We start from the raw sequence: 101,989 nt of genomic DNA, 5'->3' as shown, positions 1-101,989 counted from the left end.
AGTTACTGCTGCGCTGCTTACTATAGACTCGGGAGGAAGGCAACACGAACGGCTGCAACAGGTTTGTCTCGCTAACTTCGCTAAGCGTGCTTATTTTAAATCGTGTGTTTTTAATTGAATGTACCACTTATAAAGGTCGGACACCATCGCGGATAGGACGCTGGGTACTTACTGGGTGACGTTCATTGTGGAAATTGGTGAGTCTGTTGTCCCGCTATTAGCATTAGCTGCACTCATTTACTTTAGTGCCGGTCTGTGATGCTAATGCTAGTAGGCTTTGGGTTGTTTTAAAGCCGTATCGGCAATGTTTTTATTGATCCCTTTTTTTGGTTTCAACATTGTAACCTAAAAGCACTTTAAGCACTTTAAGCTACAGTAAATGGATTGATCTATTTATGTATGTTTTTGAGTGTCTTGAACTGTTATTTGAATGTGTATGTATTGAAATGAAATAACTAGCTAGTATTAACAGAACTGAATGAACTTAAGAATTAATAGTCGGCCCTGTTTTCTAAATAGGCCAGGTGTGCTTGGTTGGCACAGAACCATACGGGGCGAGCTGACCCAAAAAGGAGCCTGAACCCAGGTTACCATCTCAACTCCGTCGAGCTGACCCAAAAAGGAGCCTGAACCAAGTTACCATCTCAACTCAGTCCTGCGGTCTGGTAGGGGCTGTTGCAGCCAGTCCTCCCCTGTTCTCTCTGTCCCCCGCTGTCCGCATATGAACTGCTTTGCGCTATGGACTCTATTTCATATCCCAACCTGTGTGGTTTCTATGGACAATGATACAAAACTCTCTTAACTTTATCGCGGACAGTAAAGTATTTCCACCAATAAGTGGGGAAATTGTGGAGGAGAAAGGGAGAATATTATATTCTGGTTGGTTGACTGTGTTCTATTGTGCTTTGACCAATGTGTTGTGAACCGTGACAAAAAAGGGAAAAAATACTTTTTTTTGTGTGAACTACTCAAGCTTGGGAATATTTTTAAATCTCTGCAGATTGTAAATATGTATCACTTCAACTCACTGTAAATCTGTAAATAATACACAAGCTACTTTAAAATCTATTCAGTTGTCTGTTTTTATTATACTGATGCACGCACCTCCCTAGAGACGAACTTTTACATCTTCTGAACTAGTCCATATTCATAACTTTAGCAACAATTCATACTTGCTACATAAGTAAAATCGTGGCGAGCTAGCCAGGAGGTTGTGGTGCAGTATAATAAATTTAGTTTTTTTGACTCAGACTCACCAATTTACAAAAGAAAAAAATGGACTTGTTGGAGTCTATGGGGATTAAAATACCTAATGCAGTGTTGGTTAGTGGTACTCCGGCTTGTGATGCTGATGAAATAGAGGACTTTCTACTTCAATATGGTGCAGTTGAACGGTCTGTTCCAATAAATTCACCCAATTCTGAATTTCATAATATGCTTATAGTTGAATTTAAATCTGGATCAGCCTTTGAATTATTAGGTCCAATTCTCCCATATACATTTAAACCTCAAGATAATGAATATTGCATTAAAAGTCTGTCTAAAACTTATGCAACAGATATTGGTGGTTCAAAGACCAAAAATTATTTAGCTGACTTAAAGAAAGTTGCTAGACTCTCTGGTCAAGATTTTTCCCAAGTTCTCAAAGAGCTGATGACACAAATAAGCGAGACAGTTACAGAGATGCAGACAGTTAATACTGCAGAACAAAAAGAGGAAATTGTTGGCTCAGGTGAACACAAAATGTCTTCCACTCCAATAAAAATCAAAATGTCCGCCACTCAAAATCCATCCTCTCACAATAAGGCTGCTAGTGCTCACTCATTTACAACATATCATGCTGCTGCCCCAGCAGAACCAAATCCAATAGATATGCAACCTGATGATCTCAACCCACCCAGGTTACGCACGTATGTAGTGGAACACTTTGTTAAAAGTGATGAATTAAATCTTCGATCTTCTCACAGGCTGCGCATGTTTTCAGGAAAAATGCCCCGTCCACAACACGAGGTTGATTATGATACATGGCGCTCTGGAGTGGATTTAATTCTGAAGGACCCTGTTATCTCTGAACTACAAAGGTCGCGATACATCCTTGACAGTCTCCTGCCCCCTGCTGCTGATATTGTCAAGCATCTTAGCTCAGATTTACCAGCAGAAATATACATCCAACATTTGGACTCTGCCTATGGGACAGTACAGGATGGAGAAGAACTTTATGTAAAATTTATGGACACATTACAAGACTCTGGAGAGAAACCCTCTGCATATCTACAGAGACTGCAAGTGGCCCTGAGTCTTGCTGTCAAGCGGGGAGGAGTGAAAGCAAGTGATGTGAACAGGCACCTGCTCAGCCAATTCTGCAGAGGTTGCTGGGATAATAGCTTAATATCTGAGCTCCAGCTAAAGCAGCGAAAGCCAAACCCACCTTCCTTTGCTGAACTGTTGCTATTGTTAAGAACTGAAGAAAACAGAGAAGCCAGCAAAAATCTGCGAATGAAGCAACATCTTGGAATATCTAAGCAGAGAGTTGCTGCACAAGCTCAAGCACAATTTGCAACAGAAGAGGATAAAGGAGTTTCAGCTGCCCTGGCTGCACTTACCAAGCAAATGGCTGATATACAAAAGCAACTAGCCGCCCTCACTGCCTCTCAGTCCCGCCAGTCCTGTGCTCCTGTGCTAAAATCACAGTATAAACCACGCCTAGCTCCAAATGTTAAAGCTCCATCTTCCAGTTTAAAACCAGGTTTCTGTTTCCGATGTGGGGAAGATGGGCATATCAGGCCTCAGTGTGAGAACAGTCCTAACCCAGCGCTTGTCACTGTAAAGAGACAACAATTCAGTGAAAAGAAACCAAAATGGCAGAAACGCAATCCATTTTCGAATGAACATTTAAACTAGATGCAGTTCCTGTAGTGGGGCATACAGGGGCTATGCAGGACCAACATTGTCCCGCAACGAAGAAAAACACTGTCCACTGTGCTGGCCAACAGACCCAACCGGGGCAAACCACAAAGCTGCCTCGTGGGCTCATCGGTTCTAGATGCACAGCTGAAGTGGATATTGCTGGTCATACGTACCAATGCCTCCTCGACACTGGATCCCAGGTCACCACCCTACCTGTATCCTTCTACAATAAACATCTCCACGAGCTGCCGATCCAACCACTTCACGATCTTCTACACGTTGAAGGCGCTGCTGGTCAAACAGTTCCATATCTCGGTTATGTGAATATCTTTGTAAAATTTCCCAGAGATTTTGTGGGTGAAAATTATGAAGTGTCCACACTCGCTTTGGTAGTTCCAGACGCGCACTCTGAAGTTCCTGCTACAGTTCTAATTGGCATGAACGCTCTCGAGCCACTGTATGAACAATATCTGGGTGAACACCAAACATTCCAGCCCAGTGCTCATGGATATAGAGCTGTGTTAAAAACACTTCAGCTGTCACACCAGCAGAGGGAGAGTAACAACATTGGAGTTGTACAGCTTTTAAGTAAGGCACCAGTGTGTGTTCCGGCCGGCCGCACTGTTGTTATTGAAGGCTCTGCAAAAGTCTCCTCTCCAATATTCAACCATAGCGCCCTCGTCCAACATCCTACCTCCACCCTGCCCGGAGGTTTGTGTGTCAGCAGTTGTCTTGTTCGTCTACCAACTTTACCTCCATATAAGATTCCAGTGGTAATCACTAATGAGTCAGAGCAAGACACATTCATCCCACCTCACAGTGTGATTGCGGACCTTGAGACGTATGCTTGTATCTTGTCTGAACATCATGTAACTGACCTTCCGGCTGAGAAACAATCTACTAATTTGAGTTTCAATTTCGGTGATTCCCCATTGTCACCTGAATGGAAGAAGAGGGTCACAGAGAGGTTAAATAACATCTCAGAGGTCTTTTCCAAACATGACCTGGATTTCGGATGCACAAAAGCCGTAAAACACCACATTCCGCTTCACGACAATACACCATTTAAACAGCGAGCCCGGCCTATCCATCCGCAGGATATCAAAGCCGTCCGGCACCACCTGCGTGAACTTCTGGAAGCCGGTGTTATAAGGGAATCATCATCGCCCTTTGCATCTCCTATTGTGGTGGTTCGGAAGAAAAACGGCCAAGTCAGATTGTGCATTGATTACCGAAAATTGAACCTCCAGACAATTAAAGATGCATATCCTTTACCAAATCTTGAAGAATCATTCTCAGCCCTCACTGGTTCAAAATGGTTTTCCGTACTCGACTTGAAGTCTGGTTATTACCAGATCCCGAAGAGCGAGGAAGATAAAGCAAAGACTGCCTTCGTCACCCCTCTCGGGTTCTGGGAGTTTAACCAGATGCCCCAAGGTGTTACAAATGCGCCGAGCACATTTCAACGTTTGATGGAACGGTGCATGGGGGACCTTCATCTGAAAGAAGTGCTCGTGTTTCTGGATGATTTAATAATCTATTCGGATACATTGGAGGAACACGAGCGAAGGCTATTGCGAGTACTAAACCGGCTGCGTGAATATGGGTTGAAACTGTCGCCAGAAAAGTGTCGATTCTTCCAAACTTCCGTCCGTTATTTGGGCCACATAGTTTCAGAGCAAGGTGTTCAAACAGATCCTGAAAAAATAGAAACCATCAAAACCTGGCCAATTCCACAAACATTAAAACAATTGAGATCTTTTCTGGGTTTTGCAGGATACTACCGTCGTTTTATAAAAGACTATTCTCTTATCGCAAAGCCACTGAATGACCTGACTCGTGGTTACTCACCTGCTCGAAAGCCAAAGAATCAGAAAGCTGTCAAATCGCCAACTTACAGTCCAAGCCAGCCCTTTGGTGAACGTTGGAGTCCAAAATGTCAAGGCGCTTTTGAACTGTTAATTGGAAAGCTTACCACTGCTCCAGTCCTGGGATTTGCAGACCTGTCTCGTCCATACATTCTACACACTGATGCCAGCGTGACTGGACTTGGGGCAGCGTTGTACCAAAAGCAGGAGGAAAAACTTCGAGTAATAGCCTATGCCAGCCGTGGTCTATCACAGAGTGAGAGCCATTACCCTGCCCATAAACTAGAATTTCTCGCCTTAAAGTGGAGTGTTACCGAGAAGTTTCAAGATTATTTGTGTGGGGCAGATTTCACTGTGGTTACTGACAGCAACCCGCTCACATATATTTTGACAACAGCAAAACTGGATGCAACAGGACATCGCTGGTTGGCTGCACTCTCCACCTATTCGTTTAAGCTGCTCTATCGGGCTGGGAAGAAAAACTGTGATGCGGATGCACTTTCGCGACGACCTCATCCATGTTCCGGTGATGAAACGATTAAAGATCACGAGCTTATCCATCAGTTCATCACCCAACACACAGCAGACTCTGATGTGCTTCCAGAGGAGACAGTGAATGCTATCTGCCAATGTCATCTGGCTAAAGCCACCTGGCCAGATGATAGCGGCCAAGATTACACCTTTACACTCATTGAGTCCCTCTCGATCCAAGCTGATACCATCCCAGACAGCTTCTGCTCTGAGGGCCTGCACCAACTATCTGTAATTCCTGCACTTAACATCAAGGAAAAGCAACAAGCAGACCCGTGTATCAGAGAACTTATTCACCAGCTCAAGACGGGGGAGAAAATTCCACCCACGGCAAGAGCTGAGCTTCCAGAACTTCCACTATTGCTGAGGGAATGGTCCAGATTGGAGCTGCTGGATGGAGTGTTGTTCAGGAGAAGGCGTGATAATGAGGAACTGGCACATCAGCTTGTTGTTCCTGAAGAACTCCGCCCTTTGGTCCTGAAAAGCCTTCATGATGATATGGGACATATGGGTATAGAATGTACGCTTGATCTCGTCCGTACCCGGTTCTATTGGCCCAAAATGGCCATGGATGTCGAGCAGAAGATAAAGAGCTGTGGCCGCTGTGTACGCAGAAAAGCCTTACCTGAACGAGCTGCTCCACTTGTAAGCATAAAAACATCAAGACCGCTTGAACTTCTGTGCATGGATTTCCTCAGCCTAGAGCCTGATTCCAGCAATACTCGCAATATCTTAGTCCTCACTGACCACTTCACCAAATTCACTGTTGCAATACCTACGCCCAATCAAAAGGCAAAAACTGTGGCGAAGTGTTTGTGGGAAAATTTCATAACTTATTATGGAATTCCAGAAAGAATCCACACGGACCAAGGACAAGATTTCGAGTCAAAGCTAATCAAGGAACTGTGTGATTTTGCAGGTATTGTAAAAAGTCGCACAACTCCATACCATCCAAGAGGAAATCCAGTGGAGCGGTTTAACCGAACGTTACTATCAATGTTGGGGACATTGGAAACAAAACAAAAGACACGCTGGAAAGAGCATGTGAAACCGCTAGTTCACGCCTACAATTGTACGAGGAATGAGGTCACTGGATACACACCTTATGAACTGATGTTCGGCAGGACGCCTCGATTACCTGTAGACTTAGTTTTCGATCTCCCGCTGCGTGAAACTAAGCAAACAAGTCACTCTCAGTATGTTAAGTCTCTCAAGACAAGGCTCGAAGAAAGTTTTAAAGTCGCCTCCAGCAATGCAGCTAAATCTGCTGATCGGAATAAGTCCAGATTTGACAGCCGTGTTATTCCTTCAGCACTGGAGCCCGGGGATCGGGTTCTTGTGCGAAATGTCCGCCTGCGTGGAAAACACAAACTTTCTGACAAGTGGGAGGAGCAAGTATACGTGGTTGTCCACCGAGCCGGCAATCTTCCGGTTTATAAAGTGAAACCCGAACATGGTGATGGACCTGCACGAACCCTTCACCGTGACCTCCTACTTCCATGCAGTTTTCTCACTGATAGTGACAACTTGCCAGAGAACTCACCTGTTCGTAGACCCAGAACACGGCAGCAGAGGAATATGCAAAATCCTTCCATCGAGCTAACTTCTGTTGATGATGATACAGAGAGTGTGGTTTCTGTAATGGTAAATCCATCAACTTTGCATTTCACAGTGGAGAATCAACATCCTGCTTTGGGTTCACCTCCATTAAATGAAAATGAAAGGCCATCAACCTCTGTCTCTGATCCACCAGTTAGTACTGAAGAGCAAAGGCAACCAACTTCCCCTATGTCCGATACTCTGCCTTCAGTCTCGAAATCGAATAGTGAGCATCCTGAATCAAATGTGGAAGAGAACTTACCTGAACATGGAGTCTCAAATGTCCTTGAAGAACAAAGCGAGCCTGAGAACCTGAACTTACCTGAATCTGCTGAGAACCTGAACTTACCTGAATCTGCTGAGAACCTGAACTTACCTGAATCTGCTGAGGACCTGAACTTACCTGAATCCGCTGAACTGAACTTATCTGAATCTGAAGGAAAACTTACTGGAGTTGCTATTTCCATTGAAGATCTCCCTCTATCCAATCCAGTAGAGATACCTGCAAATAATCCTCCTGCAGTTGATCCCTCTCGACGCTCACACCGTCAGAGATTTCCTCCAAACAGACTCCAGTATTCCACTTTGGGCAATCCATTAATAAATGTAGTCCAAACAATGTTGCACAGCCTTTCTGATGCATTAGGCATCACTATTAGTTCTAGTACCCCTTCATCCGTTCACGTTATTTAAATTTTAAACATGCAACGGGACGTGCATGATTTAAGGCGGGGAGGATGTAACCCCCATAAAAATCTAGCGTCTTATTCAAGTGAGTAATTTTATTGGTAAATTAAAATAAGTGTCCATTCCCGAATGGGTCCGTGAACACACCTTTCACGTGACGTACGCACACACGCACAAGCAAGCCTGCTTCGGCCAATCATGAGCCTTGTTCCTCCCTATACAAGTTACTGCTGCGCTGCTTACTATAGACTCGGGAGGAAGGCAACACGAACGGCTGCAACAGGTTTGTCTCGCTAACTTCGCTAAGCGTGCTTATTTTAAATCGTGTGTTTTTAATTGAATGTACCACTTATAAAGGTCGGACACCATCGCGGATAGGACGCTGGGTACTTGCTGGGTGACGTTCATTGTGGAAATTGGTGAGTCTGTTGTCCCGCTATTAGCATTAGCTGCACTCATTTACTTTAGTGCCGGTCTGTGATGCTAATGCTAGTAGGCTTTGGGTTGTTTTAAAGCCGTATCGGCAATGTTTTTATTGATCTCTTTTTTTGGTTTCAACATTGTAACCTTAAAAGCACTTTAAGCACTTTAAGCTACAGTAAATGGATTGATCTATTTATGTATGTTTTTGAGTGTCTTGAACTGTTATTTGAATGTGTATGTATTGAAATGAAATAACTAGCTAGTATTAACAGAACTGAATGAACTTAAGAATTAATAGTCGGCCCTGTTTTCTAAATAGGCCAGGTGTGCTTGGTTGGCACAGAACCATACGGGGCGAGCTGACCCAAAAAGGAGCCTGAACCCAGGTTACCATCTCAACTCCGTCGAGCTGACCCAAAAAGGAGCCTGAACCAAGTTACCATCTCAACTCAGTCCTGCGGTCTGGTAGGGGCTGTTGCAGCCAGTCCTCCCCTGTTCTCTCTGTCCCCCGCTGTCCGCATATGAACTGCTTTGCGCTATGGACTCTATTTCATATCCCAACCTGTGTGGTTTCTATGGACAATGATACAAAACTCTCTTAACTTTATCGCGGACAGTAAAGTATTTCCACCAATAAGTGGGGAAATTGTGGAGGAGAAAGGGAGAATATTATATTCTGGTTGGTTGACTGTGTTCTATTGTGCTTTGACCAATGTGTTGTGAACCGTGACAAAAAAGGGAAAAAATACTTTTTTTTGTGTGAACTACTCAAGCTTGGGAATATTTTTAAATCTCTGCAGATTGTAAATATGTATCACTTCAACTCACTGTAAATCTGTAAATAATACACAAGCTACTTTAAAATCTATTCAATTGTCTGTTTTTATTATACTGATGCACGCACCTCCCTAGAGACGAACTTTTACATCTTCTGAACTAGTCCATATTCATAACTTTAGCAACAATTCATACTTGCTACATATGCAAATTAGTAGGTGTACCGCCGGCGGTACACTGAAGTTTTTAAACTGCACAAACACATGAGTGCAAATAGTGCTTCTCTTACATGTTAACGTGCTTGGTGGTAGGGTCCATGCAAGGATCTTACCCTTAACCCTGCCCTCACAAGCCTTGACATTTCTTGATGACAGGTAGCCGGTCATCATTTTGCGGCCAAATGATGATCCAGTCTGGAAGAACATTTAATGTTGAAAATTGTGTATTCTGAGCTAGAGCACCCAGAAGGTGGCGATGTTCACATTATTACTATGACATTCAGATATAGTGGATGAGATTGTTCACAAAGTATATAAAACTAGGCATGCAATTATGATAGACCGCTTCGGCAGTGCAGTTCTGACTATTACATTTATTTCTTAAGTCACCCTGCTAGTCCTGTGAATAAATAAGACAGCAGTGAAATCCATTGTACCCGATTTGCTTGCCCTTTGGGGTAACTCTTGTAATATTGGGCTATAAAAATAATAAATAAACAAAAAACGGATATCAAAAAATGAAATTTAACTTCTAATTTATTTTTTGATATCCGTTTTTATTGAAAAAAGAAAATCGGAAAACGGATTGGTTTTCCGTTTTCCGATTTTTGTTTTGAAAACGAAAAACGGGAAACGGCCGTTATCCGTTTTTGGTGTTTTGACCCCAAATCGAAAATAGAATGACGGCGACGTACACGGACCCAGAGACGGCTGGGGACCACGTCCACTGTCCAGTTGACGGCTGGGGAAAAATATTAGGCTGCTCCGTCGGCTCCATCTTTCAGGGTGTCTCACTACATGGAGACCAAGGAGAGAAACGATCCAGCACTCCACAGCAGGCAGCGCTGGCATGTATGGCAGAGGAGACGAGGCGCGGAGACTGTTCACGTTGGTCAGTCCCTTAGCCAATCAGGATGCAGAACACAATGAACTGTTCAAAAAAAGCATTAAAAAACTGCACTAAAAAAATCCGTGAAACAGTGAAGCCGTGAAAGGTGAACCGCGTTATAGCGAGGGTTCACTGTACTTGTAAGGTCATAGGTCCTGACTGCTGTTCATATATATCAGATGCGACATCTGATGTACAAGACATGGTGCACGACACAACACAGGGAATAAAAGAATAAAAGAGCTGCAAAAGAGCTGCATGATGTACACACATTTGATTTTGAGAACTTTTCTAGTCTGCTTGGAACTTAGGGTGATGGACTACTCAGATTCCTGACAATAATCATTATGTTGGTAATTTCACTCACTTGTTCTCACTTGTTTTGTTTTGTTACTCTGATCAAATATATTTTGAGAGGTATGGCAAACACAATTGTCTCACAGACATGCACAGGCGCCTCAGGTGGTTATACATAATACACTATACTTTTATATTCTATAATTCACATTTTACAAGTTATTCAGATTTTTTTGTCTCATTATTCCTTCATTTCAATGGGGCAGGATGGCTTTGAAAACAGGTAAAAGTTAGAATCAATCACAAATAAAACATTTCATTAATTAACATACATCATAGACTAATTGAGTTGCATATAATGCAGACTGTGATGTGTTGTATAAGACAGCCGCAGCTGATTTAACATTACAAGCTAATCATTTTATAATCACATAATATAATCATATACTCATTGATTTCAGAGAATTTTCTCATTAGGTTTTGTTTCCTAGATGTGGTTTTACAGGGATTCACACATTGCATTATTGTGCTCATTTGAGTTGCGCTGATCTGAGAAATGGGAGGGTCTCTAACATCGTTCACACTGGTTGAATTGAACGAATAAAAGATGATTTAGACATAGGCGTTTCTAGCCCATTTTTTGGGGGGTGCTTCAGCACCCCCAAATTGAATCCCAGCACCCCTAAAATTTAAAAGATTTTTATTTTTATTTTTGTATCGCATGTCCTCCTTTTAACAAACCAGAAAAGTGTAAAAAAAACCAGACAGTACTTGGTAGATACGTAATGTTTTAACAACAAAAATACAGCACCCCCCTCCCTCCATCTTGCCTCAAAATGGTTTGATCCTGCTCAACTTTCCCAACTCGGGCTCTGAGCCTCTACCTGCAGAGCTAAGCGCTGCCCCACGGAAGGTAATGTGCCGTAGTGGTGTGAGTACCTGGTTTGAACTTCTACCACTCAATACCAACACATCATTATCATTACCAATCCTCATTTTTGTGCATTTAATCACAGGTTACTGTTTATGTTGTTAGGTAGGAGTTAGCTTACGTTTTTTCTAGCTAGCAAACGTTCCAGGTGGTCAGTGTCTGTTTGAACTGGACTGAGAGAAGCTAGCTGTTGTGTCAGTGCATGAATTAATATTAAAGCCAAGGTGCTACTGACTAGCTAACTGACCGGATGCCCATTAACATTATAACTCCTATTGTGTGTGTGTACAGACAGACAGCCTCATCATGGACATAAGATTTGTTTATCTATCAAGTGTAATGTTGTAAGTTGGATCAATGTATCAGTGTTTATATCTGTTATCAGATATAAAACACATTGTTTGGTTATTTGCCTTTAGATTGACATTACAAAGAGAGAGAGGACGTTATTTATTTGTATTCTTATTGGTATTTTTTCATATTTATATAATTTTTCCTCTAGCTGAATACAATCTATTTGTGTATGATTCAGTCCAAAGAGGGAGAGACGAAAAAGGGGAAGAAGAGGAGAGAGTGCAAAGTCAGGAACAACCAGGTAAGAAAACAGAGAATAGTGGCAAGCAAAACAGTAGCTGTTAAGATGACAAAGAAAAACATCCTTTCACAATATAATTTTACATGTATGTCATGGAGGTTATGTGTTCTCCCTACATTAAATGCTTTCCAGAAGCACACTTAACAGATATCAGTGGACTTCATTCTAAACAGAACATCTTCATTACATTTTCCAAATTATCTATTTGTTTAATTTCACTATAAAAGGAAGAGAACAAGGAGAGACTCTGGGAGATGAGAGAGAGCAGCCCAGGGAAAGAAATGCTGTGCATCACATTTCAAATAAAAGGCAAAAAATAAGTCCTAGGTCCATTTTTATTGTTTTTGTTTATTTGTTTTTTGTTTTTTGTTTTTTTGGTGCTTGGTATAGGGGGCTGGTTTACTCCACAAACATACATGCTGTTTATGTGTATGTTGAGGAGCTGCTGCATCTAAATGAGTCGTCTTTTCCCAGAAATTAGGACCACGATATTTTTCTTTTAAGATTCCAGTGCATTCCTCCTTTGCTGTGATTCAGTATTTAAATAAACTTTATCAGATTGGATGGTTTAGTCACAGACCTTTTCAAAAAGTGTTATGCTTTTCTTTCACAAATGTGGGAGTGAAACTGCATTAAAACGTACAAAACAATGAAGAAATTTATCTTGCCTGGCTGGGCACCTCTGGGTGCTCAGCACCCCTAAACCTCTGATCCTAGAATCGCCCCTGGATTTAGACCAGATCAGTAAGAGGGATGCAACAGCTTACACACATAAACGCCACAACATGCATACACCTCACACATACACTTAGTTACATTTTCACTGCACTACATTTACACGTGGGTTTAAGTAATCAAAATAGTGTGTTGTTTTAACTTTAATTTTGTTAATCATGAATAATACAACAATAACTGTCTTGTCTGGAATTCTCCTGAGAATAATGTCTCTATGCAAAATATAAGGTGGAATTAATTTTGGATAACATACATCCGTTTAACTACGTGATTGCAGTAGTCTTGAATGTTTAAGGGAAAGAGAATTGTAAGCATTGAATGTATCTGGATTTCTTTTTCTTCAGGGCGTTTTTCTTAGTCAAATGTATGAATTAATGTTAAACAAATCAAGAGTGTATAACTATTAACATATTACTAATAAATCAGTAAAGTTAAATTTTGGGTTAGTTTAGAATATTGAAATTTCAGCTAATTGAACCATGTGTAATTACAGGTATAGCAGATGTGATTAATTACTCCAATTTCAATGCATTTAATTTTCTACAGGATTTAAATTTACCACAGCAATTGAGTTCATTTTTATTGTGTATTTGTGTATTTCATTGTAAATTACCATGACTTTTAAAATGAATTTCTTACGTGTTGAATATTACAGAATCAATTTTGTCGAGCTCTCTGGCCACAGTTTCCACACACTTAAAATTTTTCCTTTCACTTTTAATTTAGATTTGATCTTATGATCAAAAAGGAGGGATTTGTTAAGGAAAAATTGTACCAACATACAGGTCACCCTTTGACCCCAAATGAAGACACAGAAGCATACCAACTGCTCAGACAGACAACTATTTGCTGATATAGCAACAATAACAAGGTTAGATCCTGCCTCTTTTCCCTTTCAGACAGTATAAACCCTGCAAGGACAGAGAGACTCCTCAGATTTGATACTGGCATTGTCGGCATATGCGGTCCTTGCTGTATCATTTCTCCTGAATTCAGTAAAGCATTTTTCTCTACATCAGTCATCTGTGTCTCCTGAGTGTTCCTGAGTTCGCCTCCCGGTTTCCTCACCTGAGATCGCAGAAATTCCCTAACAGTTATTTAAAATGTTTTATTTTTATTTCGTATTTAATATATTCAGTAACACCAGATGCTTTGCACTGTACCTACACACAAACATGGACACAGTTTCTCGCGTTTCAGCTTTCACCAGTAAGATCCTAGTAACCACACATTTTCATAAACAAATTTCAGTCCAGACAAGTTATTATCTAACATGTTACCACGAAAGTCCTGGAGACAGAAAGCTAAACAAGTCATACTTTGTTCAGGAGTGGAGGATTAAATATCTGTACATTGGCTTGTAAAACTTTTTGGGTGCAGGGATGTTGAAGTCAACCAACATCTGCCAGTATTACCACCTCTTTTTGGTCTGTCGGCACTGTATAACATTTGTTTTTACAGGCGCTATGAAAATAAATGATATTATTCTACACTGTGTATAGACTGGGGCACATAACAAGCTACATTTTTCACAGAACTGGAATTGATTTCTACTAAGATTTAAGACCAATTAGTAACGATTTGATATATTCATGTACATTTAAATGCAGTTTGAAAAGCACCATTTGTCTTTCTAAACATTTTATTACACCAATGTTTAGCGAAGAACAAACAGTGAATTTAGTGTAATTGTTCAGTTAAAGTGTGCCTTTTAAGACACTTTTAATTTGTAGGTGTGTTTCATTGCTGCTTGTGTTTGTCGGTATGTTGATCAGTTGGTCTGGTAGTGGCACTACACTCTTTTAAAGGGAGTACTGCTTTGCACTTCTATAACATTGGATTGTGTGTTTTTACACTGGTCAAAACTTCCAGGGCTTTTTTTATTCAAAGCATCTTCTTGATTGAGGCCTACATTACCCTCAGTGCAAAGATACAAGGATGTTATGGAAGCCGCAGTTGATGTAGCTGTAAGCTGGCACTTGGATACTTAAATACAATTATTTTCATGTGCTCAACAGACTTGTTCCACATCATGTTTGAGTAGTTTGTTTCGTTAGTAATTCTTTATCAGTAAATCTGTAAAAAGAAGTCTGTTTCGTCTCTGTTTACTCTGTGGTCAGGCTGTCTATCAAGAGGAACAAATGCAGAACAATGAGGTGTGTACATAGTGAAAATATAGAAAATAAGTTTAAGGTTGTTGACTGGTAACTCTACAGGACATGGAAATGTCACAGACAGAATGAACTGGTTAAGCACATACATGGCAATACAAGAAAAGTGAAAGAAAACCACAATTAGAAAACAGTCCTGAAAAAATGTGAATTGGGAATATTTTTGTCTACACTTGACAAGGTTCTGTCACAAACTTTTTTTTTTTGTTGAGCAGCCAACACATTTGCAGTTCTTGGAGCTAAAGGTCAATGAGTCAATCCATTTGAAATCAATCAAATCTGAAATAACTTCCCACCTGACCTCCTCAGAATCACCTGCTTTTTTGTGCAATAATTTTAGTACATTGATTGAAATCATACAAAATTTTACCTTCATAGAATTACAAGTTCTCGAAGTACAAAAGAAGTAAGGGCAAAACTGAACGCTTTGGACTTTGCATTATTTTTGTCTGGCATTATTGAGCTCATAACTTCGGACGTGCAGAAAATAGACGCATGATGTAAAACTAAATCAGTTTTATATCCACTTTAAGTGTCACAAGCTAAACTGCAAATCACATATTTGTTTAACACAGTTGTTCTGTAGGAAATTTTGAGTATCAAAATCATGTCATAATTTCAAATAGGAAATAGCGCCAGTTTAATGTTTAAAGTTACTATACATCAACATGATGACAATATCAGGGAGGAGGCACTGACATCACACAACATCAAGAATGTTTGAGGTAACAAAAAAGCAAAGTTTTTTTTTTTTTATAAATGTCACTAGAAACCATGTGTCCGAAAAAAATAGTGCAGGACATCTTTCTTCTTTACACTAAAGTACTTCTTAGTACCAGAGCTCAGAACTGCAACAATGGTACAGATTTTGGTGCTTTGACATAAAAAAATTTAATTGGGCCTCAACTGACTCGCCTTTGCAATTAACTTTATTGGAAATGATTTTGAAATTGATTTTTGCTGCATTGCTTTGAGTGTATATTGTCTACATTCTTCCAGTTAAACTAGTGACATATTCAGTTAAACTACAGGAGACGCCCGTTAAGGATTGTGATCCTTTGTGCGGCAGTCCTGGGTCTGGACTGGCAGGGATATGGTGTCTGAACAAGTCACAAGAGGAACAAATTAGTCTGCACTGAAAGCTCTATCGTTACTGAGAGGATGATCTCGGCAGAATGAAGTGTAATTGTTTTGGATTTTGAAGTGACTTTTAAATGTATCATTAAAGTGTAATCAGTGTTTTATGTGGTAACAATCAGCACCTTTCTATAGATGTAAACTCACACCGCAGCATAACGTTTTTGGTGACTGATAACACAGAGACTCATTCAAGACTGGATCATCTTTTACTATTTAATTCATGGGGTTGATTTAAGAGGGACTGTTCCAGAGTAAACTTAAACGCATCTCACATTTTTGTCACCTATATCAGACAAAACAGAAAAGTGGGATGTAAACACAAACATTCAAGATGTCCAGTTTTGTCAGTGAAATATTATGAATTCTGTTCATGTCATAGATAAATGTGGATTTACGGTACCTTGCACAGCAAAAACGAAGATGAGTCCTACTGCTGTTAAAACCATAGCTGCTCCTCTCATCTTTGCAAGAAATAAAGTCATTGCTTCAGTAAGAGTGACAGATGTGATCGTGATAGAGGTGGAGATCAGCCTTAATAAAATAGTTCACCCAGCTTCCTTCCCCTTGGCATTATTACCATGCATGAAGTCAGTAAACATCCAGGAAATCATATCTCCAAACTTTGTATGTCATATTTGCTTTGTAGTTTTGGACAAATGCCAAACAACACCGGTTCTACCACTGTTTGTTGTCAGTATTTGTCACACTACGAGGAGGATTTGAATCTGATACTCACGGCCACTCACGGCGCGAGGCAGCCACAGATAGCTCCAGGAGCTCAGTGAGGCTGACCCTCCACCTACATAAAAAAAAATCAAAGCAAACAGGCTGAGTGGTTATTGCTTTGTTTGTGCCATTAAAATTTTCGTTTGTGCCGCTATACTTTGAGATATTACAAGTTTTATTTTTGCACAATGATGTCATCTCCCCAGCTTGCTCCAAAATGAACCAGACTGGTCTACATTTTTAGTGCTTCGTTTGTGCTGGTAATATTTTTATTTGTGCTTCCACCATTTCTGAAATATTACAAGTTTTATTTACAGACAATCACATATCTTGACCTGAAATGATTACGTCTGTGGCCTGCAATATGTACAGTATAACAAAATCCTTCCGTTATGCTGCGGTGTGAGTTTACTGCTATAGAAAGGTGCTGATTGTTACCACATAAAACACTGATTACACTTTAATGATACATTTAAAAGTCACTTCAAAATCCAAAACTATTACACTTCATCCTGCCAAGATCATTCTCTCAGTAACTCAGAGCAGACTAATTTGTTCCTCTTGTGACTTGTGACACCATATCCCTGCCATATAACATGCATAATACCTAATGTAATAACATCTGAGAATGTTCAACCTGTGCTATTATTGGAAAATGTCTTTTTGACATGACTTTGTGCCTTTGTGTATAAATTTGTTCAATAAAGTTAGGTTAAAAAAATGTAAAATTCATTTTTATGTTAAATGATTTACGTTTTTAATGAACTGTGCTTAATCTTTACTTTGTCAATCACATCTGTCATAAGACAATAAAGGCAATTGCTTCAAGGTTTATTTATCAGTGTGTGCGGTTTTTTTTAAAAACTTTACTGAAAAATGAACAGCATTAAGAACATTCTATACTCCTCATTAAAAACTACACAAAATAGCAGTCTTTCACAGTGAATCAACAAGCATCTTGGAAAAAAAAACTTTACTCAAGAATTTGTAACATCTCAAAGTATAGCAGCACAAAGGAAACTTTTAACAGCACAAATCAGCTCAAACGAAGCACTAAAAAAGTAGACCAGTCTGGTGCAGCAAAACATGTGGCGGCGCCCACTGGGGAGGGCCGGGAACGGAAGTGGTTTGTGGTGGGGAGGTCCACAGCTGCTATCTGGTGGATAGCTGGCAAAATCTTCAAACCAGAGGCTTGCTAGGGGGAGGTCCAGGTCCTCAATCCAGAGGACCTCTGACGTGGAAGGCATGCAGGCTGCTCCAGTGTCTCTCAGTAATGCAATGTGTCTCAGACAGTGGAGATCAACAACAGGAATGATCTATATTGCAGAGGTGATTGATGAGCTGCAGGTGTGCAGATCCAGTAGCTGCTCTGCATCCAGGAGGCAAACTGGCAGAGGAGATGATGGCCAGAAGGGGTGGGGCAAGGCTGAGGCCGTGGCAGCATTTAAATCAGATAAGAAGAAGAACAGCTGATAAATCTGATTACTTAATTTGTAACTTTCTCAACCCACTAATATTTATCCAGGTTCTCTGGCTTCCTCTCACAGTCCAAAAACATGCTGAGGTTAATTGGTAACTCTAAATTGTCTGTAGGCAATTGAGGCGCATTCCTTGGCAGTGTAAAGATACAATCTAATTGCAAGTCTGGAGGCACCGATGGTGTGTCTTGCTAATGACAGCATGTGGGTTGATCTGTTATGTCCATCTAAATGAACTCAGTCATCTTACGGTTCATGAGTCCCATCGATCTTCACAACAGACAGTAATTCGGATCCCACAGAAGACCTACTGTAGCACAAATAGCTAAAAACACTTAATGCCAGCTCTCATAGGAAAGTGTCAGAACACACAGTACATCAGCACATGAAGCTGTGCAGTTACAGACCAGCTAGTGTCCAAAAACTGAAAACAGTTCACCACTGAAAGTACCCACAATGAGCACCTGAGCATCCAAACTTCACCATGGAGCAACGGAAGAAGGTGGTCTGCTGTGATAAATCTAAATAATGAAGACTTACATAAAGCATATGCTGTATTATGGATTTTTTGAAATTACTGAGACCCTGTTTTCAGTGAAACAGCTAGTCTGGTTGCACAGTCAAACAAAAACAGCCTTTAATGTCCACAGATGAGAAGAACAAGAGGAGTGATTATTCTATGCTCCTACTGTTGTAGCATTTGCATGTAGGCACGTGACTAAAGTTCACTGACAAGGAAATCATCTGTTACACAAATCACAAAATGCAAAGTCAAATACTGAGAACACTGCTGTTTGCACTGGAGGCAAGATGGGTTAAGTGTCTTGCCCAAGGACACAACAGCACAAGACTAGGCAAGAGCAGGAATCGAACCGCCAACCCTTCAATCATTGGACAACCTGCTCTACCACCTGAGCCACAGCCGCCACATTTTTGTTCAGATAACATGATATGCACACTGAAAATCTAAATTTGCATGCAACAAACAGCAGTTTGTTGTTCTCAGTATTTGACTTTGCATTTTGTGATTTGTGTAACAGATGATTTCCTGCATTTCATCTGTGTGTTTTTGTGCATGAGCTGATCTGATGTTCGAGTAAAGAGGATCTGCCAGTCTTTTGGAAAAGATGACACAAACATAGGCAACATCATTCTCTACTGGTTGTTTCTGAATACAACCACGAAGTGCATTTCTTTTAAAATTGAATTTATTTCTACATGAGTGGGTGGACAGGTAATATAAAAGGTCCTTTAAGTCTTGGTCACTCGTAGCAGATCAAGTAAAGGAATTGCCCAAGTGTCAAACAATTTTTTGGAAATGATTAATGTTACGGGGAATTAAGCTTCTCTGGGAGTTTTTTTTAAAGCTTTCAGAGAAACACTGATATCTGTTTAATAATTGGGGTAGCTAGAGAAATTATGAACTAGTCAGCTGGGATAGGCTCCAGCACCCCCGCGACCCTAATGAGGATAAAGCAGTGTAAAGAGAATGGATGGATGGATGGAAGGAAAAGTTAAAACAAGCTTAGATTTCAGTTCAAAATCTTGGTGCCACTCCCGACATATCTCTGGTACAATGCTTCCAAAGAGCATGAGGCCGTGGGAAGACAGTTGGGTTCCACCTTTCAAAGAGCAACTAAGAAATAAAATTTAAAGCAAGTAAAAATCTTCAGCTTTTCCTTAAATACGTGGGAGGAATTCAAAGTGGCAAGGTCAAAGGAAGTGCTAATCTGTTACGGGGGAAAGCTGGAGAACCCAGGAGCAGACAAAGAAACGGGAAGAAATTAGGAAAGGGCTTTGTTAACAAAACAAGAGATAAGACTATACAAAAACGAACCCGGATTGTGGGGAAAACCAAATTTAACTAAATACAGAATATGCAAAACCAAAACAAAATTCTAATATCCAACACCGACGTCCAGTGGAAAAAACCCAAACACTGACAACTACACACTGCATGAAAGGAGGGATTGTTGTCAGTAAACAGCACTGAAAATTTCCGGGAAATTTCAAGTTAACTGCAGTAAACTGCAATTTGCAGGAAGCACCAAAAAAATTAGAATTGCCAGGAACTGACATGGATGGCTGATCTCCCAGGGGGGAGCTTTCCAGTGTCACTGAAAATGCTGTGAGCTATACAAATGCAAATCAGAGTGGTGGGTGTGTGTCTGTGGTAGGGGGTTGACTTTTCACACTTGCACTTTGTCTTTTTAAGACAAAAAAAAAAAAAAACTATACAGTTTATTTGAATCAGGGTTAATACAGCTTTTATAGAAGTAAATAAAAGTGTATCACAGGCACTTAACACTGTCAAAATCCTACATCTCAAACATTATGCAGAGCAGCAATACTACAGTCATCTTTTCTCTTGTGTTGCTTAACTGTACAGTGGATGTGTATACCACACATCTGCCAGCAATGCCCTCAACAGGGAGAAATGATGACGTGAGGTGTCTGTTTCCCTCAAGTTCCAAATTTCGACTGACCTTCCATAAAAATGTCTGTCGGGATGGGGATGAAGCCTGGAAACTCCTGCAATTACGTGTCTATATATAGTACTCTGCGTCCATTGGAATGGACATGACACATTTTTGTCTCTAAACCAATAAATACTCTGTAATTACATGATGTCAGCAATGGAATTTACTGTTTGGATCCTGATTATCCAATCACAATCTTGCCATGACTTGAGCATGCGCTGAGAGAGTGACAGACAACAGACAAGACAAGCCTGGCAGAGTGACAGCAGAGAGGGAAGAGTAAATGCCCATTTTCAGTCAAAAATATGCATTTATGTTCATGCTGGCCAAACAAATTTGAAGTCAGTATAATTTTAAGAGAAATTGTCACTACTCACAATACCAAATGTATTGTTTTGATTTTTTTATACCAAAACTGCCGTTTCTAGTTTAGTTTAGTTTCTTATTGATGTTATTTGATGTTGTGTTATTGTTTTGTGTGTGCTACATCGTGACACTGTTCATGTTTTAAACACAATTCTTCTTCTATCTTCTGAGCTGCTATAATGTGTGAATTTCCTGCTCAAGGATCCATAAAGACAGAAGCTGCTGATCCTGCTGTTGGTCAGTTGGTGACGCTGATGGAGCAAAGAAGGTTTATTATTAAGCAGCAGAAAATTCACAGAAGAAGAGGAGGCCCGCCTCTGTCTTCTATCACGTCCTCAGTGGAGACTTAAACTTCCGTCAATCCAGCAGCGGCATCATTAAACAGAAACCTGCACAACAGCGAGGATGTCTGGAAGAGGCAAAGGAGGAAAAGGACTCGGTAAAGGAGGCGCTAAGCGGCACCGTAAAGTCCTCCGTGATAACATCCAGGGAATCACTAAGCCCGCTATCCGCCGTCTGGCTCGCCGCGGTGGAGTCAAGCGTATCTCTGGTCTGATCTACGAGGAGACCCGCGGTGTGTTGAAGGTGTTCCTGGAGAACGTCATCCGTGATGCCGTCACCTACACCGAGCACGCCAAGAGGAAGACGGTGACCGCCATGGATGTGGTGTACGCTCTGAAGAGGCAGGGCCGCACTCTGTACGGCTTCGGAGGTTAAAATCGGCATTCATGCAACAAATCAAAGGTCCTTTTCAGGACCACACATCTGTTCTACAGAGCAGGGTTCTGTTGGTCCTTGAGAACTCCATATTGGTGGTAGCTAAGAAACTTAATATTAAGCATGCATCTAAAATGTTTAATATATCGAAGTGGGTATCATGTGATGGCTAAATCAGTTACAGTAACTCTGAGCTCTTTATTTACTGTTGGTTTACTTTTGTGTAGTTCCCTCTAGTCTGGACTGGAATCAAAGTATATCGCATTTCAATTACAGCCAACATGCTCCAAAATAACACTTCACATTAGTTTTGATTAAATCTGCTTATTGTATGAGCTTTGATCACGAATAGTTTTCTTGATTACAGGATGTTTAATGTGGCATTACTAGTAAAATTTCAGTATGATAGTTGCACTTATCGAGTTCTTTATATTTGGTTAAAGCTCTGAATCGTCAGTCATCTGACTTGCTTTTATCTCGTGGACCCTCTACACAGGGGCGCCGTATAAGGGGTGAAAAGTTAGGACAATTCCAAGGGCCCATGGATGACAGGGGCCCCAAAAAAATATGTAGAAAAAAATTTAATTATTAAACTTAATATCAAGCGCAGTATTTTACTATTGTGTGTTTCAAATATAATACAGTTCATATTCGCTATGTTTTCATTGCACCAAAAGTTGAATATCCATTGACAAAAAGTAAACATCTATATTGACTGACCACCCCCCTGTATCTGCATGAAATGGTTTGGTCCGCTTTAGCGTCACTCACTGACGGTGCTTAATTGCAATCAGACAGGAGATGCGCCAAACAGAGGTCGCTGCTGTGTGGCCACAATGTTGTCAAAAAAAAAACAAAAATCTGGTTACCAGAAGAGGAAGGAAAGGAAAGAGAGAGAAAAGAAAGGCGTACGATCTCTGAGCCAGTTTTTCAATAAGAAAGGTGAGTAGCCTGTAGTCTGTGAATTTAGCCTGTTGGTTTTGGCTAATGTCCATGGTGAAATAAACCAACTAGCTATAGATTAGTGTTAGCTTACATTTTATCAACATTTAGTTAGTGCAGGGATACGTTTAGGAAGGTATTCATATTAAATCACTGCCCCTGCCCCTTTTAGCAGCTGATGATGATGAGTCAGCAGCACCCCAGTCTCCACATTCCATCACCCCTCCCTGCCCCAGTGAAGAAGGTGAGCAAACACTGTGCTAATGACATTGGCATGTCAGTTAGTATCATTGCAGGGAGTCTGTGAGGATTTCTGTCAATCTTGCTCTTTTCACCATTACAAAAAAGAAAATGAAATATTCATTAATGACATAAATTCCAACAAATTATTTTTTATCACATCATGAGCATTATGAAATGATTTATGAATGAACAAATAACCTTCTGTCTGTACTGGATGATACAAATTACCAGTAGTAAATCTTGCTAGTACTAGTTTAGAACTACAAGAAGAAAGACAGTTGCAAGCATTTAATTAGAGTCATGTAAAGCTTTGATGGGACAGTTAGGTCCTAGAGATGTGGTAACAACGGTAGCGCAGCAGCACAGAGGGGGCCCAATTTAATTTTTTTTCATGGGGCCCAAAATTCCTGGCGGTGCCCCTGCCTCTACAGTCTTCTGTTTTTTAATTAAACTTAGAAGAAAAACCTGCAGTGAGGCAGCATTTTGTTCTTCCATCTGTGGAACAGGAGAAGAACGGAGGGCAGCAGAGTTTATATTTTAAAAGCAAACTCGAGAATCTGCTTTGTTAATCAGACTTTTGATTTGATTTGTTTCCCAAACAAGCCCTGCTGATCAGAATGAATAGGAAATCAGTTCAACAGGAAAATAAAAAGAAAATTCAGTATCAATAATTCCATACAAAATCTATGGAATAAAATATGTGGAAAAACCGTAATGCAACAAAAAGAGTTTCTAATTCATGCATTTAAACATACAAAGGGTACCACATATTACATTTTATTGTAATGTATACACATTTTGAAAGATTTGCGTCAGATTTGGATCTGAATAACGGATATTAGGACAATAAAGATTTTAAATCCTAGGAGAGCAAACATATCGTCAGTTGAAACAGTTATTTAATTAAGCGTTAAAGTTTTGGTGCTTCGATAATCCAACATTTAGTTCAGATAGAGTCTTTTCTAACAAATCATCCAGACACCAGCAGCCGACCCGAGCACCGGCAGCGTCCGTGTGTTTATGGGCGGCCGAAACTCTCCGCTTCCAGGCCAACAAAACAGCGCAGCGTCGCCGTTTTTCTTCCACTGTGTCCTAACATGTCTCTGCTAACCGTAACACCAATGTTCCACCGGAGAGGAGAACCTTTTGGTCGTTTTAGGAGCACAAATGTACAGAAAAGTGTCGGCGAGCCGCACTCGGTCACCGTGTGTCCGACAGCTCGGAAGCCTCCTGGAAGCGAGAGACAAAGAGCTGGAAGCCGAACATGAGCCGAGTGTGGAGGGACACGCGTGTCGTCATCGTGGTAGCGACCGCGGAGTGTGAAAAGGTTGATTTTGTGCGTTTTTGTATCTAAAACGTGTCAGAGAAAACACAAATGTCGCCGCATTTTTGAGGCGGCGGGAGTCCAGCGCGGTGTGTTGCCTCTTTACGGTTCTCATGGTATTTATAAGTCCCGCCTCCTGCGTTCAGCTCGGACACTTGGAGACAAAGAGAGACGCAGAAACATGGCAGAAGAAGTTCCAGCAGCTGCACCGGCTAAGGCCCCGGCCAAAGCCCCGAAGAAGAAGGCTGCCAGGCCCAAGAAGGATGGACCCAGCCTCCCGAAGCTCATCGTTGCCGCTGTGGCCGAGTCTAAGGAGCGGAAGGGGATCTCACTGGCTGCAATCAAGAAGGTGCTGGGGGCCGAAAAAGTCGATGTGACCAAGGCAAACAAACGCATCAACACCGCTATCACCAAGCTGGTGACTAAGGGGGTCCTGAGCCAGACTAAGGGCACTGGAGCCTCCGGTTCCTTCAAGCTTGCCAAGAAGGAGCCCAAAGTCTCCAAACCGGTCAAGAAAGTGGTTAAGAAGAAGGCTCCCGCCAAAGCCAAGAAACCAGCCGCAGCTAAAGTCAAAAAACCCGCCACGGCCAAGAAGGCAGCAGCTAAGAAGACATCGGTCAAGAAATCCCCGAAGAAGGCAGCGCCCAAGAAAGCCGTCAAGAAGACACCGAAGAAGAGTCCCAAGAAGCCCGCCGTTAAGAAGCCCAAAGCTGCAGCCAAGAAGCCCGCAGCAAAGAAAAGTGCAGTCAAGAAGCCCAAAGCGAAGAAAGCTGTCAAGAAGTGAAGCTGCTTCACCTCCACTCATTCATCACCAAAGGCTCTTTTCAGAGCCACCACAGCCTCCACTAAAAGCTGCTGCCGTGCTCATCACTGCATCATACTACTCCAATCATTACAACATTCATGGATCAATCTTCGTTTACAGAAAACTAGCACATTTTTGGATCATTTTAATGATATTAAGGCTTTCTGCTTGCTCTCTTCTCATCCAGGTTTTGTCTTGTCATTTTTGCACCATTGATTATGAAGTCATTCAAGCTTAATCACAAAATTGCACTTCTTTCTAACTAACCCATGTGATGTTTTCAGTTTCACAGGTTGAAAAGTGACCTTTAGAACACTGCAGTGAAATACAGTGACAATCCAAATCATTTCTGACAGTAATCAGACCAACAAGTTACTACTCAGGGAAAACTCTTTTACACATATTTCTACATTTCTTCCTTCTGTCTATATATAAATAATAAGAGCTGGAGTGTAATTCAGAACTAAAAGATGTAATATTTTAAAATCATTTTACTATTACTTCTCTGTAACACTATATATTTTACAATATTTATTATTTGATTTTCCTGACAGCTGTTTATACAAAAAGCAAAATAACTTGATTACAATATTTCTGTTTTGTTTCTATTTTAAATTGAATATAATTTGTAATCTCATTATTCTGCTCTGTTAAGTACTTATGTCTTTGATAATAATATTCACCATTTTAAAGGAGGACTGAGCTTTATCTGAGGTTTTTCACATGTATGTGCTCATTTATTATGAGTTTGATTTTAGTTTATGAAATGTGTCCTATCATTTTGAGAACTTTAAAAAAAAGAACAATAAAATGTGAAGTATATATTTAAAGAAAAATGTAAATTAGCAGAATTAAATTAGACAACGCACATGTTTTCAATACCTCTGTCATACTGTAAACATGCACTAATATAAGCTGAAATCAAATGAAAAATCAATGTAAATGTGATTCAGATTCAGATTCACAAACTTTATTTGTCCCCAGGGAGCAATTAAAAATGCATGTAGAGCAGTCAGTGCAAAAATTACATAATAAGAAGTAGGGGATAAATATGTGTACAAATCTAGACCAAGTAATAATCAGAATAAAAATTAAAAAGAGAGAAATAAGAGAAAACACAGCTTAATAACATACTGGTGTAAATATGGCATACATAGTGTAAATATGAATGAAAGTAGGTGCAATATGCCAATGAGGTACATACAATAATATATCATGGGAGATATAAATTGAGGAGTGCAAAATGGCAAAGTTAAGAGAGGTCCGTGTGGTTGGGAGGGAGTGATGGTGATGGTGGTTGGGGTGGAGGGGGGTTGTGAGGTGGAGATTATGCCCTTTGATTCTGATTTTTGCAGTTTGGGCCACTGTTTTCTGTCTTTATGCAGTTATTGTAGGCTGTTAAAGATGAGGAAAGGAAGAAGACAGGAAAGGATACGTGTATGCAGGTTTAATTTGAGATGAAGCACAGTAGGGTAACTAACAATTACATCTAAAACTGCAATATAATGCCTGGGGACTCCTACACTTCAAAATACTCCCTCCAGACAGCTGCAGTTGCATCCATACAAGTGCATTCAAGTAAGTATATCGAGTATAATGTGCCTTTATCTAATCTGTACTCAGAAATCTAAAGTACTACGTTGGAACTGTCGGAGGTCTCCAGCTTTCCGTGTCGTCTCCATGGAAACCAGACTGAGCAAACCAGCTGAGCAGATCAGCCAATTACAGACCGGGGACTGCGCAGTCGTATTTCCTTGCGGCCTGTATAAGAAGAGCCGCTCTCTGCTCTCAGCCTCATTCGTTACTACGGCGACGGAGAAAGATGCCAGAACCGGCGAAGTCTGCCCCGAAGAAGGGCTCTAAGAAAGCGGTGACCAAGAGCACCGGAAAGGGCGGCAAGAAGAGGAAGAGGACCAGGAAGGAGAGCTACGCTATCTACGTGTACAAGGTGTTGAAGCAGGTCCATCCCGACACCGGTATCTCGTCCAAAGCCATGGGCATCATGAACTCCTTCGTCAGCGACATCTTCGAGCGTATCGCCGGTGAGGCCTCCCGCCTGGCTCACTACAACAAGCGCTCCACCATCACCTCCAGGGAGATCCAGACGGCCGTCAGGCTGCTGCTGCCCGGTGAGCTGGCCAAGCACGCCGTGTCTGAGGGTACCAAGGCCGTCACCAAGTACACCAGCTCCAAGTAAACAAATTGATTATCTACAACACAACGGCTCTTTTAAGAGCCACACACCATATTGGCGGAGCTTTAGATCCACTTCGAGCTGTGTCAGAACTGTGATCTATAGGACCAAATGCTAAGTAGTTTCATATTCTCTTAAAGATGACGTTAATCTAAATACACTTTGTGTTAAGCTGACTGCTTTCGTTATTGTATTTTCATGGATCATTAACAGAAGATTTACAACTCAAAGTTGTCACTGATTTAGCAAAAACAGTGCCTGTGATTCTGTCATTGAAATACATTTGATTCAACAACGAACTGTTGCTGGACTACTCAGAATATTTAAGTGTAAAATAATGGCTCTCATAAACAATACAGATTCTCAGCTGAGGGAAAATGCTATATCTCCAAGCAAATAATCACGATCATCCACGACACAATGGCTCCTATAAGAGCCACACATTTGATCTGCAGAGCTGTAGATCCAATTTCAACTGTATGATATGTAGCATCGAATTCAGAATTATTCTTTTCTTTTTCTTTTTTTTTTTGTGACAAAAAGCACTTTAGGGAAGACTAAACAAAAAATAAGCAGGCGGATAATTTGGTATTTCACTAAACACCACATTAAAACTCAACAGAACATTATATATTCAAATTTCAACGTCAGTGTTTTTTTTCCCAAAACCACTCTCCTGAGTACTTAAAATACATAGATTCACTTCTTTTGATCTTTCTTTCTCATTCCCTGTTTTTATTCATCTTATCTGAGACAAGAAGCTATCCATAGTGTTGAAAGTTCTATAAGACAATGAGAAATGAAATTTTTGAACTAGTCCAATTATATTTTGATTTTATAAAGTGTCAAATAAAAGCAGAGACGAGTGCAAATAAGAATTTACTAAGCATAGCCGCCGCTGCTGCTGAGGAGGAGTTTATTCGAAACGTCACATTCAGTTCATCCAATACACGCCCTGATGTCCCACGCGCCACACCGTTCTGGACCAATCACAGCTGCCGTTGCTCCGCCGCTCTCCATATAAGCTCGCTGTTGCCGCACGGTCCTCGCTTGTATTTTACTGTTAGAACAGTGAAGACAGAGAAGACACAATGGCAAGAACCAAGCAGACAGCCCGCAAATCTACTGGAGGAAAAGCCCCAAGGAAGCAGTTGGCCACCAAGGCTGCCCGTAAGAGCGCCCCGGCCACCGGCGGCGTCAAGAAGCCTCACCGTTACAGGCCCGGTACTGTGGCTCTGAGAGAGATCCGTCGCTACCAGAAATCCACGGAGCTGCTCATCCGCAAGCTGCCCTTCCAGCGCCTGGTCAGAGAGATCGCTCAGGACTTCAAGACCGATCTGCGCTTCCAGAGCTCCGCTGTCATGGCTCTGCAGGAGGCCAGCGAGGCTTACCTGGTCGGCCTCTTCGAGGACACCAACCTGTGCGCCATCCACGCCAAGAGGGTCACCATCATGCCCAAAGACATACAGCTGGCCCGCCGCATCCGTGGAGAGAGAGCTTAGACCAACCACATCCACTTTTCATCCAGCACAACGGCTCTTTTAAGAGCCACACATACTCACTTTGAGAGCTCAACCACATAATGGTGTAATGCAATGGAAAAACATGAAGTAATTTTTTTTCTTTGCACTCTTAAATCTTTTGACTTTTATCTGCACATATTTAGGTTAAAAGAATGGGAAAACTAAAGTTTGATTGGCCTAAAGTATGTTGTCAAACACATTAAATCAGGCTGAGCTTAAGCATCTGTCAGTATTTCAAAACTATGTAACCAAAAAACTTGATGTATGCTTAATTAATGAGCATCTGCACTGTTGTAAGAAATCTAAATCGTATTAATTACAGAAAATACAGTGTTTAAATAACATAAATCTACAATATTTGGTGTAGAAGTATATAAAGTATAGAAACTATAGAAGTTAATGTATAGTTTGAAATGTTCAGTTAAACTGTGAGGAGAGGCAATTTGAAATCTGTGCAAAGTACTGATTTTTGATTTGTCACAAATACATTTTTATGTTTAATAAAGTAACAGGAGAAATAATGACCTCGTTCCTGATCACTGGACTCTCCACTCTCAATCAGAAATGACAAATACTCACACGTCACAGTGGAATTACTATCAGTCTAATGACCTTTATCTGTAATGACTCCACATAGTCAGATTCTACCGATAGATGTTTAATGGTTTTATACATGTTCATTCAGGAGCTCAAAACAACTGCTTTTATTTTTGTCTTGATTTATTACTGCTGCTCTGCTGCTGTGTTTGTAAAACATATCCTCTTGTCATTATATTTAATGCAAGTCATCAAGATGATAAACTTGCAAATCTATAAATGTTTCAACTTCCTTTTTGACCAAATAAATAAGTCAATTAGAATAATACATGCTTCCACACTTTGCATGTGGGATTTAACTTTAAATGTAACTATTAATCTGCTACATATATATGTGGGTGTCATAATTTCATAGACAAAAGTATTCCTTTCTATTTCCAGACACAATTATATTTGATGTAAACTCAGAACACGTTTCACTGAAATGCAGTAGAACTATGCATTAGTGACGTGTCAACAGCTCTCCTCTGATTGGACGATCACACTTCACTCATTCTGACCAATCAGCGAGCAGCGGTGTTCCTATATAAAGCTGCGGTTCGTCCCGTTGACGTTATACCAGTTTCTGCTGTCAGTAAGAAGCTTTTGAACTCAGACATGTCTGGACGTGGAAAGACCGGCGGCAAAACCAGAGCCAAGGCAAAGACCCGCTCCTCCCGGGCAGGACTCCAGTTCCCGGTCGGTCGTGTCCACAGGCTGCTGAGGAAGGGCAACTATGCGGAGCGTGTGGGTGCCGGCGCTCCCGTCTACCTGGCGGCTGTGCTGGAGTATCTGACCGCTGAGATCCTGGAGCTGGCTGGAAACGCTGCCCGCGACAACAAGAAAACCCGTATCATCCCCCGTCACCTGCAGCTGGCTGTCCGCAACGACGAGGAGCTCAACAAGCTGCTGGGTGGAGTCACCATCGCTCAGGGAGGCGTGCTGCCCAACATCCAGGCTGTGCTGCTGCCCAAGAAGACCGAGAAGCCCGCTAAGTCCAAGTAAAGCTGGTGCTCTGCTTGTCAACACAAAGGCTCTTTTCAGAGCCAAACACTTTCCTCTGGTAAATGGCAAACATCCTCACGTATCTTAAAACACTTCAATAGTCATTACAACATTCACGCAGTCATTCTATTGTTACTGGAACAATTACAAATTGTTTGAGGCTATTTTCAGTTCTGCCACTGTTTAAAACATTAACAGTGTTGCAATATAGCACACAAACATTAATTTCATGAAAATAAGTTATAGTATATCAATTCCACACTAATTTTCATAACATTAATCAAACATTTCATATTAGACTAAATATGTGCAACAAGCAGGAATAAACTGGAAAATATACATGTTTTCAATAGCATCATCTTACTGTAAAAATGCACTAATATCAGTTGAAGCCAAAAGAAAAAAAATCTGTAAGTATTAAGCTGTAACTCTAAAACCTAAAAAGCTGAACTGCGGACGTAACAGAGGACAGTCGGTCGTTGTAGGTCATGTGACCAACTTTTATTAGCAAAACTAACATGTTCCAATAACTGTACATATTTTCTCTCTATTTGTGTACAAACTATTATAAATTATATATTTCTTAGTTTATTGTTCTTGTTTAAAACAAACAAAAGAATACTAAACTCGGAGGTAATAGCACCTCCTCAGATAAAGAGCTCAGTCCTGCTGCTTTAAAAAGGTGAACATTATTATAGAAAGCATAAATAATTAACACAACACAATGGAACAATTATAAGATTGTAAATTATACCGAACAGAGTAGAAAAACAGTATCATTGTAATGATTGAAGCTATTCTATTATTTTGTATATAAAAAATAATTGTCAGGAAATAAAAATCAAATATTTATAGTTATATACAGGAAGCAGAAGGGTGAAATGTACAAATATTTGTAAATCTATTTTCCCAGAGTTACCTGTTGATCTGATTATTGAATATTTTTTGGCCATTGTTATCTGCATTTATTTGGATTTCTTGGATTGAATGGTCAAAGGTTGTGATTAAGCTTGAATGACTTTATAGTTGCATGATGCAAAAATGACAAGACCCAAAACCTGAATGAGAAGGGAACAAGTAATAAGCCTTAATCCCATTAAAATTATACAGAAATGTGCTAGTTTTCTGTGATTGAAGGTTGATCCATGAATGTTGTAATGGATGGAGGAGTATTGTGAGAGTGTTGATGTAGTGGTGAGTTTGGCAGCAGCTCTTTAGTGGAGGCTGTGGTGGCTCTGAAAAGAGCCTTTGCTGATGAGTGAGTGGAGATGAAGCAGCTTCACTTCTTGGCAGCTTTCTTAGCTGCATTTTTCTTGGCTAAGAAAATAAAACCTAATTTAATGGCACATAATTGATTTATTTCCAGACTGGACCTGCAGGCTCAGCACCTCCTGAAAAATAATTTGACAAATTTTGAAGGATGACTGTAGTTTTCTGTTTTCATTATCCTTCAAAATCTAAAATCAGCCTGTTCTTGATATATGGTTAAGAAATTAACGACTTTAATAAGGACAACACATGAAGCTGTCACTGAAATAATTATTCTATTATATCAGAAAATTATTTTGATAATTGAATATTTTGGCAACATGATCAAATAAAATAAGCTTAAAAAGTTAATATTCAGAGGAGATTGTCTCCTACTTGTCACTTTCACTTTTTTCTCTAATATTACACTTTTGTCATCTAGTATCAAAATACTCAATTTCAGAGCATTTTTATCTCAATAGCAGACTGTTAATGCAATGAACCAACAGGCTGCAGATCCTTAGACAGATTAATGTAAATACAGAAATCACATTTCTACCAATCACTTCACAATAATCATCCTGTAGGCAAATGTTTTATAATCATTCAAAGTTTGTTTTTCTATAGTATTGATCCTCAGGGCCAGTGACCCCCTAATTAACTCATTCAGCTGCCAGGGAAACACCGGACCGGCTCTCCATCTCACGGGTCCGGTTCTACTGCCCACTGAGATCTAACTCAGAGTGATGCTGCAGAACTGTTAAGCTGGTAAACAAGGACAATTCGCCTAGCTTTCTCACTGCCTACATCCAGACGCCTATCCCTGCTTCCTCTGATAATTAATTTAACCGAGTAGCCATTTCGGTATAGTTAAATTTAATCACCAGTCATGCCTGTTAATAGCAGCTTTTCCTCTCATGGATCTTGCACTTGGTAAGTTGCTAGGTTTAATTCAGAGGTTATGGACATTTAGACAACCTCTAGGACAGGGGTCGGCAACCCGCGGCTCCGGAGCCGCATGCGGCTCTTTCAGCCCTCTGTCGTGGCTCCCTGTAACTTTGGAAAATACATTATTCTGCCTTTCAGGTGCGTTTCAATGCATTTTAATATAGAGAATTTTATTGTGAAATTACCGCTCTTACTTTGACGTGTCACTCCACCGGATGTGCTGTGCCTGTGCATGAGAGCGCAAAGCTGATGCAGACAGACAACACGGAGCTTCCGATTTCCACACGTTTCATGCCTTTTTTTAAAAAAAATTTACTCCTGGAGAAGCAACGCCTGTAGTTTCACATCGTTTTGTACTCAAGAATGGCAAGTCTGTATATTAAAGCTCCACTCCAAGAAAGACACGTCTTGTCTTTGAGTCAAAAGTACTCATGATAGGGTAATACACGTTACTCGCAAGAACACGGCTCGATGTCACATCCAGGCAGCAGGTCAGAGTCAGAGGAGTGTCGTCTTGGAAAAATAGGGCAGCGACTTACCGGAGAAAAGTTATTAGCTTAAGATAAATAGATTTTACAAGTTAAATAGACATTCGCAAAATATTGATTTCCAGCTAACATTATGTAACATATGAGGTCCAGGAGCAAAAATGACATTAACCAAGTAAGATACACATTAGTGGAAGGACACAATTAAAAATGGATCTATCTAATTAGAGGCTTTGTAATTAAGTAATCGCGACTGATTAACAAGGGCATAGAGGTAAAAAAAAAAAAAAAAAAAAAGATATATGCAGCGTTGTCTTCATTTTAAATGCCAAAAGGATTTTGCGGTTCCCGGTGTTTTCTTTTCTGTGGGAAACGGGTCGAAATGGCTCTTTGAGTGTTAAAGGTTGCCGACCCCTGCTCTAGGATATGTTTATACAGGGCCAACCTGGCCCCCACGACTAGGTAACCTTTCAGAACCTTTTATAGCTGTAATGCACACAATAACCTGACTTTCTACCACCAGGGAAAATATTCATAACTAGAAAAGCACTCAGAGAGTGCAGACCTCCGCCAAGGATAGAGAGGAAAACAAGAAACCCATGCAGTAAAGGATCATGAGCTGGAATTGAACCTGCATCTCTGACACAGTTCTGTTGACAAATCACCTTCTTAACCAGTTGAGCTATCTGGACACCTTGTTGAATGACATACTAACCTATGATGTTTTTTTGTCATATTTTGAACCACATACTAAAAACAAAACAAAAAACATACTAATAGGGCTGGACCCGAATATCCCGAATATCCAAATATTCGTTCGCTACGGCACTATTCGGATATTAATTTTGGTATCCGAATATTGGCCACCGCACGAACCACACGAACACGAACCGGCCGTGTGCACCCCCCCCCCCCCCCCACACACACACACACCTAAAAAACTACTAAAAAATTCAAAGTGATCCAGAATCCAAGATCCTTTCCGGATTGCCACCAAAATTAAATCAGCTCTTCCTCTTACCATAGTCTACATCCCCTCAAAATTTCATGTGAATCTGCCTAGGCGTTTTTGAGTTATCTTGCTAACAGACAGACAGACAGACAGATGGACGGACACACAAACACCGGGTGTCACATAACCTCCTTGGCGGAGGTAATTAGTGACTGTGATAGGGATAAAGTGAATTTCCAATTTGTTACCTTTAATTGCAGGAAAAATGTTTATTATAAAATTTAGCAAGGGCGTAGCAATAGCTCTTAATCATCAGACAATTAATCAAACATCACTCTTCTTTCAATGGCTTAACACGACTCATAAGTGGAACCAAGGGCGTAGGTTTGCATAGAGCCGGTAGGGACATAACACGACCAACTTTTCAAGAGGGTCAAATTGTCCCCACCAACTTTTAAGCAACCTTATTTGCATTATATAATGAGTTCAGTTATATCGGTAATTTTGATTGTCTTCCCATATGTTGTAAGGATAGAATTGACCCTACCATTATTAAGTGAATTATTTTCATTATGTTCAGACCAGGTTCAGACTTACATTTACCCCTTTTCACTTGCTGACTGTGCCGGTCCAATCAAACGTGCGTTTGATTGGCTGATGACTTGACCCCACCCTACTTATCAGAAGGTCAGTGGTTCAAACCTTGTTGTGGCCAGCAGCAGGTGCTTCAACAATGCTGATAAATTATTATTATTTTAAAGTTGAATTTAGATCACCATGAGACACCAGACTGTTTAACTGTGGCTACTCTTCCTGGAGTCCTTGCTTTTAAATTTCATAATTTTTCAAGACATATACTACTGTACAGACACGGATTTGCTCCATGGTACTGATTAGATAATATAATATATAATATAAGGATATAGCACTGAAAGATAACAGTAAGACTGGAGTCCCACTGGAGTTGTCCATTTATTCCACATACACCACCATTCAAAGGTTTGGGGTCACTTAGAAATGTCCTTATTTTTGAAAGAGAAGTAGTTGTTTTCAATGAAGATAACATTAAATGAATCATAAATCCAGTGTAGATATTGTTAATGTGGTAAATGACTATTCTAGCTGGAAACAGCTGATTGTTAATGGAATATCTCCATAGAGGTACAGAGGAACATTTCCAGCAACCATCACTCCTGTGTTCTAATGCTAAATTGTGTTAGCTAATGGTGTTGAAAGGCTCATTGATGATTAGAAAACCTTTGTGCAGTTATGTTAGCACATGAATAAAAGTGAATTTTTATGTAAAACATGAAACTGTCTGGGTGACCCCAAACTTTTGAACAGTAGTGTATGTACAGGTAAAAGAAAACACTTTTAATTGGAAACTGACACTTTATCTTTCCTTTACAGAACACGATGTCACAAAAATGGAGAGGATGTGTGTTCACTGTACAGTGAACTAAAACTATGTGAACCCAACATGAATGTGTGGTTTGTTGTTCATATGTGGATTTTTTTTTTTACAGCCATGCTGAAGTTGAAAGCTAAATAGCAAAAGTGTTGAAAACTCTATTTGTTGAGGCTTCTTTGGCAACAGTCCTAGGTTTGAATGTTTTTGGTTTAGTTTCTATAACTAAAACTGGACTTGATCAATTTGTCACAGCCTTTCTTTGAGACTCTCAGACTCTGTCACAGTGAATAGGAAGCATCTGAACATCCCTTAACAAGTGTTGTGTTTGGTTTAAGTCTGGATGTTTGGTCAGACATTTCTTCCAAAGAAACGGTTCCATTTTCCTGCCCTGAGATAAGCTTTGCCACAGTTTCATCACGGAGGTCTCCAGAAAGTTTTTTTGTGCTTCAGAATTTGACCCTAAAGAAAATTGCATCAATCAGTTTACCACACATGGACTCCAGTCAGGTTGTAAAGACATCTCAGGGACAGTTAAATCAAACCTTACACAAAGGTCTGTATATTTCTGAAGATTAGTGACATGGATTTTCTATTTTTTTTCTTAATAAATTATATCCACACACACACACACACACACACACACACACACACACACACACACACACACACACACACACACACACACACACACACACACACACACACACACACACACACAGTGAAAAACGTGAATATGCAGGGCTGTGTTATTTTATCTGATTCCATTTTGTTGTTCAATCAGGGGTGTCTGTAATGTTTACAGAAGCACTTATTAAAGACCGTCATACTGTCCCTGAATGCATCATACCTGTATGTGGGCATGTTCATAGAGCAGTACCTCGGAAATGTCTGTGTAGTAAAGGAGATGACCCGTCTGTCTGCCTGTACTACACATAGCAGCATGTACAGTAAAATTACTACGCTCCAACCAGCCAGCTCTCATTATTTGTCTCCGTGCACACATCACAGTGTCAAACTTGTTTTAGTCCAGGGGCCACATTCAGCGCAATCTGATCTCCAGTGGGCCCCACCAGTAAAATCACAGCATAATAACCTACAAATAACCACAACTCCAACTTTCCCCTTTGTTTTAGTTAAAAAAGTACATTCTGAAAATGTTCACATTCAATGAATTATCTTTTTACCAAGCATTATGAACCTGAAACTTCTTAACCCTTGCCACTCGAAAAACATTCTGGAGCGTTTTCTTCTAGCATCAACCTTTCTTGTTGTGTCCTGTAATCAAAACAAAGCAGGAAAATGAAGCTTTGGCGAGTCTCCCTTTAAACGTGTGCTGAAAGTGCAGATTTTGAACTTTCTACCAGTTTTTGAATCATTTTTGATCGGCCAAGTAAAACCAGAGATATGATCAATAATAAACGCCACATTTTTTTACCGAACTTCACCGGAGCTATTTCCAGCGTCTTTTATGCACGGCGAAACTTTGAACTTTGGGCTCAGCGGATAGTCCTCTCTGCTGAAAGCATCTGGCGAGAAACACAGACCTTTGGAGTTATGCTTGGTGTAGGAAGGAAAATGTGGACCAGATTTTCACAAACCTGGCGTTCTCTGGAGTAAAAACGCGAACTGGATTTCCCCAAAGGTGACTGAGAAACTTGGAGCTGAGTGACAGAGACACTCTGACAGGGAGCACAGACACGCCCCCAGTCTCTGTGTTCATAGTAAGAGAGTGGAATATTCTAGAAATACACAGAGGAGAGATCATAGATATACCAGATGCCGCGCCGGCCAATGAGCGATGCGTCAGTGAGCCGCCATCTTGGAACGGGAGCAAGCGGGAGTAAACAAACCAGCAATAAGTGTGTTTATCACACACCGATTGCCAAAAAGCTCAAAATGCCACAGTCTTGTGCGGCCTGGGGCTGCACAATACAACGCAACCCAAACACAAGGGCACAAGGAATCCCATTCCACAAGTGAGTATGTCCTTTCCATTGAACTTTTCATAGATTTCACCAGATATTGTGGCAGAAACCCATGGTATGATACCAAGATGCTGTCAGTCTGTCACTTCTTGATGTGGCTCTTTGGAGAAGTGCACACAGAGATGGCAAATTGGGTTTCAGAAATAAACTCATACTGAACTTAGAAAACGATATATTGTTTTTGATTAGCAGTTAATGAAATCAATATTATATCTAGCTTTTTTTCATGCACACATGGAACACAAGTAAATTGAAGAATTTAGGCATGGTTCCAACTTTGTGCCAGCTATGTGCTGTTATTGTTGTTCCCTTTTTTCTCTCAGAGTGAGGAAAATCTATACCTGTGAGTACTGAATTACTTACCGTTTGTGTTATTGAATTGAGCAAGTACGATGCTGTTGAGTTTGATCTTGTACTATTTTCCCGCGACCGCAATGCTAACCGTTAGCATGTCAATGGGTTTTCCCATAGGAATTAGCATCAAGCTAGCGGACTTTGTTTATACGTGTATTTTCGTGTATGTCGTTACTTATTGTATTTTTCTTGTCTATTCAGTTTTACAGTAATTCGTGTGGAGATAATAAAGTGTGGCCTGAACCCACAAAGCGTTGTCTTTGTATGAAGACTGTTAACTATCTGCCAACTTGACAAGACGTTAGTGAGGGCAGAATATCTAGCTGTTTTTCATGCACGCATGGAACACAAATAAATTGAAGAATTTAGGCATGGTTCCAACTTTGTGCCAGCTTTAAAAATTCTTTAAAGCACTGAAAATGAGAAAATAGAAAAACCCTCAAACTTTTTATTAACTTAATATTAAACTTCAACGTATTTTCAAGATAATTGTTCAAAGATGTTAATCCCATATGGAAATGCGGCACAAAAAAGGAATAATTAGTAGACTAAATAAATAAAACTTAGAAGCTACTTATCATGGTGATCAGAGAAACCTGACATCACAACAGGTCAACACAACAAACAGTTGAAGAAAAAGGGTCCCTAAAACTTGTTGTGCTGATTGACACCAACTCTTTTGGAGTGTAATCAAAAGACGACCTCGTAAGCTTTCAAATGAGCCATACCATGTCGAAATCTATGCATTACAAGGAAAGTTATGACCGGAAAACTGTGGCTGTGTAATGGTCTCGCATGTACCAGACGTTGTTTGTTTACAACTTCACTCCCGTTCCAAGATGGCGGCCGGTGACGCATCGCCAGCCTATGCTGGACAGTGGCCCTAGGCATCTAGTATATGTATGGGAGAGATGGCCAAAGTGTGGATTTGGAACTTTCTGTCCTTTTTTTTTTCTAGTCAGGTGATAATTATCACTCTTTGGGAGAGCAGCACGTCCTTCACTGGCTTTGGCCACAGATCACGCTCTCTGCTCGACACCAAAGATGCACAGAAAATGAAGATTTTGTTTCAGACAGAGCCGGCCCACGGCATAGGCGGCCTAGACCGTTGCCTAGGGCGCCATCTGGTGAGGGGGCGCCAAATGGCAGTCTCCCTCTCAGTCTTTCTTTCCTTTTTTTTTAAATTTTTTTTTATTCACTTTCTTAATGCACCATTATGTTTACTCTCAGTCTCTCAACCTATAAATAACTACAAATTTTGTGAAACTTAAAATAAAACTCGTTTTCACTAATCATGACTCACAACTCTCGCGAGTTGTGAGTCACGCATGCATCCTTTTCCATCTGATCTGCGGCGCCGCCGCCGGGGCGGCGCCCCGCGCTACTACAGCATGCTGTTGAGTTTACAAGGTGAGTGAGTGGGGGATGGGCAGCGCATCCCATCAGTTTATTGATGAGATGGTCGTCGTCGTAGCGCTGTCATTTTTGTAAACATAAAACTTTTATCATGAAAAGGCAGTCCAAGCCTTCGGGTGCTGCTTTCAGAAAGCGAAGAAGAGAAGAGGAGGAGAAACGGGCTCAAAGTCGAGGTATATATTCTTTGGATAATGACATAATTCGACCTTTCATCTGGATGTCAATTTACGATTGTGCTAACGCTAGCTAAGTCAAATGCTACTTATTATGTGCTATAACCTACCTCTATTTGTTGAAACATCATACATTCTTGCCTGTGCCAGTTTATTTAATAGAGCAGACGTTTTACCTCGTTGGTTTAGTCACTTTTGTGCATAATCCACAAATTCATGTAATGTGCAAGCATGTTTCTTTTGATCAGATGCTCTGAGAAAATATCTACAGCCACGACAGGGGCCAACTGTAGAAGCTGCTGCAGAAGAGGCAGCAAGCTCGGTCTCACAGTTACCTTCTCCTGTGGCTGTTAGTGACAGTGACAGTGAACATTGTAAGTTGAAAGGATTACTAATGTTTATGTAATAGTTTTGTTGGAGTGGTATGAGATACTCCACTGTCTATGACTTATATATGTTATTATGTTGGCTCACCAAAAAGTCAATAATCTATTATTTGGTGTTTTACACAGCATCTCAAGCATTAAGCAGAAGCACAGCAGTGATTGAGACACAACTTCAAAATGTTGATGCTGGTGAGCATTACAATAGCAAAGTAGTAGCAATGTAATTATACGTCTTATATAAGATTTGAATCAAATCCATCCACTTTATGTTTTGTATTATATAATTTTCACAAAAACAATTGAGGAAAAAAAGTAATTCTTAAAGATCTATATGTTTTTGCTTTGTACAGGAGCAGTCAGTGAAGCACCAAGCAGCAGCACTGTAATTCTTCAGACACCACCTCAAACGGTTGAACCAGGTGAGTATTATACATTTTGTATTATATATAGGAATATACATTCATTCTATTATATATATATATATATATATATATATATATATATATATATATATATATATAAACTCGTGAGAAAAGCATACACAATTACTTAAACAATCAATACATCATGTTATGGTCATTTGTTGGCAAATAAAAGAAAGAGTAAAAAAAAAAATCTTGGTGTTCTTCAAAAATATGGTACAATTTAGTGTTTTAGTTTGTTGCTCACTGTGTGCATTATCTTTATTTAATGCCAGAATGCAAATTATGCATACTTATCATACTTTGAAAAACAAATATATTTTCTGCATTTTATAGAAATATTTGAATCACAGTAAAAAAATAAATAAATAAAATTTATTTGTCCTGTCATTGACATCTTGTGTATTTTAATCTCTTACAGAAGGACCCAGCACCAGCAGTCTCAATACAATCCGCCAGCCTACAGGCGCTCCATCAACATCAACAGATGTATGTGAGCCCATCTCAGCAGCCCCCATTGATCCCGCTGATTGGCCACCCAACTTGTCTGATTCAGAGAGGACTGAATTGGTTAGTCGAGGACCACCTGTAATAAGGTCAGACTTCTCGTTCCCCAAAAAACAGGATGGAAGAAGTTGCCATCACCGCCATTTCTTCAGACTGTTGACCAATGGGGAAAAAATCAAAAGGTCATGGCTCATGTATTCAAAAAAGAAAGATAGTTTGTACTGTTTCTGCTGCAAGCTCTTCTCACAGAAGACTTTTAAACTTAGCAAGGATGGCACTGATGACTGGAAAAACTGTGGTGACATACTTAAAACACATGAAAACAGTAAAGAACACACAAATAACATGGGAAGCTGGAGAGAACTTGAAAGTCGTTCAAAAAAGGGTCAAACAATTGACAATATTGAGATGGCCATAATACATGCTGAAAGGAGGAGATGGCGGGAAGTTCTCACCAGACTTGTGGCAATTATTAAGTCACTGGCAGAGAGAAATATTGCACTCAGGGGTTCCACAGACCAACTTAATCAGCCAAACAATGGAAATTTCCTTAAGGAAGTGGAGTTAATGGCTCAGTTTGATCCTGTGCTGAAAGAGCACATTATTAAGATTGAAGGAGGAGCCAGTCACACAACCTACCTGGGGAAGACCATTCAAAATGAACTGATTGACTGCCTTAGTGAAAGGATTTTGCATGCCATTGTAAAGGAAATCAATGAGTCCAAATATTACGCAATCATTTTAGACTGCACACCTGATGTGAGCCATGTGGAGCAATTATCAGTTATAATTCGCATTGTCTCTGTTGAAGGCACTCCACAGATTAAAGAACATTTTCTGGGGTTTCTAGAGGCAGAGGAAACAACAGGAGAAGGCCTCTCAGCCCTCATTCTTAAGAAATTACTACAACTTAATATCCCATTTGATGACTGCAGAGGGCAATCATATGACAATGGAGCAAACATGAAGGGCAAAAATAAGGGAGTCCAAGCTAGACTGCTCCAGGTCAACCCGAGGGCTTTATTTGTGCCATGTGGAGCACACACTGTGAACTTGGTTGTCTCTGATGCAGCAAAAAGCTCTGCTGAAGCCACATGTTACTTTGGCTACCTGCAGAAACTCTTTAATCTGTTTTCTGCTTCCACTCAGAGGTGGGCAACTTTAAAAGAGCATGTGGACATAACAGTGAAGTCCTGGGCAGACACAAGGTGGGAGAGCAGAATCAACAGTGTGGCGGCTGTTAGATTCCAGGCTGGAAAAGTCAGAGATGCGCTTTTAGAAGTCCGTAACGCTGCTTCAGATCCAACTATAAAGATTGAATCACAGTCTTTGGCAGAAGAAATTGGGTCATACCGGTTTTGTATTTGCACTGTGGTATGGTTTGAAATTCTCTCCAAAATACAGATAGTGAACAAACATCTTCAGTCTCAGACCATGCAGTTGGATGTAGCTGTTGACCTTCTTGAGAAAGCTGAAGCGTCCCTTGCCAGCTACAGAAACACTGGCTTTGATGAAGCCCTAAAATCTGCCAAAGAGATGTGCGAGAACATGAATGTAGTTGCTGCCCTCAAAGAGAAAAGACTCAGAACTACAAAACAACAGTTCTCTTACGAAGCCCCAGATGAACCTCAGACAGATGCCTTGAAGAAAATGGAGGTTTCATTCTTCAACACCATTGTGGATGTGGCCATTTCATCCTTGAGGGAAAGAACTGGAATGATGAGTGATGTAGCTGATAAATTCAGAGTCCTCATCAACTTTCCCAAACTGAACGCAGAAGACCTTGAGAAACAAGCAAAAGATCTGTGTCAAACCCTTTCCTTTGGAGAGAAAAGTGACCTGAACATTGAAGAATTAATCATGGAACTGCAGTCTTTCCCAAAATGGCCAAAGCAAAACATGACAGCCTTTGAACTTCTTGTTTTTCTGGAGGAGAAAGGCCTGAAAGAGGTTTTTCCAAACATGTGGGTGGCACTGAGAATTGCTGTCACTACCCCTGTGACAGTTGCATCAGCAGAAAGAAGCTTCTCCAAACTGAAGCTCATCAAAAATTACCTGAGGTCCACCATGTCACAGGAGCGACTTAATGGGCTGGCAGTGATGAGTATTAATAGAGAAATATCCAGACAGATTTCGTATGATGCAACCATAGATGCCTTTGCTGCACGCAAGTCAAGACGTGTGAAGTTTTAGACAAAAACACTTGACAAACAGAAGAGTTTTGTTAGTTCATTTTTGCTATTTATTTTTTACATTATTTATTTTAATTATTACATTGTAAATAATTATTATGGTGAGAATAGAAAAAAACAGCTGTTTTCCACAGATTTTTGAATTTGCACTAAGGCCTGTTCCCAGACAGAACGTTTAATGTTTGGAAGTTTGTTTGCTTTTTTGTTTTGTTTTTGTACATTTTGAGATATGTTTACTTCGTAGTTCAAGAATTTGCATTAGCACTTCCAGTTGTTTTCTTTTTCACAATTGGAACAGAGTCAAGTGTTGTGGCATTACCTAATGTGTATTACAACTGTGAGTGTAAAGTTTAAAGTAATTTTGATATTGCACTGTTTTGCATTATTTGTGGATTTGCACTGTTGCACTTCTTTTATCCCAGAAAACTTGAAAGTTTTGTGTATTATAATTTTATAAAGCAATGTTCTTATTATTCAAGAAGTATCATGTTTTTTTTTTAAACATTTAAAACTCAACAGTAAGTATATTGTTTTTACCCCTACCTCGATTTTGATTCCTTGAAGACTCATTTTGTCGGAAATATGAGGCTTTTTCGTAACTTCCTAAAACCTCCTTGGTTTAAAAGATTGGTAACTGTACTTACCCTCTGTCGCCACACGATGGCAGCCAAGGACAGGCAATTTCCAGAGATAAGCTCACAAACAAACAGGCGACCTTTCACCCAGTAACGAGGCATAAGCTGCTGCGGCAATTAAGAGAAAAAAAAACACGGAGGAAGGCAATCTTTTAGGAGAACAGTGAACAGGGAGAAGAGGCTCTGCTGTTTGTGACGTAGAAGCAACAGACAGCTCGTTTTTCTCAGGTCTGGGAGGGGCTGCTAGTTGAGCAGCAGAAACAGGAAAAGCACAAACAAACGGGGACAAAAAAAAAAAACACTTTGGGGGTGTTTTTGAAGAGGAAATAACAGTATGACATGGTTAAAACCTACAAAAAGTGGATTTTGCATGATATAGCTCCTATTGTTATGATTATGTTAACAAATTAAAGCAGGTCTTTAGTGTAGACACCTCTGCTGAATCTCTGCGCAGAGATTTATGGGAAAGTGTATTGGATTCGAAGGGGGGGGGGGGCCGCCGTATTACTATTTTGCCTAGGGTGCCTGTGAACCTAGGGCCGGCCCTGGTTTCAGATGTAGTATATTACCACTACTACTACTAATGATAATAATAATAAAATAATAACAATAATTATAATAAAATAAAATAATAATAATAAAACAACAACAACAATAATAATATTCATAATAAACATATTCTAGAAATGGAGAACACCAGGACTCTGGATTCTCCCTGTGGTCCTAAAGCCTGTTTCATTGTTTTTGTCATTGTATAGATTGTGGCGGACAGAAAAAGCTTTTTGGAATGGTACAAATTCATTTATGTAAAATTTTATTGTGACTCCTCATGATTTTGTAAATAGTTGTGCAAAAACGCCGAAAACAATTCCTGCATTTTAGTGCAAATAGTGGTATATAACTGTGTTAACTGCTAAATTTGTACATTAGTTTATGACAAACAGTTTATATTTACATTATAAGTTCTGAAAAATATTCATTACACATGTTTATGGTGTCCACAGCAAAAAAATAAATAAAATAAATCTAGCTTTTTTCTACTCGGACTTTGTATTTTTTCTGCTATTTCAGGTCAAGTGTGTCCATACATTATATCAAAATGTCTAAATAATTATAGAATCACACAGGTGACGTTGTGCTGAAAAAAAAGATACCAAGCAAATCAAGATCAACAGCTTTTAAGGTGAAATATAAAGGTAAAATCAGAATTTGTCAAAAACGGACCTAAACCCCCCAGGGCCCTAAGGGTTAAGGAAAACAAGTTCAATTTCAACAGTAGCCTATTATGCCTCTGTTCATTGATTTTTCTGCTGACCACAATGAATGTTAATATCTGGTTTGATTATTCCAGTAAGTGAACACATTTACTATCTAATATGATATGTTAAAGTCATGGATTACAATCAGTGTCTAAGTGATCTAGTAACTTTCTTGTTTGCATTATTTAATTTGGTCTTATTGTTTTATGTGCTATATGGTGACACTGCTCATATTTTAAACACACTTATTTTTGTATTTTCTGAGCTGCTGTATTGTGTGAATTTCCCACTGAAGGATCCATAAAGACAGAAGCTGCTGATCCTGCTGTTGGTCAGTTGGTGGCGCTGATGAGCAAAGAAGGTTTATTATTAAGCAGCAGAAAATTCACAGAAGAAGAAGAGGAGGAGGAGGATGTCTGTCTTCTATCACGTCCTCAGTGGAGATTTAAACCTCCGTCAATCCAGCAGCGGCATCATTGAACAGAAACCTGATTACTTTCCAATAACAAGCATTATTATGACGAGATCGCCTGTTATTATAAACTTACGTTAGCTACTCCCCGAGCGCTATATACTCTGAAGCAACTAGTGAAAGGGAGATGTACATCACAGAAAAGTCGGTATTATGTGCTGTCTTTGTTGTGTACCCAATATTTCTAATAAACAAGTTCACTGAAGTATAATGGGGAGCATCAACGTCACACTAAGCATTACCAAAATGCTGTTTTTCGCAATAAACATGTCACGCTAACAACAACAGGATACAGTTAATGTCTAAGACACATTTAGCTGTTGAAAAAGAGAATATGTTTAAACTTACCGCTTGCTAAAAGATAGTCCTGATAGCTGTGGATGGCCGTTTATCATTTCCCTCCGAGAGCTTAAAAAGGATCCGGAAGATGGAACGTGATTGGTCAAAAGTAAGCCCACAGGCTCGGGACGTGATTGGCCCAACGGAACATGAGGTCGTGCGCTGGTTGGCTGGATGGGCTTACTTTGGGCTTACTTTGCTCTGAGATCGTGCGCTGATTGGTTGGCTCGGGCTTACTTTGGGCTTACTTTGCTCTAACAGCAGAGTGCAGCAGGCGCAACAGTGAGAATGTCTGGATGAGGAAAAGGAGGCGCTAAAGGAGGCGCTAAAGGAGGCGCTAAAGGAGGCGCTAAGCGGCACCGTAAAGTTCTCCGTGATAACATCCAGGAAATCACCAAGCCCGCTATTCGTTTTTTTCCCTTTTTTATTGTGTATTATACATATTTACAGTGAGTTTTATATTTACATCCTATACAGACAGTTCATTCCGATAATTTTCAAACTTTTGTTACAATATAACATTGAAATAAAGAACAAAAGAAGGAAAAAACGAGAAAAAACAAACCAAAACAATAAACAAAACTAAGAATTCTGACAATTACATGACATTCAAAAACAGAGGCATCTCTTTAACAAAACAGTTCTTCGTAAATATTTCATACTTCTATTGATTTTTTGTTAGGTATTTCAATGACTGAAAGTAATGATTTATTTCAGCGAGGAATGATTTGGATAATGGTTTGGAATTTGAGAATTTTGTTTTGTGGATGTGATACTTCCCAAAAAGAATAAATATATTCACGTTTTTCTCTATTTTCCTGTTTGTATGATTATACACTGTTATAATATGATCTATGTTTATCTTGACTGTGGTTGAAAGTTTCTGACTAAGATGGGATTCTACATCTTTCCATAATTTATTGGTTATAGGGGATGAAAAGAACAGGTGGATAATATCTTCAGTGCCACTTTGACGAAATGAACAGCTGGGATCTATGTCGGTAAATTTTGAGATGGCTTTGTTTGTTGGATAATATCTATGAAGTATTTTGAAATGTGTTTCTCTTATTTTATTATTTAGACAGTACTGAAATGACTCCATCCAGGTTTTTTTCCATTTTATATTTCGAAATTGAGAGTTCCACCAAAATTTGCATTTCGGTTGAGTAATTTTATTTTTTTGAATAGATTTTCTTATTATTTTAATATTACATTTTCTATCTAATAAATCGATTCCATTCACAAACAGTTTGTTACTTACTTTTAAGTCTGACATCAGGTGATGGCCTTTCATTAATTGACGAAGACCTATTGGAATACACTGAACAATAGATTTATATTCTCTGTAGGTGATGGGAAATTGATGTTTTGACATAAAAGCCTCATATTTAATTATTTCACCATTATAATTTACCAGGTCTTTAACATATACACACGTGGACAAAATTGTTGGTACCCCTCAGTTAAAGAAGGAAAAACCCACAATTCTCACTGAAATCACTTGAAACTCACAAAAGTAACAATAAATAAAAATTTATTGAAAATTAAATAATCAAAAACAGCCATCACTTTTGAATTGTTGATTAACATAATTATTTAAAAAAACAAACTAATGAAACAGGCCTGGACAAAAATGATGGTACCTCTATAAAAGATTGAAAACTATTTGACCAGAGTGACATGATTAACTCAGGTGTGTCATTTAATTGACATCACAGGTGTTTCCAAACTCATAATCAGTCAGTCTGCCTATTTAAAGGGAGACAAGTAGTCACCCTGCTGTTTGGTGAAAAGGTGTGTACCACACTGAACATGGACAACAGAAAGCGAAGGAGAGAATTGTCCCAGGACATCCGAAAAAAAATGATAGACAAACCTCTTAAAGGTAAAGGCTATAAGACCATCTCTAAACAGCTTGAAGTTCCTGTGACAACAGTGGCTCATATTATTCAGAAGTTCAAGACCCACGGGACAGTAGCCAACCTCCCTGGACGTGGCCGCAAGAGGAAAATTGATGACAAATTGAAGAGACGGATCGTTGGAATTGTATCCAAAGAGCCCAGAGCAACCTCCAAAGAAATTAAAGGTGAACTCCAAGGCCAAGGTACATCAGTGTCAGATGGCACCATTCGTCGTTGTTTGAGCCAAAGTGGACTTCATGGGAGTCGACCAAGGAGGACACCACTGCTGAAAAAAACTCATAAAAAAGCAAGACTGGAATTTGCAAAAATGCATGTTGACAAGCCACAAAGCTTCTGGGAGAATGTCCTTTGGACAGATGAGACCAAACTGGAGCTTTTTGGTAAGGCACATCAACTCTATGTTCATAGACTCAAAAACCAAGCATACGAAGAAAAGAACACTGTCCCTACGGTGAAACATGGAGGCTCAGTAATGTTTTGGGGCTGCTTTGCTGCATCTGGCACAAGGTGTCTTGAAAGTGTGCAAGGTACGATGAAATCTGAAGACTATCAAGGCATTCTGGAGAGAAATGTGCTGCCTAGTGTTAGAAAGCTTGGTCTCAGTCGCAGGTCATGGGTCTTCCAACAGGACAACCATCCAAAACACACAGCCAAAAACACCCAAGAATGGCTGAGAGAAAAGCATTGGACTATTCTAAAGTGGCCTTCTATGAGCCCAGATCTGAATCCCATTGACCATATGTGGAAGGAGCTGAAACATGCCATTTGGAGAAGACACCCATCAAACCTGAGACAACTGGAGCTGTTTGCTCATGAGGAGTGGGCCAAAATACCTGTTGACAGCTGCAGAACGCTCATTGACAAATACAGAAATCGTTTAATTGCAGTGATTGCCTCAAAAGGTTGTGCAACAAAATATTAAGTTATGGGTACCATCATTTTTGTCCAGCCCTATTTCATTAGTTTGTTTTTTTAAATAATTATGTTAATCAACAATTCAGAAGTGATGGCTGATTTTGATTATTTAATTTTCAATAAATTTTTATTTATTGTTACTTTTGTGAGTTTCAAGTGATTTCAGTGAGAATTGTGGGTTTTTCCTTCTTTAACTGAGGGGTACCAACAATTTTGTCCACGTGTGTATACAGTGCCTTGCGAAAGTATTCGGCCCCCTTGAAGTTTTCAACCTTTCGCCACATTTCAGGCTTCAAACATAAAGATATAAAATTTAAATTTTTTGTCAAGAATCAACAACAATTGGGACACAATCGTGAAGTGGAATGAAATTTATTGGATATTTTATACTTTTTTTAAAAAATAAAAAACTGAAAAGTGGGGTGTGCAATATTATTCGGCCCCTTTACTTTCAGTGCAGCAAACACTCCAGAAGTTTAGTGAGGATCTCTGAATGATCCAATGTTGTCCTAAATGACTGATGATGATAAATAGAATCCACCTGTGTGTAATCAAGTCTCCGTATAAATGCACCTGCTCTGTGATAGTCTCAGGGTTCTGTTTAAAGTGCAGAGAGCATCATGAAGACCAAGGAACACACCAGGCAGGTCCCAGATACTGTTGTGGAGAAGCTTAAAGCCGGATTTGGATACAAAAAGATTTCCCAAGCTTTAAACATCTCAAGGAGCACTGTGCAAGCAATCATATTGAAATGGAAGGAGTATCAGACCACTGCAAATCTACCAAGACCCGGCCGTCCCTCTAAACTTTCACCTGGAACAAGGAGAAGACTGATCAGAGATGCAGCCAAGGGGCCCATGATCACTCTGGATGAACTGCAGAGATCTACAGCTGAGGTGGGAGAGTCTGTCCATAGGACAACAATCAGTCGTACACTGCACAAATCTGGCCTTTATGGAAGAGTGGCAAGAAGAAAGCCATTTCTCAAAGATATCCATAAAAAGTCTCATTTGAAGTTTGCCACAAGCCACCTGGGAGACACACCAAACATGTGGAAGAAGGTGCTCTGGTCAGATGAAACCAAAATCGAACTTTTTGACCACAATGCAAAACGATACGTTTGGCGTAAAAGCAACACAGCTCATCACCCTGAACACACCATCCCTACTGTCAAACATGGTGGTGGCAGCCTCATGGTTTGGGCCTGCTTTTCTTCAGCAGGGACAGGGAAGATGGTTAAAATGGATGGGAAGATGAATGGAGCCAAATACAGGACCGTTCTGGAAGAAAAACTGTTGGAGTCTGCAAAAGACCTGAGACTGGGACGGAGATTTATCTTCCAACAGGACAATGATCCAAAACATAAAGCCAAATCTACAATGGAATGGTTGACAAATAAACGTATCCAGGTGTTAGAATGGCCAAGTCAAAGTCCAGACCTGAATCCAATGGAGAATCTGTGGGCAGAGCTGAAGACTGCTGTTCACAAACGCTCTCCATCCAACCTCACTGAGCTCGAGCTGTTTTGCAAGGAAGAATGGGCAAGAATTTCAGTCTCTGGATGTGCAAAACTGATAGAGACATACCCCAAGCGACTTGCAGCTGTAATTGCAGCAAAAGGTGGCGCTACAAAGTATTAATGCAAGGGACCGAATAATATTGCACGCCCCACTTTTCAGGTTTTTATTTGTTAAAAAAGTTTAAAATATCCAATAAATTTCGTTCCACTTCACGATTGTGTCCCACTTGTTGTTGATTCTTGACAAAAAATTAGAATTTTATATCTTTATGTTTGAAGCCTGAAATGTGGCGAAAGTTTGAAAAGTTCAAGGGGGCCGAATACTTTCACAAGGCACTGTAATCTCTCTTTGGATCCAAGATTGTATGATTAATGATCGATTTTTTTTTTAAGAATACAACAATTATTCCAAATTATACATTTTTGTGGCGAGAAGTTATGACTGTAGCATAATTTCCACGAATTTAGAGCTTGTTTATAAAAATTAGAAAGTTTAACAGGTAGTTTTGGGACACTGTAATTGCACTTCATTAAGAACAATAACCCTCCCAGTTGTTGAAAAATGCAGTTTGGAATAAAATACCACAATGACTTGGGTTTCATTATACACTCTTGTAACCATTTAACTTTAAATGTATAGTTTAAATCAAAAAAATCTAGCATTTCTATTCCTCCTTCACTTCTGGGTCCAGTGAGAACATTCCTTTTCAGGTGATGGTGCTTATTTTTCCAGTTAAAATTTGTAATTAATTTATTGATTGTTGTGGATGTGGAATCTTTAACATAGAGAGAAAGAGCTGGGTAAACCAATCTAGATATGCCCTCCGCTTTACTCGGCAAAACCCGTCCAAAAAGTGATATGTCTCTCTGTTGCCACATATTTAAGATCTGTTGAGTTTTCTTAATTTTAGGTTCAAAGTTTTGTTTTTGATGCTCATCTAAATTCTTACATATGTGGATACCAAGATATTTAACACTTTTTTGACAGCTATATTACAGACAGACAAATCCTCAGTATCATAAAGACGTAAAATTTCACACTTTGATTTGTTTAGGCTTAACCCTGAAGCTTTAGAGAACTCTTCAACCAAAGAGATTGCGGCATTAACCTGATTTTTGTCTTTTAAAAATACTGCCGCATTGTCTGCCAGTTGAGTAATTCTAATTTCTTTGTTAAAGATATGGATACCCTCAACGGCAGCGCTGTTTAGGATATGTATAGATAACATTTCAACAGTTAACAAGAATAGAAATGGCGCTAAAGGACACCCCTGGCGCACGGAACACAGTACTGGAAATCTTGGTGTAGTATTTGGGTATAGCATAATACTGCTGTTAATATCTTTGTAAAACATCATAATCGTTGCAATGAAATTAGAGCCAAAACCAAAACATTCCAGAGATTTATATATAAAGTAATGTTCCACTGTATCGAAGGCTTTGTAAAAGTCTAAAAAAATGATTAGAGTCAGATTCGATAAATTCTGAGTAATCAATTAAATCCAATACCAGTCTTACATTAGAACTTACGTGTCTTTTGGCCATAAAGCCAGTTTGGGTTTCGTTAATAACTTTGTTTAATCCTTTTTTTAGTCTTTTTGCATATATTTGGGCTAAAATTTTATAATCAATATTTAATAGTGTTATTGGCCTCCAATTTTCTATATATAGTGGGTCTTTGCCCGGTTTTGGTATAAGGCAAATTGATCCCTGTTTCATGGTTGTTGACATTTCTTGCTGATCAATGCAGTGGTTAAAAACCTCAAAAAGGGAATTTTCAACTAAGTTCCAGAAATGTAAGTAAAATTCCAGTGTGAGCCCGTCACTGCCAGATTTGCCCTTTTTCATTGATTTTATTGCATCGGCCATTTCCACTCTTGTAATCCGTTTTTCACAGTCTTGTTTAAAATGTTCAGATATTAGTGGTACATTTTGTTTTATGGAACTCAAGAATCGTTCACAATTTGATGACACATTATTCGATTTGTAAATATCTCTGTAAACATATATATGTGGTTCGAGACATCTCTCGTGTTAGTTGTAATTTGTTCATTAATTTTCAGAGAAGCTATGCTATTTTTTTTACAGTTCCGTTTTTATAAAGAGAAAAAAATAGCTAGAATTGTTTTTCGCCATGTTCAAGCCACTTTGTTCTTGAACTAACAAATGCCCCTTTAGCCGGCTATTCGCCGTCTGGCTCGCCGCGGTGGAGTCAAGCGTATCTCTGGTCTGATCTACGAGGAGACCCGCGGTGTGTTGAAGGTCTTCTTGGAGAACGTCATCCGTGATGCCGTCACCTACACCGAGCACGCCAAGAGGAAGACAGTGACCGCCATGGATGTGGTGTACGCTCTAAAGAGGCAGGGCCGCACTCTCTACGGCTTCGGAGGTTAAAGTCAGCGTTCATGCAGCAAAACAAAGTCCTTTTCAGGACCACACATCTCCTCTACAGAGCAGGATCCTGCTATAACTATAAATATTTGATTTTTATTTCCTGACAATTATATTTTTTATATACAAAGAAAGTTACAGAATAGCTTCACAATCATCACAATGTTACTCTACTCTGTTCAATATAATTTGCAATACATATAAAATTGTTCCATTGTGTTTATTTATGCCTTTTATAATAATGTTCACCTCTTTAAAAAGGAGGTACTTAGTGTTGTGACGTTCACGAACGAACTGGTTCTTTTGAACGGCTCGTTAACATGAACGATGGGAACCGAGTCGCAGCTGGGAACGGTTCTTTTTTTCCCCCCAGTTACATGGGGAGGAGCGCAGCCCAGCTGCGCGGTGCTTATTACATATGCAAATAGCATCACGCCACATTGTGCATGCTGCCTTCACGTGAGTGCGCCAGTAAAAAAATAAAACAACAACAACAACAACAACACAGAAACAGTGAACGCCCCCTGCCTTGGAGAGCAGCAGCAGCAGCAGCGAGCGGTCTAAATGAGGAGGAGGAGAGTCCATGGGCGTAACGTACGCGGGGTACGCGTGGGACATGTCCCCCGCACTTTCAACATCTGTCCCCTCTGTTCCCTGCACTTTTTTCAGCCGTTACAACAGCTAAACCCGTTATTAGCATCCAGTAACGTGTTTTCCCGAGACGTCTTTGAATGCACCATGAGCGCATGCTAACGCAGGTGTTCCACAGGAGACGTGCTGCTGTGCTGAGCAGTGCTGAACGTGCGTCTGGAGTAATGTTTAGCAAACCAGCCAGAGCCAGCAAAAAGCAAAAAACTTTACAGTTTTTTTCCAAACAAACCGTGTAAGTTGTGTGACCTTGTTGGATGTAAACAATGTTAGACTTGTTAGCTAAATGATGACAAGGTAAAACGTGGCAATATATCAATATGTTAAGCGAGCTAACAATAATTCAAATGTGGTTGCCTCTGTTACATTACTTGCTAATTAGTTTATTCTTGGAATAAACCCAGTCCTCTTTCATTTCTGGGCAGAAGATGTGCTCACAATTGCTCTCCATGTATTTAAGTCTTTTGGTCCCAAAAGAGGAGAGTCAGGGAGGAGAAAAAAGAATAGGCTATCTATGGTATAAATTTAGAACTATTTTTTACTCCTTCTCTTTCTAATTCTATCTCAGAATTTTGATTTTCAGATTTTTTAATGATTATTTCCATAACAAAGAGCAGAGTCAGGCAGGAGATGGACCAGAGGCGGCGGCCAGCAGTAATGTTGACCATGCAGGGTCTGCAGAGGTGAAAAAAATATAAGTGGCTGAGAAAAAAATATGTATCTATGGGTTAAAGTGATTTTGAGGTTAAATTCTACTGCAATTTTTACTCTTCCTAATGCTATTTCAGAATTTTTCTTACCACATTTTTTAAATGTTTATTGCCATAACAGAAAGAGCAGAGTCAGGGAGGAGATGGATCAGAGGCCAGCAGCAGGGACAAGGATGTAGGGTCTTTACAGGTAAGGAGAGATTATAACTTCCTGAAAATAAGATATCTATTGCAGGGAGAAACCAGGCAGTACTGATCATTTCATCTTCAGTGTTTGGCACCTTTGGCTACTCGTCCAGTAGATGTTCAAGGGACATTGTTGTCAACTCAACTAGAGTTTGGCCACTAAAACTTTAGATTTTATAGTTTAAAGTTTTATACTTTATAGTTTAAAGAACTAGCCTAGTTGGTCCCCTGGTATTGTACTGTGGCTGTTAGGGATTATGTGGTTCTTTAGCCACTAAGGATGGTGCAATTAAATGTAAGAGAATGATAAATCGCTCTGAAAAATTTGTCCCCCTCACTTCTGAGATGGTGGTTACGCCCATGGGGGAGTCAGTCCGTCGTCGTTGACAAAATGAGCCAGTTAAGGAAACGAAGCAGCGTTTGGATGCACTTTTCTCTCGTGGCAGACAGTAAGGGTAAATGCAGTATTTGTCAAAAAATATTTCTAAGTCAGGCTCCACAAATAATTTGCACAGACACCTGAAAACTCAACATTCAACAGTAAAAGTGGCAGACTTTAAAATCTAATCCACACATGTCAAATAAGGTTATAATCAATATTTCAGAATAATTCAAACTCATATTGGTGGGATATCTAAATTCATTCCTCCCAGTGATTATTTCCAAGATTAAATGAGTTAAGGCCAGACTGGCTTTTTAAAATTTAATAAATATAAAAATGAGCCAGTTTTTTGAACGGCTCTTTGAAAGGAACGGCTCACCAAGATCCAGCTCCCCTCAAAGAGCCATAAATCCCATCTCTAGAGGTACTATTACATCCTAGTTTAGTATTTTGTTATTCGTTCATGTTTTAAATTGTAGCGGAACTGACAACAATTTGTAATTGTTCCAGTAACAATAAAATGACAGGTGACTATGTGAATGTTGTAATGACTATTGAAGTGCTTTAAGATACATGAGGATGTTTGCCATTTACCAGAGGAAAGTGTTTGGCTCTGAAAAGAGCCTTTGTGTTGACAAGCAGAGCACCAGCTTTACTTGGACTTAGCGGGCTTCTCGGTCTTCTTGGGCAGCAGCACAGCCTGGATGTTGGGCAGCACGCCTCCCTGAGCGATGGTGACTCCACCCAGCAGCTTGTTGAGCTCCTCGTCGTTGCGGACAGCCAGCTGCAGGTGACGGGGGATGATACGGGTTTTCTTGTTGTCGCGGGCAGCGTTTCCAGCCAGCTCCAGGATCTCAGCGGTCAGATACTCCAGCACAGCCGCCAGGTAGACGGGAGCGCCGGCACCCACACGCTCCGCATAGTTGCCCTTCCTCAGCAGCCTGTGGACACGACCGACCGGGAACTGGAGTCCTGCCCGGGAGGAGCGGGTCTTTGCCTTGGCTCTGGTTTTGCCGCCGGTCTTTCCACGTCCAGACATGTCTGAGTTCAAAAGCTTCTTACTGACAGCAGAAACTGGTATAACGTCAACGGGACGAACCGCAGCTTTATATAGGAACACCGCTGCTCGCTGATTGGTCAGAATGAGTGAAGTGTGATCGTCCAATCAGAGGAGAGCTGTTGACACGTCACTAATGCATAGTTCTACTGCATTTCAGTGAAACGTGTTCTGAGTTTACATCAAATATAATTGTGTCTGGAAATAGAAAGGAATACTTTTGTCTATGAAATTATGACACCCACATATATATGTAGCAGATTAATAGTTACATTTAAAGTTAAATCCCACATGCAAAGTGTGGAAGCATGTATTATTCTAATTGACTTATTTATTTGGTCAAAAAGGAAGTTGAAACATTTATAGATTTGCAAGTTTATCATCTTGATGACTTGCATTAAATATAATGACAAGAGGATATGTTTTACAAACACAGCAGCAGAGCAGCAGTAATAAATCAAGACAAAAATAAAAGCAGTTGTTTTGAGCTCCTGAATGAACATGTATAAAACCATTAAACATCTATCGGTAGAATCTGACTATGTGGAGTCATTACAGATAAAGGTCATTAGACTGATAGTAATTCCACTGTGACGTGTGAGTATTTGTCATTTCTGATTGAGAGTGGAGAGTCCAGTGATCAGGAACGAGGTCATTATTTCTCCTGTTACTTTATTAAACATAAAAATGTATTTGTGACAAATCAAAAATCAGTACTTTGCACAGATTTCAAATTGCCTCTCCTCACAGTTTAACTGAACATTTCAAACTATACATTAACTTCTATAGTTTCTATACTTTATATACTTCTACACCAAATATTGTAGATTTATGTTATTTAAACACTGTATTTTCTGTAATTAATACGATTTAGATTTCTTACAACAGTGCAGATGCTCATTAATTAAGCATACATCAAGTTTTTTGGTTACATAGTTTTGAAATACTGACAGATGCTTAAGCTCAGCCTGATTTAATGTGTTTGACAACATACTTTAGGCCAATCAAACTTTAGTTTTCCCATTCTTTTAACCTAAATATGTGCAGATAAAAGTCAAAAGATTTAAGAGTGCAAAGAAAAAAAAATTACTTCATGTTTTTCCATTGCATTACACCATTATGTGGTTGAGCTCTCAAAGTGAGTATGTGTGGCTCTTAAAAGAGCCGTTGTGCTGGATGAAAAGTGGATGTGGTTGGTCTAAGCTCTCTCTCCACGGATGCGGCGGGCCAGCTGTATGTCTTTGGGCATGATGGTGACCCTCTTGGCGTGGATGGCGCACAGGTTGGTGTCCTCGAAGAGGCCGACCAGGTAAGCCTCGCTGGCCTCCTGCAGAGCCATGACAGCGGAGCTCTGGAAGCGCAGATCGGTCTTGAAGTCCTGAGCGATCTCTCTGACCAGGCGCTGGAAGGGCAGCTTGCGGATGAGCAGCTCCGTGGATTTCTGGTAGCGACGGATCTCTCTCAGAGCCACAGTACCGGGCCTGTAACGGTGAGGCTTCTTGACGCCGCCGGTGGCCGGGGCGCTCTTACGGGCAGCCTTGGTGGCCAACTGCTTCCTTGGGGCTTTTCCTCCAGTAGATTTGCGGGCTGTCTGCTTGGTTCTTGCCATTGTGTCTTCTCTGTCTTCACTGTTCTAACAGTAAAATACAAGCGAGGACCGTGCGGCAACAGCGAGCTTATATGGAGAGCGGCGGAGCAACGGCAGCTGTGATTGGTCCAGAACGGTGTGGCGCGTGGGACATCAGGGCGTGTATTGGATGAACTGAATGTGACGTTTCGAATAAACTCCTCCTCAGCAGCAGCGGCGGCTATGCTTAGTAAATTCTTATTTGCACTCGTCTCTGCTTTTATTTGACACTTTATAAAATCAAAATATAATTGGACTAGTTCAAAAATTTCATTTCTCATTGTCTTATAGAACTTTCAACACTATGGATAGCTTCTTGTCTCAGATAAGATGAATAAAAACAGGGAATGAGAAAGAAAGATCAAAAGAAGTGAATCTATGTATTTTAAGTACTCAGGAGAGTGGTTTTGGGAAAAAAAACACTGACGTTGAAATTTGAATATATAATGTTCTGTTGAGTTTTAATGTGGTGTTTAGTGAAATACCAAATTATCCGCCTGCTTATTTTTTGTTTAGTCTTCCCTAAAGTGCTTTTTGTCACAAAAAAAAAAGAAAAAGAAAAGAATAATTCTGAATTCGATGCTACATATCATACAGTTGAAATTGGATCTACAGCTCTGCAGATCAAATGTGTGGCTCTTATAGGAGCCATTGTGTCGTGGATGATCGTGATTATTTGCTTGGAGATATAGCATTTTCCCTCAGCTGAGAATCTGTATTGTTTATGAGAGCCATTATTTTACACTTAAATATTCTGAGTAGTCCAGCAACAGTTCGTTGTTGAATCAAATGTATTTCAATGACAGAATCACAGGCACTGTTTTTGCTAAATCAGTGACAACTTTGAGTTGTAAATCTTCTGTTAATGATCCATGAAAATACAATAACGAAAGCAGTCAGCTTAACACAAAGTGTATTTAGATTAACGTCATCTTTAAGAGAATATGAAACTACTTAGCATTTGGTCCTATAGATCACAGTTCTGACACAGCTCGAAGTGGATCTAAAGCTCCGCCAATATGGTGTGTGGCTCTTAAAAGAGCCGTTGTGTTGTAGATAATCAATTTGTTTACTTGGAGCTGGTGTACTTGGTGACGGCCTTGGTACCCTCAGACACGGCGTGCTTGGCCAGCTCACCGGGCAGCAGCAGCCTGACGGCCGTCTGGATCTCCCTGGAGGTGATGGTGGAGCGCTTGTTGTAGTGAGCCAGGCGGGAGGCCTCACCGGCGATACGCTCGAAGATGTCGCTGACGAAGGAGTTCATGATGCCCATGGCTTTGGACGAGATACCGGTGTCGGGATGGACCTGCTTCAACACCTTGTACACGTAGATAGCGTAGCTCTCCTTCCTGGTCCTCTTCCTCTTCTTGCCGCCCTTTCCGGTGCTCTTGGTCACCGCTTTCTTAGAGCCCTTCTTCGGGGCAGACTTCGCCGGTTCTGGCATCTTTCTCCGTCGCCGTAGTAACGAATGAGGCTGAGAGCAGAGAGCGGCTCTTCTTATACAGGCCGCAAGGAAATACGACTGCGCAGTCCCCGGTCTGTAATTGGCTGATCTGCTCAGCTGGTTTGCTCAGTCTGGTTTCCATGGAGACGACACGGAAAGCTGGAGACCTCCGACAGTTCCAACGTAGTACTTTAGATTTCTGAGTACAGATTAGATAAAGGCACATTATACTCGATATACTTACTTGAATGCACTTGTATGGATGCAACTGCAGCTGTCTGGAGGGAGTATTTTGAAGTGTAGGAGTCCCCAGGCATTATATTGCAGTTTTAGATGTAATTGTTAGTTACCCTACTGTGCTTCATCTCAAATTAAACCTGCATACACGTATCCTTTCCTGTCTTCTTCCTTTCCTCATCTTTAACAGCCTACAATAACTGCATAAAGACAGAAAACAGTGGCCCAAACTGCAAAAATCAGAATCAAAGGGCATAATCTCCACCTCACAACCCCCCTCCACCCCAACCACCATCACCATCACTCCCTCCCAACCACACGGACCTCTCTTAACTTTGCCATTTTGCACTCCTCAATTTATATCTCCCATGATATATTATTGTATGTACCTCATTGGCATATTGCACCTACTTTCATTCATATTTACACTATGTATGCCATATTTACACCAGTATGTTATTAAGCTGTGTTTTCTCTTATTTCTCTCTTTTTAATTTTTATTCTGATTATTACTTGGTCTAGATTTGTACACATATTTATCCCCTACTTCTTATTATGTAATTTTTGCACTGACTGCTCTACATGCATTTTTAATTGCTCCCTGGGGACAAATAAAGTTTGTGAATCTGAATCTGAATCACATTTACATTGATTTTTCATTTGATTTCAGCTTATATTAGTGCATGTTTACAGTATGACAGAGGTATTGAAAACATGTGCGTTGTCTAATTTAATTCTGCTAATTTACATTTTTCTTTAAATATATACTTCACATTTTATTGTTCTTTTTTTAAAGTTCTCAAAATGATAGGACACATTTCATAAACTAAAATCAAACTCATAATAAATGAGCACATACATGTGAAAAACCTCAGATAAAGCTCAGTCCTCCTTTAAAATGGTGAATATTATTATCAAAGACATAAGTACTTAACAGAGCAGAATAATGAGATTACAAATTATATTCAATTTAAAATAGAAACAAAACAGAAATATTGTAATCAAGTTATTTTGCTTTTTGTATAAACAGCTGTCAGGAAAATCAAATAATAAATATTGTAAAATATATAGTGTTACAGAGAAGTAATAGTAAAATGATTTTAAAATATTACATCTTTTAGTTCTGAATTACACTCCAGCTCTTATTATTTATATATAGACAGAAGGAAGAAATGTAGAAATATGTGTAAAAGAGTTTTCCCTGAGTAGTAACTTGTTGGTCTGATTACTGTCAGAAATGATTTGGATTGTCACTGTATTTCACTGCAGTGTTCTAAAGGTCACTTTTCAACCTGTGAAACTGAAAACATCACATGGGTTAGTTAGAAAGAAGTGCAATTTTGTGATTAAGCTTGAATGACTTCATAATCAATGGTGCAAAAATGACAAGACAAAACCTGGATGAGAAGAGAGCAAGCAGAAAGCCTTAATATCATTAAAATGATCCAAAAATGTGCTAGTTTTCTGTAAACGAAGATTGATCCATGAATGTTGTAATGATTGGAGTAGTATTGTGAGAGTGTTGATGCAGTGATGAGTAAGGCAGCAGCTTTTAGTGGAGGCTGTGGTGGCTCTGAAAAGAGCCTTTGGTGATGAATGAGTGGAGGTGAAGCAGCTTCACTTCTTGACAGCTTTCTTCGCTTTGGGCTTCTTGACTGCACTTTTCTTTGCTGCGGGCTTCTTGGCTGCAGCTTTGGGCTTCTTAACGGCGGGCTTCTTGGGACTCTTCTTCGGTGTCTTCTTGACGGCTTTCTTGGCCGCTGCCTTCTTCGGGGATTTCTTGACCGATGTCTTCTTAGCTGCTGCCTTCTTGGCCGTGGCGGGTTTTTTGACTTTAGCTGCGGCTGGTTTCTTGGCTTTGGCGGGAGCCTTCTTCTTAACCACTTTCTTGACCGGTTTGGAGACTTTGGGCTCCTTCTTGGCAAGCTTGAAGGAACCGGAGGCTCCAGTGCCCTTAGTCTGGCTCAGAACCCCCTTAGTCACCAGCTTGGTGATAGCGGTGTTGATGCGTTTGTTTGCCTTGGTCACATCGACTTTTTCGGCCCCCAGCACCTTCTTGATCGCAGCCAGTGAGATCCCCTTCCGCTCCTTAGACTCGGCCACAGCGGCGACGATGAGCTTCGGGAGGCTGGGTCCATCCTTCTTGGGCCTGGCAGCCTTCTTCTTCGGGGCTTTGGCCGGGGCCTTAGCCGGTGCAGCTGCTGGAACTTCTTCTACCATGTTTCTGCGTCTCTCTTTGTCTCCAAGTGTCCGAGCTGAACGCAGGAGGCGGGACTTATAAATACCATGAGAACCGTAAAGAGGCAACACACCGCGCTGGACTCCCGCCGCCTCAAAAATGCGGCGACATTTGTGTTTTCTCTGACACGTTTTAGATACAAAAACGCACAAAATCAACCTTTTCACACTCCGCGGTCGCTACCACGATGACGACACGCGTGTCCCTCCACACTCGGCTCATGTTCGGCTTCCAGCTCTTTGTCTCTCGCTTCCAGGAGGCTTCCGAGCTGTCGGACACACGGTGACCGAGTGCGGCTCGCCGACACTTTTCTGTACATTTGTGCTCCTAAAACGACCAAAAGGTTCTCCTCTCCGGTGGAACATTGGTGTTACGGTTAGCAGAGACATGTTAGGACACAGTGGAAGTAAAACGGCGACGCTGCGCTGTTTTGTTGGCCTGGAAGCGGAGAGTTTCGGCCGCCCATAAACACACGGACGCTGCCGGTGCTCGGATCGGCTGCTGGTGTCTGGATGATTCGTTAGGAAAGACTCTATCTGAACTAAATGTTGGATTATCGAAGCACCAAAACTTTAACGCTTAATTAACTGTTTCAACTGACGATACGTTTGCTCTCCTAGGTTTTAAAATCTTTATTGTCCTAATATCCGTTATTCAGATCCAAATCTGACGCAAATCTTTCAAAATGTGTATACATTACAATAAAATGTAATATATGGTACCCTTTGTATGTTTAAATGCATGAATTAGAAACTCTTTTAGTTACATTACGGTTTTTCCACATATTTTATTCCATAGATTTTGTATGGAATTATTGATACTGAATTTTCTTTTTATTTTCCTGTTGAACTGATTTCCTATTCATCCTGATCAGCAGGGCTTGTTTGGGAAACAAATCAAATCAAAAGTCTGATTAACAAAGCAGATTCTCGAGTTTGCTTTAAAATATAAACTCTGCTGCCCTCCGTTCTTCTCCTGTTCCACAGATGGAAGAACAAAATGCTGCCTCACTGCAGGTTTTTCTTCAAAGTTTAATTAAAAAACAGAAGACTGTAGAGGGTCCACGAGATAAAAGCAAGTCAGATGACAGACGATTCAGAGCTTTAACCAAAATATAAAAAACTCAATAAGTGCAACTGTCATACTGAAATTTTACTAGTAATGCCACATTAAACATCCTGTAATCAAGAAAACTATTCGTGATCAAAGCTCATACAGTAAGCAGACTTAATGAAAACTAATGTGAAGTGTTATTTTGGAGCATGTTAGCTGTAATTGAAATGCGATATACTTTGATTCCACAGTCCAGACTAGAGGGAACTACACAAAAGTAAACCAACAATAAACAAAGAGCTCAGAGTTACTGTAATTGACTTAGCCATCACATGATACCCACTTCGATATATTAAACATTTTAGATGCATGCTTAATATTAAGTTTATCTTGGCTACCACCAATATGGAGTTCTTAAGGACCAACAGAACTCTGCTCTGTAGAGGAGATGTGTGGTCCTGAAAAGGACCTTTGTTTTGCTGCATGAACGCTGACTTTAACCTCCGAAGCCGTACAGAGTGCGGCCCTGTCTCTTCAGAGCGTACACCACATCCATGGCGGTCACCGTCTTCCTCTTGGCGTGCTCGGTGTAGGTGACGGCATCACGGATGACGTTCTCCAGGAACACCTTCAACACACCGCGGGTCTCCTCATAGATCAGACCAGAGATACGCTTGACTCCACCACGGCGAGCCAGACGGCGGATAGCGGGCTTGGTGATTCCCTGAATGTTATCACGGAGGACTTTACGGTGCCGCTTAGCGCCTCCTTTACCGAGTCCTTTTCCTCCTTTGCCTCTTCCAGACATCCTCGCTGTTGTGCAGGTTTCTGCTGAATGATACCGCTGCTGGATTGACGGAGGTTTAAGTCTCCACTGAGGACGTGATAGAAGACAGAGGCGGGCCTCCTCTTCTTCTGTGAATTTTCTGCTGCTTAATAATAAACCTTCTTTGCTCTATCAGCGCCACCAACTGACCAACAGGAGGATCAGCAGCTTCTGTCTTTATGGACCCTGCAGCAGGAAATTCATACATTACAGCAGCTCAGAAAATACAAAAATAAGTGTGTTTAAAATAGGAGCAGAGTCACCATATAGCACACAAAAAACAATAAGACAAAATTAAATAATGCAAACAAGAAAATTACTATTTATTGTGGGCAGTCTAAGGCACAGCTGTGCACTAATCATGGTGTCTAATCAGCATCTTGATATGGCACACCTGTGAGCTGGGATGGATTATCTCAGCAACGGAGAAGTGCTCACTAACACAGATTTAGACAGATTTGTGAACAATACTTGAGAGAAATTGTGATATTGTGTATGTGGAAAAAGTTTGAGATATTTGAGTTCATCTCATTAAAAATGGGAGCAAAACCAAAAGTGTTGTGTTTATACTTTTTTGAGTGTATATATTAGTCCCCATCATCTCTGTGATGTCCATCCATCCATTCTCTATACACCGCTTCATCCTCACTAGGGTCGCAGGGGGGTGCTGGAGCCTATCCCAGCTGACTCAGGCGAAGGCAGGGGACACCCTGGACAGGTCACCAGTCTGTCACAGGGCTACATATACAGACAATCACACTCACACCTACAGGCATTGAATGAATTGATTTAGAGTAATCAATTAACCTCAGCATATTTTTGGACTGTGGGAGGAAGCCAGACTACCCGGAGAAAACCCACACATGCACAGGGAGAACATGCAAACTCCATGCAGAAAGATCCCAGGCCCACCCCAGGAATTGAACCGAGATCTTCTCACTGCAAGGCGAAAGTGCTAACCACTACTCCACTGTGCAGCCCTCTCTGTGATGTTCATGCTTTAAATAAAAAGCCAATGAGATGAAAGTCATTTTGGAGCACTACCAAAACACAAGTGTTGCCAACACACTGCTTCATAAATGAGTGACACTTGAAAATTTGCAAGTCACACCTCAGATGTTTCAAATCTCATGAAACTGGCCCTGATGTTCAGCAGACATAATGAATACAGTTTTCCCCACCTTCACAAAATGCCTCAGCACCAAATATTACAGCTGACACAATAAGCAGATTAATCACAAAGTTGACTGACAGAAGAATAATCAACCATTTTATAACAATTTGTTATTCTTTGAGGCAAACTATCCAGCAAACACGCCACTTATTCAGTTATGCAATGCAGCTAATTGTCAAGGTGGATGACACACTGAACATTGTTATTTTTGACTGTTGCTAAGAAGAGCTTTCATGACATCAGCTTGTGGTTTACCAAATGTTTGACCTGTTCAAAGGTAAATAGTCTATCATTTAGTTTAGAAAATAATAAATGTTGATCAGTTGGTGGCACTAAAGGAAAAGTCAGGATTTATACATTACACACATTAGAGATGAACACACTGTGTTTCCATGCACTGGTCAGTAATGAGAATTTGGACTGCAGACTAAGGTTTGTGTGTTTCAATTTACAGTAACATGTAAGCACATATAAGTGTTCCTTGTTGTGTCCGGTAATAAATAAGTGATCTGTTTATACAGCAGTCTGAATAATAATATAGCAAAACATAGTTTTAATATACAATATCTGAATATGAGAAGTTATAATTGTTGACAAACAGTATTCACTTATTTAACATTTTAAAATCCACATATATAGTATGTTATAAACATGTATCAAGTATTTTAACACTATTTACAAATGCTTATTGGAAAATCTTTAATAACATGCTGTCTAAAAATGAGCTGAACAGATTTTTGTCTCATAATAAATGTTTTGAATATAACATCCCTCACTGCCCTCCACAGAAAATTAAGATACACTGGTGACAGACAGTCTGCTATGCTGTCCTGGGATGCGTCAGTGTTTGCCACATGGTACACGGTCACCTCTGTAGTGGACAGACTCCGTGGGATGCTTTGCAACACCACTGATCTCTCCTGTGATGTCTCTGACTTCAGTTCTAATGCCACTGAAGTGACAGCGAGCAATAATGTAGGGGAGAGCAACCCCAACGGAAATATAACGGGCCAGACACAGAACAAGAATGTGCAGTCAAGGGCCTCCCATGTGTACTTAAGTACAGTACTTGATTAAATGTTACGTTCCACTACTGCAGAATGCATCCAGTCAAGTTCAGTTTCTGAAAATGTTTAATGTGAAGTTGTGTCATCTTTCTCAGGTCCAATGAAAGCTCGCAGAAGAAGAGATCTACTGACCACTCAAATCTTTGCCCGTTTAGAAGAAAATAAATATAGATTTTGGTAGTGAGTTCCACAACTTGAAGGTGGTTTAATACGTCTTATGAATCAACTGTTTGTCTCAAGCAAATGGTTTGTCTTCCACTGATTAGATGCCATAAATGGCTATCATTACATAAGATAAATAAGATGGTATATAAATGGAACTTGAATATCATGGGTGCCTCTGCTTTTCCTCACAGACCCTGCTTGTTTTGGGAAGATGAGTTTAATACCCAAATTTTTTGGAGGAATTACTTTAAAACAATATACAGTACCACAATAGATTCTTATTCTCGAATTTTTCAGATTAAAATATTTTATAAGATAATTGCAACTAAGAAAGCATTGTGTCATTGGAAGATTGTAAGTAATCCCAGCTGTAGGTTTTGTGAGGAGGAAGAGGAGGATCTTATGCATTTATTTTATTATTGTCCATGTGTTGTTAGATTCTGGTTGTCTGTTCAGGTTTGGTTAAAGACTATGAGTATTAGTTTGGATCTCACACCGATGAATATTATGCTTGGTGTTTTTGAGGAAAACTGTATGCTTTTGGTAAATATTGTTTTACTCTTGGGTAAAATATTTATTTATAAAGCAAGAAATACGTCTGAGTTATGTCTAAAACATTTTAAAAACAGGATTCTTTATCATTGTAATTTAGAAAAAATTATTGCAATTAATAACAATAGATTACCGGATCATAATAAGAAATGGAGTATTTGCCTGGCCAATTTACATGGCATGTAAGTGTTCTTTCTCTTTTTTTTTTTTTTTTTTTTTTTTTTTTAATTTTTATGGACACTTATATAGTCATGTTTATGCATGATGTGTATGAATTGATATATGTATATACGTTTTTTTTTAAGTGTTGATTGTAGGGGGAATATTGCTTGAGAAAGTGGTGTGTTGAGTGAATGTGGTGTGCTTGTGTGTGTTGGGAATGGGTGGATGGGTGGGTGGGTGATTCGGTTTTAGTTTATGTTAAATTGTATAAGATTATTAAATAAAGAGAAAAAAAAAAAAAAAAAAAAAAAAAAAGAGAACTGTTTGTCTCTCATCTCTCTCTCTGTTAGATCTTGAAATGCCAGAAGAACTGACAGTAACAGCTAAAGGAGTTTCCTTGTATGTGAAATAGAAGGCAATGAAAGGCACAACCGAGTACACACTCGCTATTAATGAGAAGCCAAGAGAGGAGCGGAGCAGCCCGACACCTGTAGTGAGAAGTGTGGAAGGTACCTCTCACAGAGAGACTGGCCTCAAACCCTGGACTAGATGCTGTGTTAAGGTGGAAGCCAAAAATGCCATCAACCAGAGCAACTGCTCTCACAAGTGCACAAACACTACGGCCTCTTAATGAAATCAACAAACCTTCACTTACACTGACACTGGACTAAAGAGAAATACCATTATATGGGTTCTTTACTTGTCTTCTCCACTCACTAGCTGCCATAACAGAATTGTTACTGGTTTGATCTCTAAGAACTTTAGCAGAATAATTGCAAAGACACTGTAATCACAACTACAAAGCAAAAACAAAATTCTTCCGATTCAAAGAACCACTTACATGTCACACACAAATACTGATCAAGCCTCTCGAGAACCTTTAGATTTATGAAAGTTTGTTAGCAATACTTTGAATACTGAATTTCCCTTTGGGGATGAATAAAGTGATTCTGATTCTGATTCTGAATAAGTTTTCATAATTGTGACTGATATCATAGCAGCATGTGACATTCTAGTTGTGTAATAAAGTATTGCTGAGATTACATTTATCTAAAGTGGTTATATTTTTGAGATTAGCTGTTAGATTCTCTGGTTGATTTTTAAGCCCAAGCAAATAAACTGATAATTTATCAAGCAATATTTTTAAAACCATGCAGTATTGTTTCTTTATGGTGTGCTAAGACTTCTCATTTTGTGAACACTTTGACAGATCTTTTTAACTATTCCAGAAAAAGGAATAAAAAATGTATCTATGAAACATGAAATCACCCCCTGTATAAAATGCAGTGCTGAAAAATGTCCTTTTAAAGTCTTTGTGTGTTTCTGATACATCCATGTGGTCATGGATTAGTTATTGAGTTTTCAGGGCTTCATTTAACTCAAGGTAAAAAGTACCATAGTATATGAACTTTTTGTTTGTCTAAATTTAAGAAATTCATTAATGTGCAGGCTGGTGTGAGTTTAAGAAATGATTTAAAAACAGTCAGAATTTAAAGTCACACAAAAGTTTGTTTATTAAATATTGACATGAACTTCATATCATGCAGAATGATTTTCAGTCAGATGTTTAAACACATTGTACCATGCAAACTAAATCCTCGTTACTGATTTCTTTTTTCTCATAAGAATCTCATCATACAGTCTGCAGCAGCCTGTTTAAACACCAAAAAGCTGCTGTGTAACACAACACAGAATATCTGCACACTTTTTGTGAATATTATTTTTGCTGTTTAAGACCTTAACATGAAAAGTTTCATGTTATTTCTTAGCAGAATGAATGCACAATACAGCAGAGTTTTAAGTAAAGCAAGATATTATTTTTATAGTTGTAATAAATCACACATCAAAAAAAACTTCAGAGAACTGATTTGGAAGGAGCAACAGAAACATGTCAAATCATATAAAAAATTTTTTTACAACTTTCATAATTCTGAAAATAGTTTTTCATCTCAAAAATTTGAAATCTTTAGAAAAACAACTGGGATATATGAACTGTGGATGCTGCTGTAAAAAGTGATAACTTACTGTGTCTTCATTAGTAACAGAAGAGTTTTCATTTAAACTGAAATTCACGAATGTTAAACACACTGAAGGGACACGTGCGAGGAAAATGCATTGACAGTTTGTTTTTGAAGTGCAGCAGATTAAATTCTGCATTTGTTTCTCTCTACTATTCTACCAAAGTAAACATCAACAATGTCCAACGTTTTACAGTGTTCATTAAATGTGTTGAGACCTGACAGTAAAACTACGGAGTTTACTTCACCTTCAATTAGACCGAGTTCATATTTATCACATAAAACAGTTAATGAACAATGTGCTGCCTAACTCATCATTATTTTGGTGTCACGAGAGCCGGGCTGCAGTATCTGAAGACTGACAATGAGTAAAACAGCTCTCCTGAACCAGGGGTAGGAGAAGGCATAGATTAGAGGATTGAAAGTGGAGTTACAAAGGAACATCCAGCTTTGAGCTGATGAATTTGCACTTAAGCTGTCCTGTCCTGCCAGAGAAATCCAGTAGTACGGAACAATGCACAATACAAACATAAGAAGGACAATTCCAAGAGATGTGGCTGCCCTCAGCTCAGATTTCTTAATAACTACTGCTTTTGATTTGACGGATCCAATCTGAGATCGTATTACGCGTGCATGTGACACAGCCACCACAAACACTCTCATATAGAGAACTATGATTACAGTAACAGGGACAAAAAAGGTGACAATCAAGTCTACTGCCCCTGAAATGAAATCTATGTTAGTTGTACATTTTTGATAGCAGGATTTGGACATATCTGTTAGTGTGAAGTGGTCTTTCAGGATGACAAAGCTGTAAAAAACAGAGCAGATCCAACAGAGACACACACAGATTGTAACTCTGCTTATTGTTATCAGGGAGGAGTAGAGCAGAGGTTTACATATGGCCACATAACGGTCCACTGATATGAGAACCATGCTCCCCACAGAGGCAGAGGTCAGAATGAAGGACAAGAGACAGAAAACAGCACATGTGATTTTACCCGTAAACCAGCAGAACTGCAGATCGACTGTGATCGGCATCACTGTGGCGCCCACGAGCAAATCAGCCACAGCCAGGGAGAGGATGAGGAAGTTTGTGGGTGTGTGGAGCTGCCTTGAGAGTGAGATGAGGATTAATGATATTTTCTTCACATCCCTCACATTCAATGCAAACGGTATAAGATAACAACAGTTACTGTGAGAATACAGACAGATGCAAATGTAAAAATACATGTTAAATACAGCTATATGCTACATACTGCTTATTGTGACACATTTACACAGAAAACCCTGAGAAGGGCATGCACTGTTGCAACTACACGCACTCTCTGGCTTGTCTTTTTGAAAACACAATCAAAACATATTGAACAAAGTAACCAACTGTAGTTCTGTGACAAAGCTTCCAGACATATCTGAAACCTCAACACACAATTTGCTGTAAGACGTAAAGAAAAGTGTCCGTGCCTGAAGTGAGAGATGGAGATGACAACCAGCAAGTTTAGTATCACAGTGAGCAGAGCGATGCAGCACAGTACAGACTTGATCAGCGTCACTTTGGGAGTAGCAGGCATTACCTGACAGGAGGTGTTGAGGTGGGGGACGCAGAGAGCAGCTCTCTCCATTGTCTCCACCATCTTTACAGACACTGACTTCAGGTCTGAGCAGACAGGTGTGGAGCACTGGCAGCCCCTCTGATCAATGTTTTCATGAGATTAGATATTTATCTCTTATCACGTCCACTTCCATCTCCTCCCCTGTTGTCCTCCCTCTCTCCCCCTCGTGTACGTCGTCACACACTTCCTCTCATCAACTTGTTTTTTCCCTTGACCTTCTGCTCAGTAACTTTTCTATTCCAGTTGCGTCATTCACCTCTCCACTCCATTTTCATCCTCTGTCTTCATCATCTATGTTATGCCTCACCTCTCACATCCTTCTTTACGCACTGTCCTTGTAATTATTTATTTTCTGCTTGTTGCTCGTTTCATGAAAAGTAAAAACTGAACATGAAAAGGGGCCAACAATGAAACTTTAGAAATTACATGACCAAACATCCAAGAAAAGACATGCGTCCTCTTCGGCCCTCATGTCTCAGAAAAAATGAAAAGTGAACATGAGAAAGGCCAACAGTGAAACTTTAGAAATGACAGTCTAAAATGTTATACAGATGCCAATCTGTACATGTGTGTTTTTACAAGCTGAGAGAGTGACTGATCTGTCCTGACGGTGAAGGGAAACTTGTTCTACTGTGTTGGGCCTGAAACAGTAAAAGCATGATGATTTGAAGGCTGGTGTTAAGAGTTCATGTGATGAAGATCATGTAGAAACATCAAAATAACCAACAGGATGTTCAGTTAGGTTCTACCTTGAATGGTCAGCCAGTGTATTTCAGTCAGGGTCAGTGCAATGGGTCTATGTTGTTTTAAACCCACTGTAAACTGTTAACTACTACAACATTTGCCTGAGAAAATGAGGGTAAAGATGAATTGTTCAACTAAGTTTCAGGAGTGTATTAGTTTTGCGTTGTGAAATCCCACAAGACATGAGACCAGTTGAACAAATTAAGTTGTCAAGAATAAGTAAAACTTATCAATTTGATAAGTAAGATGAGGAGAGTTTGGACCAGTTTCACTGATGCCCACCCAATTCCTGAGTCTAGTGAGGAGAATGATGTGGGTTCTAGCAGAGTTAGAATAATCACTGGGCAAGTGTAAGAATCTTCTTGTAGGCTCAAAACCTACATGTCCTCTCGATCCAATACCCACTAGCATCCTGCAGACCATCTTGCCCACAATCAAACCTGCAGTCACGCACATTGTCAACTCCTCCCTGGAAACTGGCATTTTTCCTGCTACTTTTAAACAAGCCCGCATCACCCCACTGCTCAAAAAGCCTCATCTCAACCCAGCCCAGGTTGAAAACTACAGGCCAGTCTCACTTCTACCATTCCTGTCAAAAATACTGGACCGCTCAGTATTTAACCAAGTCTCTGAACATCTGCGGAACAACAACCAACTTGACCCTTTTCAGTCAGGCTTCAGGTGCGACCACTCCACTGAGACTGCACTCCTATCAGTCACAAAATCTCTGCGGCTGGCGAGAGCTGCTGGTCAGTCCTCTGTCCTACTGCTGCTGGACTTGTCTGCTGCCTTTGACACCGTGAACCATCAAATCCTCCTCTCCACACTCTCTGAGCTCGGCATCTCAGGTTCTGTCCTGTTGTGGTTCAAGTCCTACCTCACAGGCAGATCCTTCAGAGTGTCATGGCGAGGGGAGGTGTCAAGGTCACACGACCTATCAACTGGGGTCCCTCAGGGCTCAGTGCTTGGTCCCTTACTCATCTCTCTGTATACCACCTCATTTGGTGCTGTGATCCGCTCCCATGGCTTCTCCTACCACTGTTATGCTGACGACACTCAGCTTTTCCACTCTTTTCCGATGACACAACAGTTTCAGCTCGGATATCAGCATGTCTGGCTGATATCTCCACATGGATGAAGGAATGGCGCCTTCAGCTGAATCTGTCTAAGACTGAACTCATGGTCTTTCCAGCTTGTCCATCTGTTCAGCCTCAGATCAGTGTCCAACTTCACTCGAGACTACTTGTGCCCACAAACTCAGCCAGAAACCTGGGTGTCATGATTGATGACCAGCTGACCTTTAAGGTTCACATGGCCTCAGTTTCTCAATCTTGTCGTTATGCCCTTTACAACATCAGGAAGATCAGATCCTTCCTGACCCAACAGGCCATGCAACTTCTGGTTCAGGCTCTTGTGATGTCACGCATTCAGTACTGCAACTCTCTTCTGGCAGGTCTCCCTGCATGTACAGTCAAACCTCTACAGATGATCCAGAATGCAGCAGCACGTCTGGTCTTCAACCAGCCCAAAAGAGCTCATGTCACTCCCCTGTTCATCTCCCTTCCCTGGCTTCCAGTTGCAGCCAGAATCAAATTCAAAACTCTCCTCCTGGCTTACAAAACATTTACAAGAGCGGCCCCAGCCTACCTGGATTCCCTGATCCAGGTCTACTCCCCTTCACGCCCACTTCACTCTGCATGTGAGAGACGCCTGGTGCTCCCTAGCCAGACTCTTCTCCACTGTTGTTCCCAAATGGTGGAAAACTACCAAACTCTGTGCGTTCTGCTGAGTCCCTTTCTACTTTTAAAAGACAATTGAAGACTCAATTGTTCAGAGAACACCTAGGCACTTAATCTGACTCCACCTTAGGGGTAGAATAAATCAGGTGGTCCAAAACCCAGCACTTATTTAGCGCTGACAGAGTAATTTTAAAAAAGGAGGAGGGGGGGGGGGGGGGGGGGGGGTTGGCAATTCTTCTGCAACTTGATGGCAACACCTTTGACCAATCACACTCGAAGCACTTTTTGCACTTACTACAGGTTTTTCCTTATGTCTGAATTCTTGTTTGTGTTGTACGTCGCTTTGGACAAAAGCGTCTGCTAAATGAAATTGTAGAATTGTAGAATTGTAGAAGAATCTGAGTGAGTTTGACAAGGGCCAAATTGTGATGGCTAGATGACTGGGTTATGGCATCTGCAGAACTGCAGCTCTTGTGGGGTGGTCCTGGTCTGCTGTAGTCAGAATCTATCAAAAGTGGTCCAAGGAAGGAACAGTGGTGAATCAACGACAGGGTCATTGGTGGCCAAGGCTCGCTGACGCACGTATGGAGCGAAGGCTGGCCGGTGTGGTCCGATCCAACAGACCAGCTACTGTTGTTCATATTGCTGAAGAAGTTAATGCTGGTTCTGATAGAAATGTGTCAGAATACACAGTGCATCTAGTTTGTTGCTTATGGGACTGCATAGCTGGAGGTCCATGTTGACCTCTGTGCACCACCGGCAGACCAACAACGTGAGCATCAAAACTGGACCACAGTGTGAGGGACCCTACCCTGCCCCCCCCCCCCCCCCCCCCCGACCTCCCTCATTCTCCCTCTCTCCTCCTTTCTGTTCCCTCTATTTTCCTCTCTTTTGGTTCTCTCTCTCCCTCTCTCTCTGTCCACTCATTTAATTCTTTCTGCATTGCTCTCCACAGCAGCTGCACATCACTAACCAGTCATCTGCAGAACTCCGGGCAGCTGCGGCACAGCACACCTGTCCTTCATCTACTGCCATAAAAGCCGGTCTCACTCTCCCCACCCTGCCAGATACTTCTGCTACTGCAGCCATTTTTTAGGCTCGTTCTGCACATTTCTGCTGTGAAAACAAAAAAAAACTTGCTAATCCTGTTCTCTTGTTCACATTTTTGCTGGCTGCTTGGTTCTGCCTCCCTGTCAACCCAGTCCAGCCTCTGGATTCCCTGCCATGCCACCCTCACCTCAGAAACTCCTGCCTGCCGCCATGGGCGCCGAAAAGGGGGGGTAAGGGGAAGGATTCTAGGGGCCCATCATTAGCAGGGGCCCAGAAAGGCCCCCTCATATAATTATAATACTGACAAAATGAACATGGCACTATCTTGTTAATTTATAATCACAAATAAATATTATTTACAATGCACTGGTAACACTAAGTTTATTTGTTTTGGAAACATTTCTCATGCCCCCCTCCCTTTTTAGTAAAATGGTTCAGTCCTACAGAATCAACTGAACTGCTGCGCCTGGTGCTTCAGTCAGACTGAGTAGGGTGATGACAGTATGCCTCAGAAGTCAGGTAGTCAGAAACGAAAAGGAAAAAGGATAAGGCAGGAGAGAGAGGCCAAGGGCCAGCAATATGTTACCCAGTTTTTCAAAAAAAACAAGGTGGGTTTGGTTCATGTGGTTGAAAGTTCTGGAACATTAGCCTGTTGTTTCTACTCTATCTTAACTTTGTGATTTTTAAGCTAGCTCACTTTTCTCCCCATATTAGCTCATATTTTTGAAGAAAACTCTGGAATTTTATATTTCACTGTTCACATTTAGCAAGCTGCCCATATTTAATCAGCCCCCCCGTCCCCCGTGTCAAAATGATGCATGTTTGAACAGACACGTCAAGTGCAGCAGCAGCAGCAGCTGCAGCTCTATGAGGCCTGTGAGCCCCCTACCCCTGAACAAGCCCCAGTACCCACAACTGAAGAAGGAGGGGAGCAACTGCAGCCGCCAGAAGAAAAGACGAAGATTCCATGATGAGACCTCTGAAGAGGAGAGGTCTCAGGAGAGTGCAGAAACTGTGTTTCGGAACACTGTGGTGTTTTTTACTGCTATGGACAGTATCATAAGTGACTTGGGAACTAGGTTCCAGACCACAGCAAATATTTTGAATGAATTTTCTGCTGTTCTGAAAGTTGGGCAGATGAGTGAGGACAAAATCTCTTCTCTGTGCCAACAATTGATCACAAAGTATTCTGGTGATCTTACACCTGATTTTGAAAATGAAGTAAGACACCTTAACAGTGGATATGCTTCCAATTTCCTCCCTAACTTGTCCCATCTTGAACTCCTGAATGCTGTTTGTGAGCTGCAGCTGCAAAGCATCTTTGGAGAAGTGTGTATTGCTTTGCGTATATTTTGCATACTGCCAGTTAGTGTTGCAGGTGGTGAGAGAGCTTTCAGCAAGCTAAAAATGATTTTTAAAAAAACTACTTAAGGTCCAAAATGTCACAGGAAAGGCTCTGCAGTCTTACCATGCTGTCCATCGAATGTCAGTTGGCTAGAAAGCTAGACTTCAAAGACCTGATCAAGGATTTTGCTACGGAGAAGGCTCGGCGTTGGGCTCTTGGTTAGAAAGGTTGAGCAAGGGCCAGTTGTAAATATGTATTGTGTGTATATGTGTGCAAGACGAAGCTTGGCTGAGCAAGGTTGTCTCTGGCCTGTTATGTTTTTTCTTTATGAATGGACCTACTTTGTTTACTTAGTTTAACATCTCCAGCTGATTTTATTATTGTGCTTGTTGTATGATTCTATAGATGGTGATGAGAAATCATAAAAGGCAGTTGGCTTTTTGTATTTTATTTATTTATTTTATTTTTTATTTTATCTGTTTCTTCACAGAAGATAATTGCAATTTATTTAATGGAAGAGGTTATTTTATGTTCAAGTTTTGTATTATTCAGGTATGTAATTTAATTTGGGGAAATTTTATGCTAAAGAATGAGAATCAGTCTTGCAGTAAATAAATGAAACATTGTATTCAGAGTGTTAAATGCTTCCCCTGCCAAATAACTGTCACTGTCAAACTTTTCACAAATATGGGAAATAATAGTCAAAAATATCATTAAAATGCACAGTTTTATGTAAACAGCACAAAATATTTTCACCGGCCTTATGTCCGGCGCTACAGGGGCCAAGTAAAATTTCTTTTCATGGGGCCCAAACTCCCTGATGGCTCCCCTGCCTGCCGCTCTTGAGTAAGACGTTCTGGTGCTCATCGCTCTCTCCACTGCCGTCCCAAATCTGCTCTTTTCGTTGATTCCAACCACTCGTGTCTGTGTGCTCTCTGCTCGGGCTCACCCCCTCGCCTTAACACACGGAGCAAAGGAAGAAGGTGGCCTGGTCTGATTAATCAAGCTTTCTTTTTCATCACGTGGATGGCCTGGAGTGTGTGCGTCGCTTTCCTGGGGAACACAAGGCACCAGGATGCACTATGGGAAGAAGGCAAGCCAGTGGAGGCAGTGTGATGCTTTGAGCAATGTTGTGCTGGCAAACCTTGGGTCCTGCCATCCATGTGGATGCTACTTTGACATGTACCACCTACCTAAGCACTGCTGCAGACCATGTACACCCTTTCAGGAAAAAGGTATTCCCTGATGGCTGTGGCCTCTTTCAGCAGGATAATGTGCCATGCCACAAAGCAAAAATGGTTCAAGAATGATTTGAGCAGCACAACAATGATTTTGAGGTGTTGACTTGGACTCAAAATTCCCCAGATCTCAATCCAGTGGAGCATGTGTGGGATGTGCAGGACAAACAAGTCCGATCCATGGAGGCCCCACCTCACAACTTCCAGGACTAAAAGGATCTGCTGCTCACATCTTGGTTCCAGATACCACAGCACACCTTCAGGGTTCTAGTGGATTTCATGCCTTGATGGGTCAAGGCTGTTCTGGCAGCAAAAGAGGCACGAACACAATATTAGGCAGGTGGTCATGACACTGTGTCTGATCGGGGTATCTTGGGCTTTTATAATGTATATTTGACAGGGACAGTAAAGAGAAAGAACCAAGCAGAGAAAGTATTGGAATGACTTACATCTTATGGTGCTGCTGGCAGCTCGATAGTTAAGCCAAAGATCTGCTGCTCAGGCCAAATGTGTCCGTATGGTTTACGTTCTAAACTTTCTCAGCCATCAAATTGACCCTTGAAAACACGTTTTCAAAGGTGTGAGTAGCTTAAATGATATTTTATCCACTTCCATTATCATTTAGTGGACATCAGCAAATCGGAAAGAAACACCTCAAATCCTGGCCAGATATACCTAATGCTACCTGCTATAATTTAATGATACGATAGATGTGAGTTCATGTAGCTTTTATGACAGATAAAACACAAAACACTGATACCAGTGAGGGACGTTATACAAGTTAATGAAACGACATAGTCGGAGTCCTGTATATTGTATATTATATATGTTGTATGATTTGTAGTGCCTCTATGATGGGTTCTTTAGGCAGTCCATTTCCCACATTTTTCATTAAATATTGATTGTTATCTAGTTGACTGCATGAGTCTTTCTGTATTGTACCTCTTCAGCTGTGTCCAGTCAGTGTATCAGTAGGGGTCTTTTTATTTAAACCAATTACGCTGCAAAAACAACTTTTATCAGGTATCAGTCTTCACCACACAAGTCCTAAATAATAGATGTCATACCATTGCATTATTTTCTCATTTCAAACATTCCAGGAATACACGAGTGGGATCTACAGATTGTATTTGTCTTCATTTACACTGTTTACGTCCAAGCTGTGAAATATCATATCATTTACAAAAGTTCTACTTATTGATTGATCGATAGTCCCAGTGAGTTATGACAGTGTGACAGTCAGCCTAAATACACACTACCAGGATCCTGAGGTTAACAGCTAAATGAAATTCAGTCATGATTTACGCTAGTAGTTGTGACTGTGCTTTTGCTACTGCTCTTAGGACCTGACGTCGACATATGTGGACATTTTTCCCCCCAAAGAGATCATATTGTTCATAATAATGACAATAATAAAAAAAAACACAATAATAAAATTTTGAATATTGCCAACAATAATTATAACAGCAATGCAAATATAATATACATATAATTTAAATATAAAAATATAAGAAACCCAATTATCACACATTAGATTTTCTACATTTATTATGTTTATTGGTTGCTCCTTATCTCAAATAACTAGAAGAAATCTAAAGTGCAAGTCCAACCAAAGCTCAGGTCTCAAGAGGTTAAAGATATCATACAGCCTTTGGTGTTTTCTTTCCTAAATTGGAAATCATCGCACACAAATACATGTAAGTCATTGTAAATTGTCTCCATGTGACAATGGGATCTGATGGTTTTTAAGGAAGAGTCACTGCAAACCAACACAAAATAACTAAATCGATCCTGTTGTGAAACATTTCTATGCTGATGTAAGTGGCCTCTTCCAGGATGACAATGGTTTCATCCACAGGGCACAAGGGGTCACTGAATGGCTTCATAAAAATGCTCGGGGAATACGACCCTCTGAGCTTCCATATTACTCATATTGCATCATGTGTTGATGAGATGAGAGTGTGTCACATATTTATGTGAAACTTATGTTTGTAACACCTTTGATTGGAGCAGCACCCCTGGGGTTGAGACATCATTATCTATCAGCAAGGTGTGAACAGGCTGTGATGCAACAATTCCCATCATTTATATCATAATGACTTGTTGTTCTTTCGTGTAGAGAATATAATATTTATTTATGCAGAGAGTGTATGTGTGCAGTACGGTGTTCTTAATATACAAGACAATAAATTAATAAACTGTTGTTCCAAAAAAAAATCCATCCAGAAAGTGGTTAAAGAGCTAAATAGGGACATTAAAGAGTTGAGCTGATGATCCACGTCTCCCCCTTTTTCCTGTATCTCTCTCACTTCTGTCCTGTCATCAAAGCTAAAAAAAATTAATAAACTAAGACACTGAAAAGCTGCTTGCAGTGGTTTGGTTTTCGTTTAGCCCGACCAACCAGGCTATCATATTATCTTTCTTTCTTTCTTTCATAAAGACAGAAAACACACACACACACAAATGACAAAACACAATAACTATAGATCTACTCTGGGGTGGTGGTCACATACAGTTGTTTTATTTTGTTATAACTTGCAGCTGTTGCCAAAGAAGCCTCAACAAATAGAGTTCTCAACACTTTTGTTATTTAGCTTTCGACTTCAGCGTGGCTATAAAAAAATTTCATATATGAACAACAAACGACACATTCATGTTGTGTTCACATAGTTTTTGTTCACTGTACTGTACAGTGCAAACACATCCTCTCCATTCTCGTGACATCTTCTTCTGTAAAGAAAAAACAAAGTGTCAGTTTCCAATAAAAGGTGTTTTCTTTTACCTGTATGACTGTACAAAAGTTTGGAGTCACCCAGACAATTTCACGTTTTCCATGAAAACTCACACTTTTATTCTTGTGCTAACATAACTGCACAAGGGTTTTCTAATCATCAATGAGCCTTTCAACACCATTAGCTAACACAATGTAGCATTAGAACACAGGAGTGATGGTTGCTGGAAATGTTCCCCTATGGAGATATTCCATTAACAATCAGCCGTTTCCAGCTAGAATAGTCATTTACCACAATGTCTAGACCAGGGGTCGGCAACCTTTAACACTCAAAGAGTCATTTCGACCAGTTTCCCACAGAAAAGAAAACACCGGGAGCCGCAAAATCCTTTTGGCATTTAAAATGAAGACAACACTGCATATATCGCTTTTTTACCTCTATACCTTTGTTAATCAGTCATGATTAATTAATTACAAAGCCTCTAATTAGATAGATTCATTTTTTAAATTGTGCCCTTCCACTAATATTTATCTTACCTGGTTAATGTCATTTTTGCTCCTGGACCTCATATGTTACGTAATGTTAGCTGGAAATCAATATTTTGAGAATGTCTATTTAACTTGTAAAATCTATTTATCTTAAGCTAATAACTTTTCTCCAGTAAGTCGCTGCCCTATTTTCCAAGAAGACACTCCTCTGACTCTCTGACCTGCTGCCTGGACATCGAGCGGTGTTCTTGCGAGCAACTTGTATTACCCTATCATGAGTACTTTTGACTCAAAGACAAGACGTGTCTTTCTTGGAGTGGAGCTCTAATATACAGGCTTGCCATTCTTGAGTACAAAACGATGTGAAACTACCAGCGTTGCTTCTCCATCTTCTCTGCATAAACTTTGCGCTCTCATGTCACAGGGGAAAACCCCAGCAGCACATCCGGTCGAGTGACACGTCAAAATAAGAGCGGTTATTTCACAATAAAACTCTCTATATTAAAATGCATTGAAACGCGCCTGAAAGGCAGAGCAATTTATTTTTCAAAGTTACAGGGAGCCACAACAGAGGGCTGAAAGAGCCGCATGCGGCTCCGGAGCCGCGGGTTGCCGACTCCTGGTCTAGACTGTGTTTCTGATTGTTTTAATGCTATCTTCACTGAAAGAATAGAAGGATATTTCTAAGTGACCCTAAACTTTTGAACAGTAGTGCATGAGTGGAGCTACTCACCCTGATGATCTGCTTGAGCTGTCAACTTTTACATCAGTGTATTCAACAGCATCCTCTTCTTCCTTGTCTTCCTCAGCGTGTCTGTGAGGCTGAACCCGCCTGATGTTGGAGTACAGAACATCTGTGTGCGTCTGAGAGAAGCAGATGCTGCTGTAGTGGAGCTCATCCTGCTGTTCTGCCGGTGGTCTTTCTGCTGACAGGACGTTATTCAGCAGACCTGAAGGTAGCTGATGGAACAAACAGAACCTGAACACATTGTGGAACAAATTGAACTTATAGAAAAAATACCACTTTGAATCTGAACAGGGGAGATTTTTCTTCAGCTACTTCACCAGGTACTGAGAGTTTCTACTCGGTGTTCTATTTTTGTACAGTTAATCCTACTTTGATGGGACAAACAACTGTCCATGACACTAATTAATGCTTCTTTGCTTAGACAAACTCCCGTATGCTCATCAGTGATATTTTGTTATAAAACTAAACTACATTCTCAGTTAAATTTTGAAGGAAGCATATTTTCTGCTCGATTATGTTTCTTTGTGACATGTCACAAATACCGGTACAAAGTAAAAATCAACTACAGTAGACTTATGTTGGAGGTTCTTGAAGAAATTTCACCATTATCCAAGGATGGTCTTTAGTTCTGACTAAACTGCCAAGGATAGTGACTGTTCTAATGGGGATTCTGGTGTAGCGTCTTGGGCTGGTAGCCTAGTTTCTTGAATGAATTGTGTATTTTACTGGAGCCAGTATTTGGGCAGCTGGTGTTGGTGGGGGACCTGGGGTCATTAATGGAACTCCAGGTACCATTAACGACTCAGGACTCACATGCCTCAGTGTGGACCTCCTGGTTTCACATCAGTTTACACGTGGAGGCAGTGAGTCCTGGTCATTAATGGGTCATCAGCCATGTGACCTGGAGTGACTATAAATTCTCTATCTCCATATTAGTCAATGAGAACTGAAGATGAACCTTGGATGAAGGTGAAACATCTTCAAGAACCTACAAGAGAAGTCCAGTTGGTTTCTAGTGAAGCTCCTATGATCACCATGACCTGGCTGACTGAGAATCTACAGAAACTTCACAAATACATGTTCACTCATCATATCTGAGACATTTGTTTTATTGCTTTACTGTTGCTCTTTATCAGGCAGCCGATCATGTGTCAGATCGGGTGAGACATGCTGGATAAAAGCTCTGGATGCATTATTTACTGATCAGACATGTTAAATTTTTCAAAATCTGGTGAAGGAAAACCGTTATGATGAATGAAATCACAGCAAATATGGAAGTTACACAGGAAACTCGACAAGTTTCTTGTTGGCAACTGAAATGTTGGGCTGTTTTTGTTTGTTTGTTTGTTGCTCTGGACTACTTGAACTTTCTCACCTGTGCTCTGTTGACAGGCCTCTCTTCACCCTTACATTGCTGTGTGAAGCACTTGTTCCTTCTGCGCACAGCAAAGGAATGAAATAGATGGATTCAATCATTAGCTCAGAAAAAGTGTGACAAAAACTTTGACATTAGTGAACAAAATCATAGTGATGTAGAATTTCTCACCTAATCCAAAACAGGACAGTGATGAGTGTGACAGCCAGCAGGACAGAGATGACTGATCCCAAAGCTGCTGATTTACCAGAGCCTGGAGAGTCAGAAGGAAGAACGGGAAGCTAATTTGGGATCTTGAGGATGCTTGATTGTGTTTAGATCATTTTCATACTCATCAAACCATTCAGAAAGCCACTGTACACTGACTAAAAAGTCCTGCATCTGTTATGTTTGTCTAATCCTTGATTGAAAATCAAAAATAATCAGGTCTGTGTAGGTGGATGCACATAATTTACCTGCCACAAAAACTGGATGTGAGGTGGACTTTTGACATCCTCTGGTGTTCTGAGCTTCACAGTAATAATTCCCACTGTGTTCAGCTCTAAAGTCAGTGATGGTGAAGGTCTGTCCTGATGCTTTTGGAGAGTTTTCATTCTCCTTGTACCAGGTGTAATTAGCTGCTGGGTTAGCATCACTGCTGCAGGTCAGATTCACTGAGCTTCCCTCCATTATCTCACCAGATGGACTCACTGACACAGAGGGAAGCTTTGGAGCATCTGGTGAGAGATATAAAGAAACGCAACTCATGAGATTTTGTGGACAGACGAGTTAAGTACCAGCATAAAGGAAAGGCAGAGACAGTTTGTGATATTTCTATGAATTTTTTTGACTTATTTTCCACAACCATAATTACTACTTTTCAGTAAAGCCTTGGCATTGCTTCTATATAACATGGCATCCATCGACTCATCTTTACATTACAAAATCTCCTTGATCCTTTTTACTCACATTGCACATCTAAGAACAGAGATGTAGAGTTGATCTCTCCATAAAGATTCTCAGCCTTGCAGCAGTAGGTTCCTCTGTCCTCAGAGCTGACGGACGTAAAATGATAAATATCTTCTGGTCCTTGAAGCAGTATTTGGTTCTCCTTGTACCAGGTGTAGTTAGCTGCTGGGTTAGCATCACTGCTGCAGGTCAGAGTCACTGAACTTCCCTCCATTATCTCACCAGATGGACTCACTGACAAAGAAGAGGTTTCTGGACCATCTAGTAGAAAAGTTTACATAGATTTTCATAATTCATTATCTGCAATGCAAAGCAAGCCAGAAATTTAAGATTTAAGCTACTTGTTGCATTACAGAAGTGGTTTTTACTCACATTTTACATTAATGAAGACACATTTAGATGCCATCTGCCCGAGCTCGTTCTCAGCTGTACAGTAATACTCTCCGGAGTCTGAGGACTGGATGGAGCTCAAGATGAGTGGTGTTTCTTTATGGAGCAGTGTTTGGTTCTCCTTGTACCAGGTGTAATTAGCTGCTGGGTTAGCATCACTGCTGCAGGTCAGAGTCACTGAACTTCCCTTCATAATTTCACCAGAGGAACTCATCAACAATAAGGGAACCTTTGGAGAATCTAGAGGATTTGAACATAGAAGACACTGATTATACCGACTGTCGCATCTCATTGTATTTTTCATTAATTTTGTGTTTATTTCATGTTTCTGTGAGTTATGTATCTGCTATCTCTCTGTCACTGTTTTGATATTTCCAGTGGCCAATTGTTTTTCCTCTCAACTGCTGGTCAGTTTAGTTATTCTGTTCTATATTTAAAGAAATAATTCACAATATTCAGCAAATTGAATTGAAGCTATCACTGTGAACCCAAGCATGCCCACAATGCATTTAAATAAGATATTATTATAAGGTAACTTACATAGGTACAGAATGCCTTGGATTTTTAAACAAACAAAAAAAATTCAAAGTATTCTGTTCATTTTCTGTTGTTTTCATACTACCTATTATGTAGATTCAGCAGGTTTAAATTAGTATTTGCCAAACTTCTTTGTGTTACTGCCACCAAGTGTTGATCAGCTGCAGACATGTACAACTTTGTGTGGACAAAACAGGGGCACTTTGAAAAAACTGTGCTCCTTCCAATTCCAATTAAGATGCATGTGACATTTGGTCACCACACCTCCAGGACCTCCACATTCACTATCCAGGGTTTGTAATCTTGAATGGCTGCTGAAGTGTTCTTCCATAGTACTTATGTACAATGTGTGAGTGAATAAATGTCATATTTAGTCGGTTAGTAAGACTGTGGACACTGCAGTGATTCATGTGTTTTGAACTCGTCGGCTAAACCCAGAATGACAGCTTTACTTGTTTTTGCCACTTGGTGGCAGCAGCACATCTCATAAAGTTTACATGGAAGACTTGAACAAACAGTGGTCTCATTACAGATCCAGCAGATATGAAGCCATATTTTGATCTGAAGTTGTGTTTGCATCCACCTGATAAAACTATGTCCAGTATTCACTCTGGATTTCGCTTTGTCCTGATGAAAAAATATGACTAATTAGCAGCAGGTAAATATCACTTCACATACAAGAACTGCACTCCTCTAATTCATTGTTTCTGTAAAATAATTAAATAAAAAATGTAGCTACTTTGAAGATGAATTTTTTTTTTTTTTTGATTTTGTGTAGTAAACTCACACACTGGAAGAGATTGGTGACCCTTGTAGGAGCAGGAATAACGATCTGCTGGATCAATGTGTTTGCTGTAAGAATAAGAGGTTTCTTCTTGAATTCTTGTTTCATTCTTGTACCAGACAAAGGTCAAATGACCAGGAGGAAAACAGTTGCTGTGACAAATAAGCTTTGGACCAGAGGAAGACCAGATCACCTGCACCTGTATATCTGGGACTGTCAATTTAAATGAGAGAGAAATGTCACGTAAAATGAACTTTCAACAACACACAGCACTACCGGACAGAGAATATAAAGCTGTCATACAGCTAAATGCTAACATCCACATTACAAATGTTTCTGTCTGGTCTACAAGTATTTGACACAACTTTCAGAATTTGCCTCAAAAGTAATCAGCAATTGACTGAATAGCAGTTTCAGATGTTAATGGAATTTTCATTTGGTAGCTGGTCATGAAAAATTTGAAAATGTGGTCATAGGAAGTAAAAGAGGTCATCATTAGGCTAAAAAACACAAAACAGATCCATCAGAGAAACAGCAGAAACCTTGGATTGAGCAAATCAGTAACTTGGTTCTTTCTTTGGTGAGCTCAGCAACAACAAAAGGTCTGGAAGGACATAGATGGCATTTAAAGTGGTTAAGAAAGTCAAGAATACTTTTCGATAGGTAGACATATTATCATCAAAGTCTCCAATCAAGAGAAGCCTTCAAGACTGTAAGTACAAGGTTTACTGTGCTATGAAAAACAATTCGCCCTCCTACAAATTATGTTCTATTTCTGCATATTTATCACACTTTAAAGTTTTCAGATCATCAAACAAACTTAAAGTCATTGCTGAGGCTCTGGGACTCCAGAGAAACGTGAGAGACTTTATGTAGAAACATGGAAAAGTGGAGAACCTTCCTAGGAGTGGACGGCCTTCCAACATTTCTCCAAGACATTCACATCTAACCCAGGTCACAAAAGAACCCAGAGGAACACCTAAAGATCTGCAGACCTCACTGCTCTTGGTTAAGGTCCGTCTACATGATTCCACAATAAGGAAAACTCTGAGAGGAAATGGAACCATGGGAGAGTTAAAGGATCAAACCAAAAAGAACATAACGGCTACGTCCGGTATTTGCAAAAAAATATCTAGATGAGCCCCAAGACTTTTGGGATAATATCCTGTGGACTGATGAGTCCAATGTGGAACTTTCTGGTAGACATGGGTCTGTTACATCTGGTGCGAAGCTAAAACTACATTCCACCATAAGAACATGATACCAGCAGTGAAACATGGTGGTGGTAGTTAGAAATGTCCAGAATTTTTTTCAGTGAAGATAGCATTAAATGAATCAGAAATCCAGTCTAGACATTGTTAATGTGGTAAATGACTATTCTAGCTGAAAGTGACTGATTTTTAATGGAATATCTCCATAGGGGTACAGAGGAACATTTCCAGCAACCATCACTCCTGTTCTAATGCTACATTGTGTTAGATAATGGTGTTGAAAGGGTAATTGATGATTAGAAAACCTTTGTGCAGTTATGTTAACACATGGATAAAAGTGTGTTTTCATGGAAAACATGAAATTCTCCAGGTGACCTGAAACTTTTTGAACAGTAGTGTAATCGTTGTTCACAGTACCTGTTACAGTCAGAGTGGTTCCAGGTAAATCACTCCCCCACTCAAACCTTGATCCTTTGAACGTGAAGCGATATTCTGCTGAATCCGTGTCTCTCAGGTCATTGATTCTCAGAATGGAGCCTCCTCTATATTTTTCAAAGAGTTGAGTGCGCTGTGCATATTGGAAGTCTTTTCTAAGGTCCAGAGGAGATTTTGATCTTTGCCAGCGAGGTGCCACACGGAACCAGAATTTTTCTTCAGCCCATAACTGAACAAACTGATTGAATGTACAAGAAATGTTCACTGATGAGCCCCTGAAGGCACAGATGCTTCTCTCAGCGTAGACCACTTTGTTGCATGACTTACCATAGATACCTGAAAAAAATTATTCATTACAAACTATAGTTTTTACAGCAGTAATTGGTTGGTTGTTTTACTGTAGACAGAGAGACACATGAAGTCATTGTGCAGCACATTAGGCAAAACAGCAGCATGTTAGTGTAAGACTGGAGTAAACTCACACACTGAAGGAGAGGAGAAAGTCTCATTTCCTCTTACAGAACAGGCAATGCTGTTCTCAGAGTAAAAGTAGCCACTATAAAGTGATGTTTCCCAGATCATCTTCCCATTCATGTACCAGATGTAGGAAGCATAAAGAGGTTGACAACCGCTGTGACACGTCAACTTTGACCATGTACAAGGTTCGATCTTGCACAGCGATGATTCACTTGTCTGCACCTGTAGATCTACATTTGAAATGAAGCAGAAATAGCTTGAAAAGATCAACCTGTTAGCATACACTCACGATAACACACACAGATATTCAGTGGAGCAGTTTCCAAGAAAAAAATATTACCATTGACAGATAAAGTGACTCCAAGTTGATCAGTATAACTTCCATCTTGTTGGTTTGTTATGAACATGAACTTGTACACAGCAGAGTCACTGTTTCTCAGGTCTGTGATTCTCAGAGTGCAGCTGTTTTTACCACAGAGATACTGCACACGACCTGCAAACTCTGAATCTGCTCTGAGATCCAAAGCTTCTTTGTCTTGCAGTTCAGTGAACCAGAATGTTTTCTCAACTGTTGTAACATGGTTGTTTATTCTGGTTGGGTATGTGTAGGAGCAGCTTAAGTCCACAGTTGATCCTTTCAAGGCACAGATGTGAGGGGAAGTGTAAGTCACTCCCCATCCGTTCTGCCCACTCACGACTGCAACACATCAGAAACAACAATCCAGTGAATGATAACATTAGATGTGAGAGGTAACATGGACCAGTTTCAAAAACCCTGCAAGTTAGGAAAACAAATGTAGTAAATCTGATTGAATTCTTAGACTTCCTGACAGTTGAGAGTCTCCAACTTCAATGCACTTATACTGAAAAAACAGGAAGCAGAATAATGGTTGTTGGTAGGGTGTGGAAGAAGAGTGTGAAAAAGGGTGTGAAAAAAAATGTTCCACTTGCTTGGTTTGTTTCCTGTCTGAAAGTAGAGATAAAATGCATCTGTGAAACTCTTAGACGCCAGCTTGTGATATCTTGACACCACTGAATCTCAGTAATTTTGCAGAAATAGCACATTAAAGTCAGAAAATCAAAGCATGAACTGAGCTTACAAGGTTAAATACACATGTATAGAATGATAATGAAACCCTATTGGCTGCAGACAGTAACCAATATTTGCCCTGGCACCACATCAGATTATCCTGACATGAATATATAATGTGCTCACAATAATGTGTATAATGTGTATAAAATAACGTTCTATTAGTAGTACAGCTGCGTCATGACACCCTTTGTCTTGGAAAGAGTCCCTTTTTTTACTTTAAGGAAAATCCAGCCACATGCTTAGAAAGTTTCTTCTAAAATCTACTCAATTTTGATGAATTTTATAACTGAGCGTTAACAGCAAGTGGTGTTGCAGAGTCTAAAAGGTCACATGCAATCATTGAATCACTTTTTACGATCATTCAAAAAGTGACCAGTAACTATGACAAATAAAGACAAATGTCATGAATTTCCTAAAATGGAAACGTAGATTTTTGATACCTGACACATGGAGAACGATGACAACAAATCTTCTCACAGCTGCTATCAAACTCATCTCTGCTCTGCTCTCCATTACCATGTCAGAAGGTTGATATCAGGGTCTATAGGCTGTGATAGACTGCAGATGAGGATGTGGTGTCAAACGAAAACCTGTCACCTCTGTGGTCGTCCATAATCATAAGATCTGTTCTGACTTCCTTCCTCTTTATGTCAGCTGGTCCTAAGATTTGAATAACTGTACATGTCTGAGATGAAATGAAGACTGCATGAACCTCCCAGAATACTGCAGTGTGTAAAAAAGAGAGGCTCATTGTTGGCCTGTTGGTCTCTGTACCACCACTATCTCAAATAAATCTGCTTTAACTTCTTGAGAGATAATCTTAAACCCATTTAAAAAGTCTTTGTCATGAATGTGAATCCAAATAGTTGATGTTTATCACTGATGGGTTTTTTTCTCTAAAAATTTTTTTTCTCTTTTCTTCTTTAAAAAAAATCACCAAAATGACTGATGATTATCAGCCAGAAACCACAAACACAGAAAGAATTGATCGGATTTTCAACTTTCCATCAGTCCTTGAACGTGTCGCGTAGTTCCATCAGAATAATGTACCAAACTTAGGTTTGAAATTGTGTGAAATTAGCTGTCTGTAACATAGCTGAGTAGAAGTTTTTAGGTAAAAACCAAAAATAAAACCAAGTGCAGTAGAACATCTTGGTATATTTGTCATTCAGTAACTGTAAAAAAATGTGCTCCCAATACATCAGTTGTGTTTAATGTGGTGGACAATACCAGTGACATGGTCCTGTTTATCCTTCTGGAAGCCAAATTTAAAGCAGCGATGCACCGTTTCTTGATTTATTATTCAGAGCTCTTAAATGTGTCTGTTGATGGTTGTAAACACAGTGGACAGGAGAGGAGACTTTATTCATCTAAAACATTTAAACAAGAAAAAGCAAGAAATACAGAACACAGTCGTCTGCATACAACCATGCTTAAAAATTTCTTAAAAAGTTATTGATGCTGTTTCTACACAATAATCTATCATTTATTTTCTTTATAACATACATAACATGACATCTGAATGGTCTACTTATTAAATTAATCTGTTTATTTAGTAGAATATCAACAATATAGATCAGTGCAGTCAAGACAGTTTATGAAAGTATTGCCAAAGAGGATGAAAGGGTGTAAAATAAGCCACGTACTGAAAACACAAAACAAAACACAGAAAATAAAAATCACTTTAAGGCCTAGTCCACACATACACAAGTTTTTTTTTCTTCAACAAAAAGGGTTCTTTCTCTACTGTTCCCCCAGAAAGTCTCCCTCCACATATAAACACAAAACTAGCATCGTTCAGAGCATGGTGAGCCAAGAGGCGGTGATATAAGCCTAAACTCCAGAGCAATATTGGCCAATCAGAGGCCAGGAAGAAGAAAAAAAGCTATTACAGGTTCCATTAGGCTACAGCTTTGTCCTCTCCGCTCGCTATATACATGGTAACTTTTTCAAAAATACATTGCTTCAGTGAGACTAGGCTACCAACAACGGTGCATCAAGGAACCACATGTGTGAACTGATTGAGACTGTTTATACATAAATATCTGTAAAGTCCTGTTTACAAGGTAAACACCAGCACAAACTCTGTTTTCTCTGTCTACATGTCTAAACTGCTGTAACATCTTCATGGAAACATCAAACATGTAGGGTTAGAAGAGGGACATAGATTTGTGTTCATAGTCTGTGGTTTTTGTTGACTGTGCTGTACACTGCTGACGGGTTCTCCACAGCTTCCTGACGACTCCGTCTGTCAGAACAAAACACACTTCATGAAGATAAGGACTGATAATTAGAAACAAACATTAACAACACCCTGAACCCCTTGACACCTGAATTTATTTACAATTAAATAAAAATAATAATTTGTGTTTTTTTTTCCAGCTGATGCTAAAATAAGTGGATATTAATTTGTCTACACATATAGAACAGATCTATAACATTAACAATAATAATAATAACAACAACAACAGATATATCATAATTAGATCCCAGTCTGACCAGTCCTACTAGAAACCAGTGCTTGTAAAAGGTTCCTAGGTACGTATTAAATATGCACAAAGCAGCATTCAGGGAATGGATACTCTATCTCAGCTGCAGTTTGAATGAAAGTGATACGTTGCGAATTCGCGACAATAGGCGTCAAGGGGTTAAAAAAAGAATAGATTTCAAAACACGGCAACATGATGGAAGGAATTAAACATTGCTCCATTCAAGAATAGTTCACCTCACCCTGGACTGCCATTGTTAAAGTTGACAGCAGTGTACTCCACATCCTCCTCCTCTTCCTCCTTTTGTTTGTTGGGCCAAGCTAGCATAATGTTGGAGTAGAGGGGATCTTCCTGCTTCTTAAAGAAACGAACACTGCTGTAGTAAAGGTCGTCCTGCTGCTCTGCCGGTTCTCTCTTCACTGCAGGTGAAGGGATGTCGTATTGTGGGTCTACATCCTGCTGAAAGGTAAATATCTCATTAACAACAGAGCTCAGGTACACAGGTCAGTGTGCTACAAGTTTTAAAACATAATTTTATGTTTTGCTATGAAATGTGAATACTGAAGGATTAAGGGGGGTATCTTACTCTACCAGCTGAATCACATCCTCACAGTATGGACAAAGAAATGTGTATGAGTTGATAAGGACATACAGTATACACTATTGTTCAAAAGTTTGGGGTCACACAGACCATGCCATGGTTTCCCTGAAAACTCACACTTTTATTCATGTACTAATAGAACTGCACAATAGTTTTCTAATCATCAATTAGCCTTTCAACACCATTAGCTAACACAATGTAGCATTAGAACACAGGAGTGATGGTTGCTGGAAATGTTCCTCTGTACCCCTATGGAGATATTCCATTAAAAATCAGCTGTTTCCAGCTAGAATAGTCATTTACCACATTAACAATGTCTGGACTGTATTTCTGATTCATTTAATGTTATCTTCTTTCCAAAAAACTGCTTTTCTTTCAACAATAACATCATTTCTAAATGACCCCAAGCTTTTGAACAGTAATATACATCCACACTAAAGAAAGGGCCAAAACATGGGCTCAGTGGGACGAGTGGCTGTCTTGTAACTGGAAGGTTGCTGGTTTGATCCTCAGCCCGTTGAGCTCGTGACATAGCAAGACACCTGAGCAAGACACCTAATCCCTAATTGCTCCTGGTGGGCTGTGGTTAGCGCCTTGCATGGCAGCTTACGCCATCAGCGTGTGAATGGGTGAATGTGATGTATCATGTAAAGTGCTTTGGACAAAAGTGCTATATAAATACAACCATTTACATTACAACAGTGTTTATCAAAACCATTTCCCCGCTGTGGGATTAATAAAGGTTTAATCTATCTATCTACATAGCACAGGATCATCTACAACAGAAAACAAACACAGTGACGGATACAAATAAAAGGCTTCGCGTTTTATCAAACACAAATCAATAAGATGGAAAAAAGAAGGACGGTAAAAAGGCAGCAAATAAAAGAACAAAAGCACTGTTTTAATCAATTTTTCAGTGACATCAGAAATCTTTCCATACCTGTGCTGTATTATCCGCGTTCTCTCTGGACTCTGAGGTTTTTTTCAAGGACCACTGTCTTCTGGATAGAACAAGGAGTGGGCAAACAAATGAATCATCAAATGACATCTCGAAACAACTGACTAAATTTAAAATTCCTTCCTGCATGTTGCAGTAAATCTGAACAACTCACCTAATCAATAGAAAGGCAGACAGGAATATGATAACCAGAACAATAACAGTGATTGATCCAACAGCTGCTGATTTCAAAGGTCCTGGGAAACAAAGATTAAACAGAAACAGTGAATATTTTTGAATTATGGGATGTTTGGCAACACAGAATTTAATGTGAAATAATAGATCTTCAATCAACTGCCTTCTAAAGAATGATTCATTTAAACTGTTTTGTTTGTGCTCCTCATTACATAGAACATTATTACTCCACTAAGAAATGCGGCGGAGTTATGTGACGATCGCTGTCTGTCTGTCTGTCTGTCTGTCTGTCTGTCTGTTAGCATCATTACTCAAAAACAGACGGATGCAAACGGATTTGGATAAAATTTTCAGGGAAGGTCAGAAATGACACAGGGACCAAACGGTTAGATTTTACCAGTGATGAGGCTTATGGTCTGGATCCACAGATTTGTTTAACACTTCTCTATCATATCAAAATAGCGTCACAGCATCACTGCAACCATGACAACAAGTGAACACTATGTCAGCTGCCTGCTGACGATCACATGATTGCAAAACTACAAATCAACCGCTGCGGACTTATCGGGACTTATTCATCGGAAATCATACAAGGAACAACTGATTAAATTACGGGGGTGTTTCTGAGTCCCATAAATTTCCACTGTCCGATGCATATTTAGGATGTGATTCGGTATCTGTACATAACAAACACATGCATAACACACACCTGTGCTCAGCTCAGGGTCATTTTGTTTGTGGGTACATTTATATTAAATGGGCACATTTTATGTTGTTGTGATTTCTGATCATCAGTAATTAATAAATAAATGCTACATTTCTAAAAAAAAAAAAAAAAGCTTCATGTCTGACAATGTCATTTGGGGAAGGAACAGTCTTGGTGGAGGACTGTGCTCTGAGTGTTGTTTTTTTTTACTGGTCCTCCATAATGCTTGTGTAACAGTTGATTCTGTGTCTAAATGAGGTCCTCTGGATAGAAGATGGACTATATTAACTATGTCTTGGACTCTTCAGAAGATACGTCTGATCACAACCAGGTACTGAGGTAGACTAGGTGCTACTAGCCAGAGCAGACGTGTTGTGATGGTGGACATCTCTCTGAGGGCTCTGTGAGGACTTTCACTCTCTCTGTGGAGGTATTTTTCTTATATGCAGGGAGAAGATGTGGAATTGGGATTTGAATGGGCCTGACTAAAACCCTTCAATCTAGAGGAGGCTGTGGTGAGAATAATGGTGCTCTTACATTTGAATGCTCCTTTATTTCTCCAAACAAAAGCCATCTCTATGTGTCAAAATATTCGAGCCATAGAGCTGATGAACAAAAGCCATCTTTGTGGTCCAGGTGAGCTTTTGCAAAGGCTAACTGAGCTAATTGAGGCTACCAGAACTGCCTCAGTTGTGATTTTTGGATTCTTCTTCAGCCTCTTGTACTACAGTTCTTGACATCATTGAGGTCATGTTCAGCTTCCTACCACATCTTTGGAGATTTTTCACAGTGTGGAACTTGTACTTTTGATGATTGTTTGCACTTTAAAATGTTTAGATAAAGCTTTATATCCCCATAGCTCTCATCTCATAAACATCCATAACACATAACTCTCTCACTCCAGTGAACCATTACAGCAATCCCACAAGGTTCTTTGGTTTTAATTTGTAATTGACTAGAAATGAACTGTAGAACAACTGTATGAGTTGTTCTCAATCTATAGTGTATTCAAATATCCAGCAGCAGGGTAGAAAATATCAGTAGCATTTGAAAAGGCCTTTGAAATTATGACAATTTTAAGGGCTTAGAATAGTTTTGGACAATTCATTGTTAGGAAAAATCTCAGTGTTTTACAATCTTTTGATGTTTGTTTATGTCATTTCCAACATGGTCTCACTTTTGGAGCCAATTACGAAGTTAAATTCTCTATAAACCAAAATGTTTCAACAAAGACACCATAAAGAATGAACCTAAAGGCCTTAAGGTTATACTTTCCACATCCTTCTGTACAGGCCAGTGAATGGATGTTATGCGAACGGTTATATTTGCCCTCAAATTAAAGGTAGATAAACACACTGAGTTAAAGCTTATGCACTTCCAAATTTTGTTTTCAACTATTTCAGTTACAACTCTTTAATGATGCATAATAGAATTGTGGATGATGGAGAATCACTTTTCACGGTTTCTCCTCTTAGCAGTCATCTAGGTACCACTTATTTTCCTGGTTCATGTGCAGTCATAGCGCAGACGTCCATGTGGTAATAAATTTTGGGCTAAATACAGATTTGGGCAGGTGGCAAAATTTACATTACCCGTACATTTGTGGATATGAAACACACATGGTTGCAGACAAGAAAAGCATGAACTGGCCTTTATGTAGTATCAGTACCTAGCAGTAAGAGTGGAAACAGGTGATTGATGCTGTGATAAATGGTTACCATTTAACTCCAATCTCTGGGCAAGATCAGTGCTTCTGTGGAAAACTATTTGATTTACAAATTTATCTTTTTTCAGCTTGGGTGCTTAAGAAAAAGTTAGGTTGTGTGACTAAATGTATGAATGTGGGGCGGCTGTGGATCAGGTGGTAGAGCGGGTTGGCCAATGATCAAAGGGTCGGTGGTTCGATTCCCGTTCTCGCCTAGTCATGCGCTGCATGCCGAAGTTTCCTCGGGCAAAATTCTGAACCCCGAATTGCCTATCAGTGACTGTTCCACTGGTGTATGAATGTATACTGACTGATGATTAGCAACCTGCACATTAGTGGGTGAATGGGAGCAATTGTTGTAAAAGCGCATTGAGTACTCTGATGAGTAGAAAAGTGCTATGTAAGAGCAAGTCCATTTAATACCACCCTACTTTTAGTACATCGTACTTTGACTGGTTTGTGGTAGTGGATGTAGAGTCGTGAGACCTACCAGGCACAATGATCAAATCTAAGGAGCGGTTACGGTGTCCTCTGCTGTTTCTGACTTCACAGTAATATTTCCCACTGTGTTTTGGTGTGGCGTGAGTGATGGTGAAGGTCTGTCCCAATGCTTTTGGTGAGTCTTCATTCTCCCTGTACCAGGTGTAGTTAGCTGCTGGGTTAGCATCACTGCTGCAGGTCAGATTCACTGAACTTCCCTCCATTATCTCAGCAGATGGACTCACTGACACAGAGGCCCGCCGTGGAGCATCTGGAGGACAATATAGTTGTTCATATTTGTGGAGTCAACATGGAAGGTCATCCACATCATGAGAAACACAGTGTGTTTGCTTTTTGTGTGTCTCTATGTAAGCTTTATTCAACATACATCATCTTACATCACTGCCATTATATTCACTGGGAAGAATCACACTGATTTTATTGCTCCATCAAGGAACGACGGAGGTATGTGATGATCGACTTACAGTTGTCTGTCTGTCCGTTAGCAACATTACTCAAAACTAGCTGATAGATTTGGATGAAATTTTCAGAGTAGGTCAAAAATGACACAAGGACCAAGTGATTAGATTTTGGCAGTGATGCGGCTTATAGTCTGGATCCACGGATTTGTTAAAGATTTCTGTCTCATTGTCAGATAGCGACACGGTGTCACTGTAACCATGGCAACAGGCGTCAGCTGCCTGCTGACGGTCACATGATTGTAATCCTACTACAAATCCACTGCTGCAGACATATCGGGACTTATCCGGTGGAAATGATACAACAACTGAGCAGCATTGTTGGAATACTGCACTTTGTGAGAGCTTTTCTTGCTCTATTTATTTGATGACACATCATTTCCTTGCGTTTTGACCAGTGAGTTTGCACACTGATAGAGAATTGTCCTGCCATTAGTTATAGGTTTGCAAGCTACTGCTGTCAATGAGGATGATCTATGTTGGTCCTAGCGAGTTACATGGTGACATGAGAAATAAAGGCAATTTAAATTTGCACCAAACCAAAATAATGTGATTTGAATCTGTTTTTTGTTGTTGTTTTTTTAATAGAAGACTTGAGGTTAATTTTTTTTTTTTATTGAGGTCATAGACTGTAGATAAGAGATGAACAAACATTCAGTTCCGTTAGGTGAAGCCAATATGCTTTCAAACTGCACCATTCTTTCTAATGACCAGTAGGGGGCAACTCCTGGTTTAGATCCATCCATCCATTATGTATACATCACCTTATCCTCATTAGGGTCACTAGGGGCTGGAGTCTCTCCCAGCTGACCTAGGGTGAAGGCAGGAGACACCTGAGCATGTTTTTGGACTGTGGAAGGAAGCTGGAATACCAGGAGAAACCCCATGCATGCACGGGGAGAAGATGCAAACTCCATGCAGAAAGATCCCGGGAATGCTGGGATGCAAACCAGAGATCTTCTAGCTGCAAGGTGAAAATGCTACCCACCAATCCACGGTGCAGCCTCTATTTTAGACTTCAATGAAAAATGACCGTCTCACCTGCACCTGCAACCCACCAAATATCAAAATCCAATATACTGTGATATTCCAACAAAGTTCTTGTGAATGCATCTTGAACAGTAACACTGTGAGCACTGAGATTAACATGATGCAGTCAGTTGATGGATTTTCTAGAGACGACATCCGGAGTTGAACTTTTGAAACACTGTAATTGTGCAGCAGTATTTAAGGCTGATGTTTTTACTTCTTTTGGCTGAGTACAAACAGTTGTGGTAAATACTATATTCCTGTTATGTTGCAGATGGAACACAAACAAGACACAAAAGAGCAAAGTTTCATTCTGGTTTGTCATTAAGTTAAAGTGTTGAATTCTTGTTATTTAGGAAAAGCTGATGTGACATTTTAAATCAGAGTTTACAGAAATAAATTCAATATTTGCTCTGTGCAACATTTCTTTGTTAGAACATACATTCTGTGAGAATATTGGACTGAAATGTTGGTTTCACTTCAGACATTTACGTTTGTCAGCAGTCAGTGGGATCTAAAACAACAGCCCAATGTGTTTAAAATTTGGAAATTACAGTTCATTCACCATCTGTAAATTAATGCATCTCATCTTGTATTTTCTTGTTTTGTTCTGGGTATTTTTGTACTTACACTGGACATCTATGAAGGCAGGTGTGGAGCTGATCTTCGCATATTTATTTTCACAGCTGCAGTTGTAGGTTCCACTATCCTCAGAGCTGATGGAGGTGAGATAAAAAATGCCTTCCTGTTCTTCAAGCAGTCTTTGGTTGTCCTTGTACCAGGTGCAAGTAGCTTTTGGGTTAGCATCACTGCTGCAGGTCAGATTCACTGAACTTCCCTCCATTATCTCAGCAGATGGACTCACTGACACAGAGGGAAGCTTTGGAGCATCTGGAGGACGAAGGAGAGACAACAATGAGTCTAAAATTACTGACCTGTATTTTTTCTAGGTTTATGCCACCACAACTCAGACACATTAACAGAATTTTGATCAAATTATCTAATGCCTCAATTCATTGCTGTGTGACACATGCCACTGCCATCTCTAGAAATCTTGAATCTAAAATAAAAATAAACCCACTTGGCCACAGGCATCCTCTTTATTTTGAGAGGTGTTATGTGTGGTTTGTATGTGGTTGGCACGGCATCAATGGCGTCAAATGTTTCAACACAGTGCTGAACTTTCTCAGCTAGGCTCCAAAACTATATTGACCTCTTTACACCAAAGTCATTTGAAATTTAGCTTTTAAATCTACCAAATGACCAATTTCATTGGCAGTTGGGTTCATTTTCATCAGCCACACCCACGTATGATTTATGCCAGGCTTGTTGAACTGAAACATTACTTAAATAAAATCTGTAAAATAAATACCTGCACATGATTAAATGTTCTAAAGAGATTCAAGAATGGATTAGAAACAAAATCATTGACATTTATCAGTCTGGAAGACTACAAAGTCATTACTGAGGTTCTGGGACTCCAGAGAACCACAGTGAGAGACATTATGGAGAAACATGGAACAGCGGTGAACCTTTCAACATCTCTCCATGAGCACATTGACATCTAATCCAGGATGTCACAAAAGAACCCAGACAACATCTAAAGTTCTGCAGACCTCACTGGCCTCAGTTAACATCTGTCTACATGATTCCACAATAAGGAAAACTCTGGGAGGAAATGGAACCATAGGAGAGTCAAAGGATCAAACCAAAAGAACATAATGTCTGTATGTCGGGTATTTGCAAAAAAAAAAAAAAAAAAAATTGAGATGAGCACCAGTGGTTTTGGGATAATATCCTGTGGACTGATGAGTCAAAGGGGGAACACATAGATCCATTACATCTGGTGTAAAGCTAATACTGAATTCCACAAGAAGAACATGATACCAACAGTGAACCATGATGGTGGTAATGTGACGAGGACTTGGACAACTTGTCATCAATGATGGAGGCATGAATTCTGCTCTCTACCAGAAAATCCCCCTGGAGAACATCCACCATCATTTTAGGACCTAAAATTCAACACAAATGACAATGACCCAAAACACACAAGCAAGTCCACCTCTAAGTGGCTCAAAAAGAACTAAATTAAGTTTTTGGAGTGGCTCAGTCCCATTGAGATGCCGTGGCAAGACTTTGAAAAGGCAGTTCATGATGAAACCATCTAATGTGACCAAATTAAAACTATTCTTCAGAGAAAGTGGACCAGAATTCCTCCATGGTGATGTTAAAGACTGATCACAAGCTGAAACAAATGTTTAGCTGCAGTCGTTGATACCAAGAATGGACCAACCAGTTATTAGGTTCAGGGGGGCAATTACTTTTTCACTCGGCTGATACAGATTCCCAACAAGTCTTCAGGTAATCATCATTTAAAAACTCCATTTTGTACTTTGTGAGTTATCTCTAATATTAGTTTGAGGATCTGAAACATTTCAGTGTGAGAAATGTGCAAAAATAGAAAGCACTGTACGCCTTGTCCGATTTAATCTATTTAATGTTGCTTTATCAGAGGATGAGAGGAACTCACAACTGAGTGTTTACTTTTCAGTTCTCTTTGCACCAGATATTTATAGCAGTTAAGTTAGCATTACTGCTACAGATCAGGTTCACTGAGTTCTTTACAAGCAAGACTCAGAGAAACAGAAGAGGCATCCGGAGGATCTGGTGGCGTTGTGTTAACAGATATATTCAAAGTTAATGGTAAATTGATACTGTCAGTATTTAAATGATATCCTTTAAAAGTGTTCAGGCAAACTGGATGGTTTGAATCAGAGCTCTGAGCTCAAGTCCAGAAATCATCTCCTGGTTAAGAAGATGAACAGGTTCAATAGATTAAATCTGTTATTTTCAAATTAGCTGCTGTACTCACATTTCACATCAATACCAAAGTCTCCAGATGTCCTCTTGGCCAGCACATTCTCCACTGTACAGTAATAGAGTCCAGAGTCTGAGGACTGGATGGAGCTGAAGATAAGCTGTGGCTCTTTACTGAGAGATTGAAGGGATGACTTTCCATTTCCTCTTGTACCAGGTGTAGTTAGCTGCTGGGTTAGCATCACTGCTGGCAGGTCAGAGTCACTGAACTTCCCTCCATTATCTCAGCAGATGGACTCACTGACACAGAGGGAAGCTTTGGAGCATCTGGAGGAGATTTGGACAGACAGACAACACATAAAAATGAAATTACACATGAAATATATGAATTACATCCACCTCTGCTGCTGTGGCAGTACTTTTGTTTTTCAGATTTACCACTATGAAGCTGAGGACCATTTGTCTGTCATGAATAAGCTTAAAATTGTTTCATTAACTCCAACTGAGTGCAACGAGCTATCAGACTGAAAATAACAGAAATCTTTTAGCAGAACATAATTGAGAAGCAAGAACATGCAACGTTCTGTATGTGTGTTTATGTCACTGGATTATATTTCAAAATGCTGTAGAACAAAATGTATCCAAATATTGCTTTTCTTACAATAGTTTAACTGACAGCAGTTCAACTCTAATATAAATAAATACTATTTATATGTCTATATTAAGATCTACAAGCCTTCAGGGTGGTTACATCTGGAATTATAATTGCACTGTAATGTTGGTATGAATGTGTATTTGACTTTTTCGGTGCATGATGAAGTAAACTTACACACTTCAGGAGATCTGTGTTGCTCGTGTCTTTTCAGAGCACAAGAGATTCTGTCTCCAAGATCAAACTGGTCTTCAAAAGAAAATGTCACCACATTCATTTTCCATCCATTCTTAACCAGACGTAGGAATGACCAGATGGAGTTGCAGCTGCTGAGACACTTCAGCTGTAAACGAGTGTAACTCTGAGAGTCTGATATTCTGGTCACATGAACCTGGAGAACTGGATGTGATACAAAGGAACCAAACTTAGCATCTTAGCTTTACATCATAATAAACATGTTCAGTGTTGTGGTTAAATGTACCAAACTGGTGTATTTACATGTGTTTGTGTTTGTCATTACCTGTGACAGTCAGAGTTGTTCCATGTAAATCACTGCCCCATTCAACCCAAGATGTTTGAATTTGAAGCGATATTTCAGCAGAATCAGTTTCTCTCAGGTCTCTGATTGTCAGTCTGGAGTATCCTCTCTGTTCATAGACCCTGAACTCGACTTACATACTGGGAGTCTTTGCTGATGTCCTCAGGTTTAGAGGAATTCAACCACCGATGACTTTGTTGAGGACTAAACCAAAATGATGATGTGGTAGATCCATACCTCTGGTAAGTGCAAGAAATGACCACCGTTGATCCTCTGACAGCACAGATTCTTCTGTAATTGTAGTTCACTTTGTTACAGGATTGATCACGGACACTGAAGATTTTTTCAATATTGTCAAGAAAACTGTAGTTTTCACTGCAGTACTTCACAGCTGTTGTGACCTCTGACCCATGTAAAATATATATGAGGGGGTTAGAAGCAGAGTGGTCCAACCCACAACTGAGTTTTATATCATTTCTGTAATATTTATGGTCTAGATTTTAGCAGTAAAGTGTTTTAACCCACAACCCAAATACAGTGTACAGTGGAATGTTAGATCATTCCTGAAAACACAAAACTTTGAACCCATTTTTCTCAAAACTGCAGAAAGATGTTAGACCACTCTGCTTCCAAACCCTCCATATGAAGTCATTGAAACACATGAACTAAAATCTTGAAAAAATGTGTCAGTGGAAAATTATGGAGTAAAAAACTCACAGATGAAGCTGAAGGGAAATCCTCAAATCCTCTTAGAGCACAAGAAACGCTGTCTCTGTTCTGAAAGTCTGAATAAGAAGGTGTTGCTATCCCAATATCACGTCCATTTTTGTACCAGACGTAGGTAGAATGATCAGGTAAAAGACAGTCATTATGACATGTCAGTGTTTTCCAGCTGGAAGATGAGTATGACACGTATGCATGCAGATCTGTAAAGAAAAAACAGGAAGAGTTTTTGTCAAGAAAAATATCAACACAGACATGCAAATACAAAAGACGTTTATATCATTATTTTGCAGATGCTGGAAATAATTGACATAACAACCTGTGACAGATAAAGTGACTCCAGTTGGACTACTATAACTTCCTTCTGGCGGGTTTGTCATGAACCTGACCTGTAAACAGCTGAGTCGCTCTTCTCAGGTCTCTGATTCTCAGAGTGCATCTCTTCCCATCACATCTGTACTCCACTCGATCTGTGTAGGCTTCATCTGTTGTCAGATCCACAGAGTCTTTAATGAACCAGAATGTTTTCTGAACTGTGAGATAATAATAATAGCCATCCATGTAGGTTGGGTGTTTGTAATTGCAGCTCATTTCCACTGTTGATCCTTTTACAGCACAGATCTGAGTAGAAGTGAAAGTCACTCCCCAGTCATCCTGACCCTGTACCACTGTAACACAGAGCACATCAGAAACCAGGATCAGATTCTCATATAAACATCAGACAGTTAGAACTGGATATGACCTTAAAACTTCTGCACTGTGCTTTTTGGTCTTAGATTTGGTGTTTGGGATTTTGTTAGAAATATTTTTAAAACAGCTGATATAAAAAAATGGAATAATTTTCTTCAGGACTGATAAAGTTATATCTTATCTTTTCTTATCTTATAAGTCATTTTTCGTTCATGCCAAAGCAGGTGGAAAATCTACTACTAAATAAAAACATATAATGCAAACAAGCGACTGAAGTACTTTAAATACTTGTTTAAAACAAAAAAATAAATGAATAAATATAAGTTTATGCATAAATAGTAGAAGTGTGTGTTACATAATCATAGATCTGCTCTGATCTGTTGACTTCCTTGCTGTTGTCAGGCTGCAGCAGAACATGAGTGGAAACTGAGGTGAAAAACACAGATGTGATTAAACTGTGGGCTTGGTCTCTATTTCTATCAAATGAATGTGTTCTTAGAACTTTTAAATGCTGAAACATCTAGAAATGGAGATTATAGGTGTGCTAAGGAATGAGGTCACATCAGGTCACATTTTAATCATTTAATTAGTATTAGTCTTAAATAATAACTTAAATTTTAACTGTCACATAATCAATCAAGCAAGAAATATTGTGATAAAGTGAAATTCTACAAGTCCTCGAATCTAAGGAGCTGATACCATGAAATGTTGACATCATGCATTAAAATAGTTATTGAAATAATTCACCAACCGACCTAAAATACTGTTAGGTTGTGTGATTTACCGTTTGCTGTGCACATATCCTCAAGATTTATGTGAACTGATATGTTTTGTGAGAAAGACCACCAGTTTATAAAGGAATAAGTAACTATAGCAGTCAGATACAGTGCCATGAAAAAGTATTTACCTTCTTCTTGCATTCTTATGTTTTGAAATATTTCCCCCACTTAAATGTTTTAGATCATCAAAAAACATTTAAATATTAGACAAAGACAACCAAAGCAAAAAAAGGCTATCCAAACTTACCTGGCCCTGTCTGGAAAAAATAATTGGACAGGACAACATCTAAAGAACTGCAGGCCTCCTTTGTCTCAGTTAAGGTCAGTGTTCATGGCTCAGTAATAAGGAAGAGACTGGACAGAAATGGATCCATGGCAGAGTTCTAAGGACAAAACCACTGCTGACCAAAAACAACATAAAGGTTCGTCAAGCATCTGAATGATCCCCAAGACTTTTGGGAGAATATACTATGGACTGATGAGACCAAAGTTGAACTTTTTGGAAAATGCGTGTCTCGTTACATCTGGATAAAGAACATCATAGCAACAGTCAAGCATGGTGGTGGTAGTGTGATTATCTGGGGCTGCTTT

The 101,989-nt window shown here is 40.0% G+C and overlaps 14 protein-coding genes and 1 pseudogene across 15 annotated transcripts; 8 read left to right on the top strand and 7 right to left on the bottom strand.

Annotated features, from left to right (window-relative positions):
- The first annotated feature begins 5,003 nt into the window (after positions 1 to 5,003).
- On the top strand, positions 5,004 to 8,844 carry LOC127533369 (uncharacterized). The gene is made up of 3 exons (XM_051946211.1): positions 5,004 to 7,875; positions 7,950 to 8,011; positions 8,335 to 8,844. The coding sequence occupies exon 1, from the start codon at positions 5,805 to 5,807 to the stop codon at positions 7,596 to 7,598; it is 1,794 nt and encodes a 597-aa protein (XP_051802171.1). The 5' UTR covers positions 5,004 to 5,804; the 3' UTR covers positions 7,599 to 7,875; positions 7,950 to 8,011; positions 8,335 to 8,844.
- Positions 8,845 to 21,208: 12,364 nt separating this feature from the next.
- On the top strand, positions 21,209 to 21,700 carry LOC127533382 (histone H4). The gene has a single exon (XM_051946258.1). It carries the CDS (start codon positions 21,224 to 21,226, stop codon positions 21,533 to 21,535), a length of 312 nt encoding a protein of 103 aa, XP_051802218.1. The 5' UTR covers positions 21,209 to 21,223; the 3' UTR covers positions 21,536 to 21,700.
- Positions 21,701 to 24,195: 2,495 nt separating this feature from the next.
- LOC110972137 (histone H1-like) lies at positions 24,196 to 25,355 on the top strand. The gene has a single exon (XM_022222535.2). The coding sequence runs from the start codon at positions 24,226 to 24,228 to the stop codon at positions 24,826 to 24,828; it is 603 nt and encodes a 200-aa protein (XP_022078227.2). The 5' UTR covers positions 24,196 to 24,225; the 3' UTR covers positions 24,829 to 25,355.
- A 1,282-nt stretch (positions 25,356 to 26,637) lies between these two features.
- Positions 26,638 to 27,181, top strand: LOC110972139 (histone H2B 1/2-like). The gene has a single exon (XM_022222537.2). It carries the CDS (start codon positions 26,672 to 26,674, stop codon positions 27,044 to 27,046), a length of 375 nt encoding a protein of 124 aa, XP_022078229.2. The 5' UTR covers positions 26,638 to 26,671; the 3' UTR covers positions 27,047 to 27,181.
- Positions 27,182 to 27,733: 552 nt separating this feature from the next.
- LOC127533374 (histone H3) lies at positions 27,734 to 29,301 on the top strand. Its single transcript, XM_051946247.1, has one exon. It carries the CDS (start codon positions 28,135 to 28,137, stop codon positions 28,543 to 28,545), a length of 411 nt encoding a protein of 136 aa, XP_051802207.1. The 5' UTR covers positions 27,734 to 28,134; the 3' UTR covers positions 28,546 to 29,301.
- Positions 29,302 to 29,752: 451 nt separating this feature from the next.
- On the top strand, positions 29,753 to 30,166 carry LOC127533377 (histone H2A-like). The gene has a single exon (XM_051946250.1). The coding sequence runs from the start codon at positions 29,761 to 29,763 to the stop codon at positions 30,145 to 30,147; it is 387 nt and encodes a 128-aa protein (XP_051802210.1). The 5' UTR covers positions 29,753 to 29,760; the 3' UTR covers positions 30,148 to 30,166.
- Positions 30,167 to 38,925: 8,759 nt separating this feature from the next.
- On the top strand, positions 38,926 to 43,782 carry LOC127533368 (zinc finger MYM-type protein 1-like). Its single transcript, XM_051946210.1, has 6 exons — positions 38,926 to 38,943; positions 39,049 to 39,122; positions 39,371 to 39,496; positions 39,635 to 39,697; positions 39,859 to 39,927; positions 40,352 to 43,782. Exon 6 carries the CDS (start codon positions 40,630 to 40,632, stop codon positions 42,628 to 42,630), a length of 2,001 nt encoding a protein of 666 aa, XP_051802170.1. The 5' UTR covers positions 38,926 to 38,943; positions 39,049 to 39,122; positions 39,371 to 39,496; positions 39,635 to 39,697; positions 39,859 to 39,927; positions 40,352 to 40,629; the 3' UTR covers positions 42,631 to 43,782.
- Positions 43,783 to 44,871: 1,089 nt separating this feature from the next.
- On the top strand, positions 44,872 to 52,084 carry LOC110960442 (histone H4-like; annotated as a pseudogene).
- A 2,559-nt stretch (positions 52,085 to 54,643) lies between these two features.
- Positions 54,644 to 55,054, bottom strand: LOC110972138 (histone H2A-like). The gene has a single exon (XM_022222536.2). It carries the CDS (start codon positions 55,044 to 55,046, stop codon positions 54,660 to 54,662), a length of 387 nt encoding a protein of 128 aa, XP_022078228.2. The 5' UTR covers positions 55,047 to 55,054; the 3' UTR covers positions 54,644 to 54,659.
- A 451-nt stretch (positions 55,055 to 55,505) lies between these two features.
- On the bottom strand, positions 55,506 to 57,194 carry LOC127533375 (histone H3). The gene has a single exon (XM_051946248.1). It carries the CDS (start codon positions 56,671 to 56,673, stop codon positions 56,263 to 56,265), a length of 411 nt encoding a protein of 136 aa, XP_051802208.1. The 5' UTR covers positions 56,674 to 57,194; the 3' UTR covers positions 55,506 to 56,262.
- Positions 57,195 to 57,281: 87 nt separating this feature from the next.
- On the bottom strand, positions 57,282 to 58,169 carry LOC127533378 (histone H2B 1/2-like). Its single transcript, XM_051946252.1, has one exon. The coding sequence runs from the start codon at positions 58,133 to 58,135 to the stop codon at positions 57,761 to 57,763; it is 375 nt and encodes a 124-aa protein (XP_051802212.1). The 5' UTR covers positions 58,136 to 58,169; the 3' UTR covers positions 57,282 to 57,760.
- A 1,753-nt stretch (positions 58,170 to 59,922) lies between these two features.
- LOC110947161 (histone H1-like) lies at positions 59,923 to 60,756 on the bottom strand. Its single transcript, XM_022188611.2, has one exon. The coding sequence runs from the start codon at positions 60,590 to 60,592 to the stop codon at positions 59,990 to 59,992; it is 603 nt and encodes a 200-aa protein (XP_022044303.2). The 5' UTR covers positions 60,593 to 60,756; the 3' UTR covers positions 59,923 to 59,989.
- Positions 60,757 to 61,678: 922 nt separating this feature from the next.
- On the bottom strand, positions 61,679 to 62,574 carry LOC110945732 (histone H4). The gene has a single exon (XM_022187317.2). It carries the CDS (start codon positions 62,470 to 62,472, stop codon positions 62,161 to 62,163), a length of 312 nt encoding a protein of 103 aa, XP_022043009.2. The 5' UTR covers positions 62,473 to 62,574; the 3' UTR covers positions 61,679 to 62,160.
- A 15,290-nt stretch (positions 62,575 to 77,864) lies between these two features.
- Positions 77,865 to 84,459, bottom strand: LOC110960439 (B-cell receptor CD22-like). The gene is made up of 9 exons (XM_051945986.1): positions 84,448 to 84,459; positions 83,363 to 83,612; positions 82,021 to 82,278; positions 81,649 to 81,909; positions 81,156 to 81,416; positions 80,872 to 80,953; positions 80,701 to 80,761; positions 79,311 to 79,537; positions 77,865 to 78,087 (listed from the first exon to the last, which is right to left on the bottom strand). The coding sequence occupies exons 1-9, from the start codon at positions 84,457 to 84,459 to the stop codon at positions 78,009 to 78,011; spliced, it is 1,491 nt and encodes a 496-aa protein (XP_051801946.1). The 3' UTR covers positions 77,865 to 78,008.
- Positions 84,460 to 87,786: 3,327 nt separating this feature from the next.
- LOC110960440 (B-cell receptor CD22-like) lies at positions 87,787 to 94,075 on the bottom strand. Of its 2 annotated transcripts, none has more exons than XM_051946238.1 (5): positions 93,702 to 94,075; positions 90,781 to 90,862; positions 90,609 to 90,669; positions 89,306 to 89,523; positions 87,787 to 88,823 (listed from the first exon to the last, which is right to left on the bottom strand). In XM_051946238.1, exons 1-5 carry the CDS (start codon positions 93,913 to 93,915, stop codon positions 88,751 to 88,753), a joined length of 648 nt encoding a protein of 215 aa, XP_051802198.1. In that variant the 5' UTR covers positions 93,916 to 94,075; the 3' UTR covers positions 87,787 to 88,750. The 2 variants fall into 2 exon arrangements, with proteins under 2 accessions (XP_051802198.1, XP_051802199.1); XM_051946239.1 differs by having other exon boundaries at positions 89,306 to 89,520.
- Between the last annotated feature and the right edge of the window lie 7,914 nt (positions 94,076 to 101,989).

Source organism: Acanthochromis polyacanthus, chromosome 3, assembly GCF_021347895.1.
Source record: "Acanthochromis polyacanthus isolate Apoly-LR-REF ecotype Palm Island chromosome 3, KAUST_Apoly_ChrSc, whole genome shotgun sequence".
Lineage (NCBI taxonomy): Eukaryota > Metazoa > Chordata > Actinopteri > Pomacentridae > Acanthochromis > Acanthochromis polyacanthus.
The sequence above is the reverse complement of the archived record's forward strand: the minus strand, read 5'-3'. Positions and strand labels throughout refer to the sequence as shown.

Coding starts and splice junctions, on each gene's coding strand:
- LOC110972137 (XM_022222535.2), top strand. CDS start 24,226: ATGGCAGAAGAAGTTCCAGCAGCTGCACCGGCTAAGGCCCCGGCCAAA.
- LOC110972138 (XM_022222536.2), bottom strand. CDS start 55,046: ATGTCTGGACGTGGAAAGACCGGCGGCAAAACCAGAGCCAAGGCAAAG.
- LOC127533382 (XM_051946258.1), top strand. CDS start 21,224: ATGTCTGGAAGAGGCAAAGGAGGAAAAGGACTCGGTAAAGGAGGCGCT.
- LOC127533369 (XM_051946211.1), top strand. CDS start 5,805: ATGGGACATATGGGTATAGAATGTACGCTTGATCTCGTCCGTACCCGG.
- LOC110972139 (XM_022222537.2), top strand. CDS start 26,672: ATGCCAGAACCGGCGAAGTCTGCCCCGAAGAAGGGCTCTAAGAAAGCG.
- LOC110947161 (XM_022188611.2), bottom strand. CDS start 60,592: ATGGTAGAAGAAGTTCCAGCAGCTGCACCGGCTAAGGCCCCGGCCAAA.
- LOC127533374 (XM_051946247.1), top strand. CDS start 28,135: ATGGCAAGAACCAAGCAGACAGCCCGCAAATCTACTGGAGGAAAAGCC.
- LOC127533375 (XM_051946248.1), bottom strand. CDS start 56,673: ATGGCAAGAACCAAGCAGACAGCCCGCAAATCTACTGGAGGAAAAGCC.
- LOC127533378 (XM_051946252.1), bottom strand. CDS start 58,135: ATGCCAGAACCGGCGAAGTCTGCCCCGAAGAAGGGCTCTAAGAAAGCG.
- LOC110945732 (XM_022187317.2), bottom strand. CDS start 62,472: ATGTCTGGAAGAGGCAAAGGAGGAAAAGGACTCGGTAAAGGAGGCGCT.
- LOC110960440 (XM_051946238.1), bottom strand. CDS start 93,915: ATGGAGGGAAGTTCAGTGAATCTGACCTGCAGCAGTGATGCTAACCCA. Junction 90,863..93,701: donor AGATTTGATCATTGTGCCTG/GTAGGTCTCACG, acceptor TTTGTTTCCCAG/GACCTTTGAAATCAGCAGCT. Junction 90,670..90,780: donor TCTGCCTTTCTATTGATTAG/GTGAGTTGTTCA, acceptor TGTTCTATCCAG/AAGACAGTGGTCCTTGAAAA.
- LOC127533368 (XM_051946210.1), top strand. CDS start 40,630: ATGTATTCAAAAAAGAAAGATAGTTTGTACTGTTTCTGCTGCAAGCTC.
- LOC127533377 (XM_051946250.1), top strand. CDS start 29,761: ATGTCTGGACGTGGAAAGACCGGCGGCAAAACCAGAGCCAAGGCAAAG.
- LOC110960439 (XM_051945986.1), bottom strand. Junction 82,279..83,362: donor TCACCAATCTCTTCCAGTGT/GTGAGTTTACTA, acceptor CAAATCCTCTAG/ATTCTCCAAAGGTTCCCTTA. Junction 78,088..79,310: donor AGCTCAAGCAGATCATCAGG/GTGAGTAGCTCC, acceptor TTTTCTTTACAG/AAGAAGATGTCACGAGAATG.